The sequence below is a fragment of the Asterias amurensis genome, chromosome 17 (genome assembly GCF_032118995.1).
Source record: "Asterias amurensis chromosome 17, ASM3211899v1".
Classification (NCBI taxonomy): Eukaryota; Metazoa; Echinodermata; class Asteroidea; order Forcipulatida; family Asteriidae; genus Asterias; species Asterias amurensis.
In genome coordinates this window covers 6,966,626-7,084,130 of record NC_092664.1, presented here as the reverse complement: position 1 = coordinate 7,084,130, position 117,505 = coordinate 6,966,626, and the positions used below count along the sequence as shown (strand labels likewise).

The following is a 117,505-nucleotide window of genomic DNA, read 5'->3' as shown; positions in this document are numbered from 1 at the left end:
TGGTCGTATAAATTATATTGAATACATTTCTGCTTAATTATTTGGCAAAAGAACAAATTCGAAACTCGTGTCAAGTAGAAGATATAATTGTGTTGCAATAACCATTACAGTGAAAACTCCGTTAAAGCAAGTGGGCAGAGTAATACATCCTTTTCTTCTGACAACTCACACCTGTTATCTCCATGTAATTCCCTTTCCAAACAATGGACTTAATTGGATCATGCACAAATCAGTAGGGCTGCTGACCTGCCCCAGACAAACTAACTGCTCATCCATAAAGTTAATTGACCCAAGTGACTAAATGTTAACACATATTTTCACTCACTCGTTGAAAGGGATGTATACTTTTCCGAATGTTTGTGGTCAAGTTAAACAATTCTTTAATAGAGCTTCCCCGTAATTTGGTCCTTGACAATATTGGTAATGCCACTCTGCATAATAATAGTTCAAATGACATGAGGCAATGTTGATCATAAGAAAACCAGATAAAATATCTTGAGTTCCTCCAGTTTTAAGCATCCAAAACAAACGGCTCACTTAATCTGAAATATTTACATTTTCTAATAAAATTTACACTAACACTTAGGCTATAACTTATTTAACAGTTCATAAAATTAAACTTTTTTAATTTATATAAATTAAGTAACAAAAAGTTCAGCAAGGTGATAAAAAAGGGTACAAACAAAAGGGTGAAAACAAAAGAGAGAAACGAACTTTCTTTTGCATTTTCTTCAAATGGTTTTGTATTTTGAAAAGTGCCTGGTTTTCAAAAATCTTTGCCTTATAAATAAAATAAATACCTGCTTTTTAGTACAATATTTTTGAGACCATTCTAAAAGACTAAGTCATAGTGAAGTACTGTAGATTTTCGTTACTGATATTACAACTATTAAAGTACCTGTTTTTGGCCACAATTTGTATTATCTAAACAGTCATAACAATAACTAGTTATTTTTTTGTATACATTGCATGCATTTTAATGCAGATTTGCTAAGGTAATTTATGCACAGTTTACAATAGTCAGCTGTAGCAGTAAATCGTGTTCTTTTAATTTTTTTATTTGACTTATAGGAAACTTTTTAATTAAACATTTTAAATTTGTGTCTATTTACGAATACAATTGCGCACATTTTTAATTTTTTCTCGAGTCAGTTGTAGCAGAATATCTTGTCTCTCTTATTTATTTCATTTAACTTGTATGAAACTTTTTAATTAAAAACATTTTGTTCATATGTCTATTTATGAATACAATTGTGCACAATTTTATTTTTTTTCTTGAGAAAATTAGTAAATTATCTGTCAAATGTAATTATTCAGCATTTCCTCATTATTTGTTGCAACAAAAGGTGTCCCATGATGTGACCCATACAAAGTTTAAAGACGGAAGCGACCCTTGGTAAATGTACAAGCAACCAATAAAATGTATATCTTTACAGTCAATAATGCGTTTAACACATGTTCTTAACATTATGCGATAAAAAGGAATGTGTTGACCTAATTTTTATACTTGATGTCACCATACAATAAATATTGGTTGAGTCAGATGTGTCATGTGATGGTGTGCAGAGCACATTTGGGTAATGCGTGCAGTTTGAGGTACACCATATGTTTCAGGGAGATTTCACGAATGAACAAAAATCCTAAAACAAATGGTGTGCAAGTCTGGGTTCTAGACCCGTGCAAGTCTGGGTTCTAGACCCAGAACCTCTTGGGGGCCTTGTCACACGAGGCATTTTTTGCATGCAACTTGGAGGCAACCAACTACAGTGCATGCATGCTACAGGACCACTTTGGTAGCACACAGGTAATTTTTTTAACAATGTCTTACGATCCACAAGAAGGATATGTGAACATTCAAGAATGTGAATGCCCTTTCTTCTTGGAGATTTCCTGGAACTGCTTGCCTGTAAATTGCCTCATGTGACATGGCACTTATACAAATCAGGAGGTTTACAGACTCTCTGTTTATCACCAAAAATACCATCTACTAAAAAGGAAATATACAAAAATATCACAACATAAATACTATCCTTTCAATCTTGGTATGTTCGCTTTGTTCCACACTCGCAGCAATACTTAGCCTTGACTACCGGGTACTGTGTGCCGCATTCATGACAGAACTTGGAGGCTCGTCGACCGTTGATGTTCTCCAGGCTAGGCTTTCTGTTGAGGCTGCCTCCAGAGTGAGTGTTCCTCGATGGCGGCGTGGGTGTTCTTGAGTTTGGGGAACTGCAACAGAAAAAATGATGATTTGATCAAGTTAGTTTTGGAAGGTTTTTTAATAAGTCACGTTTGGTAAAGTACATTGGCATAGCAAGAACATTTTCAAAACATTCAAATTGAGGTAAATGTATGATGCTATGTAAAATGAGGTCTCATAATTCAAACGAAGTTCCACATACCTTGCAGGTAAATACTGTATGTTAAAGCGGCTTGAGCGTCACTGTGTGACGGATATGCGCGCTATATAAAAAGTCACCGTTATTAGGAACATGTTTTTGTACACATAGATTTTCTTAATTTTAAAGCAGGGAGGGGGGCAGGGTCCGCTCATGAATAGATTTTTGTGGATAGCAAACAAACCTCTGTTCCCTTGCTGCTCTTACTCGTTGATGGGGTAAAAAGTTGTTGGGGCCTGGTTTCCTCCTTCCATAACGATCAATCTCTGGGTCACCGTAGCCATCGTAATCATCCTCATCATCAGTGTATCTACTGAGTGGTTGATGGGTTAAGCGGAGTGGAGTCAGGGGCGGGGAGTGTGGAGTATGTGTGGATTCGATGTGGATTAATGCATGGATGGGGTGGACATTGTGGTTGATGGGTTTAAGTGGAGAAGAGTTATGGGCAGGGTAGGAAGTGTGTGGAGTATGTGTGGATGGGGTGGACATGGTGGTTGATGAGTTAAGCGGAGTGGAGTAATGGGTAGGAGTAAGGAGTGTGTGGAGTATGTGTGGATTAGGCGTGGATTAATGCATAGAGTGGATATGGATGTGGTCAATGAAGAGGAAGCATACATTGAACCATGTAGTTGACGGGATTAGGTGGGTGGTGGAGGGGTTAGAGGGACATAGAAGTGCATTAACAATGTGGGAAATTAAAGAGATTTGGTTGAAACAGAGATGAGAATAAGTGGATCATGAGTGGTGAAAAGAATGTAGAGAACAAAACAAAACATGGTATTACAGTGGAAGGAACATTAAATTATGAGTACATGTTAACAAACATACACAAAATATAATCGCAAGAAACAAGAAATGTAGAACGGAGAGTTGGGGGGAAAAACGGGTCAATATTAAAGTAATTGTCATGGAGCTTTCTAAGGGTATTCAACCTTGACGCAAGTTGTTGTGCCAACAAGTGCGCCAATATTTTCCCTGCTAGAATTCAGGTGATATGCACTTTGGTTTTGTGTGAACGAGTCCCATCAGATGACCGAAACTACAGGCCTGGGCAGAGTAAGCACTTCATATGCTATGCTTTTTCCACCCACACAACAGACAGTTTGTGGTGGGAAAAAAGGGTAATGTTCTGCCTTTGTACTTTTATTAAGAAGAGGATTATGTATATGTACATGTAGCATGGCTGATTTTTTGTTGCTTACAGTGCATTATATAGGTAATTTCTTGAAGGTGAAATTCATATCCTGGTGCTTCAACAAACAGAATCTTTGTTCTCTTGGCTTTGTTTCCAACAGTAGTATCAATATCAAAGTAGTGTTTCCAGCATTTCTGTTAAATAATCCCGTCAGGCTGGAAGGGAAAACGTTGTAGATCCCCTGCTATCGTTTCAAGGATTTTTTTAACAAAATTATGAGAACAGCAAATGTGGGAGAGTGGCTCAGGAGAAATCAGTCTAAAAAGAAATTGTTGAAATCTATCAAACTAACATACCTCTTGCCTCGAATACTATCACCACTTGCACTGCGGTAACTGTCAGTTTGTTTCCCATTGCGTCTCTCAAGGCTCGCACTCCTGGCTTTTTGTCCATTCTGTACTGGGCGCCCTCCTAGGCGTTATGGAAAACATTATTAAGTCTTGGTATACATAGCTTAAGTGTTGACATACAAAGATTTGATGAGAGAGTACCAACTTTATTTTGTTTTGTATTTCTATAAATTCTTGCTTGTTTAACGCCATGAGCGTCGTGCTTGATGGACCTGAGCGCTCTATAAGAGGCCACTATTTTCTTTTTTATGTACTCCATTTAAAGAAGTCAAACTTGGGGCTGGTTGTTTTCTGGCTCTAATAGTTCTGAGAAAAAACTTTCTCATGCCATTTTTTTTTTCAATGCTTTCAACAATTACCATTGCAGATTCTCAATGATTAAAACAGAAGACTTTGGCTACAGCTTCGGCTAGATCTCCCTCGTCTACATATTTTTTGACACTAAGAGACGCGCTGATCTAGCCATAGCTGTAGCCAAAATCGCCATTTCGGACATGGCCTGAGACTTTCTCCTACCTGTCCCTCTGCCTTGGCCAGCTTTCTCCTTAATGCTCATATTACTGTACTGGCTCTCCAGTTGTCCAGTAGATGACCCTGAACCTGCCCTCCCTGTTCTTAATGCTGGACCAGCCTTAGGAGGAGCTATTTGTCTTTTCTTAGCTCCTGGTAATGGCGGCTTGTACTGGATTAATATAAAAAGAGTCAAGTGAGTAAAATAAGTCAGTAAATTATAAATAACAATAGATAAGTAAAGACATCAATTAACCATAGCAGTGTCCCAGGCTGATTAAACTTGTTGGAGTGTACAATATTTGCAAGGTCAATTTAAACATCCTTATTTTAATGCAATAATGTGGCCCATTCTACTCTCAGTTCAGCTACTTCGCAAAATGCCAGCCTTATTTTCTGTCTTATACCCATCTTTTCATGCATGCCTGTCATTTTGTCCGTCCGTCCATAAGCAGGGTAACAAAAGGTGTTGCTTCACCTGAACGTAGATGTTGCCACTTGCTTAAAGTTAATTTTTGGACAAGTTTTATAAAATCTACAATCAATTTGACTACTGGTTATGTCAATGTGCATTTTTCACTTAACGACCTTTTGATCATTACAAATATGAAATTGCAGTTAAAGAGCTTAACGCACTAAGCCAATGAAATAGTTTATTACTTTCCTATTACCTGAGTTCTGACAGCTACTCTCTCCTTGGTAGAAGCATTCTTATTAACATTGATCCTTTTATTTTTTTCTTTACACCAAGGTATATGTCGCTCAGCTGCACCATCACTGAAGTTCCTTTGACAGGATGGACATTGCACATAATCTACAAGAAAACAATAGAAGCATGTCAATACTAGCAGAGGTCAATCACAGAAAGTTTGTACACAAATGTGCACACAAAATTCATACACAAATTTCTGAGTACATAAATTACTCCTAGCAGAATTTTTTTTTGTTTAATCGAATTTTGTTTTTATTTTGCTGGAAAGGAGACCAAGAGATCCTCAAAGATGAAAGGTACTCTACTAACCAAATAACCTGTACGCTGAGTACACAACAGCCATCGCCAAATTCATTCGCAACATGCTCAACCTTTGATACTTGTGATCAGCAGAGTGTGGAATTTGAGTCCCAGTCGTGACACTAGTGTCGTCAAGCGAGGCACTTAACCACTGTTGCTTAACCTTTCAGATGGGAAGTTAAGCTATTTGTCCAATGAGTTGTGTTATGTATGTAAAATCATTTGTAACAACTTCACAGTGGATGATGCGTCAGGCATGTATCTGCCGCCATTTATTTTTTGCTGGCCTACAGCTGGCGGCTTATTATGACTGGATCAACTTCATTGCCAAGACACCTTGAAACAGCTATTGTTTTTGCTCTATATAATCATTATATGAAATTAAGCACTTTGGTTTGGAGTTTCCAAATGTTTCCAGTAGCACCCACAGTACCTTTTTCGGAACACACTGACCTATTTTCTATTTTTAAAATATCACTGTCAAAATTATATGCCATCGATTTACAAATGATCAATTCCTAACAACAACAAAATTTCTTGAGAATGAGAATGAAACCGACCTGGGTTGACCTTAGTTTGGGATGGGGGCGGTGGCAGAGGTGCACCTGTTCTCATGGCCCTCGTAACACCCCTTGCAGCTTTTAATGTCGTTACTAAGTCCTCATGCTTGGAGCGCCAATTTGCAGTGGCTCTTTTCTACAGAAAATCAACAAAATTGAAGAAGCATATGAAAGAAAATCTCAAGTTGTGGCTATCAGGGGATTCCCAAAAGAAGAGTCTTGTTATAAACGGCATAGGCTACCTGCCCACAGTGGCTACAACACAGATTGCCACTAGGCATACATGTACTTTATACAACATGTACAATGTCATAAACAATGACAAGAGTTGTTGACTGGTCATAGGCGCCGTCCCCTATATGACTTGGCTGTGTTGAGAGTTTTTAATTTCAATTGTTAGATCATAAATATATTTTAAAAACTCCACCGTGTTGAAAGTTGTTCACACAACTGGCTCGAGGACGTCCTGGGGTCGATTTCACATAGAGTTAGGACTAGTCCTAGGAGATAAGACTAGTCCTACTAACTCGTCCTAACTCAAGATAGGACTAGTCATATTATCTCTTTGTGAACTCCACCCCTGGTCCTCTCCTTGTCCATGTATGCACTGGAAAACCTAAGGTCATCACAGCTGATAGACCAGCACTTCACACGGCAAGACTACACCACTTTGCGTGCATACACTGTATCAGACAAAAAAGTCCAGTGACCTCCTGTCTATGTAATGTGTTGTTACTGAATTTGTCTTCCTTACCGCTTTTTCAAGTTTCCTCGGGTCTGCTTTTGGTGCACCGCTTATATCTGTCCCCTCTGAACGTTGCTTGGCAGAGTTGAAAACCTTGCGTTTTTTAGCTGCATTCTTCTCACAAATCTTGATGTGTTTTGGCAGAACATAATCAGCGAAGTTACGGCCACAGATGTCACATGGCTCAAGCTGCAAGGGCTCTGGGGCTATAGGTAAATAGAATACAGTGTATCGGTTTATAATCTTTGCCACAGCACAGGTTTATAACAGCTCATAAGCCCAGTCACTCAATGTGCTGTGCTATTTAATTTTTAACAGTGTCAACAATATTCCTGTATTTCATCTTTCTCAGCTCCCTGGGGAGTATACAGCAAAACAACACAAAAAATACAATTCTGTTAACCCCCATGGCTATACAAAATTGCTGGAGCCAAAACTTGTTTTGCTGCCTCAGCATAAGGTTTATCGCGATTCAGAACCGCAATGCGTTGTGGGTAATAAGATGGGGCAGTTTGCGATGCAGTGTATGTTGTCATGCATGACTCGCGCACGCATCGCCAATACCTTTGTGTGGGTTCAACAGCGCCCTCTCTTGATATTTTGCTATTCGTGATAAACCTTATGCAGCTAACTGCTAACAATAACATTTAAATACAGTCAAACAGTTATTAATTGTTTGTATTGTAAATGTAATTTGTAGTAGTAAGGTTTAGTACGGGTAACGGTGTCGGTGATATCACATGATACAGTCACACGAACAAACATTAATGGCATTATAACGGTTGATTATCTTGCCAGTGGGAAGTAGAGCAGTGATTGTTGTAACACAGTATTTACTATTTACTATTGAGTCAGCGATCAAATAAAAAAAATACGAAATTTATCACTGGTCGTTTACAATACATCATTACAATCAATACATTAAATTAACAATCCTAACTAAATAAATAATGTCACTAGAAATTTAACGTCAACTTCAAAATCGGTGGATACTACATACTAAATTTCTACGAAATTATACTACCTTCCTCGGGTACACCGTCCATTGCTGAATAACGCAGACAGATTGTGCAGTTTTTGTGAACAATTGTTGAAACAACGTCAAGCAGTCTCAGTTGTTTTGACTGAAACCGAGCAACAACATAATCACCGCAGAAATGATAAGATTATAACAATCTTTCGCATTGACCAATAGAGGGCGCTGTTTGAGTTCTACCTAAATCTGGCTCCCAGTCCCTAATACTATCGTTTCATCAGTGTTATAATCACCGGCTGATTTGGGCTCAGTCTAATCAATTTAATAAAGAGAAAAAGAGGGAGTGAAACTCATTAAAAGTCGACTGCAATAAAAATTAAAATATTGATTTTTCATTCTGAAGTGAGGCCAGGACAAACCACCAAAGTGCAAGTGAAGGAAGACTCCTTATTTGAGGTAAGTATATATATCTTTTAAAACAAAACTGCTTGCAAAAACATCGGATAAACTATTTTTTTGTGTGAAAAAATGTAAGTTGAGTGAGTGATGTTTTGTTTGTTGTTTTGGTTGGTGCATATGGCATGGATCATGATCATGAGGTAGATGGATGAACGATGAAGCAAGAAGAAGAGTGAACATCAGTTTGATCCTCCATCCTTGGTCGTGTTTGTATAGGGAATTTCCATATTAATTATTAATTAAAAGTAGCATTGGACTTAAAATTGATACTTCATCTGGCCATCACATTTTTTTAATTAAAAAAAAAAAGTTAGGGCTATTTTTTAGTATTTTTGATGTTATTTGAATGAATGTTGGACTTAATTTATTATAAAATGATACATAAAATAATAATAAATTAGTTTATTTCCTTACAAAAAAAAAGGATATAACTTTATGTATGGCGCCACCACTTTTTCACTCATACAACTACAAGATAAAAGGGATATCTCATTGGGGTAAATTAGAAACTATTTATTTCATCGAATGAAAAAGTGGTGGCGCCATACGGAAACTTTCGAAATAGCAACATTTCTTCATCTGGCCACTACATTTAAAAACAAAATTAAGGTTAATTACATGATGTTTGAAGACTTGCTTTATTATATTTATTATAAAATAATAATAAATAAATAATAATAAATAAGTATATTTCCTTAAAAAAAAATAATCCCCTCCACTTCCTTGACACATGAGGAATTGGTACTCCTGGTGGTTGTATTCAAAAGTAAAAACTCAAGCCCATATTTCATCCTGTGGACGGAACTCTCAATCTAAGTTCACTCCTCATGGCGAGCAGCGATCATCATTAGCATAATGACCACCCATAGACCATAAAATGTTTGTTTTTTCTCTGCATGATTTTGTTCAATTTGCCTGTGCCTCTTTGTATTGTTCTTTCTGTCAATCCTTTTGGATAGGTAATATGTAATTTAAACTAGATTTAAAAGGGACATAAATTGGTGTCCGGATGTGGATTTTACTGTATTTGTAAAATAGTATTTGTTTGAATTGTTGTGCAAGACGCACACACAGTACTGTCAAACTTTACATGTACATATATAACTACCTAGTTGCGATTACGTAACCCTCCTCCCAAGCGACAGCAAAGCTGGTCGTCTTCGTGAGGAGGAGGGTTACGTTATCGCAACTAGAAGCTACCCCCTTCAGAGTAAATCATACAAATGTGTTAGTTTTTCAGATTTGGATTTCCACGTACCGTACACGTAGCCCCATTATGTTGTATCAGGCCAATCCACTGGACTCCTTACTTTGTGTAGAGTGGTTTCCCTTATGTACATCATGTAATGTCTTTTGTAAAGATTCAACACTTCACAAAGTTTTATGATCAAACTTTTAAAGTGTCCAGTTTTTAACATGGTTGTTTGAAAGTGGTACTTATATTTTGACATATTTACATGTGTTTGACATAGATGATTGAAACCAAACAATTACAAACACATGTAGGCCCTAACCCTAAATATGTCAAATTGAAAGTATCACTTTCCAAGATGCATGCATGTAACACTGGACATGTTTGAGTTGAATATTCATACAGAAATACTGCTGGAACTGGAACTGAGTTTTTCAAAAGACTGCAAAGTACTCTGCATTAGCTATTATTTAAGCCAATAATAATATCAACAGAGTTAATCTAATGTAATAGGGTTTACAATGTTTGTAAAAAGAACAATGGGAAATTGCACAAGGGAAAGAAGATTTTACACACACGCTGATAATTTTGTTGAGAGTTCAGGCCTATTTTTCATTTTGGATGCTGTAAAATATTTTATGTTTTTCAGGTCAAAATATAAAGTTCCTTTGTCTTTTTGATCATTCAGAAAGTTTTCATTAAAAAGTGAAACAGGATCTAGAGACAGTCACAGTCTTGAACTTCACTCTTGAGGGGTACAGCAATTTTCCTCTGCTAATTGGGGCACTCCAGGGGTCAAAATTAAGCGTATTTTTATGATAGTCAGCAGGGCTAGTAACCAATAAAACATTTTTAGTAGCCCTGATGGGTGATGAGATTTTGGTAGCCCGAAAACACATGTCCTGAGTCACGGTAAAACTTTACAATACACCATCAGCACTCGGCACTGTTTGTGATATTGACTTTGGCATTATTTTCCCACTTGCCCATTGGGCTATCAAACTGGGAAAATCAGTAGCCCGGCTGTAAATCTGGTAGTATCAGGCTAGCGGGCTAGTGGCAAATTCAACCCCTGCACTTCTATGGGGAAAATTTAAATTTGTAAGTGGAACATTGCTGATGAGGGTACCACAGAATAAAGCACAGCATGTATGTATACATGATGTGTACATTATTTAGATAAGGTTAAAAAGGTCTTGATGGATAAAGTGTTTGCTGCCCTCTTGTGACAGTACACTTCAATCTGTCATGGCTTCGATGAAGCAGGTTAAAAAGTCTGAGTTGTTGTATCCAGTGTTCTGTGTAGTGTATATTTTGTACAAATACATTTTATAAAACTTGAAGGGATTTGAAGGGCAAAATTATTCAATTTATGTATTATAGGCAGTGGACACTGTCAAACACCAGTCTTCTCACTTGGTGTATCTCAACATATGCATAAATTAACAAACCTGTGAAAATTTGAGCTCAATTGGTCGTCGAAGTTGCAAGATAATTAATAATGAAAGAAAAAACACCCTTGTCACACTAAGTTCTGTGCTTTCAGATGCTTGATTTCGAGACCTGGATTCAACTCAGATCATCAAATTTTATGATCAATCTTTGCTTTAATTGTGAAATAAAACCTGGGCTTTCGGTTTTCCCTCCGTATTTTGCTAAATTCTTTCAAATAGTCAATGATGTAAACATCTACAAATTGCCAACTCTTTATATAAAAAAACATGCATGTTTTTCCAACCTTTAAAATTAATTCCTTGTGCAAGATATTCAACTTTACACTGTCACATCAAGTAGGCCAGACCCTCAATTCTGGCAGATGATGACAAATTACAAAGTCAAATGAGGAAGGGGAGTGATGGGAGCCGGACAAAACCATTCATTTCAGAATCTTCATCTCGGCATCTGTCCCATACCTCTTTATCTACATGTATGAACGTGCCCAGCATACACCAACAACCCAAGGCTGTCTTTCACTCAGACTGTAAACTGCACGGACGTCTCTTCCATAAAAGAACCCCTCCATTGGAAAGCATAATCTAGTGTTGCCATGGGAACAGAATTGTTAAGGGACCTGATTAAAATGGCATAATTCAATAGGGTTTCTATTTCTGGTGTGTGGATTGCATTGGCAATTTGTTATTATGGATCCTCCTTGCAGTTTTTAGGTATTGGCCTGGACATTGATGGATTGTTACACAACAAAAGAAAAGAGTTGATGCTTTTTGTACATCTTGGATCATGTTCAAAGGCTCAGTATGTTATTCAGAGAGGAGTCTGTGTGTGTCTTTTGGACACCCTGTTTTTTATTTGTCATGGTACACATGTGTAGATGTTATTGCATAGTAAGTGAAGAATTTGTTTAGTGATACATAGCAATGATCATGGACACATCAATTGTACACAAAAATTTTGCAAATTGCGACCCCCCACAAAAAAAAAAACCTGGTCACAACTATGGCCCCCTCATTGAGTTCTTTCCAATTCTGAAATCTACATGTATGTGGCTGTGGGATCTTCGTTTGAATAACTGTTTTTCTGGAGGGATTTAAAACCGGTCATTGGTGACCGGTTGGCTTTGGTGACCGGTTGGCGCGAAATTGAGTTCACAGCCCAGGATGACCAGACTTAATAGTGAGAATCACTGGCACTTCCTTCTAACCTTAGGTTTACAATGACACTGTGAGAGGTCTACATCGTAAATGTACATGATGCATATTACATAACACCATTTGTCGGGATATCTTCTGGTAACACTATTTCCTGTTTTAATGTAATTCGCATTCCCACTTTTCGCCTACAACACTTTAAGTTTCAAATGTCTCTTAGTTTCAAAGTTTTTTTTTCACAAGCTCTATCGTACTGGCTATAAAATACGTGCGAATTGAGCCTATATGTAATTTTAAAAAAAACATCAAGATAAAATCACTTACAATGCTTCAGCACAGTGCACACAGGGCAGATCAAATCAGTAGAAAATATTCCGAAGACCTTGTTTCAATTCAGTGTCCTTCGTGGCCAAACTTCTAAAAAACAGTTTTGAAAAATCCTGTGGAGAACCCTGTTCATGTACAGTCGATACTGTACGAACACAGTCCCACTCCTAGTCCACATGGTATGCTGTACTTAGATCACGTCTTAAATTGGTTTAACAGTGGATCTTGGAAGGCCTTTATGAAGGGTATGACTGAACTTCCCAACAGGAAGAGCCAATGGTCAACCAAGGAAGTTGTTACTAATCACTCAGTCATTTTGTCATACATTGTACTACAAGTAGCTCAACGCACTGTACGATAGGTTTTTTGATAGTCACTTACTGTAACAATGGTTGCACCTGCCTGTAGTTAGAACAACATAAAAGTTATATTAAGAGTAAGCTACTTTACAAATCTTCAGTGAGCTGCATTTGTTTTGAGAACAAATTATGGAGAACGCAGGTAATGATTTTTTTCTTTGGACTACAGTACTGTCTCCCTGTGACTGTCTAGAAACCTCTTGCACTGACCTTAAACGTGGCCGAATGTTCTGTCTACTTATGGTCATAGTCAAGTTGCATGGAGAAATACTGTGCGCTTCCTAACGTGTCTAACCTCGTATGCAACCCTGTCTAGAAACCTCTTGCACTGACCTTAAACGTGGCCTAATGTTCTTTCTGCCCATGGTCATACATGTAGTCAACTTGCGTGTAAAAATACTGTGCGCTTCCTAACATGTCTAACCTCGTATGAATCACCTCAACCAGATTATTGAGATATTTTCAGATTCAATTTTTTAAGCATTTTTTTAAGATTGTGATATTTTCAGTAAATGGTCTGCAAATGTGAACATATTGCACTCTTTCTTTGTTCAGTTAAAAATTGAGGTAAAATATACTGTGATTTTCGGGGGATTTTTTAAACAAAAACTCTGCTTTTTTTGAAGAGCAAAACAATCAAAGGCAAAGTATACCTCTGGTCTTAGAAGTTTTGCTAATTAATACTTATTAATGTAGACAATATAATTAACAATTAACACAAAACAGTTAATTTTAAAAAGTGGTAGCGTTATTGAGATATCACAACAAAATCTGGAGCTAATATAGTGCAAGGTACATTCACCAAATTCAACGTATTCCTTTTTTTCTTCCAATTCTGCTGTAAAATGGAAATGGAAATCATAAAAGAATGGGAATAATTAGAGCATGAAATTGCCTGGCCTACATCTTCCATAGGCCTAGTTGTAGTACAATGCATACAATCTAAACCTCAGTGTTCCTTTGTGGTTCATTGTTTGACTGGCAATTTACAAACATCCAATATTAACACCAGTTCATAGATACCTCGGACAGTTTCACTATTCCTGTTGGTGGAGAGCGTGTCACGTGGGTGTGTATAAACCTTTGTTTATGACCGTTAAAAAGTGTTGAAACATGGGCGTGACACGCGAGCTTGCACCTGTTCTTATAAGACAGTTTCTTCATTATTCCTATTGGTTGAGAGCAACAGCCGGGACAGTTGTGCCACATTACGCGATACGCGCGGCGCGCACAGCATTCCCTTATAAGGAGTTGTTTATCCGAGGGTGGTGGAGGGCCTTACCATTTCATAGCTGGAGGGGTGTTGTGTTGAAAAAAAATCATTGAACAATTATAATTTTTGCGTTTATTTTACTTTTTGACCAAAAGTGTTGATGTATTTTGACCGAAAAGGTATTTATGAATGGGTATGTTGAATCGGTTTTCAACTAGTGGTTTAAACCCGCCCGGGCCTGGTTCTTGATAACTTACCTCGACTTCATCTCAATAAAATTATCAAGAACCAGGCCTCGTTGGGATTAAACCACTAGTTGTAAACCTCTTCACCACACATTGATTCTCTTAGTCAGATTTTTTGCCTGTCCTACACGTGGATAATCTTTTAAATGAATATTATAGGCCTAGGCCTATAAATAATAAAGTCTGAATTGAACATCTTGGATGCATTTACTAGAATGCACCATGGAGGTTCTTACTCAATGAATGCATTAACTCCAGCTACATTATTTATTTCCTTGGTGTCTATAAATGCAGCATCCACACTTCACACTGTCTGCACTTGAACCTCTTTTCTTTCATGCCTGCATTTTACTCAAGTCTCTGCCAGTGTCACTTACGAAACACTCCAATACGTGGACACGTACCCTGGACACAAATGTGCAGTTTACCTTTTGAAGAAACAAGTTTGAACAAATTATTTTGCTAAATGAAATGTGTACACTTTTAAGCATATGTTGAGCCTCCGACCTCTGCTCCCCAAAATGTCCCTTTGTTCCCTAGTGTAAGAAAGGGTAAAGTTCAAGCCTGGAATTTCATCTTTGAGAGAGCCAAAGCCATTTTCATTTTGCAGAGGGCACTTCCATTAGAAAATCTAAAAGTCTATGGGAAAATGTTAAATGGACACCAAGGCCAAGATTAGGGCCACAGAAGCAGTGGGCTCTGTGGCCTCCGCGAAATTCTCAGCCTGAGAATTGCAATGCCCTCATAAAACTTGTAGGCCTACACACTGTGTTTTTCACACAAAACTGGATGACCAGGTGAAAAAGCAAACCGGGCTATCGTTCTGCAAATTTACATTGTACAATAGGCTACATTGTATTTGCACACATTGTAATTGTGTACTGTCACTGGTGTTGGTAAATATTTTTAAACAGTGATAGTGTACATGTATCAAATTGCTTTTTAAAAAGAAATTAATTAAACAAAAATATGACCAATAAGCTTCCAATACATTTACAAAATAAACAAATTATCCTATACATGTAACAAATATTTTTTTAATGACATGCAAAACATGTGTTAATGATTAATTTACAACTCAATTTGAATCTATATTAATAAATCCACACACTTTCCATCCAAAATGCATACAGTACTGTGCATCCACTAGCAGTCAGTATACGTAATATTGATGTCACAGCTTACACACTGGTGTAACAGACATCACCGTTTGCTTACATTGTCGTGCAAGACCAATACCTGTGTCATCCACATCTCTCTCTGACTTCTCTCAAAATAAAAAAAAAAACCACATGGACTGTTCCAATAGCGCAGTGTATTCAGCGATGCCGTTCAATTATCGACTAGACAATCTCACGCACACAACAGTTGGTGTGCAGTGAGTTTAGAGTATTGAGAGAAGCGGAGACAGTAGTGTGACCATATGGTCGGAGCATTAACACCTAAAACACAGACGGAAAGTCTTTACCTGGCACTCTGGTGTGGAGATCAAATGAATGGAAAAGGTATTTGCTTTTTTTTATGTAATATCATTTTGGATCGCATTGATTTGGTTGAATTTTTTATTCCATAGTTGGTGAAATTAATATCCATTGTTCTGAATATTAATTGATAAGATTTTTGATGTGGTTGGACTGTTGCTGTCAGGTGGCACATTATTTGTGTAAATTTAAAGTGGTTTTGGTTATTCTCAAAGCTGCACACATCTTGTACAAATGTTAAATAAAGCGATTACAAGATGGTTTTAAAAATGGTTTTACATGTAGGTTAACATTTTTTTAGTTCTTACCATTTGTACTGTACATTACCGCTGCGTATAGCATGATTTAACAATAGATGATGCACACATTTTTCTGTCTTTTTACATGCAGTGTAGTTACATGCATTGATAAACTTATTATTTGTTCAATTGTGAAAACAAAATTGGATGAGTCTTTCACTATCTGTGTGTGAATTGTGCAAAATTTACCTTTAAATTGTTCCAATGCAATGCTTAGCGCTTGGGTTGTTTTCAGTTGAATTGTAATAAATTTTTGCTGTCAGGATATCATGCAACCATGATGCATACATGTATGTACCCTAGATGGAGCAGGCCAAACAAAATTCAAAATAATGTACTTTTACATTTTTAAAAATGTGCTTTATCGTAACGTGGAAAATTAAGTCGACATAGTACAAATTACAGCTTTGCACATTTTGTCTGCACGTTTGCATACACACGCTTAAATGGGAATGTATTTTTAGCACTTGTCTACTACAATAACCATTAGATGTTTGTGCAAAGACCTTTTCTTGTTATTTTTACAGTGTTTATGGATGGATACATTTAAAGGTACTGTAGACGTTTGGTAATTGTCAAAGACCAGCGTTCTCACTTGGTGTATCCCATCATAAGCATAAAATAACTAGCCTGTGAAAATTTGGGCTCAATCGGTCATCAAAGTTCCGAGAAAATCATGAAAGAAAAAACACCCTTGTTGGACGAATTTGTGTGCTTTCAGATAAGAATAAAAGACTTCTAGCTAGAAGTCTTTTATTATTTTAGTGAGAAATTACCCCTTTCTTAAAACTATGTTACTTCAGAGGGAGTCATTTCCCACAATGTTTTATACTATTGCAACAGCTCTTCAATGCTCGTTACCAAGTCAGTTTTAAAGTTAATATTTGTTTTGAGTAATTACCAAACATGTGCTTTCCCTTCAATGCAAAATGGTTTTGTGCCTGCAAGAAGGGCATAAGGCCCTATGTTTTTTATTAACAGAAGTAATTGAAGACCGTAAGCGGTTAAATGGCTCCTCTGTCCAATCAAATAAATATGGCATTTAAAATTTTACTTTTTTGTAGTTAAATTAACCCCCAAAGAAATGTTTATGAGTTTGTTCCCATGGAAAAGGATAAATATATAATTTAAAATACTAAATGTTTTATTTCAGGTCATAAAACTTTGTATTCCAATTATTTTCAATCACAACGGTCCATATTAAAAATGGGGTTGGGTGGGGGATGGGGTTGGGGTGAGGCACATACATCAACCAGGAGCATGTGCCACGCTGTAAAGTTAATATTTGTTCCAAACAAAAAAAAGTACCAAGGTATTATTAATAGTTAATTATTTTCCTTGAAGCGATTAAAATTACAGAATGTTTACCTTGGAAAAACAATTAGGCCTGTATTTTTATATATATGTATGTTGTACACACCACCAGTCGTCAACAGGTAATAAATTAAACCCATTGAAAAAAATCTATCCAAAATATCTCATTGTCAAACGTGACCACTTGTATTATGGGCAGATTGTGAATGGTAGATTCATTAGGCATGGCTGACTGATTCTTACTAGTGACCAGCAGACCTTCTGATCTAGAAACCTAATTCAATGTTATTTTGATTCACGACTCATGGTTGTATTCAAAGGGACATTGCATTATTGGGCCGTGTTTTTATTTTTTTATTTTGCCATCCTCAAGTGGAATAAAACAACCAACCTGTGGGAAGCTCATGAAATTTATTGCTCATAATTCTGTGAAAAAACCAAAAAGGTGTGTCATATTTTGTACTGCTTCATGCAATAATTTCAATACATGCTTGCAATGTTTTGTTGTATTTTTATTGCGGCAAAAGCAGAATAGTCAAGAGGATTGTTTTTAGATATGGCAATATATTTTTGGGGTTGAAATTAAACATTTGGCTTTTTTAATTTAAAATCTCTCAATTTTGCCATTAATGTTTTTTTACAATATTCACTGAATGCCGTTTTCCAACAGATAAAAGTTTAAACAGAATTTTTTTATACAGGGCAGAATGAAAGTTTACGAGCTTAGGAAATACAGATATATTGTTAATGACTAGCGTACAGTACATGAAGCTTTTTTCACTGAAATGGACACTTATTCGCCCATTAGTAAGGTTGCAACCCACATTGATCAGACTTTTTATTATCTCATTAAAGTTTAAAGTAATTGCCATTAATACAATGCGCTTGGACCAGCTGCTGTTTTTTTTACAGCTAGGGTGTCTGTCGTGTCTGTGGTACTGTCGTGTGTAAAACGAATGACAACACATTGTAGAATACTAATTGAGGAGATTGTAGGCCTTTGTGGCATAAACCAATAGAAACAAAAATAATTTAATAGATCATTTTTTGTGTTTTTATTTTATGTAAATTTATATAAAATGATAACAATCTTACATTAAGGGAATGAAAGATTGTCAAAATTTTAAACGTGCAGTAATTCTTTTATTTGAACATTGAACACACAAATAGGTTTAAAGGATTTGTGTACTTTTTCAAAGTGTCCATAGATTTACATTAAACTTACAGGGTTTGAAGATAATGATAGTGGAAAGCTTCCCTTCAAATATTACTGACTGATGTGCTGTAGTTTTTGAGAAATGAGTAAAATAATGTAATGAAAATACGTTTGTAAATGCTTAAAATAATTTTCATGACATTACTTTACTCATTACCCCAAAACTACAGCACCTCAGCACGTAACATTTTCAGGGAAGCTTTCCACTATCATTATCTTCAAACTGTGTAAGTTCAGTGTAAATCTGTGGACATTGTGTTTTTTGTCCTACAAAAAGTACAAACACCCTTTAAAATAGATAAATCGAATGTAAAAACCATTAAAACTACAGTGTACATGTACATGTACACTAGATCAACCAATGACCAATAAATTAACAATGACAACAGGAAATTATTTTTAGCTATTAGTTGACCGACACATATTCAATCTAACCTCAAAACCAAACATGTCAAACAATTGGGTGTATTTCCAAACACAATTTTAAAGATTTATTTAACCTTCGGTTTTTTCAAGTTCAAACCCTTCTCAAATATCCTTGAGAGATGAATACAAAGGGAAAGGAAAATGTACAAATGTTTTTAGTTCAGTGAAACTTTCTGAAATGTGAAACAGAAATTAGACATTGCTTGACATTTAACATTGAGCCCTCAGTGGATTTTTGAACTGTTTGTAATATTCTGAAAAATATATACAATACAAAATTGTTGATATTTCTGCATAGTTGTTGTGGGTGATGGTTACAATGTAGATAAACAAAAATACAAAATTTCACATCTGAGATCTAGTAGTATTAAATATATGTGAAGATCATATCAGTCACTGCTCTGAGAAAAAAAAATAATGTTTAAAATACACATGGTTTAGCCAGCAAACAAAGATTTAGTTTTAGAAACTATGAAATGATATATTTTATGAAGCACTCTGATATTTATTATAATGCTATCAGAGCTGTTTGCATTGAGAAGAAGGTATGATACTGTGTGGGTGGTTGTTTGTCTAAACTGCCAAGTGGTGAGATCTTCTTACCTGAAAACACTGTATTAAAGGGTTTCGGTATTTTTTTGTAGTACCGACACAAAACACAAACATTCACAGATTTACATTAAATTTACGTGGCTTGAAGATAATGATGGTAGAAAGCTTCCCTTAAAATATTATTTGCTGAGGTGTTGTACATGTTGTTTTAAAAAAAAATTAGCGTGTACAACAGATTTACAACTCTCCTGAACACATTTTCACTCTTTTCCTCAAAAATAGTTACAAGACATTCTGTTAGGCTGTTAGTGCTAATTGCATGTGTAGCATACATATCGCCCCCGTATATATTGCTAAATATTGATCATGACAAAAATACCGAAGTTAACATCAATGTCTTGCACTAAGACTATGACATCATTGCTTCTCAACACTATCTGTGGTCTCAATGACATGTTTCATGCTCCATTTTTACGGGAAAAAAACCACCATAATTTTGGGCCAAAAGAATACCCCCCTCCCTTTCAAGGAATTTTTGACTTTTTTATGTAGGCCCCCTATTAAACAATTATAAAGTATTCGTTTTTCATTTTAAAGTTGAGTTTGTGAGGCATGGAATTTGTAACAAAAGTACAAGAAAATATTTTTGTATTTTACAGAATGAAGAACCAATATGGACTCGCCCACACAGAGCAAAATTTACTTTTCAGGTATTACATGTTTAAAAATACTTACATGGAAGTGAACTGAAAGGAGACAATAAAAAACCTTTTTATTTGATTTTACTCTTAATATTACCAGACATTCACAGCAAATTGATCAGAAATTTATAATATACATTGTAGGCTACATGTACGTAATTATAAACTGTAGCCTAATATTATTACATGTATAAAATGACCACTTTTGCCCAAAAGGGCAAGGCCTATATACATACATAAGTAATTTCCTTCACATACATGTAGCGCCCTATCAAAAGATCAAAATCTCCGCAGGGGAAACTGCACCATATCTTAAAACATTTTAGCATGATCAGTTTTAATTCTTAAATCTCAGTCACAAAGATTTGGCTGCGGGACTATCAATGTCAACAGAGAGGGGATGATTAAATTTTGCACACAAAAGTGTTGCCATGGAAACGATAGCCGGAGGCATATCTGTCTGCCGTGTTATTTATTTTTATTCTTCGCACTCTCTCTCGTTCTTTGTGAAAATGTCAAGATCGGTTCTGGATCAACTTTCTTTACGTACTTGAGAAAATTTCAGCTACCTTTTTAAGCTCCAATACGTGATCTTGAATTGAAAAATATAAGAAATGTCACCACACGGAATTGGAATTGATTTGTACATTGGAGATGTAGTACTCCATTAGAAGGAGTCTTCATTGATTTCAAGTGAGGAACTTTTACACCCCCCCTCCCCTCGCCCCACTTCAAGGAGAAATTCAAAGTTAAATCAGAGATAAATGCTCTCTGGTCTTAAAAATATAATTAAAGGGAATGTACATATGGATGGGGAGATCGACAAATAAAATCGGAAAATCAAAAAATAAAATGGGCAAGTGTATACGATTTCACAAAAGCATGGTGATTTGTGTTGTGACCCTGTCCTCCACTTACACCCCCGTACATATCATTTGCGGCATTTTATACACTGATTTCTAGCGGGGATCTCGCTAGTGTGTTAGTATTGTACAAGATGTACATCATTAGGCTTCTACTTCTACTTGGATACTCAGAAGGGTCCTTAAAGCCATTATACACTTTCGGTAAACAGTGTTGTCCAAGGCCCACACTTCGTGTACCACAACTTATATATAAAATAACAAACCTGTGAAAATTTAGGCTCTTTGGTCATCTGAGTCGGGAGAAAATAGCGGAAAAACCCACTCTTGTTTCCGCACGTTTCACCATGTCATGACACGTGTTTTTATAAATCCGTAATTCTCGCTATCGAGAATTAATACTGTTTTAATGTTTCCTCAAAAAGTATAGCATTTCATGGAACAATATTTCAAGAGAAGTCTTTCACCATTACCTTCTGTAAACCCTGTAAATTATTCGTAGATCTGTGAATTTTTTATTTTTTTCTGTACCGAAAGTGTATAATGGCTTTAAGACAGGATGTAAAGCCGAGGCTGGCTGTTGTATTGCAGAGGGGTGGCTTCAATACAGGTAGCTGGCCATTTAGGTCTCATGTTTGGCAGATTCAAGAATTCACACATAAGATTTACAAACTAAAATAGTCCAAACCAAGTGTCAATTATGAGGCTGGATCTTTCTTTTAAAATATATTTTAGCCTGTGAGGAGAAAGAATAGTCTGAACATTGTATTAGTTTTGTAAAGGACACGATATTATTGTCACAAACTGTTTTGTTCTTTGTTCTTCTTTCCTTTTTTGAAATATAGTGTCTTCCAATCTGAGCTACATTGTACACATACTTGTAAATATTTAATTTGATTAATAGAGTGTGTTAAGGAGCAAATTCCCCAGCTTGATACCTTTTAAAACTAGAAATGACTGTTATTGTTTCAACTCCATAAATGGACACGCTCATTATAAAATAAAATGAGGATTATACACAAGGGCACTTAGCGGTGGAGTGTAAGGTGCTATTCACATGACAGCAATTTAACTGGGGTCCCTTGATTAAGTTTAGCATGGTTGTAAAACTTGGCAATTGTTTGACAATTGTACAAGAGACCCTGGACAGCACAACAATATTATTGTCCTTTCACACGAGGTACATTTTGTAAAATGTTTACAACCATGCTACAATTTAGCGATGGACCCTTGCTAAATTGCTCTCGTGTGAAAGGGGATTTAGTGTAAAAACAGGGATTATTCACTAGGGCATGAGGGGACAGAGTGTATCCTGTGCAGATTGTTTCCATTGGCTGCTCTCATTGGTCTAATTGAGGCTTGGCAATCCATTTAATGCACCTGCTCCATTAGACAATGGGCATGGAGATGAAGTTGAAGTAGGCGTTCTTTAAGTACAGTATGTACAGTTAATGTAGTAGGTAGGATTTGAAACTTTGCATGGTGTAAATAAGATATAGAAGAGTTTGCGGTAACACCATGTAATAACAATCTCTAAATGAGTTGGGGTGGTTCTGAATGTAGTAGGCTTTAAGAACGCCTACACCACGGTAGGACATTGTGAGCAAAGTCATCCAGACATGAAATTGAGTACACATTGTCTGGGTAATGTCCTTTTTTGTAGGACACTAAACACAATGTCCACAGATTTAAGCTTGGGCGATATCACGATATTATCGAATATCGCGATATTAATTTGGAAACGATTTCGATATCGGATCGATTTGGTTTTAATCGAAATATCGATATATCGCGATATATCGCGATATCGACTAAATATCGCAATATCACAATGTATTTCCTAGCTGAGACATCTTGCACCCCATAGGTTTGGAGTAAAACCAGAAGAATAGGTCATTAGAACACCTCTCTTATGCTATGACTGTCTCTTCTACAACTTTCACTTGGAGTTTGAAGACTGGTGATGTCAAATTTAATTAATCGCGATTATATCGAATATCGCGATATATTGTCGGCGATATATCGTGAATAAAATAAATCGATATTGCCCAAGTTTACACAGATTTACATTAAACTCACACAGTTTGAGATAATGATTGTAGAAAGCTTCCTTTAAAATATTACTTGCCGAGGTGCTTTAGTCTTTTTTTTTAAATGAGTAAAACAAGCGACACAAATAATTTTCGTCTCAGTGAATCGTAAATTATTTCAGCATGTAAAACATATTTTCAAAATCTAGATTAACATTTTTATGTATCACAAAAGGAATGGCCCTGGAATACAAAGTGTAAAAGCGGCCCCTGGACTGGATTTCACAAAGGTAGTCCTAACTTAGGACTAGTCCTAGGCAATGCTAAGAGATAGGGCTGGTCCTAAATTAGGATGAGTTACTGGTCCTAACTTAGAACCAGTCCTATCTTTTAGCATTGCCTAGGACTAGTCCTAAGTTAGGACTACCTTTGTGAAATCCACCCCTGGACACTTTATACTACACTTGAAATGTATGTAAAGTATACCTGTGTGCATACTTTAATCTTGACTCAATCTACAACAAAACGTGGTCAAAACACGAACCCTGCGCATTCAACACAACGTACATGTACATGTAGTCCTATTACCCCTGAATACCATTTGGCATTCTGAACTCGTACGAGGCTGTTACTTCCCCCAAATTATCTGCTCAAATTGGCCACGCACAAATGGCTAACTACCCCCCAGGTGCCTTCCTCTGGTGGCCTCGCTGCTGATCCAGGCATGTTCAGCTGAGGATGAACGCTATTTCACGCTTTTCTGAGTCCTTGCCGATCAGGGGAAAAACGCCTTAAATGAAAAATTCTGTCCACCTAACAGACTTGCACATCCCATGGGCGGATTTCTTCTCCAGTGGGAAGAGAAACCTGAGTTATTTGCCGATGCTGAAGTGAATTTAAAATGTAGGTTGTTGTACTTTGTAGAGATAATTGAGCTCTCTATGAGTATGACATTTACATGAAATATTATGTAAAAAAAAGGAGAATATTGTACCAATTTATAATAAGTACGCACTAAATTCAAGCTTGACCAAGCATTCTATTTGCTGCATCTCTGCAGAGACTTATTTTGTTCTCTCCTTAGTCCCTGTAGTTAAGAATCTCACAAAGACTTCATACACAAATTTTCTTTGTGACACCTCCTTATGAGTTATGGCTACCTTTTGTGTTCTCTGTACTGTGAACATTGTTTTATTCGCCCAGCAGACTGGACAACTTAAGGAAGGGTTTGACTCTCCTGCCACCGTTTGCACTCATGACTATTAATTTGAAGACCTAATATTCCGATTCTTAGACCTATGATTTTCGTTTGTTTCAGATACAAGAATTATTACAATTTCTGTAGCTGTTTTCCGTTTGTTTCAGGTACAAGAATTAATAAAATTTCTGTAGCGTGTGCGTTTCATGCAGGCAGGCATATCAGCGCTGAACTCTGCCATGTTGTCACGACAACCTTTCTTACAGACTTGCTTTACAGTGTGCTTCAGAGCACAGTTATGCAGCTCTCACACTGTGGCGAATATGAATATTTGAATTTGGGGGTGAATTCGCGCAAAAATTGTGATTTGATTGTGATATTCTCATCTCGATATCTCACCGCTCGATTTTCCTCGGTCAGCCCTCTCCTGGGATGACCAATATATTACGAATATATTACGAATGCTAATGGCTAACCAACACTTGCCACTGCTTGCCAATGCCTTTACGAACATTGCCAACGCTTACGCACGCTTTACCAACATTACCAAAGGCTCACCAATGCTTACGAAAATCGACGGTGAGCAACTTAAATTTTGAAAGCACTTCCTGAATTGACCGATCTTCCTAAGGAGCTGGAGAATGACATGTGAACATTCTGAATTTGTTACAAATGCTTACGAAGACAGGGCGAATGTTGCGAAGTTTGAGTGATTGTGAAATATTTCCATTCATAAGCACATTTGCTAGCATATTCGCCACAGTGTGAGAGCAGGTACTTTTTTTCCACAATTTCATGTTGTAATGCAACTTAGTTGTGTATGACATTGTATGTTTGAGGGGAGAATTTATTCAGGGAGGTTATAATGACTTTTAAAAAAGTGCTTTTAAGAAAGTTACCAGCAAGCATGGAAAAAAATGTACCTTGTTTACACTGCATTGTCTCATTTCTTCTAACAACTAGAACACAATTGCTACCCTGTACACATGTAGGCCTATGTCATGGATGACGTTATTAAAGCAATACCGGGGAAAATCATGATTTTTTTTAAAATGTAGGTTATAAATACACAAAAAATCAGAAAACGGACCGTTTTTTAATGTACACGACATGTTCTGTATCCATTGTCATGTGCGCGTGAAACACGGAAGTTGCAGTTACGCTTGACGTGGACACACAACCAATTGACGTATCCGTATTTGTTTAGCCGTGCAAACGTCTTTAATACCACCACCTCCCCAATTAAACAGGTTTCTGTCATCAAGGCATTTGGTTTTACATTACTGTGATTCAGTTACACTCCCTGTCTCTATGCATTATGCAAATCAACCTTCAAGTCCGAGGGTTGGATTTCACAAGGACATTTAGGATCAATATATTCCGCCTGCAGGCAAGAGGGTAGTCTTGAGATTTAAAAACATCACGTGTCATAGGCGCTCTAACTGGACTTTGGCTGTAAAATGTGTACAACATGCTTTGGTATTTGCCGTTTTTATTCATGTATTCAGTGGTTTGCTGTTGTTGCTGATTGCATAATTCACTGCAAGGCATGTATTTTTGTTTCTAGATTTACATATGAGTTGTGAGGCTTTACCCTGGTTTCATGATTTTTTCCTGCGAAGACCCCCCCCCCCCCTAAAAGATGTGAACAAGAAGTTAAGATGACCTTGTTAAGAATGCTGAGATAAAGCAATAGCCTCAGAATATAACCTTCAAGGTTCTACATTTTTGTATGTAGCACACTAGATCTATACTGCCAGACAATGGCAGAAACACTGGGGCAAAGTGTACATACATGTACTGTTTTTTTGCATTACACAACCATGACGACACAGAGGACCCTCACCTACTGCTTTAAATGTACAATCAGAAGGGGAAGCAATTTTGGTGAAGTGTCTTCCTCAAGGACACAAGTACTGTGACCAGGACCCCAACCCTAACAACACCCGACTTTAAGTTTACTAGCTTGTATCCATCCAGGCGAGCGTTTGACCGAGTGCTAACAGCACCCTATGAAAAGGTCATTCATGAGGTAACATCAGTTGTTGTCAATAAAGAAAGGAAAGTAATTTACCGTCTATGGTTGCACCTTTGAGCAGTCTTAGTCTATTGGATTTTCAAGAAACTTATCTTAATACAGGCGCACCATCTGCTTGTGGTATGTCAACATTCACCAAGCATTCACGGCTTTGTATGTTGGGTAAAATATTATTGATTACTAACGAAACGTACTGTTAAAATAAACCCATGCAAGTTGCACTTTTATTAAAAATTTGGATAGGCTGCTAGTGTGTTCAAATTGAAGTATTGCAACATTTAAAACACCCGTAAGAAATAGGCTTATTCAGCTCTGATCGTGCAGCAGAACCCTTAAGAATTCTTGTTTTTCTTATCACTGTACTGTGCACATAAAATTTGCACCTAGACAATCTTGCTTGGCTTTATAAATTACTCGGGCACATACATGTAGTAGAAACCAGGATTCTCAGATTTTGACTAAAGGGTAGACTTGTGGACAAGTTGTTAAATCGGCCCCACGCGCTGAGATAGTGGTCTCGCGAGATCACTGCTCTTGCAGGAACTGATGGCTCCCCGATTTCGACTCCTCATTAACGAGGAGGAGTCGATATCGGGGAGCCATCAGTTCGCGCAAGAGCAGTGATCTCGCGAGACCACTATCTCAGCGCGTGGGGCCGATTTAACGACTTGTCCACAAGTCTAACTAAAGGGGTAAATTTGTAAAAGTGCATGCGAATACCAAATTGTACATTCCATTTATACATTGTAGTGGTTAATTGTAGGTCTTATGTTGTTAAACTGTCTCAACTTCAAAGACTATTATTTACATGAGGGCCTTTAAAAGCAATCTGTTTGCAGGCCTGGAATTACACAAAGGCTAGAGGCAGTGTTGCCCCTACGTACAGGAGGTATTGGCCTTGGCGCCCCTTCAAAAGTTTCCTGTAGAGTGCCCTTTGGAAAATGCAAATACATGTAGCTTTGCCCTCTCAAAGATGAAATTCTAGGGTTTGTTTTTGTCACAGCCTGAATTACACGAAAGCTAGAGGCAGTGTTGCCCCTATGTAAATGTAGTCTAGGCCTTGGTGCCCCTTCAAAAGTTTCCTGTTGACTTTCCAATAAGAGTGCCCTTTGGAAAATGCAAATAGCTTTGCCCTCATCTCCAAAGATGAAATTCTAGGGTTTGTTTTTTGTCAAAGCCAGCCTTTGTTTATAACTTTCATTCTTTCTTGTTGTCTTTGTTTTTGTAGTTGTGAGAAGACCCGTTGAGTTTCATGCCATGGAGTTTGTTGAGTTTATCAAGACTCCCAAGGTAGACAGCGTGGTCCTCCATCGGCCGTTCTATCCCGCCATTGAAGGGACACTCTGCCTGACGGGACATCATCTTATTCTCTCCTCAAGGAAAACAAACACCGAGGAGCTATGGGTAGGTTTCACCAATCTAAAAAGAAAAAATCAAAAACTTCCTTGTGGAAGTGTCGAGGCCTCAAATTCAAACTCTGGTTTTTCTGTTCAGCAAAGTGTGGGTTTGATATTCATATTGAACCATCTTGTGTCCATTTTTCAATGCGTTTCTCCAAGTGCCAAGCCAAAAAAGAACCCAATTTGTATGCACATATTTTCCAGGTGCGTCCTCAAAAGTTGAAGCACACTATTTCATCTTGCTATTTTTCAAAAAGAATATTAGTACAGCAGTCATCCTTGAAAGAAAACATCGCGTCTCAGTGATTTATTTTGATTGAACCGTTGATGTGAATGCAAATGCACATGATTCATTTTGCAAGTTTTGAAGAAAAAATATCAATAAAACCCCACAGCCATCCTTCTCAAAAGGAAACAGCATGTGTCAGTGATTTATTTTGATAGAATTGTTGATGTGCAATGTGTAGCCATGCAGTGAAGGTAAGATTGGATTCATGCACAATTTTCTTGAAGGTGACGAGGGAGCGGGGGTGGGGGTTGGATGTTCTGCAAAGCTTTATAATATGAACAGATGAATAAATACATTGAACTCCATGTTCAATGGTCAGGTTGTGACACCTCTGAACTGAAAGCAGCAGCACTGGAAAGACCAAGCGTGGGAAAGATGGCTGTGATTGGAGCGGTACCAGTGATTCAAGCGGGGTACAATTTGAGGAAGAGGGAAAATGTCCATAGTGTTATTCACACTACACTACAGGGGTCTCTTACTTAAAGATACTGGACACTATTGGCAAATGTCTAAGACCAGTCTTCTCACTTGGTGTATCTCAACAAGTGCCTAAAATAACAAACCTGTGAAAATTTGAGCTCAATTGGTAGTCGGAGTTGCGAGATAACTATGAAAGAAAAAAACACCCTTGACATACGAAGTTGTGTGCTTTCAGATTCTTGATTTCGAGACCTCAAGTTTTAAACTTGAGGTCTCGAAATCAAATTCGTGGAAAATTACCTCTTTCTCGAAAACTATGTTACTTCAGAGGGAGCCGTTTCTCACAATGTTTTATACCACCAACCTCTCCCCATTACTCAATACCAAATGAGGTTTTATGCTAATAATTATTTTGAGTAATTACCAATAGTGTCCACTGCCTTTAATTTAAGCATGTTTGTAAAATGTAGCAATGTTTGACAAGATTTTGCCTGAAAACTTGGACGTAGAAAAAGTTTGAGGTAATAAAATGAAAGGATTCATTAGCAGTATCCTGTCCTGGCCTAATTATGCCCCCTAAGCAGTGTTAAGAAAAATAGATAAAGAAATGTAATGCTTAGGTGGTTTTTTTCCCACAGAACTCTGGAAAGTACTGAGTAGGCCCCTATATACATGTAATGCTTACTAACACACATCGGTGTGTAAGGGACCGAAAACCAAAAAGGCAAATAGGCCCTAGTCTTTTTCCCTGATGCAATTTTAACATCTAATGTTTATTTGAAAATTTTTAGACAGGCAGGAAGAAAACCCCAATGGGGAAAACCCTTGATCCAGTAAAAAGTTGGAACCCAATCCTCAATAGAAACTCCAGTCCGAAATACCTGATTTGAACTTGAGACCACAGACGTGACTGACTAGTGAAACAAGAAGCCACTAAGCCTACCTGGGGTGGATTTCACAAAGGTAGCCCTAACTTAGGACTAGTCCTAGGCAATGCTAAGAGATAGGACCAGTCCTAAGTTAGGACCAGTAACTCATCCTAACTTAGGACCAGTCCTATCTCTTAGCAATGCCTAGGACTAGTCCTAAGTTAGGACTACCTTTGTGAAATCCACCCCAGATCCCCAAAACGGACTACTTGGCACACCTGGCTTGCTAAGCTGTCTGACAAATAAAACAAACAAACATACAAACAAGCAGACAAAATTTACTTTGGTATTGAAATATTGCAGGATCATAGGATTTGCACTTCCTCAATCCCTGCCTGGGGACGTGTACACATCAAACCCTTGTCTGTTATTGTACATATTGTCGGTACATACATTTACCTGACATGTCTGATGGATACTTACTGGGCCCAATTTTGTGGCTCTGCTAATTAAATCGCCAAATTCTGCCCTTACTATCACCATTCTCCACTTGCATGGCAAGCTCCAAATTTCTGTACTACATGTAGCCTCGTTTACAAGCGTAGATTGCCAAGCAACATGGAGTACGCTCGTGCACAAGCCAAAATGCCTGGCCTGAAATACGCTTGCTGTATAAGCACAGATTTCCATGCTTATGATTCTTTGCTTATGGTAAGCAGAGCCATGAAATTTAGCCATGTGACATTTTACGCACGTACACTGTACATGTACATGGGCAGGTAGCCAATTCAAAGGTAACAGAGTGTTACTTTGGAACATGTCCTGAAGCAAGACATCTTTTAATCCAGTAGTGATCAGGCTGATTGGAAACACTGTACCAGTGAGGGTAGAGATTAATTGAATTGAGTTGAATTGAATAGTTTATATTCTGCCAAACAGACTGATTCCAAGCTTTATTACCCAGAGGGAGGAAGAACTACAATATAATGTGATTGAGTTTCTACAGACATGGTGTACAAGGGGTGATAGACCTTCTGGTTGCAACTTAAGGGCAATATAGTTTCTTGAGGTTGATGACCAGGGGTGCCAAAAGTATGTTTGTCATGTTTGTGTGTTGGCATTTCTGTGTAAATGTGCACATCAGGTCTTGAATAAGAAGAAGATCATGACATCTACAGTACACTTAAGGCCCGTCCCACTGCAGCGATAACGAGAACGATAATGATAACGACACAAAGATAACGCATTCCATTGGTTGAATGAGCATGTGCGTATTCTGCATGGAGCAATTGAACCAATAGAATGCGTTCTCTTTGCGTCGTGATCGTTATCGCTGCAGTGTGACTCGGCCTTAAGGCTATGGCCTCTTTTTCCCTCTGGACTGCCTTCCTTTTTCCCTGGGCTTTGCCTTGATGCCCCCATTCACAAAACTGTTAAGCACTCACCGTGATTCACAGAAACTCGGCCATGAGCCATGGCCCAAAAAACAGCTACTGTATGGTATGCCGGAATCTCTGAACGCAAATAACAAATGATAAACAATTGTCACAATTGTACAACAACAGCACAAACATGACAAAAGTCTGGAAACACTTGGAAAGAGGATTTTACATGTTACAAGGTACTTAAATGTTTTCAAGAACGTCCTGGTGTGACTCCTTGTATTGGCGAAACAAAGTGTATCACGATCTACGTGCCTGCCTCATAAATACACATTGGAATGTCAGGGTGGATAACAAATGTCAGCTCAGTGTCCGGCTGTCAGTAATTTTTTAATTTTTTATTTGAAGTGGTTTGAAGCTGTTCAGAGAGTTATAAAACATCGGCAGTACATGTACTTGTAGTTCTGTCCCTTGCGGATAAAGATGTCATCCGTAGTGAAGTGGTTAAAGGAACACGTTGCCTTGGATCGGACGAGTTGGTCTATAAAAAGCGTTTATAACCGTTTTTTTTATAAAATGCATATGGTTCGAAAGATGTTTTAAAAGTAGAATACAATGATCCACACAAATTTGCCTTGAAATTGCGTGGTTTTCCTTCTACTGTGTGAACTAACACGGTCGGCCATTTATGGGAGTCAAAAATCTGACTCCCAAAATGGCCGACCGTGTTAGTCGACAAAGTAAAAGGAAAACCGTGTAATTTCGAGGCATGTTTGTGTGGATCATTGTATTCTACTTTTACAACATCTTTCTACCCATATGCATTTTATTACAAACGCTTTTAAAAGACCAACTCGACCAATCCAAGGCAACGTGTTCCTTTAACAAAGTGTACAATGTAAGTCTCTGCTCTTTTATTGAGTGTTCTACATACTAGTAATGTACACTGTACTTTTGTCATTGCAGCTTCTTCACAGCAATATAGATGCCATTGAGAAGAAGTTTTCAGGATCCATGGGCCAGCTGACGATCAAGTGCAAGAACTTCATGATTATTCAGTTGGATATCAATGGCATGGAAGAATGCCTCAACATTGCCAGCTCTATTGAGATGCTGTCAAACTTAGGTGAGAAATAGAAAGGTCTTCACTCAGGAGAACATTCTGAGTGTAAAGTGGCCTGCAACAATCCATTATTTAACCTATTTGTTGTTTATTTTTTCATGAAACATCTTTAAAAAGGCCTGGAATTTCTTTTTTGAGAGCATGTCTTTTTTTTCACTCTGTAAAGGGCTTTTCAGATATAGGAAAATCTTAAAATGGTCTCTGGGATGCCCTTGGTTACGATAAAACGTTTTTTGAACTGTGCATTATACCCAGGACATTTTATCTATTTTGAATGGTCAAAAAGAGATCAAATGGCCACATTTAAACGTACGATATAAACATGCTGAGAGCGCGCAAGCTTACGCGAGGCACTTATGTAAATGTAATGTAGTCAATACATGTACTCAATGTAAAAAAAATTTCAGCGGATTTCAAACAATATATACAATGTACAAGCTGTTAAAATTTGATTGGTTGGCTATTAAAAGCTTTAGTATACTGTATACAGTATGTACGTATTGTGTATCTCTTTAGGATTAGGTTGGCTTAGTGATTTACTGCCTTTTACCTCTCTGTCATGTCTGGTGAATCTTGCCTCAGGTACCTCTGGCATGTTGATTGCCTTTTCAGTTCCTACCTGACTACGTAGGTTTTCCCCTATTTGTGGTTTTCCTCCCACGTCTTCAGTAATTCATCCTGTTATTGGCGCTTGCGCTAGGGTTGGAACAGGAGGAACAACAGCAACAAATATATTAAAGGGAAGGTACACGTTTGGTAATTACTCAAAACAAATATTAACTTCAAAACTGACTTGATAACGAGCATTGGAGAGAGTTGTTGATAGTATAAACCATTGTGGGAAACGACTCCCTCTAAAGTAATGTAGTTTTTGAGAAAGAGGTAATTTCTCACTACAGTATTAAAAGACTTCTAGCTAGAAGTCTTTTATTCCTATCTAAAAGCACACAAATTCATCCAACAAGGGTGTTTTTTCTTTCATCATTTTCTCGCAACTTCAATGATCAATTGAGCCCAAGTTATCACAGGCTTGTTATTTCATGGTTATGATGGGATACACCAAGTGAGAACACTGGTCTTTGACAATTACCAAACAAGTACCTTCCCTTTAAGTGTTGGCTTATGTTGAAATTGTAACAATCATTGTTACACCTGAACCATTACAACTTGCATCTTCAAAGATGTAGATTTTTTGTTTTTAATTGGATTCCATTTCCCCTAAATTTCTGTCTTGACATTTTCTAATTTTGTCCCCTAAAATAAAATGATAGTTTTGCTTCTCCTATCGGTGGCAAGCGTGCCATGTGGGGGTGTTTAAACGACCGATAGAGACATAGCTAGAGCTTTTAAAGGGAAACGTTGCCTTGGGTTCAGCGTGTTGGTCTATGAAAAGCGTTTGAAACAGTTTGTTATGAAATGCATAGAATAAAAGGAGTGGGGACTCGTTCTTAAATGTCAGTTTAAAACCTTGATGGGCCGTGGCCTGTGCGTGTCCATTACCCTGTCAGTTTTAAACTGCCGTTTAAGAAATTGTTGACACTCTGTTATTCCCTTTACAGTTTTATTTAATAATGGCCTGATATTTCATCCCTAGCGGAGTCATTCTCAAAGACTAAACGATTCGTACGGAAAGCCTTCAAGATGTTGAAAAGGCGGGAAGTGCAAAAGCAAGCAAGGAAGAGGGGCACAAAGGATGGCCAGTACAATGGTGATTTGTTTCCATTCCATGAAAGCTCCAGGTTAAATCTATTTATGAATATTGGATGCATGGATAACTAGAAATGTTGAATGATTGATCATAACTTCAATAACCTATCTTTCTGAAAAAAATGCCTTACTAAGCGCCTTGAGTACCTTGCTGGTACACATGAACATGTAGATACAGGCTCTTATGACTTCAGTACTATTCTTATTGATTATTGTGGCGCGTGTAAGACTCGTATGGTGTTCAGAGTTGTACATAATAGCGAGACCATTTTAAGTGGTGGGCTCTAAATCAAAATTGTTGTCGAAGTCCACATGAATGAATGAGTGGAGTGCAATGGTTCTTGGCTATGATTCAATGGCACCCACAATGGCCTCTAGAGGTCTCAGTCTTGGCCAAAATGCAAGGGCCACCCATTCACAACATGACAATTAGCATTCCCTGTCCTCTTCCCCTGTGACAACAAACATTCTCTCCTCGCCCTCCCCCCGGCCAATGTTAATGGGAGCGAAACTGCCCCAATGAGAGCCAACATTGAAAGGGAGCACAGGGGCTGTGGTGCATGGCCCAACGAGATATGGCCAAGATTGTAGGTGCAACAGAACTGTTTAATTTTAGGCTTTTTGTGGAGTATTTTGAGGCACTAATTAGGGTTGCTTGGGACAATTGTTCATATTGTGAAGCCATCTCATCGCTGATGAAGGAAGCTTCTGTCTCTAAACTGTTCAGGTTTTGGGGCCATGCAATAAGTGGAATGGCCTTTTGACTGTGTTCTTTCTCTGTGATATTTGAGACTTCTTATCGACAACTATGTCTTACATGTATGTATTGGACAATATTTGGATTAATTCTGGGAGAAGTCTGTGCTTGGCAAAATTTTGCTCAAAGTGCTTGGCAGAAATTCTGAGTTCTGGGCGGGCCCGCCCAGCGCCGCCCACCATGGCATCAATGCAGCTGGTGTTGCCATAATTTTGTGTGCAAATTACCCAAGTTTCACAAGTTCAGTGGATTTTCATGAGCTGATGCCCAGCTGCATGCCTAAGTTTCTTTCTCCTCAGGAGACACAATCTGTCCCCTCATAAGCCAAACTACTGTGCACTAGCTTCTTGTGATAGCATGGATAGTGTCCTCTTTTCAATCAACCTCCTCCGCAGCCAATGTAATTGTTCATGCCACATGTACATTGTACATGTATAGGACAGAATCCCCTGAGGCAGATTTCTAGCACATTGGCAGTATTCCGGAGCCAGCAGCAATTGTTAAAAAAAATTCTGATTTTCATTTTGTGAATAGCCAGCCAGTTACGTCTCTGCATTTATTTTTGTCCTGATGCACTTGACACAGATGGCACAACAGTGCATTGTCATCTACAGCTGTGTCGCCGTATTGCAGTCTGTAGAGGGTTGAGCCATATTGACTTTATCTCAACTAGACACGACATCTATCATTCCATGTGGATGGGAAGGTTTTAATCAAATCTACTGATTAATGGTGAAGTTTGCTGGCAGGTTATTTATTCAGCTTTGCTATTCACTGTATGCTTCATGACATGTCGAAAGTCCAAACGAGGCCATTACAAATCTCTAATCTAATTTGATTTTGTTTAATTGACGTGCGGTTTGTCCGTGACATACAGTTCATGTACACTCTGTGCAGAATGTTTGCAAACATTTAACATTATACCTAGACTGGCATCTGAGTCCCCTAAATCTTAACGAGAATTTAATAAGATATTAAGTTGAGGAAGGGCCAGATCTACAATGTACATATGGCCCAGTCTCATGGCTTTGGTTGCCATAAGCAACACATCCATGCTCATAGACATGATAGAAGCAGGAAATTCTGTACTTACGTCAAATATGTTTTAAAGGTTAGCAGGGAATTTACAAGGTGGTGTGGTGCAATTTGGAGCCAACCTTACCTGGGCACAATTTCATAGAAATAGCTGCTTGTTGTACTCTAAAATACCCTGAGGCATTATTTGCTTACAGGTACTAGTGCTGAAAGATGCCGTTTACACAGTAAGGGGAAAATGGTGATCGTAAGTGCAGATTTCCGCAGTAAGCGGATGAGCCATGGAACTAGGCCATGACTTTACTCTCCATGACGGGATATACATGTACACTGCATCAAGACCAGGTTCAAGTATTTTTAGCACATACTTTACATAGACTTTAATCCTACAACGGAACAAGTCCTATGGAACAAATATTTGTCTAGTATTATTCAACATTTTAAAAGATTTACAATGTAAGGCATTCGTTTCCAAACTCATCTCATTGCGTGTAGTAGCCGAGCGATCAAGGACACTGGACTCAATCTCTGGTGTTTCTGATCAGCAGAGTATGTCTTGCCACTTGTGTCCTTAAGCCGCAAGACACTTAACCATTATTGCTTGGTCCTTTGGATGGGCTGGATGAAAGCTGCAGTGCCCGTATGTTGTGTAATGCTTGCGTGTAAAAGAACCCAAAGGTACTTAATGTTAAGAAGGGAATTGCCCCTGCTGTGTTTATATGGTTGAATGGTTGGCTGGTTTACCGTCAAGCACCTTGTAAACCGTTACATGGTGCTACTGTCGGTAAATACATAAATCGGGTCTTATTATTTGAACATGATATGCCTTGAGAATCCTAAGGTGTTATAAAGTGCTATTATAAGAACTGTGTTTTACTGTTTTCATTTATGTTGTTTTAATCCTGCGTGAAATTGGACTCGTTTTGAGTCCAACATGCTTAATTCAAGCTGAAATGTTGTTAACTCGGGCTGAATAACATGTATGAAATAATATGCACTTGCCTCCATTTTAGTAAGCAACTCTTTTGATTCAACAATAGCTCAGTGCACACCATGATCATATCATAAATTTAATTCATAACAAAACAGTTAGTTGCTGAAACATGTGAAATGGCATCAATGCATATTTTATGCTCCAACAATACAATCTCTTGAGTTCCCAATCTTTCACCTTTTACCTTCAAAATCTTCAGTTGTGAGTCTTTCAAAATGAAAACCTTGATAACATGTAAAATAATCATAATAATTATTCTGTGATTTCATAGAGTCTGTGACTCTGACGTATCCCTTCTTCTACCGTCCGATGGCTGACGTCCTTGAGGATGGTTGGCAAGCATTCCTACCTGAGACAGAGTTTGCCAGAATGAACACAGACGACTGGAGACTCTCATTTGTTAACAAGAATTTCCAGGTGAGATTTTATCCAAGTCTCTAACCACACATTAAAATGGTCCATTGTATTCAATACCCTTCCACTACCCTACCAGTTTAGACTTTGTCAACATCCATGTCATTTTTGTGTAAGAATCAGCAACGGGGGTCGATCGAGCAGTGAACATTTAAAACTTTTCATCTGCTTGTTAAACCATGCCAAGTAATAGTGTTTGAAAATGACAACATAATGCCTTTACAGAACATGAATCTATGTAACCATGGTAAAACAAACATTTTATGGCACGCTGCGTTGGGGGTCCATGGGCTTTGTGCACCCTCTGGGGAAAATGGCCCCCTCTTGTTTCCTGCAGGTGCCATTTGCCCTCTCTGGTGAACAAAACACCATGGATTCCCGTCACAGCCTGCAACAATTGTATAATGTATTTCCGACATGAATGTTTTGTGTTTATGATGTCAGCCAATCATTGTCAGTTTTGTCTTTTTCTGAAAGGTGTGCCCTACTTACCCACAAGCAGTGGTAGTACCCAAAAACATAGATGATGACTGTATTATGCAGGCCGCTGCATTCCGCCAAGGGGGGAGGTTCCCGGTTCTCAGCTATTTACATGCAGCAAACGGGGTGAGTTTAATTTTAACTTGATAATGTCCTGGCGTTTCAACTTTAGCAGAGTCTTTCTTAAAGGCTGAATGACAAGGCAACACCCACATGCATGTACATTTACTTAAAGGATCTGTATATACGTTTATGTCTATAAAAAATTATAAGAAGTACAGCAGCTTTGCATAGTCTATGCATTTTTAGAAATATTTCACTTTGAAGGATCACTTTTTTATACCTAAAAACTTAAAAAATTATAAGAAGCATTATCTGCGGTAATGCTGCTAAGATTGTGTGTTCCTACATGTATTAGGAGTATTGTTCCTGCGTAGACATTATTCACTCCAGATTTTCTGTGACATCTCAAAAAACAGGACCACCTTTTTAAATGAAGTTTTCATGGGATAGTTTGATTGTAAACACACTACATGTACGTATCTATATTTAGGATTCGAATCAACAAGCTCGAAATTAACATGAAGGAGGTCGTTGGTTCGAATCCCACCATAGTCAATTCTTTGTTCAGGAGGTCGTTGGTTCGAATCCCACTCTAGTCAATTCTTTGTTCAACCCCAAAAATCATTTAAAAATTTACCCAGTCAGTTTCCCTTGTGGTTCACATTGATATCTATATTTAAATAGGATTGAAACATTCAAAGGGTTCCAAAAGCCAAAGGTATACAGACCCTTTAAAAGTGTAGTGTAGTGTCACAGAAGCAGTCGGGTGGAGAGGGGATGACGTGAGTGGTTCATTAACAATTGAGGTACTTGTTTCTTTCAGACTGTGATACTTCGGAGTGGACAGCCTCTACCAGGCCCGAATGGTAAGAGATGCAAGGAGGATGAGAGTCTGCTAAACTCAACGCTAGGTATCGGCAAGAGAGGTTACATCATTGATACAAGGTCATACAATTCAGCCGTCAACTCAAGATCAAAAGGTGAAAGGGCAGGGCCTAAGACTGACACAAAGTTATGTATGGACACTAGTAACAGGGATGTGTTGAAATGTAACCACACTGCTTAATTTTATGGATGGGTCCGTATGGAACAAGTAAAACCAGGTTAATGGATTATTGCAGTACCTGCTGCTAAAATTTAGGACTCCCTATAGCTACTGGGCAATCCTGTTGGTCTAGTTGGTATGACACTGCTCTAGAATTGTAAAGGTCGTGGGTTTGAATCCCAACCGAGTAATATGCCATCTTCAATACAAGGTCATACAATTCGGAGTTTAACTCCGGATCATAAGGAGAAAGGGCAGGGCCAATGGACAGATACTAAAGACTGACACAAAGTAATGTATGGACACAACTAACAGGGGTATATATATATATGTTTTCTTCAGGCAGGCATGATATTGTTCCTACTTAAGTCTGATTTCTAATTTTGTTTCGCTTTGAAAAATCTGAAAAATGGTGATTAAATAGTCTGGACAATATATTGAACCATACACCATATTACCATAATGAACAAGTACGTTGACCCTTGTGCTAAAAACACATTTTCCTACTTTTCGTAAGGACCACGTACCATGCCTGTTAATAATGTAAAACATAATCATTCTTAATATCATGGATGGGTTTGTATGGAGCGAGTAAATCCAGTTTATAAACGCTTAAACACAATTACACATATACCTTTCACCTGTAGTCATGCAATTTCTTTTATACATAAATTTTCTTATAAAAAGGCTTCCCTGGAGCCTCATTACAAAATACAGTGTAGTGCACTTCATTTTGTTGTAACATCCTGTCCTGCACTATTGATGTTGTATGCAAATATTTTACCCTGGCATAGTTGGGTTTGTGTGTACGTTGCGGATGGTTTAATTGAGACTCGATTTTAGTGCAGCTTCAAAGAAGGGTGCCATGTTTGTGTGATTTCTAACTTCGACCTGTGGTGAAGATTAAATTTTGAGAAGTAATTTTGCTTTCCACGTAGTAAACAGACAGCGGGAAAGTTTTTATCTGAACTAGGTTGTCCTACATTTACCCAACCTACTTCGCAGTAGTAGATAAATAGCAGGCTGAACAAGTTTGTATCTGCACTAGGTAAATGTAGTCTCTAACATGTCTAAAGTTTAACTACCCAATCTACATGTACACCGCAGTAGAAAAAAGAAAAACAGCAGGTCAAGTTCTTCATTTATAACAACATGAACAATTTGTTCTGCCTACATTGTAAGCCGCTCTATGAAGTTGGGCCGTGGTATAACCTAGCACATGTAGCATGATGGATTCATCACCATAAAGCAACACTGACCCTTCTTCGCTTTCGTCGAAGAAGCCTTAACATCAGAATAAATGGTGTTATAAAGGTAGAAGTACAGTAGGCTTCATCGCAAAATATCAAAGCTATGTGAAAAGAAAAGTGTTTATTTCTTTCTTAAGGAACTTGCAACTACATGCAAGTTATATCAGGTGTTTACCTTCAGAGATTCTTTCTTTTCTTTATTCCTTTAGACTAATAGGTGAGCAAACGTGATGTACAGGAAAAGGCAGAAGTCACTCGTCTAAAGGGCCAAGTTATGCACCATGGCATCATCATGTCCCCGTTCACAGACCGCTGGTTCTTTTGTTTGCGGTCAGCGATCAAGCGAATTCCCGCTGTGAATGTCATGTTGAAAGGATTATAAGCAGTCCAGAAATGCAGTTCTACAGTTCTAAGACGTCACAAAATGATGTTGTTTTTCATTTCCCCCTAAAAAGCATGCCTTTCACATCTCCTCAACATTTCGTTCTTTCTGAGTGTGTGCTCTTATAAACACAGTTTTTCATTTTCCGTTTTGATTTAATTTGCTGTACCGTGTTTCCCTCCCTCGTTTTTTGATTTTCGTTTAGATTTTTATTTGATTCTCTTCCCACCAGGTGGGGGCTTTGAGACCGAGGCCCACTACCCCCAATGGAGGAGGGTGCACAAACCTTTAGATAGATTCAGCAGCCTGCAGGAGAGCCTTACCAAATTAATGGAGGGTAGGTGCATACTAAGGCCCTGTAAGGCTGCTCTAGTCTCATACACAGTGTATGTTAAAGGGGTTGGGTACTTTTTGTACGACACAAACGTCCACAAACTACACGGTTTGAAGATTATGGTGGTAGAACTCATCCCTTAGAGTTAAAATTTTACTTGCTGAGGTGTACAAATGCATTTACCAGTACCGGTATTGCATTTGTAAATACCAACCAAAAAAGATGTGGAAACCCTTTTCCTAGAACACCAAACATTCTCTTTTTGTTGCCATATTCAAAACTTTTCTTAAATCCTTTTTTTCAAAGTCTTACTATACATCACTATGAGCAGCGACTATTGCATTTGTGCCTTGTTATGTCTGTATGAGTGCATGTTTTATCTGTCTTCAACTCTTGTGGAACATGTCACAAACATGTACAAAATCTGTAAGGTTGCATCTTGTACCAAGTTCTCAGTCTTACTATTGCCAAAATCTTGTCACATTTTGTATTTAATACGGTGATGACATTAATGCATGTACTGTATAGGGCCTGAGAATTCATGGTGGCAGCAGGCAGTTTCCTACATTTCATTGGTAATTGCCTTGGTGCCCCTATACATGTTCTACTCATAGGTGCCCCTTATCAATAAAAAAAAACTGCCTTGCCCCTACATGAACAGTCTCAGGTCTGTGGTATACTGTTCAAAAGAACAAAAAGGCTAAAAGAAGAGTTTAAAATAGAATGAGCTGATTGCAAACAACTACTGTACCAACCAAAAGCACCTATGGTGTAATTGCAAAAAACAGTGAATGGCCTGATGTTTTGACCCTAACAGAGTCTTTCTTAAAGGCTAAATGACAACACAACAAACTTATGAACAGGTATTTAAGTGAAACAAAAATACCTTTGACCTTCGAGAAAGACTCTTCTAGGGTTGAAACATCAAGCCATTAACTAATTTTTACACCTACATGTATATGTAGAAGCTGTTTACCTTTTACAGCTCTGTATTCTAGATTTGTGTATGATACTCTACCGGGTTTCATTTGCAGCATGTAACAAAAATACCAACTCAATGGACAAGTGGCTGGGGCACCTAGGTGCATCAAGCTGGCTCAGTAACGTCAAGGAAGTCCTGACGACAGCATGCCTTGTAGCTCAGTGTGTGGACAGGGAGAGTAAGTTAACATCTTCTGCATCAGTCTTGATACTAATAATAATCGGCTTTTATCGCTTAATATACACCTGAAGGGCGTCTCAAAGCACTTCCAACATTAAGTACACCTGGTCACTGGGCCATGATTAATTCCTTAAATCCTCTCAGCTCCCTTGGGAGTATACAGCCTGTGCTGCCGAATATGTAGCGCACTAGGCTAAATCAGTCACAAGAACCATCTCTGCCCTCACAGGATACCCATTTAACCTTGGGTGGAGAGAAGCAATTGTAGTTAAGTGTCTTTCTAAAGGACACAAGTGTCAGGACTGGGATTCGAACCCACACTCTGCTGAACAGAAACACCAGAGCTTGGTCATGACACTTGACATCATCACCAAGATTCAAGAATATTAGGGCCCACTTTCTTGGCCCTGCTTACTGCTATATTCTGCCCTTACGAACAACATTCTCCACTTACTCTCCAAGTGCGGAATATCTGCACTAGCTTTGTAACCAAAGCATGGCTTGTTAAGTGGAGAATGCTCGCGCACAAGCGTGACAAGTGAAATTCCCTGCTGCTATGAAATACGCTTTGATGTAAGCGCGGAATCCCATGCTTCCATAAGCCTCAATTCTTTGCTTATGGTTAGCAAAGCCATAGAATTGGGCCCAGTTCTATGTATACATTTTTGTTAAACATACAGATTGTTTGCTGAACAGAAAAAATCCTATAGTGCTACAGTTTATCTAAGTCCTGCATGGCAAAATCGTACCCACAAACTTTGAATGAGTATAAGACATATTTTAACTGTTTCAACCAAGCTTTCCCAGTGACAAGAGACCAAAGCACTGGATTTATTATTCAAATAATGAATGTTTATACGTGCATTGGTGAAATTGTTTTCATGAGGTAACCTTGAGACATGTTGGAAACTTTTTTTTTGACAGATTCGTCAGTGTTAGTGCATGGTTCAGAGGGACTAGATGCCACACTACAGATTACATCATTAGCACAGATTATACTTAATCCTGACTGTCGGACGGTTAGAGGGTAAGTCATACAAGTACAATCATGGTATTAATAATAATAACTAGTTCTTAAATAGTGCATTTACATATGTTAAACAATCAATACCATTTTTGCAGATGTTAGTTGTATTTTTGCCCTAGCAGAAAAATGTAGTGTGAATAGGGTCTCTATTGCGAAAAGGGTCTCTATTGTGACCTCGCTTGTTGGAAACTTTCTTTACACGTGTTTAATTTTAGGCCTATAATGCCCATGTGGGTCCAAAAGGAACAGTTAAACAAAAGTACTGTTCAGTCAAATTCACTTATGTAAGAAGAGCTTACATGAAACGTTTTGGGATTCATTTTGCCCACAAACACTATCCCAATATCTAGAATTTGACATTGACCTGATACATAACTCTATGATCACAAAACAAAATCTAACATGAAGGGAAACGGTTATTGTGTCTGGCACTTGAAAACCTCTCTATTACAAGGGGTAAGGTTAACCCTTTCTGTGATGGAAAGCTTGATTGTCTATTTTGTCCTGCTTTATAGGTTTGAGGCACTGGTTGAACGTGAGTGGGTTCAGTCCGGTCACCCATTCGCCAGTCGATGTGCAAAGTCTGCCTACGCTGGTAGCAAACACAAACACACTGGGCCTGTATTCCTTCTCTTCTTAGACTGTGTGGGACAGGTGAGTCTTTACAACCACAACCCTTCAAACTAAGTGATTCTATGAATAACTAGTTCTTACATGTATACAATGTAAACAATGTTTTACAATAACCAATGCGCTTTATAGTGGTGCCCTGGTCACTGATGGCCAATAACGTTTCTTTAATCTTTCTCAGCTCCCTGGGTAGTGTAATAATAATACACGGTTTTTATATAGCGCTTTTTCACGGGGTGTCTCAAAGCGCTTCCGACACTATTACCCCTGGTCACTGGGCCTTAAATCATTCCTTAAACCATCTCAGCTCCCTGGGGAGTATACAGCCTGTGCGACAATTATATGCGCTACATGGCTAAACCAATCACAAGAACCATCTCTGCCCTCACAGGTACCCATTTACCCCTGGGTGGAGAGAAGCAATTATAGTTAAGTGTACTGCTGCACAAGTGTCACGACCTGGATTTGAACCCACACTCTGTTGAACAGAAGCATCAGAGCTTGAGTTCGGTGCTCTTATCCACTCGGCCAAGACACCCCATATACAGCCCTGAGCTGCCAGGGCTGACAAAGTCTTTTTATACACAATAGCAATACCCTTTTCATGTACCCATTTATACCCTTATGCATATTCTACATTCAGGGCAGATAAAGAGAGATGGCTAAGGTGCAGCAGCTCACTCCTTCCTCCCTCACTTTTTTCAAACCACAATTTGAGGTATCGCCCAACTAAGCCGGATCAAAGTGAGGGCTACACTTACCTGATTTGAGCTGTTGACCCAGATCAAACTGCCACCAGGGGCATGTTGCCACCTACTCCTGGTGCTGTAACAGGTTAACCCCTTCAATGTTCATAAGGATGTAGGCATCGGTGTCATCTACAATGAGCCTGACTGAAAGCAGAATGCACTAGGAGAGGGCTACTGCCACCAAGGGCACGTTGTCACCTACTCCTGGGGCTGTAACAGGTTAACCCCTTCACAGTTCATAAGGATGTAGGCATGGGTGTCATCTACAATGAGCCTGACTGAAAGCAGAATGCACTAGGAGAGGGCTACTGCCACCAAGGGCACGTTGTCACCTACTCCTGGGGCTGTAACAGGTTAACCCCTTCACAGTTCATAAGGATGTAGGCATGGGTGTCATCTACAATGAGCCTGACTGAAAGCAGAATGCACTAGGAGAGGGCTACTGCCACCAAGGGCACGTTGTCACCTACTCCTGGGGCTGTAACAGGTTAACCCCTTCACAGTTCATAAGGATGTAGGCATCGGTGTCATCTACAATGAGCCTGACTGAAAGCAGAATGCACTAGGAGAGGGCTACTGCCACCAAGGGCACGTTGTCACCTACTCCTGGGGCTGTAACAGGTTAACCCCTTCACAGTTCATAAGGATGTAGGCATGGGTGTCATCTACAATGAGCCTGACTGAAAGCAGAATGCACTAGGAGAGGGCTGCTGCCACCAAGGGCACGTTGTCACCTACTCCTGGGGCTGTAACAGGTTAACCCCTTCACAGTTCATAAGGATGTAGGCATGGGTGTCATCCAGTAGGAGCCTGGCTGAAAGCAGAATGCACTACCTTGCCAATATCTTAACGTCATTTGCGTCTTAAATGAACATTTAAAATGTCTGTCTTTCCACAACCTTTTGTCATTAACTCATTTTGCACACGTCCATACTGTCTAGAGTTTTATTTTCAAATTTTTTCGTTTGTCAGATTCTGCAGCAGTACCAGTGCTCCTTTGAATTCAATGAGAAGTTTCTGATTCTACTCTTTGAGAATTCCTATGCGTCACAGTTTGGTAAGAGACTGTCCCCTTTCTATTGTTTAAAAGGAAATGTATTCCTTTGGTTTTTGGAGCCCTTTGACTGTTTTATTCCACTATAAATGTAGTATACAATAAAACAAACCCATGCAAGTTAAAAATGGTTCAAACGGTGGAAGCGCTTTTGAGATATTGTAGAAATTCTCAAGCGGTTTAGTCAACACGGGAAGAAAAATCCGTAGCTGGAATACACAATTTGAAAAACACTTCTGACAGCAACATTTCTCAAATTCAAGTGAAACGCTTCTAAATTTTCTCACTCAAACTGATACATGTACATGGATGGGGTGTCATGGCTGGGCTATGATATTATCAGGGTGCGAGTTTGGGTCATGGTCGTGATGCTTGTGTCCTTAAGAAGACACTTAACCATAATTGCTTTGTCCTTCAAATGGTATTAAAAGCCACAGGTTTTTTGTTTTTGTGTAATACACATTATACATGTATGTATACATTTATGCTTTATTGTGTTTTATCCCTCAAAATATATTTCTGTCAAACATGTGGACTATGGCCTATAACCCCTTGTTGTTTTTTTGTCATTTGTAGGAACATTCCTGTGCAATAATGAACATGATAGACAGGCTCTGAAACTTTCCACCAAGACACAATCCTTATGGTAAGTAAACATGTTTCTGCTGCATGATCCACAGTTTTATTTTTCAAATTGACTGGAGGATAAAAACAGGATGTTCACATCGCTGACATATGTACATGCATTAGGCTTTAATGACAGATAGATTGTGCAACTTTTTGACCAACACTGGCTTCATATTGTGCCACAGCACATGAGTATCTTGTAGACCATTTCATCATGCTATGTAAAGGAACAGGTCTCATACTTCAAAATCAAGACCTAGGTATTATTATTATCGTTAGTATTATTATTATCCCCAGCCGTGACACTTGTGTCCTTAAAGGAACACGTTGCCTTGGATCGGACGAGTTGGTCTATAAAAAAGCGTTTGTAAACGTTTGTTATAAAATGCATATGGTTGGAAAGATGTTTTAAAAGTAGAATACAATAATCCACACAAGTTTGCCTCAAAATTGCGCGGTTTACATTTTACTGTGCGAACTAACACGGTCGGCCATTTATGGGAGTCAAAAATTTGACTCCCATAAATGGCCGACTGAGTTAGTCGACGAGGCAAAAGGAAAACCGTGCAATTTCGAGGCATGTTTGTGTGGATCATTGTATTCTACTTTTACAGAATCTTGCCAACCATATGCATTTTATAACAAACGCTTTTCAAAGACCAACTCGACTGATCCAAGGCAACGTGTTCCTTTAAGCAAGACACTTCTCCATTGCTTCGTCCTTCGGATGGGACGTTAAGCCGTTGGTACCATGTGTTATGTAACGCATGTAAAAGAACCCAGTGCACTTATCGAAAAGAGAATGGGCAGCAAATTGCACCACAGCACCTTGTAAAAACATTACATGGTGCTATCATAATTAGGTCTCATAATTCAAACGTAGTCCCACAATCTGGCAGGAAATACTGTATGTTACAGCGCCAGGAGCATCACTGAACATGTGCGCTTTATAAGAAGCCACAATAACTATTATTTTATCATTATTTATTATTTAACTTTACCCTCTTGTTTGAATTTTTTTCCACAAGGACGTATGTCAACAGACCAAAGATACTAGAAACCTATATCAACCCTCTGTACCAGCCAAACTCCACAGTCATATGGCCTTCAGTAGCTCCCCAAAGCTTGGTAAGTCAGTCTCATGACATTTCTTTCACTATTCACTTGTATTTTTGATGACCAATTGAATTTAAATGTTCACAGATTTGTTGTTTTATGCATATGTTGGGATACACCAAGTGAGAATACTGGCAGTCTTTTACATTTACCAAAGGTGTCCAGCCGTCGATTTCACAAAGGGTTTAGGACTCGTCTTATCTCGAGTTAGGACGAGTAACTCGTCCTAACTTAAGATTAATCTTAAGGTCTGCATGCTACAGTGCAGGTTTGGGACTCGTCCTAAGTCCTAAGATTAGTCTTTAAGTTTGGAAGAGTTTTGTAAAATCGACGGCAGTGCCTCAAGAAACACTTTCGAACTATACAAAATGAAGTGTCTAAAAATTAATGTATGATGGTATGCTTATTATTGGCTAGATGCTTTGGTGTGGCTTGTATCTAAGATGGGACATGGATAAGACAGTCAATGACTCAACTGATGCAGAGATCCGTAAGATTCAACAGAATGACAAGCGCCTCAAGATAAAAGCCATGCAACTCAGAAAGTAAGTTTCGTTTACCTGTCTGTGATTTTTTCTATTCCAATGTGATGTTACTTTTATAACAACCCTTTGCCCCTTGTGAGTTACTGTTTACTCCCTGAGTTTATTTTGCCTTTGTGGGAATTGTTTGCTGTTTGTGTTTTGTTTGCCTCTAGTTATTGTCATTTGCCCCCTGTGAGTTCATTTTCCCTTATAAGTTTATCTTTGCCATAATGGGTTCTATTTATCTAAGTTGAGTTCCTTTAGCTTACTGTGAGTTTCTTTTGACTCTGAGTTTCTTTCTGTGAGTGCTCCTTAAGTCTTTGTGAGTTTTGTATGCATGCCCCTACCATGATCTAGATTGCCCGATACATGAAGCTAGAAGCAGTTCAAATCCTATATTGTAGTAGCAGGTACAGGTTCAAACTACCTGTAGCTACTTGGCAATCTTGGAGGTTTAGTTAGTAAGCAGCTGGGCCCAATTTCATAGAGCTGCTAAGCACAAACATTTGCTTAGCATGAAATGTCTTCCTTGATAAAAACAGGATTGCCAACCAAGTTTCCATTTGTTACATATTGATTGCTACTGGTATTCAGCTGTCGATTGCTTATCCTGAAAATTCACGTAGAAATTTGGTTGGTAACCCTGTTTTTATTTTGGAAGAAATGTCATGCTGAGCAAATTTTTGTGCTCAGCAGCTCTGTGAAATTGGGCCCTGCTCCAACTAAATAGTACCGTTAGATTACTTTACATTCGGATTATATTTAATGGGGTTTTTCAAATGTTCAACTGTATCTTGATTTGTCCATACAGGCAGCTTGCTGAGTTACAGAAGGAAGCTCTGGAGAAGGGCCTGATTGGTGAATAGCTTTTACATCAACCCTCTTCAACTCAATCATCAAATGACAGTATAATTACGCAAACAAAAAGCCAAGCAGATTGGATCTGTTCACCTGAAAATAATAGAGATGGCAGTGCAATTTAATTGTGTGTAAAGCATCTAATGAAACAAGAATTGTTCATACTAATGTATAACGTTCTTTGGAAGCCCTGTAAAGTCACAAAAAGTATATTGTGTTTAGTACTCTAAATCAGCTTGATCATCAAATAGAAGCATGGTACATCTGCCAGTTGTAAAACAGCTTGCTTTTATCACTGAAAGTGAATTTGCCCATCAAAAAGCAGTTGCTTCTACATACCACTGATAAACCTGGAGGTTTATTTTCGCAAAAACAGGAACAATGCCATGTTTTTTTGTACTTAACACAAACAAAGATTTATTTGATTCCACAAATAGGGAGACAAATATTATTAGCGCTAGATAGATCAGTTGGTAGAGCGCTGGCATGTTAATCTGGAGGTTCAAATCCTGCTCTAGTCAATATGTCTATGTTCAACACAAAATGAAAAACTATCATATGTGTTCAGAGAATCTGAACAATACTTTATGGTGGTGAAAGTAAAATTCCATAAAGATTTCTTTGAGTTTTTTTTTTTCAATGGAATTTGCTGTCCCTGTTATGAAGAGGGCAGCTTAAGTACGAGGTATTGTTTGGTCTAGCCGTTTTTACAATCATCCAAACTTCTGTCCAATCACTTTTTATGCATAGGACAGCTATAGTCATTGAGCTATAATTGAACTATATTTGAACCCTCTGTAGGAGTACTTCTAGGTCAATCTTGCTTTTTGCAGATTTGGGTTGATGTAAAGAATGAATAAGACTTCTGAGCTTCCTGAAGAAACTGCAGGGCATTTGTGTAGCCAGGCCAAGAAAATTTGCCATTTTTTGTTTGAGAATCAATTGGCAGTTTAATTTTTGAAGAAAGCAAATTGTGTATATGTATACAGTAAGATATTTATATATTTAGAAATATGAATATGTTTTATAAAAGTATCAGTTGTTTGTAAATACATCGAATTTGAGAAAGTGAAATGCCTATTTAAGGTTTCCATACAGTTTGGCTAAAATATATGTTGATTTTTGTTGGAAGAGTTAAGAATTGCTCCTTGGAGCCAGCAGACCTGATTCTTCTGGAGGCAACCAAAGCAATTGCCTCCATGCCCCCTGGTCATTGCCTTGGTGCCCCTGAAATGCTCCAGTAGAAATTTACAATTTTCTGATAGGGTGCCCTTTACCAATGAGAACATGCCTTGGTGCCCTTGCCCTTTCAAAAACGAAGTATACGGGCCTGAGCCAGGATGTAAGATTGCAAACAATGGGGACTGGTTCCTATAATAATGTTTGAGGGGCACATTGGAATAAAAAACTGCAGCAGGTTAATGACTCGCTGGAAATTTTAGTCAGGAAACCTCACAATTTCGACAGGCTCCCATGAATGGCTATTTCCAATGAGCAACCTCCTTTTTGACCTTTAAGTGAGGGCATCCCACTGCCGTGATGTCATGCGCTTAAAGGCAGTGGACATTATTGGTAATTGTCAAAGACTAGCCTTCACAGTTGGTTTATCTCAACATATGCATAAAATAACAAACCTGTGAAAATTTGAGCTCAATCGGTCATCGAAGTTGCGAGATAATAATGAAATAAAATAACCCTTGTCACACAAAGTTGTTTGCGTTTAGATGGTTGATTTCGAGACCTCAAGTTCTAAATCTGAGGTCTCGAAATCAAGTTCGAGGAAAATTACTTCTTTCTCAAAAACTATGGCACTTCAGAGGGAGCCGTTTCTCACAGTGTTTTATACCATCAACCTCTCCCCATTACTAGTCACCAAGAAAAGTTTTATGACAATAATTATTTTGAGTAATTACCAATAGTGTCCACTGTCTTTAAGGTCAATATACATGTAAATATCTTGATACAATTGACAGACGTTTTAGCCTTATGTGTGTGTTGACTTTAAATGTAACGATGATGCCTTTACCAATATGATCAATGATGGGATGTGAATTGGAGATGGGTTTGAATACCATTCCAATTATTGAGGGTTTGTGTGGTATTGATGTACAAATCTATAAATTAATTATGGATTGTTAAATAATAATAATAATAGTAACATCAAAGACTTGTAATGCGCTAACTGCTGGGTGTTCAAGGCCAAGTAAAACCAAACACAAACGAAAGTAAATAGACACAACTAAATTAGTCCTTGTAATTTTGTGACATAGGATAAGTTTTGAGAAGAAGTTTGAATTTTGTGGTGAAAGACGAAATGGTAAGCTCCAAATTTCTGGAAGCAACAATTCCTTGCAGACCTGTGTAATACACTTGTATGTAAAAGATGGATGCCAGGGTTGCATTGAGACACTGATAATTTCTTACAACTTGTTGTTGCTAAAACCAACTTAATTAGTAAGAACTAAGAAAGTACACGTGTTGAGCTGCTGTTTATACATACATTTTCTGTGTGACACTTTTGGCGTACAGTATAAGCAGACTAAGAAAATTGAAACCAGGGCCAGAGCTGTTCTGCTTAAAGCACAACAAGTACTTATAAGTATAAGCACAGATCTGTGACTGGTTTCCATCTCAATTTTGCCTTGCAGAAAAATTGTCAGGCAACGTTTGCAATAAAGCAGCTCCTCTGAAATTGGAACAAGGCTTTCTAGTAACAATGGCTGATTTTAGCACTTTTTTGAAGGTCTCTCTGTCTTCAAACAGACAGGCCCTTAAAATCAAAATTGATAGAAATACAGAAAAAGAGAATCAGAAAAAGAGAATCAAACCCATTTGTCAGAATTTCAATTTTTTTTTGCTGGATTCAAAATCCTTGATAAATCCTTATTGATTTGAATCACTACAGTTGCAAATGAACTTGTTCACAGATGGAGCTGTTACAATCAAAATCACGCCAACATGTTTAAAAGTGTTTACATTTTGAAAATTTGCATGAATACTATTTGTAAGTAAGCTAGTACATAACTGATGCTGTACTGTTGTAAATGCTAATGTCTAATAAATGAATCAAATTCAATTTTGTATTTAAGAACAATGTCTGTTTCGATAGATACTTTAAAAATGCTTCTTCGAGTATTCGAGAGTTCAATCAACAAAATCAATCCCTGACCTCCCTTTCTCTGCAGTCGTCCAGCAGTTCGTTGACTGGCCTGAAATGAGTCAGAAAAACTGGAACCAGTGTCTCTTCTTTGATTGGCGCAAAAAGTAGTAGACAAATCTTGTTCAGTGAGACATTTTGGCGGATTTGACCAGAAAGTTTTGATTTTGATTTTTAATCACAAAAGCAAGGTGAAAAAAGTTGTTGCAGTGATATCGGTTTCTCCCTCTAGAGAAGTCCAATTAACACAATTTCAACTGTTTCTTTAAATCGATTCCCAAGTACCATCAACACAATTGGAACTGTTCCTTTAAATTGATCCCAAGTCCCATCAACACAATTTCAACTGTTCCTTTAAATTGATCCCAAGTACCATCAACACAATTGGAACTGTTCCTTTTAATAAATTCCACGCTATATTTTTAGTAGTCCCAACAACACTATTGGGGAACCCATCCCTTCAATCTAATGTGTTAGCACTAAATAAACTTGTTAAAGATAATAGTGTCAAACTAATTTGTATGTCAACGTCCCCCCTCCCCCGCCCTCCTGAAAGGTGCTTTGTCACAATGTTTATTCGGGAAATATTCCTCCGCTCGCTAGATTTGACTGTTGAAATAATAAGTTTTTCGGCATTAAATATGGGAATCAGCCAATAATAGTTAAACTATTTGACAGAAATGTATTTTTTAAGGTGAAAATTTAGCTTTGAAAATACTTTAAAATCACAAAAATAGGAACTTGATGATCTCGGCGTAAGTGTTTTGAGGTGTTATGCGGTCGTTTCCAAAAGATGGCGCAGAATCTTTTACACACGTGTGGCTAATTGTAGAGCCCAGTCGACAAAAAAACATGCACAAATCACACTTTTTAATCCACATGGACAAGTCGGCACAAACTACAAGTATCGCAGAACATTATGGTATGTTGTCCTTTTATTTATTTTATCGTTGTTGTAAATTCTGTTCTTAAGCGTAGTTTTTCTTCCAAATTAAAAGACACATTTTTTCACCCACCCATTCGCATTGCATTCTGGGTTGATGGAGAGCGGTGGCCATTTGATTTTTTACGAGCTGTCAAAAAAATAACCAGCACGACAAGCGTTGTTTACGCACCACGAACACTTCCTTGTTTTGGTTGTTTCCACCGCTTATTGTTGAGTAAACGTAGGTGTTTAGTGTCTGTAAATTTTAGCTGAACCTTTCATGTGGTATGTTAAAGCCAAATATTCATGACAAAAACTAAAGCTTTGTTTCATTTTATTTTTATTCACTGATTTAATTACAAAAGTAAAACACATTTTTACTTTACTTATTTTTATTTATTTAGTATCATTTTTATTATTTTATTTTTTGGGGTGGGCTGGGGTTGATAGCCATGTAAAAATACTTGTTTAAATTTACCTAAGGCTTTTTAGCCTTGTCCTAGGCTCTTTACGCTAGTTGCGATAACGTAACCTTCCTCCCGACGGCTGCCCAGGCCGGAGGGTTACGAGTCTCTTTCGAGCGGAAACGGTTGATCTGGTCCAACACCGACAATTTTGACAGCTAGTCACCAGATTTGCCCCATTTTTACCACTTTCAAAAATCATGACACAAATTCTGAGGGTACAAACTTAATCCGCAATGTCTAATGCAGCCTGCCATAATACTCAAAACAAAACACCATTGAGGAAATATTTCGAAAAAAAATGGACAAAAACTTACCAGAACCGGAGCGAAATTCACAGGTTCAAATGTCGAACCTGCGTGGGGCGGAGCTTTGGCTCTACATATGTGACGTGTAGTTCGTGGCAATGTGTATGCGTATGCGTATGTTATCCTTTCGCTCCGGTTCTGGTAAGTTTTTGCCCATTTTTTTTCGAAATATTTCCTTAATGGTGTTTTGTTTTGAGTATTATGGCAGGCTGCATTAGACATTGCGGATTAAGTTCGTACCCTCAGAATTTGTGTCATGATTTTCGAAAGTGGTAAAAATGGGGCAAATCTGGTGACTAGCTGTCAAAATTGTACGTGTTGGACCGGATCAACCGTTTCCGCTCGAAAGAGACTCGTAACCTTCCGGCCTGGGCGGCCGTCGAAAGGAGGGTTACGTTATCGCAACTACTTTACGCAAGCACCGGCCCGCTCTGAATTCATGAACTGCGGATACATGTAGATAATTTGCTGCACTGCATGTATTTGATACCGTGGGGTGGAAGCTTCGCTTGCATGGTTTTTTGAGGTTTCAATCTTATGACGGCTTCGTTTGTAGAACGAAAAACCATGCTGCGACGGCCCAAATCAAATACTGTTATGAAGGGTGCAGTATAGTATCTATGCAGTTCATGAGTTTGGAACGTGCCGATTGTTGCGTAAATTTACCTTGTGCTAATTAGCCTTTGACTTAACATGAATGAAAATATGAATGGTTTTAAATAAAAATCAATGTTTTGTATTAAGCATAAATGTTGCAAAATGTGCATCGCAAATGGATCGCAAAATTTGCGATGCACCTTTTAAAATTGCATAGCAAATCATCCAAATTGCATCGCAAATTGCGATGCGATACAGGGGAAATCGTTCACTGGTTCTTAAAATAAAAAGTTGCATCCCCACTATGTGTTGGCCTACGGTGGTTGAGCGTGAACACCAGTTCAATGGCAATATCACTAATCAGTCAGGTTATAACATCTGATAACTAAAAAAAAATTATTTTTCATATTTTTTATGGAGAAAAGTTTTGTTAGGAAGTGTTGTAATAAAATAGCCAAATATTTTGTTATTGTTATTGTTATTGTCACCCTTGGTGATACTGAATTTCAGCCCCTCGTTACTCGAAAATGAAGTAACAATAAGACAGAAACGATAATATTTTGCTTGTAAAGCATTGTTTGCTTTTTTGGTTCCAATCTTAAATACAAGCACCACCAGCCATACGTAACATGTACACATATTTGTTTAGGTTACACTTAAATTTGTCTGTTTACTTAAAAGCACAATTGGCAGATATCACAAAACTCTTTTTTTGGGGGGGGGCTGGGAGGAGGGGCCCAGGAGCCGCTCAAGCTAAACACAGCGTTTTTGTCATAGGTGCTCACACATTACAATGTACAGGGCTGGTGATAACATGATTACCATCATTTTTACTTGGCAAGTTGACTTCCAAACCGTGAGGATGGCAGACAGTAGCTGTGTGCTGTGGTGCATTGCAAGGGGCCATTACAAGTAGCTGCTTATTTTACTCGCAAGACAGATCTGTGAAGTAGATTCTGGTAACTTGTATTTAATTTACAGTCTTTTTCTGCTCATTAGATAAATCCATCAGCAATGAAACAGAAACCCGAGCTGTTCCTTAGTGGCGACCCCTCTGTAATCATGGAGCTGTGTCACCCTCTGCAGAATATCTGAACTGACAAAGAGTCAACCAACCGACCCGCCATCCAAGCCCCAAGCATGAATGTTGGCATTCTCAAAGATTCAAAGGTATGATAACATTGTTGCCCCTTACCCATTCAAACATGAAGCATCCCATGTCGCTGTTGCAGGCGACACGCTCACTCATATTTTTGATGAAGCAATTACACTGTAGTATCTTGGTCAAGGACACAAGTGTACAGTCTGTCCACCTCTGCTACACCTGTAGGTCAGCATGAGCTGTTTTTAGGGGAACAAAAGGGTAACGACAAGTTCTTAAACGGCCATTTAAAACCGGCAAAGCTGTGCCTCGTGATAAAGGCCCGAGCCGAATCACACGGCATATAGGCCCTGCAAGGTTTTAAATGGCAGTTTATAAAAGAACGAATCACTACTCATTCATTCCTATTCATAAATGCCTTTTTGGTTAAAAGGTGTAATAAAGTAAGAAACTCTGTAAAACTTGTACGTTTTCGGACAAGCTTGAGCTCTGTACGTACGTGTGTTGCACTATTATGACTGAGATGACAGTTTTCGAATCCGTTCGTGCGTGTAGTCTTGGTGCAAGACGTTTCTCTTTTCTTTTTCTTTTTTTTCACACTAAGTGCTGCAAACTCATCGACAGCGCCCAAACGAGAAACGATTTGCATCAAAACTAGCGCATGCTGGTCATTATCAACCACGACTGCCCCACGTGCTCTCCACCAATAGGAGAAGCGAAACTATCTGAGTTGTTTATGAATGACTATAACCCTGCATACATTTTATTGTTCTTATTTCATTTCTGTTCAAACAGGGTCTGACAAAACAGAATCTTGAGATGATGCTAAGAGGCACCCTGATGAACTCAAACCACTGGGTCATCCTTTGCAGGTGAACCCCTTGGAGAGAAGCAAACCCTCAAGAGTCAACCAACCGTCTTGCTCAATCCTTCTCCAGAGACACCCCTATACCTCCTAAGGGTCAACTGATCCTCCGCCAAAGCCAAAAGCATGAACGTTGGCAATCTCAAAGATCTGAAGGTATGATAAACGTTGTTTCCCCCTTTCCATTCAAACATAGTCTACCGCTCTCCCACATTTTTACCAACCACCACCAAGCAATAAAAATTTGCCTGCGGGGTATATTTTGGCCAGCGACCCAGATCTGTTAGGGGAAACTGAGCATGTATCAATTTGGTTTGTATTGATGTAATTGAGCAATGCATACTTGTTTTTGCTGCAACTTATTATCAGTTTGAATGGTATACCTATTGCATTACAGCTAGGGAAAAAACTCACTGATGATCAAGTGCCACAGCTGGGACTCGAATTACCCACATTCTGATGATCAAAAACACCATAGCTAATAAGTCAAGTGTTGTCAACTGCTTGACCATGACATGCCACTTTTGATCACTGTCAATACAAACTGTGATCAAACCCTCCCCTCAAACTGAGATTGAGGGTGCTTACAAATGTATGAGGTGCATTTTCACGGACATAAAAAACTGTTTTGGTTGAACTTGTTTTTGGTTGATCACTGGCCAATAACCAAAACAGTAGTTATGACTGCCAAACGCAGTTATCGTGTGGCAAAGACTGTAACCCTGCATGTATTTTTTTTTTTTTCTTTGTCAAACAGGATCCATGTATGACAAAACAGAATCCTGAGATGATGCTGCGAGGCACCCTGTGATGAACTCAAACCACTGGGTCATCCTTTGCAGTTGAACCCCTTGGAGAAGCAAACCCTCAAGAGTCCACCAACCGTCTTGCTCAATCCTTCTCCAGAGACACCCCTACTCCGCCCAAGAGTCCACCAACCGTCTTCTTTAAGCCTTCTGGAGAGACATCCTCCTAGAAGACGGAGACCCAAACTACACCTGGAAGAGTAGACTACATGGATCTAATACAATCAAAGGTATGATGAACTGATGAATTAAAGACTGATGATATTTTACTGATGACAAGCTGTGATTCTCTTGGCTTTTCCTGATTTCAAGATCTTCTCAAAGCCACCTTGAGGCAAAATTTGTAAATAAAAGTTTACCGGTCATCAAAGGAAGAAAAACAAAATATTTAAGCATTACAACTCTTTTTCTTTTCTTTTATCCTCCAGAGATCAACTAATCCAGACAGAGAGTGTCGGATCTCCATTCAAGTTCCAGTCCATCACCAGTGGAGATGCAGTGTTGGTCAACAGTGTTTGTAGCTTTGAATTTATAACTACTTGTATCTGGGATGGATCTGAAGGTTAAATGTATTTTTAACAAGATAATGAAGGCTTTTCTTAAGGAGCGTCATTGTCTGCAAGATTGATATGTGCACATCCTGAGTGGCGTGAGTCATACACACTTTCCTTGTGTGGTGACCCACCTATATTTTCCTTGTATGGTGAATCATTCGTACTTTCCTTGTGTGGTGATCTACCTATATTTTCCCATGGTGAATCTTTCATACTTTCCTTGTGTGGTGGTCTACCTATATTTACCCATGGTGAACCGTTCATACTTTCCTTGTGTGGTGATCTACTTATACTTTCCTTGCATGGTGAATCATTCATACTTTCCTTGTGTGGTGATCTACCTATATTTCCCTTGTATGGTGAATCATTCATACTTTCCTTTTGTGATGATCTACCTATATTTACCCATGGTGAATCAATCATACTTTCCTTGTGTGGTGACCCACCTATATTTTCTTTGTATGGTGAATCATTCATACTTTCCTTGATTGGTGATCTACCTATATTTACCCATGGTGAATCACTCATACTGTTCTTGTGTGGTGAATCATCCAAATCAAAGTTCCAAGTTGAAATGTACTACCCTTAGCTTTATGTAGGAATGTTTTTTCTCACTATTCTAGCTCATTCATTTAGGCTATTCAATTTAGATGTGCTGATGTATGGAGTTGACAAACTTGGTTGCCATATAGTGGAGCCGGATGGGACTTTTTTCCCCAGAGGGTATTAGATAGGCGGGGTTTTCGCCCATCTCATACATCAGCAGTTAGCAGCCATGCAACTTTTCAGCCTATTAGCTGACTTTTTTTGGTTTTGGTTTTCTCAGCCATTGAAAATTAAAAAACGCAGTACAAAAACTTGCTGTGCCTGTTTCTGGAAATACAAATTTTGTTGTCAAAATACAGAGTTGCATGTGTGAAGTAGGTGACAGTGTCTAAATAGTTTCATTTTGTGTCAAAGAAGAACTAAAAACAGTACAAAATCTTGCTGTTTCTGGAAATACAATTTTTGTTTTTTGGCCAAAATACAAAGTACAGACTCCATGTCTGAAATAGGTGGCACTTTAGTGTCTTAATAGGTTTGCTAGGTGTCAAAGAAAATTTGACATTTCATCCTAGGGGTATTTAGTTAAAAATGTTGTCAATGATAATTCATTTCAGGTGTATTCCAATAAACTGGAGATTCACAATACTAAAATGATGAATCACCAATGCTTCCCCTTTGTCATGTTTGTGTGCGAAGTTATCAACACTTTCACATAATATGTAATGAATTATCAATGCTTTCCTTTTGTGATGAGTTATCAACACTTTCACATGTGTGATAAATTATCAATGCTTTCCTTTTGTGATGAGTTATCAACACTTTCACATGTGTGATAAATTATCAATGCTTTCCTTTTGTGATGAGTTATCAACACTTTCACTTGTGTGATAAATTATCAATGCTTTCCTTTCATAATGAGTTATCAACACTTTTACATGTGTGATAAATTATCAATGCTTCCCTTTTGTGATGAGTTATCAACACTTTCACTTGTGTGATAAATTATCAATGCTTTCCTTTTATGATGAGTTATCAACACTTTCACATGTGTGATAAATTATCAATGCTTCCCTTTTGTGATGAGTTATCAACACTTTCACATGTGTGATAAATTATCAATGCTTCCCTTTTGTGATGAGTGTTCAACACTTGTAAATGTGATAAATTATCAAAGCTTTCCTTTTATGATGAGTTATCAACACTTTTACATGTGTGATGAATTATCAATGAGTCCCTTCCGTGGTGAAATATCAACACTTGACTGTGTGGGTGAACTACCGATAGCTCCCTCACAGTAAGATACCAACACTTCCACTTGTGTTGTATATTATTGATACCCTTCTGAATGGGGATCTACCCATATATCCCTTGAGTATAATATAATGTTAACACTCAAACTTCACTTGAATCATACACACATTCCCTTGTGTGGAAAATCACTCATACCTCCTTTAGTGTGGTGATCGACCCATACTTCAAAGTGTTGCTGCGCTTTGAAATCTCCTCTTGTTGTCAAAGTAGTCAGTGTCAATTAAAGTATGTACAATCTTAGGAGTCAAAGTATAAAATTAGTCTAGTTAGTTATACATGTAGTTCATGTTTCAGGGTGTGCCAATAATCTTGTGTGGTTAACTACTCACACTTTCCTTTGTGTGGTGATTATCCTATTCGTTACACTGTGGTAAATGACACTTCCCCTTGTGTTGTGAGTTACATTTTATCTGTGTGGTGAACTATCCATACTACCCCTTGTATGGTGACAATAACCACTTGGACTTGTGTTTAGATTTACCCACACTTCTCCCTGTGTGGTGAATCACTAAAATATTCCCCTTGTGTCCCAAGATCCATCCCATTATCCGCACAAAGGTGTATGATTCCAATAAAGGCATGCATTCAAAGTTAATCAAAATTCTTAGAATATCAAAGAAAAATTTCCCCTTGCAGATAATCGGGGACTCTGATTGTCTTCTTGGGAAACAGTTTTACCAGTTGGAGAGCACTCTAAATGAAACTGTTGCGAGACAATTGAACATTTTTTTGCATAATTTTTGGATGATCATATAATTGATACCTACCCTTGCGGATAATCAGGGCACTCTGATTGTCTTCTTGGGAAACAGTTTTACCAGTTGGAGAGCACTCTGATTGAAACTGTTGCGAGACAATTGAACAATTTTTTGCATAATTTTTGGATGATCATATAATTGATACCTACCCTTGCGGATAATCAGGGCACTCTGATTGTCTACTAGGGAAACAGTTTTACCAGTCAGAGAGCACTCTGATTGAAACTGTTCAATTTTTTGCTGAAATTTAAGATGCTAAGAATCATATGTCTTTGTGTAATTAATTTAATGTAACTAGTTTTAATGTACGAGTTGCTCCTACCAAAGAATGAGACCATGAAAAATAGTGTTTTAATTAAAATAATGATTTTTCTCGCGAGCAAAGTCCTTATTTCAAACATAAAAACGCAATTAGTAAAATCTCAGTATCTTGCAATATGTCGACTCTTCTATCCAAAAAAAGGACTGATCAAACTTATTTTTTTGTGTTTTTTTTTTGTTAAATCTCAGTAAGTGTTTTCAAAAAGTGTGGATTTGATTTTTCTTATGAGATAAGTTATTAACGTTTGTCAGAAATTGAGCAAAATTATGGAAATCTCAGTATCTTGCAGAGATATAGAAATTTCTATCAAATCCAATGATAAAATTCCCTAACTTGTACTTTGTTTCATTTGGGTTTTAACTCTTAAAGATATTGAGAATATTTTTCAGAGTTCAAGGTAAAACCACAGAAATACCTATTTGACTCATTGTGTAGGAGCAGCTCATTCTGATTAGTTTTTCATGTATGTAATTAGGGCCTCATCCAAACCCTCTGAAAAACTCGCAGAGTTGTGCAAACACCTGTGCCTGTTGGTGGACCCCCTCGGCTGCCTGGAACAAGTGTTGGTCCTGCTGGCCTGGGTGCAATGGGAGGTATGTTCTCTGTTCACTGAAATTCAATTTGATGCACCACTAGTGTTTTGTTTCACTGGTGTAATACCTTACAAATTTGATGAGCTAGAGCGAAGCAGTTTTTGGATGCATACATACTAGCGCATTTCGAGCTGGAAAGTAGTGGTTGGTCCCTAAAATGTTTGGTTCGGTAAGATCTCTCAAGACGTCGGGATGAGGGCCCCTTATCATTTAGCCTTTTGTTGGTCACGTCACTCTTTTGTTCTCTAGTAAACAGGTTTGTGCTGGGGATCTTAATAGATCAACAAAGGTACCAAAAGATGTCTTCGCTTGAGCCAATGGAATCTGGACTTGGTGGATGGTGAGGACTTCTGATCAGTTGATGATATGATGGCTGGAGAAACGTGTTCTGCTTGGTCATGCCACTTCACAACAAAATATCTAGTAAGAACACCGTTTTTATTGCCTTTTGATACAAAAGATGACATTGGATTCCTATTATACAGATTGGTTGGTTTTTAGAAGAGGTCAAGGTTTGCATATTCTCTACACTTTCATTGTGTTTGGAATTACCCATACTTGCCCTGGTATTGCATATTCTCTTAACTTTCAAATAAATTTTGAATTACCCATACTTCCCCTGGTGTTGCGTATTTTCTACACTTTCACATGTGTTTTGAATTACCCATACTTCCCCTGCCTTTGCGTATTCTCTTCACTTTCGCTTGTGTTTTGAATTACCCATAATTCCCCTGCGGTTGCGTATTCTCTTCACTTTCGCTTGTGTTTTGAATTACCCATAATTCCCCTGCGGTTGCGCATTCTCTTCACTTTCACTTGTGTTTTGAATTACCCATGCTTCCCCCTGGTTATGCGTATTCACTACACTTTCACCTGTGTTTAGATTTACCCATAATTCCACCTGCTGTTGCGTATTTTCTACACTTTCACTCGTGTATTGAATTACCCATAATTCCCCCTGCTGTTGTGTATTCTCTACACTTTCACTTGTGTTTTGAATTACCCAAAGTTCCCCTGGTTATGGTATTCTCTTCAATTTCACATGTGTTTTGAATTACCCATAATTCCCCTGCCGTGGCATATTCTCTTCACTTTCACCTGTGTTTTGAATTAACCCATAATTCCCCCTGCTGCCCTGCTGTTGCGTATTCTCTACACTTTCACCTGTGTTTTGAATTACCCATAATTCCCCCTGCTGTTGCGTATTCTCTTCACTTTCACCTGTGTTTTGAATTACCCATAATTCCCCTTGCTGTTACATATATTCTCTACACTTTTACTTGTGTTTTGAATTACCCATAATTCCCCCCTGCTGTTGCGTATTCTCTTCAATTTCACATGTGTTTTGAATTACCAATACTTCCCGCTGGTTATGCGAATTCTGTTCACTTACACTTGTGTTTAGAATTACCCATAATTCCCTCTGCTGTTGCGTATTCTCTGCACTTTCACCTGTGTTTTGAATTATCAATAATTCCCCCTGCTGTTGCTTATATTCTCTACACTTTCACTTGTGTTTTGAATTACCCATAGTTCCCCCTGCTGTTGCGTATATTCTCTACACTTTCACTAGTGTTTTGAATTACCCATAATTCCCCCTGCTGTTGCGTATTCTCTACACTTTTACTTGTGTTTTAAATTACCCACAATTCCCCTGTTGTTGCATATATTCTCTACACTTTCACTTGTGTTTTGAATTACCCATAATTCCCCCTGCTGTTGCGTATTCTCTACACTTTCACTAGTGCTTTGAATTACCCATAATTCCCCTGCTGTGGCGTATTCTCTACACTTTCACTGTTGTACTTGTGTTTTGAATTACCCATACTTCCCCTGGTCATGCGTATTCTCTTCAATTTCACATGTGTTTTGAATTACCAATACTTCCCCCTGGTTATGCGAATTCTGTTCACTTACACTTGTGTTTAGAATTACCCATAATTCCCTCTGCTGTTGCGTATTCTCTACACTTTCACCTGTGTTTTGAATTACCCATAATTCCCCCTGCTGTTACATATATTCTCTACACTTTCACTTGTGTTTTGAATTACCCATAATTCCCCCTGCTGTTGCGTATTCTTTACAATTTCACTTGTGTTTTGAATTACCAATACTTCCCCCTGGTTATGCGAATTCTGTTCACTTTCACTTGTGTTTAGAATTACCCATAATTCCTACTGCTGTTGCATATTCTCTGCACTTTCACCTGTGTTTTGAATTATCAATAATTCCCCCTGCTGTTGCGTATTCTCTACACTTTCACTTTGTGTTTTGAATTACCAATACTTCCCCCTGGTTATGCGAATTCTGTTCACTTACACTTGTGTTTAGAATTACCCATAATTCCTACTGCTGTTGCATATTCTCTGCACTTTCACCTGTGTTTTGAATTATCAATAATTCCCCCTGCTGTTGCGTATTCTCTACACTTTCACTTGTGTTTTGAATTACCCATAGTTCCCCCTGCTGTTGCGTATTCTCTACACTTTCACTAGTGTTTTGAATTACCCATAATTCCCCCTGCTGTTGTGTATTTTCTACACTTTCACTTTTTTTTAAAATTACCCACAATGCCCCTGTTGTTGCATATTCTCTACACTTTCACTTGTGTTTTGAATTACCCATAATTCCCCTGCTGTTGCGTATTCTCTACACTTTCACTAGTGTTTTGAATTACCCATAATTCCCCTGCTGTTGCGTATTCTCTACACTTTCACTAGTGTTTTGAATTACCCATAATTCCCCTGCTGTTGCGTATATTCTTTACACTTTCACCTGTGTTTTGAATTATCCATAATTCCCCTGCTGTGGCGTATTCTCTACACTTTCACTGTTGTACTTGTGTTTTTAATTACCCATAATTCCCCCTGCTGTTGCGTAAATTCTCTACACTTTCATTTGTGTTTTGAATTACCCATAATTCCCCCTGCTGTTGCGTATTATCTACACTTTCACTAGTGTTTTGAATTACATATAACTCCCCCTGCTGTTGCGTATATTCTCTACACTTTCACTTGAGTTTTGAATTACCCATAATTCCCCCTGCTGTTGCGTATTCTCTACACTTTCACTAGTGTTTTGAATTACCCATAATTCCCCCTGCTGTTGCGTATCCTCTACACTTTCACTTGTGTTTTGAATTACCCATAATTCCCCCTGCTGTTGCGTAATCTCTACACTTTCACTTGTGTTTTGAGTTACCCATAATTCCCCCTGCTGTTGCGTATTCTCTACACTTTCACTTGTGTTTTGAATTACCTAAATCTTCCCCTGCTGTTGCGTATTCTCTACACTTTCACTTTGTGTTTTGAATTACCAATACTTCCCCCTGGTTATGCGAATTCTGTTCACTTTCACTTGTGTTTAGAATTACCCATAATTCCCCCTGCTGTTGCGTATTCTCTACACTTTCACTTGTGTTTTGAATTACCCATAATTCCCCCTGCTGTTACGTATATTCTCTACACTTTCACTTGTGTTTTGAATTACCCATAATTCCCCCTGCTGTTGCGTATTCTCTACACTTTCACTTGTGTTTTGAATTACCCATAACTCCCCCTGCTGTTGCGTATATTCTCTTCACTTTCACTTGTGTTTTGAATTACCCATAATTCCCCCTGCTGTTGCGTAATCTCTACACTTTCACTTTTGTTTTGAGTTACCCATAATTCCCCCTGCTGTTGCGTATTCTCTACACTTTAACTTGTGTTTTGAATTACCTAAATCTTCCCCTGCTGTTGCGTATTCTCTACACTTTCACTTTGTGTTTTGAATTACCAATACTTCCCGCTGGTTATGCGAATTCTGTTCACTTTCACTTGTGTTTAGAATTACCCATAATTCCCCCTGCTGTTGCGTATTCTCTACACTTTCACTGTTGTACTTGTGTTTTGAATTACCCATAACTTCCCCTGCTGTTGCGTATTCTCTACACTTTCACTTGTGTTTTGAATTACCCATAATTCCCCCTGCTGTTGCGTAATCTCTACACTTTCACTTGTGTTTTGAATTACCCATAACTTCCCCTGCTGTTGCGTATTCTCTACACTTTCACTTTGTGTTTTGAATTACCAATACTTCCCCCTGGTTATGCGAATTCTGTTCACTTTCACTTGTGTTTAGATTTACCCTTAATTCCCCCTGCTGTTGCGTATATTCTCTACACTTTCACTTGTGTTTTGAATAACCCATAATTCCCCCTGCTGTTGCGTATTCTCTACACTTTCACCGTTGTACTTGTGTTTTGAATTACCCATAATTCCCCCTGCTGTTGCGTATATTCTCTACACTTTCACTTGTGTTTTGAATTACCCATAATTCCCCCTGCTGTTGCGTATTCTCTACACTTTCACTTGTGTTTTGAATTACCCATAATTCCCCCTGCTGTTGCGTATATTCTCTACACTTTCACTTGTGTTTTGAATTACCCATAATTCCCCCTGCTGTTGCGTATTCTCTACACTTTCACTTGTGTTTTGAATTACCCATAATTCCCCCTGCTGTTGTGATATTCTCTACACTTTCACTTGTGTTTTGAATAACCCATAATTCCCCCTGCTGTTGCGTATTCTCTACACTTTCACCGTTGTACTTGTGTTTTGAATTACCCATAATTCCCCCTGCTGTTGCGTATATTCTCTACACTTTCACTTGTGTTTTGAATTACCCATAATTCCCCCTGCTGTTGCGTATTCTCTACACTTTCACTTGTGTTTTGAATTACCCATACTTCCCCTGGTGTTGCGTATTCTGTACACTTTCCCATGTGTTTTGAAATAACCATGCCCTGCGGTGTTGGTGTTTCCTATAACAAGACATGTTTTGTGGCGACCCATACCTTCTTCGAGTGGTCAATTTATCACGATTAATCTTAGCCCTGTTGAAGTATTTGGTCAATGTCTGTGTTCGTAGAGTATGGTAGACTTAATACTGATCCAATGTCATCTCCAGTATCATTTATTGGCAAACGTGCAGTGAGAAAACATCACTACTTATCATGCTCAAATTTGTGACGTTTGCGTTAATACGTCAGCCCTTTTTCAGAAGGCTTTCAGTTACTTGCTTCACACACAATTGGTAACAAAATGGCTGCCCATTACAGAACTTGTTTCTCCGACCAGCACATCATCATCTGGATAGAAGTTGTCATCATCTGCCGAGTTAGGATCCCATTGGAACAAGCTTTGACACCTCTTGGCACCACCAGTGCAGCTTGGTTGCGAAACCACAATCGGTGAAATCCTAAGCACTCTTGAGGGCACCATTTCATTTAAGCAAGCAACAACTACTTTCTGCTCAGCACTTCTGCGCCTAAAACAAAGCGACAAATTGCGTCTAGCTCGTTAGATTTGTAAGACAGTACACCATTGTTACAAACCACTAGTAGCGCATCTAATTGAACTTCACTGAACAGAGAACATATCCACCATTGCACTTTGGCCTTTGGATCATCACAAGTTCCAGGTGGCCGAGGGGGTCCACCGACAAGCACAGGTGTTTGCACGACTCTGCTTTTTTTTTGGCCAAAATTTTCAATAAAAAACTAAACAGAACTCTCCTTGTAACTTGTGTTTTATTTGCATCAACCCTCCCCCCCCCCCCAATTCAAATAAGCCCATCTTATCTCGATGGAACCCACCCCAACTATAAGGAGCAATGTTGGGCCCCCTACAGTGTGGGGGTGGGTTCCATCGGGTTAAGATGGACCCTCAGGCCACCATGTTTAACTACAATGCAATTGGGTATGTATTAAGTCGCTTTTAGCTAAGTATTTTTGCGCATATGAAATTAGCTGTTAAAATAACACACACCCATTGCTGCACTGTGTTCAAATATGGCAGCCAAGTAGACGACTCAAGTAATAAAGAGATATTAGTCTTCAACTTCAGGGCAACCAAAAAATAATTTGATTCACCCCTAAAAATAAGCCTTTATTTGCGTACACACAAAACCAAACTTGAAATGTTTAAATAACCTTTGTACACCTGTTCAGGCAAAAATTTATGAAGCCATAAGGCTATAGCCTTGCATTCATTTTAGGCAAAATTTGATAGAACTACCCATTGCACCTATTTTTAGGCAAAATTTGATAAAGCCACACTTTCAGACAAAATTTGATAAAACCACAAGGTCTTGCACTCATTTTTAGGCAAAATTTGATAAAACCATAAGGCTATAGCCTTGCACCCATTTTTAGACAAAATTTGATAAAACCATAAGGCTATATAGCCTTGCACCCATTTTTAGACAAAATTTGATAAAACCACACTTTCAGACAAAATTTGATAAAACCACAAGGCCTTGCACCCATTTTTAGGCAAAATTTGATAAAACCATAAGTCTACAGCCTTGCACCCATTTTTAGACAAAATTTGATAAAACCATAAGGCTATAGCCTTGCACCCATTTATAGGCAAAATTTGATAAAATCACCCATTTTAAGGCAAAATTTAATAAAACTATAAGGCTATAGCCTTGCACCCATTTTTAGGCAAAATTTGATAAAACCATAAGGCTATATTTAGCCTTACACACATTTTCAAGCAAACTTTGTTAAAGCCACATTTTAGGGCATAACTTGATAAAACTGCATTTTCAGGCAAAATATGATAAAGCCACATTTTCAGGCAAAATGTTAAAAAACCATAAGGTTATATATAACCTTGCACACATTTTCAGGCAAAATTTTGAAAGCCACATTTTCAGGCAAAATATGATAAAAGCCTTGTCCACATTTTCAGGCAAAATTTGATAAAACCATATGGCATAACGCAATCGTTTTAATTACAAAATATTTCAATCAACATTTCTACAAACATTACAGAGGCATTATCTACTTATAAATTCATATTTCCCTACTGTCAGGTACAAAAACACTTATCTACTGGCATGTCAAGCGAACACCCTCGGGGTGTTAACTCTGACACAATGAATACTAATGGGGTGGGAAAAGTCCAGATCGAGGTTATTGTATACACAACTGATAAAGTAAAACATAACAGTTATGCAAAACATAAACATGATTCATTACATTCCGAGGTGATCCATCAATAGTAATATCTAAACCGACCCATAATCTTGTAATTAAGTACACCATTGCAAGCAACATATTTTAGTCACAAATTTGGTCTATTCATCCTGGTTAGGTTTGTTCAATTAGCAGGGCTACCAACGTGCAGGTCCCAGGATACCGGCCCCACGCGCTTTTCGAGATCATCGGGGCCATTGCACCGCTCTCCCGAGCGGGTCCGGTCCGCCACCCCAGGGTTACCCAGGGCAGTCCCCTACCTTACTAAGGCGGTCCGCTAGCCGAAAAGACTAGGGACTACTTCCGTTGGTCAACCATTTGTGATAACATTGGCCCTCCTAAGGAAAGGAGCCCGAATGCACCTTTAAGATCAACCACCCAGCGGCCCGAGCCGGAAGTAGGACCCCACATGCCACGTGCATGTGTCCAGGTCCCTTTAATCTGTCGAGTTGACGCACCACTAAGTTAGCGCAAACAAACGCGAATGTGCTTGTTATTTGCAATGGTGCATGTAGTTACAAGATTTTAGGTCTATTTGGTTATTACTACTGATGAATCACCTGAGAATCAAATGAAAAATGTAATGTTTTTCATTACTGCAATACTTAACTTCATCGGTTGTATATAAATTAACCCCTAATCTAGTAATTTTGGTCCAAAATAAGTATACTTTGTGTCTATCTTAACAGCCCACTAGATACCAATTAGAAAAACACAACAAATAAAACTATCTACGTAAAGTCAGACAGAGAGTAACCATCTGTTTAGCTAAACAGAGTGTGTGCAATCTGACAAATGCAGACAGAGAGAGAGCCTAGTGCACAAAAATGGACAGAAAAGTGCCCTCTGACACAAATTTTGACAGAAAGTGTGCCCTCCACTCAAAGTCGATAAGAGTGCACGAAGTCAGAAAGAAAGTGTGCCCTCAGCACTAAGTCGACCAGAGAGTGTGGCCTTTGCACAAAGTTGGGCAGAGAATGTGCCTTTAGCACAAAGTCGGACAGAGAATGTGCCCGTTGCACAAAGTTGGGTAGAGTGTGCCCTGTGCACCAAGTTTGGCAGAGAATGTGCCAACTGCACAAAAGTGAGGCAGAGAGTTTGTCCGCTGCACAACATCGTTTAGAGAGTGTGCCCCTCTGCACAAATTTGGCAGAAAGTTTGCCCTCTTCACAAAGTAAAGGCAGAGACTTTCCCCTTTGCACAAAGGCAAGCAGAGAATTTGCCCCCTGCACAAAGTCTGGCAGAGAGTTTACCCTCTGCACAAAGCTTGACAGAGAGTGTGCAATCTGCACAATGTCTGGCAGAGTGTGCCAACTGCACAAAGGTCATGCAGAGAGTATGCCCTTTGCACAATGTTGGGCAGAGAGTTTGCCCTTTAAACAAAGTCGGCCTAGAGAGTGCCGATTGCAAAAAAGGGCGGCAGAAAGAGTCCATACAGCACAAATTCAGGCAGAGACTGTGCCCTTTGAACAAAGTTCGGCAGAGAGTTTGCCCCTTGCACAAAGTTGGGCAGAGAGTGTGCCCTCTGCACAAAAGTTGGCAAAGAGTGTGGCAACTGCACATTGTTGTGCAGAGAGTGTACCCTTTGCACAAAGTTGGGCAAAGAGTTTGCCCTTCGGACAAGGTCCGCCCAGCATGTGCCGACTGCAAAAAGTGTGGCAGAAAGAGTGCTTACAGCACAAAGTTGGGCAGAGAGTTTGCTTTCTGCACAAAGCTTGACAGAGAGTGTGCCCTCTGCACAAGTCGTGCAGAGAGTGTGCCAACCGCACATTGTCGGGCAGAGAGTGTGCCCTTTCCACAAAGTTGGGCACAGTGTTTGGCCTACAAAGCTCGACAGAGAGTTTGCTTCCTGCACAAAGTTGGGCAGTGAGTTTGCCCTCTGCACAAAGTTCGACAGAGAGTTTGCTTCCTGCACAAAGTTGGGCAGAGAGTTTGCCCTCTACACAAAGCTCAACTGAGGGTGTTCCCATCGCATAAAGTCGGAAAGATACCGTGACCCCTGTACAAAGTCGGGCAGACTGTGTGCCCTCTGCACAAAGTGGGGTGGAGAGTTTGCCCTTTCCAGAAAGTCGGCCAAAAGTGTGCGGCCTGCAAAGCGTGTAGCAGAATGAGTCCCTACAGCCGCAGTAAGGGGAGACTGTGCCCTTGTAGAGAGTTGGCCCCCTGAACAAAGTCAGGCAAAGACTGAACCCTCTGCACAAAACCTTGGCACAAAAGTCGAGCAGAGTGTGTGCTCTCTGCACAAAGTCTTGCAGAGAGTTTGCCAATTGCACAAAGTCAGGCAGAGTGTGCTCCCTCTGCACAAACGTCGTGCAGACAGTGTGCCAACTGCACAATGTCAGGCACAGAGTGTGCCCTTTGCACAGAGTCGGGCAGAGTGCCCCCTTTGCACAAAGTCGGACAGAGAGTTTTTCGTTTACACAAAATTGGGCAGAGACTGTGCCCTTTGCACAGAGTCGGACAGAGAGTGCCCCCTTTGCACAAAGTCGGGCAGAGAGTGTGCCATTTGCACAAAATTGGGCAGAGACTGTGCCCTTTGCACCAAGTTGGGCAGAGAGTTTGGCCTGAGCACAAAGTCGAGAAGAGAGTGTGCCCTTTGCACAAAGTAGGACAGAAAGAGTGCCCTCTGCACTAAGTCAGGCAGAGAGCACAATGTTGGGCAGAGAATGTTCCCTTTGCACAAAATTGGGCAGAGAGTGTTCCGTTTGCATAAAGTCAGGCAAAGAGTTTGCCCTTCGAACAAAGTCGGCCCAGCGTGTGCCGACTGCAAAAAGTGGGGCAGAAATAGACTTTGCCCTGAGCACAAAGTCGAGCGAGCAGAGAGTGTGCCCTTTGCACGAAGTAGGGCAGAAAGAGTGCCCCCTACACAAAGCTTGACACAGAGTGTGCCCTCTGCACAAAAGTCGTGTAGAGAGTGTGCCAACTGCACAATGTCGGGCAGAGAGTGTGCCCTTTGCACAATGTCGGACAGAGAGTGTGTCTCTACACAAAGCTCAACTGAGGGTGTTCCCATCGCATAAAGTCGGAAAGATACCGTGACCCCTGTACAAAGTCGGGCAGACTGTGTGCCCTCTGCACAAAGTGGGGTGGAGAGTTTGCCCTTTCCAGAAAGTCGGCCAAAAGTGTGCGGCCTGCAAAGCGTGTAGCAGAATGAGTCCCTACAGCCGCAGTAAGGGGAGACTGTGCCCTTGTAGAGAGTTGGCCCCCTGAACAAAGTCAGGCAAAGACTGAACCCTCTGCACAAAACCTTGGCACAAAAGTCGAGCAGAGTGTGTGCTCTCTGCACAAAGTCTTGCAGAGAGTTTGCCAATTGCACAAAGTCAGGCAGAGTGTGCTCCCTCTGCACAAACGTCGTGCAGACAGTGTGCCAACTGCACAATGTCAGGCACAGAGTGTGCCCTTTGCACAGAGTCGGGCAGAGTGCCCCCTTTGCACAAAGTCGGACAGAGAGTTTTTCGTTTACACAAAATTGGGCAGAGACTGTGCCCTTTGCACAGAGTCGGACAGAGAGTGCCCCCTTTGAACAAAGTCGGGCAGAGAGTGTGCCATTTGCACAAAATTGGGCAGAGACTGTGCCCTTTGCACCAAGTTGGGCAGAGAGTTTGGCCTGAGCACAAAGTCGAGAAGAGAGTGTGCCCTTTGCACAAAGTAGGACAGAAAGAGTGCCCTCTGCACTAAGTCAGGCAGAGAGCACAATGTTGGGCAGAGAAAGTTCCCTTTGCACAAAATTGGGCAGAGAGTGTTCCGTTTGCATAAAGTCAGGCAAAGAGTTTGCCCTTCGAACAAAGTCGGCCCAGCGTGTGCCGACTGCAAAAAGTGGGGCAGAAATAGACTTTGCCCTGAGCACAAAGTCGAGCGAGCAGAGAGTGTGCCCTTTGCACGAAGTAGGGCAGAAAGAGTGCCCCCTACACAAAGCTTGACACAGAGTGTGCCCTCTGCACAAAAGTCGTGTAGAGAGTGTGCCAACTGCACAATGTCGGGCAGAGAGTGTGCCCTTTGCACAATGTCGGACAGAGAGTGTGTCTTTGCACAAAGTTAGGCAGAGAGTGTGCTCTGCACAAAGTCTTGCAGAAAGTTTGCCAATTGCACAAACCCAGCCAGAAAGTGTGCCCTTTGCAAGGAGTCGGGCAGAGAGTGTGCCGTTTGCACAAAATTGGGCAGAGACTGTGCCCTTTGCACCAAGTCGAGCGAAGAGTTCACCTTTGCACAAAGTCTGGCAGAGACTTTGCCCTGAGCACAAAGTTGAGCAGAGAGTGGGGCAGAAAGAGTGCTTACAGAACACAGTTGGGCAGAGACTGTGCCCTTTGCACACACTGTGCCCTTTGCCCAGAGTCGAGCAGAGAGTGCCCCCTCTGCACTAAGTTGGGCAGAGAGTTTGCTTTCTGCACAAAGCTTGACAGAGAGTGTGCCCTCTGCACAAACGTTGTGAAGAGAGTGTGCCCTCTGCACAAAAGTCATCCAGAGAGTTTGCCGTTTGCACAAAGTCGGCACAGAGCGTGCCGACTGCAAAAAGTGGGGCAGACAGAGTGCTCCTGCACAAAGCTGGGCAGAGTTTGCCCTCTGCACAAAGCTTGACAGAGAGTGTGACCTCTGCACAAAATAGGGCAGAGACTGTGCCGTTTGCACAAACTCGGGCAGAGACTGTGCCCTGAGCACAAAGTCGAGAAGAGAGTGTGCCCTTTGCACAAAGTAGGACAGAAAGAGTGCCCGTGGAACTAAGTCAGGCAGAGAGCACAATGTTGGGCAGAGAATGTTCCCTTTGTACAAAACTGGGCAGAGAGTGTTTCGGACAAAGTCGGCCCAGCGTGTGCCGACTGCAAAAAGTGGGGCAGAAAGAGTGCTTACAACACAAAGTTGGGTAGAAACTGTGCCCTTTGCCCAGAGTCGGGCAGAGAGTGCCCCCTTTGCACAAAGTTTGGCAGAGAGTTTGCTTTCTGCACAAAGCTTGACGGAGAGTGTGCCCTCTGCACAAAAGTCATCCAGAGAGTGTGCCGTTTGAACAAAGTCGGCCCGGAGTGTGCCGACTGCAAAAAGTGGGGCAGACAGAGTGCTCCTGAACAAAGCTGGGCACAGTTTGCCCCCTGCACAAAGCTTGACAGAGAGTGTGCCCTCTGCACAAAAGTCATGCAGAGAGTGTGCCCTTTGCACAAAGTCGGGCAGTAAGTGTGCCCTTTGCACAAAGTTGGGCAGAGAGTTTCCCCCTGTACAAAGCTGGGCAGAGTTTTCCCCCTGCACAAAGCTCGACAGAGAGTCGCTCTCTGCACAAAAGTCGTGCAGAGTGTGCAAACTGCACAATGTCGGGCAGAGAGTGTGCCCTTTGCACAAAGTCGGGCAGTGAGTGTACCCTTTGCATAAAGTTGGGCAGAGAGTGTGCCCCCTGTACAAAGCTGGGCAGAGTTTGCCCCCTGCACAAAGCTCGACAGAGAGTGCGCCCTCTGCACAAAAGTCGTGCAGAGAGTGTGCCAACTGCAACAAGAGAGTGCACCGTTTGCACAAAAGTCGGTCAGTGAGTGCGCCCTTCGCACAAAGTCGGGCAGATACTGTGCCCCCTGTACAAAGTCGAGCAGAGCGATGCCCTATGCACAAAGTTGGGTAGAGAGTTTGCCCCTTGCGCAAAGCCGGCCTGGAGTGTACCGAATGCATAAAGTGTAGCAGAAAGAGTGCATACAGCACAAAGTAAGACAGAGACTGTGCCCTCTGCACAAAACCACTGCACAAAAGTCGTGCAGAGAGTGTGCCAACTGCACAATGTCGGGCAGAGACTGTGCCCTGTGCACAGAGTCTTGCAGAGTGTGTGCCAATAGCACGAAGGCAGGCAGAGAGTGTGCCCAATGCACAAAGTTGTAGATACTGTGCCCCCTGTACAAAGATGGGCAGACTGTGCTCCCTCTGCATAAAGTGGGATAAAGAGTTTGCCCTTTGCACAAAGTCGGCCTAGAGTGTGCCGCTTGCAAAACGTGTAGCAGAATTAGTCCCTACAGCCACAGTAAGGGGGAGACTGGCCCTTCGCAGAAAAGCGGAGCAGAGAGTTGGCCCCCTGCACTAAGTCCTGCAAAGACTGAGCCCTCTTCACAAAATGTTGGCACAAAAGAGTGTGCCAACTGCACAATGTCGGGCACAGACTGCCCTTTGCACAATGTCGGACACAGAGTTTGCTCCACAAAGTTGGGCAGAGAGTTTGCTTTGTGCACAAAGCTTCACAGAGAGTATTCCCTCTGCACCAAACGTTGTGAAGAGAGTGTGCCGACTGCACAAAGTCGGGCAGAGAGTTCACCCTCTGCACAAAGTCTGGCAGAGACTTTGCCCTGAGCACCAAGTTGGGCCGAGAGTGTGCCCTTTGCACAAAGTCGGGAAGAGAGTGTGCCGTTTGCACAAAGTCGGGCAGAGAGTTTGTCCTTTGCACAAAGTCGGCCCAGAGTGTGCCGACTGCAAAAAGTGGGGCATAAAGAGTGCTTACAACACAAAGTCGGGCAGAGATTTGTCCTTTGCACAAAGTCGGCCCAGAGTGTGCCGACTGCAAAAAGTGGGGCAGAAAGAGTGCTTACAACACAAAGTCGGGCAGAGATTTTGCCTTTACACAGAGTCGGGCAGAGAGTGTGCCCTTTGCACAAAGTTGGGCAGAGTTTACTTTCTGCAAAAAGCTTGACAGAAAGTGTGCCCTCTGCAAAAAAGTCGTGCAGAGAGTGTGCCCTTCACACAAAGTCGGGCAGATACTGTGCCCCCCTGTACAACGCCGGGCGTGCCCTTTGAACAAAGTGGGGTAGAGAGTTTGCCCCTGCACAAAGTCTGGCAATGACTGTGCCCTCTGCACAAAACCTCCGCACACAAGTCGTGCAAAGAGTGTGCCAACTGCTCAAAGAAAAACGGAAAGAGTGCTCTCTGCACAAAGTCGGGCAGAGAGTGTGCCCTTTGCAAAGAGTCAGGCCGAGAGTGTGCCCTCTGACAAAGTCAGGCAGAGTGTGCCCTTCGCACATAGTCGGGCAGATACTGTGCCCCCCTGTACAAAGTCGGGCAGAGAGTGTGCCCTCTGCACAAAGTGGGGTAGAGAGTTTGCCCCTGCACAAAGTCTGGCAAAGATTGTGCCCTCTGCACAAAGTCGTGCAGAGAGTGTGCCAACTGCTCAAAGAAAAACAGAAAGAATGCCCTCTACACAAAGTCGGGCAGAGTCTGCACAAAGTTTGCCAGAAAGTCTACCCTCTGAATAAAGTTTGGTAAAGAGTATGCCCTTTGCACAAAATTGGGCTTAGAATGGGCCCTTTGCACATAAATGGGCAGAGTGTGCCTTCTGAACAGAGTCGGCAAGAGCGTGAGCCATTTGTGCAGCTGGACAGAGAAAGTGCCCTATGAACAAAAAAGACAGACAGTGATGAGCCCTCTGTGCACTCGGATAGAGAGTGTGCCCTTTGTACACACAGCTGGACAGAAGGTTTGGCCTAAATTAAGTAAACATTGTGTCTAACATCTAAACTTTACAGTTTTCCTACAGCAGTCCACTACTGACCATTTAAGAAAAGCATGAAATATCAAACTAAGATAATATCTACAATAAACGTCTTACTAACAACAACTGAGTTGTTAATTCATGATCCATATGAACTGCTATGATGTGTTGACGATACGGATGTTTTCCTCTTTTTCCTTTAGATGCTGCAGCCTTCAAGATGTTAGTAGGGGCGACTCCCTCCTAACTTGGTTTCAGGAACTACTGGCAAGAAAAGAAAGAGTTAACACATAATTTATATGCAATTGCAAGCAAACAATTTTTCTTTTCAAAATTTATTATAGAGGTAATCAAAGGCAGTGGACACTATTGGTAATTACTCAAAATAACTATTAGCATAAAAACCTATCGGTTACGAGGAATGGGGAGCCGTTGTTAATATATAAACATTGTGAGTAATGGCTCCCTCTGAAAGAAGTAATTTTTCCTCGAATTTGATTTCGAGACCTCAGATTTTAGAATTTTGAGGTCTTGACATCAAGCATCTGAAAGCACACAACTTTGTGTGATGAGAGTGTTTTGTCTTTCATTATTATCTCGCAACTTTGATGGCCGATTGAGCTAAAATATTTCACAGGTTTGTTGTTATATACATATGTTGAGATACAGCAAGTGAGAAGACTGGTCTTTGACAATTACCAATAGTGTCCAATGTCTTTAAGACCTCCACCCCAGTAATATAAGGGTTATTTTCAGTGTGATAAGTGATGTTTTCCTGATTCAGTTTCCTATACTAGTCCACTGTTTATAGAAGTTCAACAAATACTTTGCTTTTCTCCTTTCTATTATGTTCATAGGGGAGGTTAATGGGGTCGTATGAATAAAAAGTAGTAATTGCTGACAAGTACTAACAAAAAGTAGAAGCATTCAGTAAACGCATCTTCTACATAAACTACCCCCCCCCCCAATTTATACTCTTTCTGCATTACATTTTTAAAAGGAGATTTACTCATTGTCAAAGTGAGTTGGGTAAAAGGCTGGAAAAGATGAGTGGGGAAGGATAGGCAAGGATGAGAAGGCAGAGGGGATATATAGTTACATTGATTGTTGCACCTTTTGAAAGCTAAATACACAAAGTGTGCTTTTAAGGAAATTACCTTTTACTGGAGAGTGAAGCTCCTGTATCAGAGGCTGGTCTTAGACGTCTACTTGTTGATGGGGTTGATGTCAATGAAGATCCCAAAGCCTGACTGCAACACAAACATTTTTCACAATTTGCATTATTTAGATTACAGTTAGATACACAAGGTTTTTTTTCTATAAATTTATTTTCTGTTTTTGTTATCCCAAATAGATGAAGACAAGTCGGTGAAAACAACAATGTTTGTCTGTCCTCATGCAGGTTAGCAATATACATTACTGGTTAAGCAAGCAACAGCAAATCAGGGGTATGCCAAATGCTTGGAACAGTTCTCTTGAGTTCTATTGATTAGTACTCAGATACTAACATTTATAGAACATGATATAACCATTGTATAAATTAACAAGACTAAAAATTTGTTGTGCTTAACAAAGAACAGCCTTAGAGACTTTCCCACAATCTTGAAACCCCTAAAAAATAGTAACACCTCAAGTCAGCTCTCCATTTAAAGAAAAACTTTGACAAGCCTTTATGAATTTTATGTCATATTTTCACTAGAAATTTAGCAGTTTCACACAAACATGTTTAGTTATTGTCATAAGCCGGCAGGTCTATCAAAGAAGCAAGTTTGCCTAGCTCTCAGCACTCTCAGTGTTTCTACAACACTTTATAGTGACTAAATTGAGCCCTATGAATGTGGTTCTCCAGTTTAATTGGTCATGTCACGTTGTCTATAGTTACTTCTCAAGAGCTGTGAGTATTGAAATTGAAATAAAAAGCTTAGCTTTTACCTCGCCATGATCATGACAAATTGCATCCTCTCCCCGTCTTGGACCCCCATCTTTACAAAGGCGGCACTCTCCTTTATACACTGCAGCCTTCAATATGTCAGCAGAGTTGACTCCTTCCACAGTTGATTTCCAGAACTGTTCCCGTCATGGCTCTGAAAGGTCAAGAAAATGGTATCCAAGCCATCAATTCCAATGTTGCAAAAACTCTTGCAGTGGTGATTTAAAACTGGAAAGGACCCCTCCAATTGATATCCCTTTAACGTTAAAGACACTGCAGCCTGATTTCACGAAACGCTATTAATTAATCCTATCTCGAGTTAGGACAAGTAACTCGTCCTAACTAAGGATTATTATTAAGGTCTGCATGCTACAGTGCAGGGTTGGGACTCATCCTAAGTCCTAAGATTAACCGTAAGTTAGAAATTGTTTGGCGAAATCGATGCCTGGACACTATTGGTAATTGTCCAAGACCAGTCTTCTCACGAGATGTATCTTTACATTACATAAACCAGTGAAAATTTGGGCTAAATCGGTCTTCGAAGTTGCGAGATAATATTGAAAGAAAAAAACACCCTTGTAACACAAAGTTGCGTGTTTTCAGATGCTTAATTTCGAGACCTTATGTCATAAATCTGAGGTCTCGAAATCAAATTGTTGAACCAGGTAAGGTTTTATGCTAATAATTATTTTGAGCAATTACCAAAAGTGTCCCCTGCCTTTAATACAGTGTGAAAAATCATCATTGTTTTTCTAATTGATTTTCAGACCATTGCTTTTCTTGTCCTTTAGTTTTGGTAAAGGTCAGAAGTAGCCCTCTGTGAGAAAGTTAAGCAAGTGATTTTTAAGCTACTAACTTCGTTCCGTTGAAGCATTTGGATCGAATATTTTTAGCTGACCAGTAAATTAGTGTGACAAAGACCATGCGGGCTAAACATAGTCAACAAAATAATGTTCTTGTTTTTTTTTTTATAATAAAAACCAATCCACTGAAAAATGATCGAATTGATTGATATTCCTTTTGAAAGTTTGAAAGGGCGTGGGCATTTGGTTGACAACGGGGGTTCAGTGACAATAAATGAATTTGGTTGTAATCTTACCATGGTTAACATACAAGTAAAGCTCCAACCTCCAATATCCAAGTCTGGAACTACTTGTTGATGGGTAGATCTCTCAGTGTTTAGCAGATTCAAGTCTCACTGCAAAACAAACTGGAAAATTTGCAACACTGAAACATTTTATATTTTTAATAGAATTTTGAAATAATTACCAGTAATTATCAAAGTAATTTTCTAATCTTTCAATAAAAAAAAATTCCCCAAATGGTATAGTTTGAGGAAATCATGCACAGCAGGAATATTTTTTATTGAGGGAATCAATGTGTGGTGAAGAGGTTTTCAACTAGTGGTTTAACCCAAACGATGCCTAGTACTTGATATTTTTACCTAGACGAAGTCGCGTGATGTGGCACAACTTTCCTGGCCGTTGCTCTCGACCAATAGGAATGAAGAAACTGTCTTATAATCAGAGGTGCAAGCTTGCGTGTCACGCCAATGTTTCAACACTTTTTACTGGTCATAAACAAAGCTTTATACACATCCACTTGACACGCTCTCCACCAATAGGAATAGCGAAACTGTCTGAGGTATTTATGAATGTTGATTAAAAAATCACTCTTTCAGGGTTTTTCAATTGCCTCAAACAGTTCTTTTGAGAATTGGTGCTGAAAACCACTTCATTTATAAGCAAACTCTCAGGTAGTAGCATGCACAATCTTAAGAGCAAAAGCCTGAGAATATTTCTGATATTTGTTTAACATGGAACAAAATCTTTTAAATCCTGCAGGAAAAATGCAACCCAGCCTGTCAAACTCTAACACGTTTGTCAAACATACAAGTTGTTTTTGGTTTTGGCAAATTAACAGGAAACTGCCAAAATAGGGCTGGATGATGGTAGAGCCCTAGCATGTTAATCTGGAGGTCATTGGTTCAATTCCCACGTTATACTAACTTGCATTTCTTTGTGTCTTTGTTCAACCTCAAAACAAATAAATGAAAACATAAACATTGAAAGCAGCAATATAATGCTTGGAGGAACTCAATCACACCCATATTATTGCAACTAGTTTTAACTCACTTTGATCATGTCTCATCACATCCTCTCCCTGTCTCAGACCTCATCAAGTTTCTGTATTCAATTAGTTAAGACATCTCGACTGCGAGGGCCGACTTCCAAGATCATCCTTATCAGCTGGAAGTGAAAGGGAAACAATAAGGCATCAATAAGGCAGCTTCCCTTGAGAAGAAACTAGGATAAATAAATAACACTTGTTGAATATCGATACTTACATGTAGAGAGTACAGATTAGCATCAACACTCCCCTTTATCACCCCCCCCCCCCCGCCCCCCCCCCCCCCCCCCCCTCCTCGAGGCAAATTTAACAACAACTATCGGTGCGGTACCTGCCGCTGAAATATAGGATTTGAACTGATTAAGACACTGTTCTAAAATTGCAAAGGTTATGGGTTCGGATCCCACACGAGTAAAACGTCTGTGATTTTTTTCACAGAACTAGGGAAAGTACTGAGTATACAGGGCTGACACACAAAGGTGTGAGGATAAAACCAAAGTTAATGTTCTTTATTGCAAATTTTTAAAACTATTAAACAATCCCCTTACTTTGCTCATTGACTTTAATTTAAAGACACTGGACACTATTGGTAATTGTCAAAGACCAGTCTTCTCACTTGGTGTATCTTGATTAACATATGTATAAAATAACAAACCTGAAAATTTGAGCTCAATTATCACACGATTGTGTGCGTTTAGATGGTTGATTTTGAGACGCCAAATTCTAACTCTAACATGTCGTTCTCTGAAACTATGTCACTTCATCAGAGGGAGCCATTTCTCACAATGTTTTACACCATCAACGTCTCCCCATTACTCTTCACCAAGTAAGTTTTATGCTAATAATTATTTTGAGTGATTACCAATAGTGTCTACTGCCTTTAAGAGATTGTCTTACCTGTATAGACCGTTTATCCAGATTATATCTCAGTCAAACAACAGATTCAAGAAGAAAAGCAGTCATCGTGAAAGTCTGGACTCCATGAAGAAGCCAAGATCCCTGCCTAAAGCCGCTGGTGCTCATTTCCTAGTAGGACATTTCAACTGTATTGATGGTTCGTCTACTTCACCTTGCCAAGACAAAGTCGTATTGGATATACTCAACAGCCATCTGAAAGATAAAAACTCCACCTTTTCAAACAGACATTAAATAATGCAAGAGTATGATAGTCTATATTTTCTCACAGTTGTTGTGTTTGAATACCTAAGTATAGTACTTTTTGAACTGCTTTGACTATATAAAATGAACAGCAATTTTTGAAGTCTTCTGATACTTCTTATCATAAATACATACAAACAAATTGCCAAATTATCATTAAATTTGTCAGTCAGAAAACAACTAGTGATAGTTTATATTTTCTCACAGATTTTTCTGAGACCCAAATTTTGAACTTGTCTACTGAAATGTTGCACCTTTTAGACTAGTACAACCAAAATGAACAGTACTTTTCGAAATCTTCACATGCTAACTTCTCAACTTTAAAGGCAGTGGACACTGGATTTAAGCATCTGAAAGCACTCAACATCATGTGACAAAGGTGTTTCTTCTTTCATTATAGTCTCGCAATTTCGACAACCAATTGAGCTAAAATTTTCACAGGTTTGTTATTTTATGTATATATTGAGATATACCAAGTGAGAAGACTGGTCTTTGACAATTACTAATAATATTGTCCAGTGTCTTTAATAGTGCGATGGCAAACAAAATAATCTCTGCAGGTTTAATCAGTGAGCTTCCAGAATGAAACTAAACAGGTTTGCTTCTTGATGATGAACAATGCTGTCATTGGAGGTATGGAATCTACCTTGGGATCAAACTCAGATTGGTAAGTTGGTATTCTCACAGCCATTTGATGGTGTCATCATCGAGGTCTACATGGCTTTGGTGTTGACAGGGAGAGCTGAATATAGGGCAGGAGTTGATTATGTGTTTACTGGGCACCACACTTGCATACTGTCCGAGGGCACCGAGCTTATCAAAACATTTTCTCCACCAGCTAGAACAAACCTGTGTTGTAATAACATGAAATGGATGGTAAATTGTCAGTTATTTAAAACGATATACACAAAATTAAACATGCACGTTTGACATTGAGTTTTGATAAGGGAATAAACGGGTAGCCTCGAGTTCTTAAACGGCCATTTAAAACCGGCAGGGTAGTTGCCGTGTGATAAAGGCATGAGTCAAAGGAAGCCAGCCGGTTATGAACAGCTCCAGCTGGTCCTTATCAACCATTTAAACACCCCCAACGTGACGTGCTCTCCACCAATAGGAGTAGAGAAACTGTCTGGGGTATTTATGAATGAGGGTTTATATCCAGTCCATCTACTTTTCTCACTGGTTTATCTGATTTAGAATCTTCTTTGCTATAATGATGGTTTTTAAGCCAACACATGATTATGTTTTGTCGGCAAGGTGATTACTGCACCAAAATCAGTTTTAGGGTATTGACAAAATAGGAAACTGCCAACATAGGGCTGGATGTTGGTAGAGCGCTGGCATGTTAATCTGGAGGTCATTGGTTTAATTGGCCACCTTATAGTAATTTGGTTTTCTTTGTTTCTTTGTTCAACCTCAATATTTCATTATCTCGCAACTTCGACGACCAATTGAGCTCAAGTTTTGCTATTTTATGCATATACAGTGTATGTTGAGATACACTAAGTGAGAAGACTGGTGTTTGACTAAATTACCAATAGTGTCCAGGGTCTTTAAGAGATTGTCTTACCTGTAAGGACTATTTATCCAAATTATATCTCAGTCAAACCAGAAGGCAGTCATCGTGAAAGTCTGGACTCCTTGAAGAAGCCAAGATCCCTGTCTAATGCTGCTGGTGGTCATTTCCTATCTAGTAGGACATTTCAACCGTATAGATGGTTCCTCTGCTTCACCTTGCCAAGACAAAGACATATTGGATATCCCGGGCAGCCATCTGAAAGATAAAAACTCTACCTTTTCAAACGGAAAGTAATTAATGACAGATGTACTCAATCTGATCTTAAACCTGGCAAATTATCATTAAATTGGTCAGTTAGACAAGAAGTATTGATAGTCTATATTTTCTCACAGTTTTTGTGTTTGAATTTCAAAATGTTGTTCTTTTTGAACTGCTTTGACCAAAATGAACAACAGCAATTTTTGCAGTCTTCTGATACTTCTTATTAAAAAATACATACAAACAAATTGCCAAATTATCATTGAATTTGTCAGTCAGAAAACAACTAGTGATAGTTTATATTTTCTCACAGATTTGTCAAAGACAAACATTTTGCATTTGTCTACTGAAATGTTACCTTTTGGACTACTTTGAACAAAACAGACAACAGTACTTTTTGAAATTGCCACATGCTAATTTCTCAACTTTGATAGCCTGATGGCAAAAAAAATAATCTCTGGAGGTTGGCATTGGTTGTATGGAAACAAAATGTACCTTATAGGATTTGAGGCATTGCATGGTGAGGTATCAATATATATTTGGTTTGTGGTAACACCATGTGTGTATCTACTTGCCAGGTAGAGTTTGTTCTTAGAGGACTGTCTTGCCTAACATGTACCTTGGGATCAAAGTCAGATTGGTAGGTTGGTATTCTCACAGCCATTTGATGGTGTCGTCATCAAGGACTATCCGGTGTTGTTGTGACAGGAAGAGCTGAATTTAGGGCAGGAGTTGATCAGATGTTAACTGGGCACCACACTCGAATACTGTCCGAGGGCTCCAAGCTTATCTTCTGCAGGGCGGAACGATTTCTCCACTAGCCAGAACAATCCTGTAATGTAACGTTAAATGGATAAGTATGCATAAATTTAAACATGCAAGTTTTACAGTGAGTTTTGATGAGGGTTTATATCCCGTCCTGCAACTGATCTCACTGGTTTGTCTGATTTAGAATCTTCTTGGCTATGAAATGATGTTTTTAGGCTCATATTGCACTAAAGTGGTTAGCCACCCCATGATTATACTTGGTCGACTTAAGTCACTACATTAGCCCCCTCCTAGGCCGATGATTGTTAATCAGAGGTCGATGATGAAAACAAAAGAATATAAGATGAAGTTCAGCCGAAATCTAAAAACTTGACGTAGCTTGACGGCCAGTGAAAAGGTCTCTTGGAGCGTTTTATGCCAGTCTTTCTATCCGGTGTTGGTTGCTGTAAGTTTGTGTGGTTGTGATGGCACAGGCAGTGGAGGAGGAGGAGGGGGGCGTCTTATGGAATGACAGTCAACGGTGCAACAAAAGCTCCTTTAAACGATCAATGCTGACACTGTCCTGTTCACCAATGATGGTTTTGAGGTGTCGGACTTAGGGGTGTCGGACATACAAAGAAAATGTACGTCCGACACTAGGATTTTGTACAAATATTAAGAAGATTTTTTCAAAGAAATAACTCCATTGAGATAGAGGTGCTTTGTAATTTTAATTTGAAAGATTTCTGCCCATGGTTGAAGAAATGAGGTAAAACAAATCACTATTTTAGTGTCGTAGGTACATTATTTTTGAGCAAATTTCAATTTTTTTCAAGAATTTTTTTTCAGTTGAAAATAACACTTCAGCTGCTGTATATTTTTAGTAACAAATTATATGATAATAAAATTCACACAACTAGCTACAAAATGATGTCTCATTTGTCACATTTGTGCCATTTTGAAATTTAGGTTTACATTTCAGCAAACAAATCTGCTGGGGTTTTTTTTGGGGGGGAGGATTTTTTTTTGGGGGGGGTTATAACTATTGAATAAAAACAAAAATGGAAAACAACAATTAAGGCGGAAAGTTTTTATTTAAACACGTAAGTTGTTCAAGTTTCTCACAGCTTTATCATCATTCCATCATATAAAAAAGGCCCTTGCAGCATGTTTAGCCAACCATGCTAAATACGAGGGTTACATAATTTGTTTTAGAAACTGTGTCCAGAAGATATAGGCACATGGCTTCTTTAGGCCTCTGTAATTTGTTTCCCAGAATGCTCAGCTGAAAGCTGAGTCACAATTGTATATTTGATCATTGTGTTCAAATTGTGTGTAGAAGAAATGTTTGTTAGAACTTTTGAAGCGCCCCAAAAAAATATTTATGGCCCTGACAGTAGGACTCATTTTTAAATGTATATTGGTGGAGTTGAAGGCAAGTTGATGGCACCAAACCAGTTGACGGCGATTTGACGGCAAGTAGTAGAACCCATCACTGGAAATGTGACAGCCCTTTTTCTAATTTGCGCAAGCTGCAATTTTTTATGGCGCAAACTTCGTTTACAATTTTTTGTGTCACGCAATTGACTTGCGCAAATTAAAAAAGGGTCATATTCAAAGATTGCACCCGACATAAGGCCAATTGCGGCACTATACTCAATGCCATGCGCAAATAAGCCCACACTATCAATTTGTACATGATGATCACATCGCCAGTGCAGAACTTTGACTTATTTTCAGAAATAATTTCTTCCATGGATATATTTGTTAGCTGTGTATTTGGTAGCTCATTGAAAGTGTAGTAAGGGACACACTTAAGAATAATATGAACAGGATTTCAGTTCAATTTTTGTTCCCAGTGTAAAGAAGCTTTATACCCAGGACATTCCCCAGTGCAGTTACAGTGGCACTGACTGACATCCTACATGTAGTTTATTAGTAACTAACCGGGCTAGTAAACCACATGTGCACAGAAACTACATAGAAAATCTGGCATTCAGAAAGGCCTTAAATTTAACTTGGAAGCCAAAAGATCATTTGTATCCTCCTCTTACCCGTTTGGGAAAAAAAAATAATGATGCCATTTCAACTGATGCCCTAATTACCTTCATTTGTTTATAAGAAGTATGCAAACATTGTATGTTAAAACTTGATGGACACTGAAATTTTCAACACACACACCGATCTTCCATGACTTCAACTGGTCCCATTTGTTTTGAGTTTTTCCTGTTTCCAAGGCAAACAAGAAAGTATGGTATTCCCGGTGAAGCCATACCTGGAAGAAACATCTGCAGTGACTACAGAAGTGTTCTGTGAGACTCTGTGTAGGACTTGATATTTTGTATAACATTTTAAAAATTTCCGTGGTAATTTGCAAAAATATTTAGCTCAAATAAAAAGTGTGAATAATTATTGGCTTTAAATCTGATTTTATATTGTTTTTTTTAAATATTTTTTTTATTATATATTTATAATAAAGCATATAAATAAACAGTGATAATTGAATCACCAAGCCGATGATTAAATTTTAATATTAATAATTGATATGAGGGTTAAAAAAACAAATCTCTTGAAAATTATATAACTTATAACTTAAGGCACATGGATTCTTTAAAGCATCTGGCAAGTAGATACACACATGGTGTTACCGCAAACCAAACATATATTCTTTAAAGCAATCGCACAACATCCGTAAACAGTATTGTCCAAAGGCCCATACTTCATGTATCACAACTTATAATATGAAATAACAAACCTGTGAAAATTTAGGCTCAATCGGTCATCGGAGTCGGGACAAAATAACGGGAAAATCCACCCTTGTTTCTGCGTGTTTTGCCGTGTCATGACATGTGTTTAAAATAAATCTGTTATTCTCGTTATCGAGAATTGATAATTGTTTTAATGTTTCTCAAAATGTAAAGCATGTCATTGAATAATATTTCAAGGGACGTCTTTCACCTTTTCATTCTGTAAACCCTGAAAGTCATTTGTAAATCTGTTCAGGAAGTGTCCAATGGCTCTAATTTAATAAGCTTCTATATTTTTTTTCCAGAATGCTCAGCAGAATGTCCAGTCACATGATTTGATCATCATGAATTAAGAATGAAATAGGGAAAAGTTTCCGTATGGCGCCACCACTTTTTCATTCGATATGATATAATATAGTATCTAATTTACCTCAATGAGATATCCCTTTTTGTAAAAATGAGTGAAAAAGTGGTGGCGCCATACGGAAAGTTACCCTGAAATAGAATAGTGTTTGATGACATTTTTTCGGTGGGCAATAATTTTTATATGGCCTCCAGCCATCAACACTTTAACATAATTTATTTTTGTACCCTTGTATTGTAGAAATGCCTAAAATACCAAACTTTTTGCATATACAAGTGGAACTAACCAGTGGAGCCTTAACGTGGACGCCTTGAAAACAGGACCTCCTACGATATAATATTTACAAATAATCGAATTTCACATTACCTCTCCACGGGTCTGACTTGAAAAGGACGCTCATTGAGTCATAGTCGGTAAATATAAAGAACTTCTGTGGTGTGGTAATGATGATTGCGCCCATGGAAGTTTACATGCCATTCCTACTCCTGCCGATAGGTGGCGCACTCATGAGACATTTCAGCTCAATATGTGTGCTTTCAAATTTTGCGCGGTCGTGAAAAACACAAACCACAACAAATTTCACAAACGCTCATTCTTAATCGTATTTAAAATGTCCACACAGATACTACTGACTCACCCTGGTAATTTTTGATGGTTCAAGTCATGAAGTCGTCCGTTAAAACTGGAAAACGGAAAAGAAATCGTCTCACAGGAAAAACGAGGTCTTCAAACGTGGTAAATTTTTTCTTGCAATATGGCGGCCAGCTGCTGGTGCCCGGCATATATAGGATTATCATGCGTTGTACACAGTTTGCACTGGTAGCCTGTTTCCCAGTTGCTGGTGCCCGGCGTATGAGATAAGCATGTGTTGTATGTACACAGTTTGCACTGGTAGCCTGTTTCACGTGACGGCAGTATTTTTTGCCGCGGATACAATTATATCAAATAAAACTAAAGAAATAAAATGAAAAAAAAAACACTGTACGATGCTTTTTAAAAATTTTGTATGACTGGGTTTTTTTAAAAACCCAGTCATTTTTTTAACCCAGTCATTTTTTTAAAACAACTTAAAAGTTGTTTTAAACAAAAAATATACGGAAGCTTATTGGAAATTTAGTGAGCGAGAGAAATAAATCACTGAATTGAGTTGGCCCTACATGTCATGAGAATTGACACGATTACAAGTCATAATAATTTATGACTTCTCATAAATAATAATTGCCACATGTCATTGTTGACCTATGCTAATTAATACTATTAGATGAAAAATATACATCATAGTTATTTAGCTTAGCCATGGTTCATGCTAAGTCGGTATTTTATGACATAGGCCCCTATCTCAAAATATCGACTTCGTAGAAAATAATAAAGCCTCAGGGGGAGGAGCAAATAGGGCCGAATAAAAAACTCTTAACAAAATGAATTTTTTACAAACGTCTTGCTGTCCATCAGTATATTAATTTAATTTTGAGACTTTACATTGCAAAGTCTATAAGGCCTAAGTTAAAAAAGTAAGTCCTAATTATGGATAAGAATACATTTTTGTGCAGTCAGCGGAATTGCTTGCATAAAATAATCATGCTACTCTTTGTACTAAATTATTTTCAGCCCTTGGTCCAAGTCCCTCAACAAATTTTCTGGCAAAACTGTTACTAACACACTCCAAAATTCCGAAAGAACTGAATAATAAAAAGCACATGGGGGATCTCTAATAATACAATCAAATATGTATACCATTGCAGTGAATTATGGTTAAGTTCTCGCACAGAATCCACAATGGAAGTTCCTCATGGATTCACAATTTATTTGAAGTTCCTTTTGGAATCCTCTTTTGAAGTTCATCATGGAAGTTCCTCGTAGAACCCCCACATGGTAATCCCCATCAGAAGCTCGATATCATGGGTTACCCATTAAAAAATTCTCATGAAATCCTCATTAGAAATCCCCCTTTAATCCCAAATCAAAATTCCTCATGGAATCCCAAATTGAAGTTCCAAATAGAATCCCAAATGGAAGTTCCAAATAGAATCCCAAATGGAAGTTGCTCATGGAATCCCCATTTTATATTCATCATGGAATCCCCATTTTTATTCACCATAGAATCCCCATGGAAGTTCATCATAGAATCCCAAATTGAAAGTCTTCATGGAATCCCTATGAATACTCTTTTAAAATTCTCACATGGAATCCCCACTGGAAGTTCCTAATGAACTCTACATTGAAGTTCATCATGGAAACCAAAATGGAGGTTACTCATGGGATCTTCATAATAAGTTCCTCATAAACTCCAATATGGAAGTTCCTCGTGAACTCCCATTCCCATGCAATGGAAGTTCTCTCATAGAATCCCCAATGGAAGTTCCTCATGGAATCCAAATTGGAAATTCTCTCATGAATTCCCATTGGAAGTTCTGATTGGAATAAGCATATCTCTGGAACGCCGTTATTAATTATCCCATTGTTTCACTACTGTAACGGTAAATCCATTGACTACTAAGAAATTTACACTATTGTTTAAGAATTTTCTTAAATATAGTTATCATGCATGCATTGGTTGCGGTTTTTGTTAAAGACACTGGACACTGTTGGTAGTTGTCAAAGGCTAGTCTTCACATTGTTGGTGTATCTCAACATTTGAGCTCATTTGAAAAATTTGAGCTCAATCGGTCGTCGAGGTTGCGAGATGTTAATGAAAGAAAAACACCCTTTTCGCACTATGGTCACACGAAGTTGTGCTTTCAGATGCTTGGTTTCGAGACCTCATATTCTCAATCTGGGGTTTCGAAATAAAATTCGTGGAAATTTTTTTCTTTCTCAAAAACTTCGTCACTTCAGAGGGAGTTGCTTCTCACAATGTTTTATACTACCAATCCCTCCCCATTCTCGTAATCATCAAATTAAGGTTTTATGGTAATAATTATTTTTGGTAATTACCAATAGTGTCCAATGCCTTGAACTCATCCGGTATAGTGTACCTTTATGCACGTTGTCTTCTTCTGTATTTAAAGCATAGTGCAATTTGGACCACTATCTAAATAATGGACTAAATGCATCACCATAATGTAAATTTCCAACCATCCATCCAATAGTTAACATTCACTTGGCACAAAAAGGGAAATAATGTATCCTTAGCTATTGGCTTTTACACAGGGAAAACTCTATTTGCAGATGTAATGAAAACAGTCAGTAACTATTGCAAGTACTTTAACCTATTATTACTTTATAATCATGCATGGCTCCACTGCCGGCATGAAAAAAATTGAACCTCTGTGTATTTTAGTGTTCAAATGCATTTTCGGTGACATAATCGGATAGTTCAGAGAAGGTAATATAAGTCTAAGAAACATTCTCACATACAGTCTTAAAATAAAAACTTGTTCAATGCATCTCCTATGAGCTTCTGTAATATGCTGGAGCCACCAAGAGCAAGTTCGAGTGCCCACATTTTAGTCGACTATTGACCAGCAGCTTGCAGTGATGCACTCACTCGAATAACTCGTTTGGAAGCCTAAGTCAACCATCGGTGTACTCAACTCTCCATTGCCTTCTGCCTTTTCGCTATAACTAAAGGCCCGGTCACACAGGCCCCGATAACGAGAACGAAAACGATAACGATAAAAATGCACGCCCTCGATTGGTTGAATGACGTGGGCGTTTTCTGCAAGGAGCCATTCAACCAATCGCGAGCGTGCATTTTTATCGTTATCGTTTTCGTTCTCGTTATCGGGGCCTGTGTGACCGGGCCTTAAGGTTGTGTTTGATTTAATTTCCCTGAGTCGACCCCAGTCTTCCCCGGAACATTCGAATAGCGTCGACGTCATTCCAGGGGCTCATCCGGGGCAGCCCCCTGTGGCGGGAAGTGGGTCACTTGGGGCTGGCCCTAGGTGCATGACGTCACCACGAGAGGATGAGTGATCGTTCGATTAGCTCATGTCAGGGAATCACCCGAGTGAGCACCACCGGGTCGACACGGGGAAGCTTTACGAACGTACCCATAGGTCACTCAGTTTCACCTCTGCCCTTTACACTTATTGGCATGGAACAGACTATTGGGACCACGGAAGAAACCATGGTCCCGATGCGGCTTCCAAATGGTCGTCCACAGTAGTCAACAAATGGTCGACCAGCCCGGGTTCGAGTCAGTTAATCCATGCTCGAACTTGCTCAAAGTTACAACCATGCTCGAACTTGCTAAAAGTTACAACGAACTAATCTCCTTACATGCACCATTCAAGCGCCTTATCTTACTGTACTTTTAAAGGTCGGTGTGATTTTTGAGTACTATATATATGAATGAAAGAAGATGCAAGAAACTATCGAGGTATTGTATATTTTATAATGCTGATAAATAATATTGCAAAATAACAACCGTTTTAAATAGGCTCGCCAGATGCGCCAACCTCCACCCGACTCAAGGCAAAAGCATTTGCAAAAAGTTTAGCTTTCGACTTCTATGGCGTCAAGTCTCCTTATACTGTTATAGACGTCGAGCTTTCCATTGCGCTTGGTTCAGAATTCGAGGAGCGCCTGTAACACAGTTAAACGAAACACAGAGCTGTTTTATTTGTTCATATATATTGCACTTGTGAGGGCGCACGTGGTTTCCTTCCTTCCAGGGCTGTCAAGAGATCCTTACGTAACAAATCCAGTTGTTCGGTCAAGTTTTCAACCTTGTTCTCAACACACGCAAGGTGGAAACTCATGGACTTTACAGCTGTTTCCTGTAGGTGGACATCTGAGAGGTTTGTCGTGGGTGGGGCCACAGCTGTGGGGGTTCGAGGCTCCTTGCGAAGTTGTTCCATCAGTTCAAATCTCAAGCTGGAAATATCATTCTTGATCTCGTCCAGTTCACCTGAAGGGTAAAAAGAAGTTTACATGAAATGTGAGAAACACTTCTAAAATTGGCACCTCAATTCAAGAACTTAAAGGAACACGTTGCATTGGATCGGTCGAGTTGGTCCTTGAAAAGCGTCCTGTAACAGTTTTGTTTTAACCGGTATGGTTAGAAAGATGTTGTAAAAGTAAAATACAATGATCTACACAAATATCCCTCAAAATTGCGTGGTTTTCTTTTTACCTCGTCCAGTAACACGGTCGGCCATTTATGGGAGTCAATTTTTTGACTCCCATAAATGGCCGACCGTGTTAGTTCGCGACGTATAATGAAAACCGTGCAATTTTGAGTGATACTTGTGTGGATAATTATATTCTACTTTGTAAACATCTTTCTAACCATATGCATTTCATAACAAACGGTTTCAAACGCTTTTTATAGACCAACTCGTCCGATCCAAGGCAACGTGTTCCTTTAACACTACACTTACACCCTTTTCCTTTAAACCACACGATGAAGAAGTTTAGGTAAATATTGAGTGAAACAATGCACAATACAGCATATCCAAATATTTCTGACTGTTGTTCCACTAAACAAGGGAAATGTCAGAATGTGAACGTGGAAATACCGACAAAAGGACGAGCTAATGAACAATTTTACGTTTGCTTAAAATTTTGAATTCTGGCTCTTCTATAAGCTTTAAATATCTACAAAAAATATTCCTGTCAGCCGAGATAAAGGGTTCTTTCAAAGTTGACATTTAAGTGTATGCTATTTGAATGGTGTTAAAAGTTTTTACCTTCATTGACTTCATCATTTTCTTTCTCCCGTTGCAACTTAAACAGGTACCTCTTGACCACGCCCTTCATGATGCTCTGGCAACAATTAAACAAGAAACGGAACGGTGAGCTAAAGGCAGTGGACACTATTGACAATTACTCAAAATAATTATTAGCATGAAACCTCACTTGGTAACGAGTAATGGGGAGAGGTTGCTATTATAAAACATTGTGAGAAACAGCTCCCTCTGAAGTGACGTCCTTTTCGAGAAAGAAGTAATTTTCTACGAATTTTATTTCGAGACCTCAGATTTAGAAATTAAGGTCTCGCATCTGAAAGCACACAACTTCGTATGGTAAGGTACTTTTTTCTTTCATTATTATCTCGCAACTTCGACGACCAATTGAGCTCAAATTTGTACAGGTTTGTTATTTTATGCATATGTTGAGATACACCAAGTGAAAATACTGGTCTTTGACAATTACCAATAGTTTCCAGGGTCTTTAAAGGGGGTGTAAACAATACATTTGGTAATCATTCTTAAATGAATGGCGATAACAACTTTTGCTTAGAAGCCTATATAGCTACAGCTTGATAGTATAAAGTATTTTGAGAAGCATTTCACAATGGGGTTACGTGAAAAGATATCAGTTGTTATGCCCACAAATCTTTATCTGAGAAGCGTTACTGTCACTAATGCTTCTCAGATTATGTATTGGTAGAGGGGGCATGATTTGATGTTTTATGATGCCTCTCATTATAACAGAATACGTTTTTTTGCTCAGGATGCGAAGGTTTTGTCGTCGGTTCTTTAGGCTTCAGGCGAAAATTACATTATATTCAAACATTTAAATTCCTACCTCGTGTATACTTTCATTTCGTCGCAACTCAGAGTGATTCATGATGTTAAAAACTCCATTTCTCTGAAACAAATAAAATGCGAGAACGTGTTAAAACACTATAACAGCGATGTTTGGAGGGTTATTAAACTCACAGCTGAAAGCTGGGAAGTTATAGAAAGATGGCGTTGATTTTTGTTTTAATACGAAATTGTAATATAGAAGTAAAACGAGATTCCTTGCCCCTAATATCCCCAAATAAATAAGTACATAAATAAGGAAACAACACCCCCCCCCCCCAAAAAAAAAAAGTAAAACCCAAAACAAACACAAACGAACAAACAAACAACAACCTAGAAACAAAGACCCCCCCCCCCCCCCATAAAGTAAAACAAAAAAGTAAATCAGCAAATAAATAAACGGCACGTTAATCCGGAGGTCGTTGGTTCGAATCCCACTCTAGTCAATTCTTTGTTCAACCCCAAAAATCATAAATAAATAAATAAACAAACAAAACAATACATTACAAAGTGTCATACAACAAAATTAGTGAATTCTGGAATCTCTGCTCTCAAAGGAAACTTGAATGTATATTATACAAATTATTTAAGTATTATCCTATACTCACTCTGTCGTTCATTGGCATTTGCGCTCTAGGAGTTCTTCCTGATTCTTTCCTCTTTTTGAATTCAGTGAACTGACGACGTAACCATTTGTAGACGTAAAAACAACTCTTTGGGCTGGGCACAAGATTGAAAGGGTTCGGTAAAGTGGCGCCTTTTTCGAAGTAGGAAAGCCAAAGCTGCGATCTTGCGAACTTCCACTCCACATCTTGGTCACTCTATAACAAAAATTTAAAATATTTAGGATATTTAAAGACATTGGACACTGGTAATTACTAAACAAATAATTGTTAGCATAAAAAGTTACTGATGTTCCGATTGTCTCTTTTAACAATCAGCATTCTATTTTATTTTATTTTTTCTTTGTGAGAAAACTTTTCCTTTCCCACTTTGGCACAGCTATTCATGGAGGTTACATCAACGTGAGTAGTCTTGGTGCAAGACGTTTCTCGTTTCCTTTCACGCACAGCGCGGCCAACTCACCAACATCGCCCGCATCAACCGCCCGTAATACACACAATGTTTTAAAAAGCCAGTGGACACTATTGGTATATGTCAATTCTCTTGGTGTATCTCAATATATGCATAAAATAACAAACCTGTTAAAATTTCAGCTCGATTGGTAGTCGGAGTTGCGAGATAACTATGAAAGAAAAAACACTCTTGTCACACGCAGTTGTGTGCTTTCAGATGCTTGATTTCGAGACCTCAAATTCTAAACTTGAGGTCTCGAAATCAAGTTCGTGGAAAATTACTTCTTTCTCGAAAACTACTTCACTTCAGAGGGAGCCGTTTCTCACAATGTTTTATACTATCAACCTCTCCCCATTACTTGTTACCAAGTGAGGTTTTATGCTAATAATTATTTTGAGTAATTACCAATAGTGTCCACTGCCTTTAAAACTCTAGTTTATATTTCAGACAGAAATATAAAATGAAACAAAGTATACATCAGATGAAATATCAACCAGTTAATAATATTTACCTTCTTACCTCTATTTCTTGAAATGAGTTGCTCATCATAGCAATCAGCATATTGAGCATGACTAATCCCATCACGACGAAATACACCATGAATAAGATATGACCGACAAATGACGTCAACTGATGACCACTCCCAGCCCCATATAGCTCACTGTTTGGGATAGTTGGATCGTCTGGTTGAGCCAGGCCGAATAGGGCCCAAAATAACGTCATGAAGGTGAAGCCAAATCTAGGGGAGTAAAATATACAGTAGTATTTCAATTCAATTCAATTCAAAATTAATATTCCCAGACTGTCAAAAACACATTATTACAAAATGCATGAAATAGGGAACCCCAGGGAGTAACAGTTACAGAAAATGAACAGTACATGTACATGTACATGGAGGCCGATTTGGTAATACGAGGCGTGTACTGTAATAATCAGCCTGTGGCCAGACATAGACAACATAAACGGACAAACAGAGGACGTACGAATAGGAACAAAACAACTTACAAACAACAAAAACGCTCATAACTAAAATGAAAATATGATGTAAATATGAACAGAACAAAATATGATGACAGAATTTAATACTTCAAGGTATGGATTACAAAATTTGTTGAGCTTGTGACTTTTCGTTAAGAATGTTGTTGCTTCTCTGCACCCAGGAGTGTGTTTTTAAAAAGGACAACAAAGACTGATTTGTTAGCTGTATGGGTGCTGATGGTGGTCGCCTGGGATGCATATTCAATGAGTTTGGATAGTGCCTAACAAACAGAATGTGTGAGGATTGGGGAACTCTGTCAGGCTTAATATTACCTAATTAATATTTACTTGCCAGGTACAGACTGAATAAGATTCAAGTCTCTTTGAGTGTCCACACAACATAAGTAAAATGAGATGCACCAGGGTGCTGACTTTCAAACCGATAAGGGATCGCTCGTTTCAGACAGGCGAGCCAGAGTCGTGCCGAAACACATATATAGCGACTCTTTGTCGACTCAAATACATTTTTGATTCAGACAGGCGAACTTAACATAACATTAAATTTGTTCGCCTCATGACAAGATCGACGTCTGAAACCAAAGCGCTACCGTTCTGAACGACTGCAACAGTCGATCTTTCGACTTCTAGTGAGTCCAGTTGCTCCCAACTGTTTCAGACTTTTCAGGTACTTAATACAGAATTTTGTTCGGAGCGAATCTGGAGCGACTGTCTGAAATGGATGTATGACTACGGGTGTTAGTGCATGGTTTATGATACATACGTGCCAAATCCGTAGCCAGCCTTTTGTGTCCCACAATCCGTTGTAGACTCTGGGTCATAAGACCAATACAAATTGTACAACGAGCAGAAGAATGCCAGAAACACCACGCAGAAGACTACACCAAACCGTACTATATCACCCAGCATCCGACCTAGAGAGATCTGCAGTGGTCCTAGAAACTCACTCACTGGCAGGACGTAAGACATACGACTGAAACTTAAGACATTTGCAACAGCAAATAGAGCCTCTGATAGTAAGATCGGGTCATCGTCCTTCCAAACATGGCGGTCTGCAGAAATAGCACAAACGTGTAAAGATTAATTGTGATATGAAGCTTCAGTGAACCAATTAATGGACAAACAAAAATAATGAAGTCTACTTTTATTACAGACAAGCTTGCCCGAAACTAGACTGGTCCTCTGTGTTTAGAAACCAGTGATTTCATTGGATAAACTGATTTCGTTGGACAAACGGCCAGTGACGTATATAAGCTTTCAAAATCTGTGTTTTGATTGGTTCAAAGTGATGTTTGGCAGCTGCCCTCTATGTGAAATGAATGTATAGGTGAAAGGCGATTACGGACAGCGATTGACGTAGGCGATTGACGTAGGCTAAAGGCAAATCTCTTGCGTAATTCACGATCCTCGAAGTGTGACATCAGATGTTCAGGTTAACCCGAAACACCATCCCTATAATGGGAGACTGTGGGGCACGCTAGGTGGCAGCAGACTTAAACAGTAAATCCCTTAGCCTTTGAAGAAATGAGCGCATGCCCATAAATTTAAATAAATTTAAACTAACGTGTGACATGTCGGCTGCTATGCAGCCTTACAAGTATTTCATTGTCGGCCATATTGGCAGTTATGGCTACGGCTTTGGTATGTATGTTTCAATGCAGACATGTGAAGATCAAGCCATAGTCAAAGCTGCAGCCGCAAACTCGGAGACATGGCCTAAAAAGAGGCTAACCCTATTAATCCCTTTATCGTTTTATGCTCCTTCCTCTTTTGGAACAAATAAACACTCAACGGATCACATCGGGAGACTGGTTGTGTCTAATATACTTTGTTGGTTAAGTTAACGTCTTACCTCCTTGTATAAAATAGAACATCTGCACAGCGAGTGAGTCGTTGGTAGTCACCAGACTACATGCACTTTTATTGCTGATGAAAAAGTTGATGGCGACACTGGTTGTGCTATAACTGCATATTTTTAGAGCAAATGACGACATGTAGAAGTTCAACATAGCAATGTCTAACCAGTTCCACACGGATGCTAAATATCGACGATGGCCCTCCTCCCATATTTGTTTAATCTCCGCCCAGAAAGTACCTGGGATTTGAATAATAAAAAAAAAAGGAAATCAATTTCAGATTGTCAGTATAGATGTATGTTGGCTATATACATGTACCGACTTCTTGCAAAAAGTCAAAGTCATTCTTTGGTTCTTGTTTTTCAGAGCATATTTGAAATTATTTTTAGGCTATGTATCTTTTAGTTTTCTTCTTTAGTTTCTATTGGGGGAGGGGGTAAAAGAGCACTGAAGAAATTATATTTGAAATTACTTTAGGTAGGTATCTGTTTTCTTCTTCTTAGTTTCTCTTGGGGTGGGTGGGGAGGTGGATAACTCCCAATTTGATACAAGGACTCTGCGTCAATCAAGGAAACAGAACAAATGCCTGCTTATGAAACGTGACCCCCGATCATCGGCATCCAAAAGCATACACCCCAACCGTGAAATTACTGAGATTGCTCCAACCAAATTCCATTACACAATTTACATAATTTAAATTTCTGTTCACTCCAAACTCTCCTTTTCTGGCTGATTGCGACTCGGCACAGTACGTGATGTGAGTGGAAAACCAGATCGGGATTTGCCCCCTCCCCCATTTGCCTCCCCCTCCCCATCTCGATCACTGAGAACAAACCACATCCCTAGACATACCCCCATACCGACCCCACCCAACCCAGGATAGTTGTTGATTCACCTCGTATATCGCCATGTATAGTTTATATTGGGGGTGGCGCGTATAAACTCCCAAATATTTTTCTACAAGTGACTCAACATCCGATCATTGATATTCTGACCGTGAATGTGCTGAGCCAAAATAAGCGAAGCACATATACCCTATGTAGTCCAAATCCACCATGTAGTCCAGGGTACGCTTCTGAATACGTTTAATCGCCTGTTATCCGTTGTAACACAGTATCTAGATACTGGATATTATGCGAAGACGATTCACAGATGCTAATTTATGTCCCAAGACTTCTTATTGGTGACCTTGGCATAAGAAGTATTCAATAAGTGGAAGTATAAACCAACAGTTGAGTTTGTAACCTAATAAATTAACTGTCTAGCTATCGTATTACAATACCCAAAGGTTGTAGAAATACGGGGATGTCTGCATTGTAGCGAAGAGCCAGGGGATAAAACCTTTTGCCAATTTGCTCCGCTGCTCAATAAATAAACTGCAATTCCCATAAGTACCTGATTAAGTGCACGGTTTTATGATAACAATAAACCGTTCAAACTGGAAAGACTTTCACGGTCTACTAAAAATGGTTCGTTTACTATTTATTGAATGGGGAAACTAATTTTAGTTGACTATACTGCAAGTATTTATAACTTGTCTTGACCCTAAGTCGAGTTGTCTGGCGGTTGAAAGAACAGTCCGTCGAGTTGTCCGAACGGTCGAGTTGCCTCAACCGTCGAGTTGTCCAAACGGTCGAGTTGTCCGACGGACGAGTTGTCTGAACACCCATTTGTTTACAACACGTATTTAAGGTAATATAAGGTAATATTGTGTCTGGGTATAATGAAAGATATTCTATAATTTTATGTAAATACTCACCTACTACAAACAAAATGATGAAAAACTCAAACACATTAAAAGATGAGGTTCGTAAGCTGAACAGATTATCGTTAATTTCCGAATAGTTGAATAAAGGAAAACACGTAGAGTTGTATCTTAATATGGCTTTACTGAAGTCCAGATAATCTGGACTCTGGTACGATTGCAGGTCGACTAAGGTAGATCCAAGAAAGATGAAGAGCAGAAAGACAATGTAGCTTGCTGTGTGTGTGATGAACTTCACCAGAGGGGTGCTGATAATGCGACTTAACTGTTCCAAAACAAATAAAAATAATAATAATATGTATTAATATAACACCTTTAAACAGTTGCTTGGGCGAACATTCACATTCGTGATTTTTGCTGAATTTGAAATGTTTTCAATCAATAAGGAAATCGAGTCATATGAGTATAAATAGATTGCAATTGTGTAGGGTGAAGCTAAATCAGAGACTCCGAATTGACTCATGTTTTGACCTCAGACTTTTTTTAAGAAGTGGGATTGCATAACATGTTCTTCCTTTCTAGTTTATCTTCAATCGCCTACCACGTACTTCTTGTTTTTAAGGTTCCTTTGAGGTTCCTGGGTTCACTAGTTTTGTGCAATATTCAAATAACTGTATTTTGATTGGCTTTGTAGGAAAAAAGTATTGGGGTTTAAGGAAGATTTGAAGGGATTTGCTTGGCTTCCTACCTTTTTTGTAAGAAGCGAGGATGCGTGATCTTCTGGTTGATCTTCGAAAATGTAATGTATTTTCTATAGTTTTTGTACATATTATTTACATTTGATGTCCTTTAATGTGCAATTTTTATGACGTTTTTGTCCTTGTGCCCTTTTGTGCCTTTGTTATTGTTATTGTCTGGATCGCCTTTAGATAGTGATTATTTTCGCTTTTTGGTTATCCGCAGGCTTGTTCTCTGTGTAGTCTTATTTGAATTGCCTATTATTTGTTTGTGCTGTTTGCCTGGATATAAATAAATGAATTAATAAATAAATAAACTTATGAATGAGTGTAGCTGCCCTTACCTTACAGTTAGGGGCTACCCAGTAGACAACAGCCAAGAATGGCAAACACAATGGAATGAGTAGAGTGAATAGAATCTTATACATGAATCCACTCTGCCTCCAGCCTGGGAAACCATCATACCACATCGTAGCGAGCTGATGCTGACAGTTGGGATGAGCAACAAACTGAAATCAAAAATACAAAGGTCACTTTGTTATAAATACAATGCCAAATTAATTAGGATACACTGTACACAATTGAATAATGTTGTCTAATGGGGACCAGAAGGAATCATTGATGATGAGCTTAAAGATGTCATGGAGGAGGCTAAGAAACTTAAGATCATCCTCAATCATGCCTCTCCAGAAGCTTGTATTATAGCGCAGCCATCTTGAGTTACCATGGCTATGTCATTGGGCAGTACAGGGCCCAATTTCATAGCGCTGCTAAGCACAAAAATTTGCTTAGCATGAAATTTTTGCCTTCATAAAAACAGGATTTCTAACCAAATTTTAGGATAAGCAAAAAACAGCTGAATACCAGTAACAGGCAATTTGTATCAAATGGAAGTTTCGTTGATAATCCTGTTTTTATCAAGGAAGAAATTTCATGCTAAGCAAATTTTAGTGCTTAGCAGCTCTATGAAATTGGGCCAGGTGTGCACTGGAGTACAACGGGCTCGATTGTGTAGTAAGGTGCAAGTCTAGACGTTGATAGAGAAGCTAAAATTGGGATGGTGAACAGTTGTCATGATCAACAGCACGATTTAAATTTAGTCATGTGGTGACAGCACGCTTCGTATGTATCAGACACAGAACAACTACACACGAACAAGAAAAGGGAAGCGAGCAACACATTCATATGCGCTTTGATGTGCTTTAATTCTATTTCATTAAGTGTAAGTAAAAGATATAATAACCAACTTAACAATGGTCGAAGTGTAGTCTTGAATGTCAATAAATAAAACAGGATGGCTGAATCGAATTAAATGAGAACAACGAAATGCGCGAAACGAAACTGAAGGCAATAACAGCTATGCAACAACAACAGAAATGCGTGCATTTGAATGCGTGTTAACGAAGGCGGAAGTTTTGATAAAAAAATTGGCCGGAAAGACCAAGCTAATTCTTAATAAATGCGGATTTCCTGTAGAAATAATTTCCCATTTGACTCTGTAATGTTTTATCGTATGTTTAATGATACATTTATTTACAGAAACCCCAAAATGCATCGGTCATAAACCAATCCTCCTATCTGTGACTTTGAAAACAAAATAATACATTTTATTACAATAACAACCAATGATAAGAATTTCAGTATACGTGATAAATTATATCTTAACGTAAGACAGGTAGATAGTGGTGTTGTTTTTTTCGGTCAATGTCGGCAAATTAGCAGCCAATTTAATTTTCAACAAATTTAAAGTGTTTGTTGGTTGCACAAATTCCAGAAATCACTGCACAAAAAGTGAATTTAATCGACTAAACACACGCCTAAAAAATCCCCTGCAAATCTGAATGCTGAATTGTTAAGTTGTTATTTTTGAATGATTATTTTGTTTAATAGAATGACGCAAAAGTACATTAAATTGACTAATCGTAAAACTAAAGCGAATATCCTTTTTCAGTAGCATTCGATTTCGCGCGAAATTGAGTGGTTAAATTGGCTGCTCATAATTGCCGAAATGGAAATAGAAAACCTATTACAATGGTGTAGAATTATACTATTTTAAGCAATTATACAATTTTAAGCAATTGACTAATAAGTGGTTAAAGGAACACGTTGCCTTGGATCGGATGAGTTGGTCTTTGAAAAGCGTTTGTAACCGTTTTTTTATAATATGCATATTGGTAGAAAGATGTTGTAAAAGTAGAATACAATGATCCACATACACATGCCTCGAAATTGCACGGTTTTCCTTTTACCTCGTCGACTAACACAGTCGGCCATTTATGGGAGTCAAATTTTTGACTCCCATAAATGGCCGACCGTGTTAGTTCGCACAGTAAAAGGAAAACCACGCAATTTCGAGGCAAACTTGTGTGGCTCATTGTATTCTACTTTTAAAACATCTTTCCAATCATATGCATTTTATAAAAAAAACGGTTACAAACGCTTTTTATAGACCAACTCGTCCGATCCAAGGCAACGTGTTCCTTTAAGTGGCCATTTCTAGAAGGTTAATCCGAATGAAGGCTGGTAAGTTTCCAGGAGGCCAGACATGTCATACCCCCCCCCCCCCTCCAATTTTATGTTATATATATAAGAAACGGCAAAGCTAACAGCCGTACAATAAATCAACGAGCTGATTTTGATTTTGTGTTTTAACTTTATAACCCATTTCTCATTTAATGACCCTAATTTTGATCATAACAATGAAATTACCATTAGCGACCTTATAGTCCTGAGTAGACAAAATGTTGTTATCAACGACTCACGCGACGAGGGTGAGGCATGGTTTGTATTAAAAAAGACATCATACCGGGGAATTCATTGTTTTATGACTTGATATTCTGACGTGGTCGCTCAGCAGAACTCCGTGTCAGTCTGGCCACTTCGTAGACTGGTCCCCTGTCTTTATCGAACCAGTGATTTCATTGAATGCAGTGATTTAAGCTTTACAAATCTGTGTTTTGATTGGTCTGATGTTACGTGGGTGCAGCTGACAAACATCACTTCGGACCAATTAAAACACGGGAAGCTTACTTTCGGTCGTCTACTGCATGCAGTGACGTGCATGTATAGTGTTGGTATTGAATTTGTCTGCCTATCACTATTTGAAATGAATGTAGGTGACAGGTGGGCGGGGGTTGACGTATGCTATAGAGGTGTGACGTCAGATGTTCAGGCTATAAACCACTTAGTAGTTGGTGTTGGTGCTAACCTCTGGCTGAGCGTAGTCATATGGGTTGTCAGCAGTAACTTCTACACCTGGTATGTAGTAGGTATGTTGAATGTCAGTTGTTTCTGAGCTTGGTGTTGGTTCAACGTGCATACTGACTTGGTGATTCATTCTTTGCTCCTTGAGACCATCTGGCCAAGCGTAGTCATAGTCTGGGCTGTCTGTCTCCACTTCAACTGGTTGGTAGTAGGCATCTTGTGTGTCATTTGTATCCATAGTTGGTTCCATATTGACTCTGTTTTTGTCCTCATTTGGTTGTAGCTCTATGGGGCACGCTTTGGCTACAATGGTTTCCTTCTCCTTGGTATTCTTAAGATGTCGATGTTTGGTGAGGAGGAAGATGTTGATGATGAGCGAGACAATGAAGAGGATGAGACTGGTGAGGAAGGCTACAAGCCAAGGTGTACCGACCACGTTAGTTGGTTGGAGTGACGGTTCACAGGTCATGTTGCGATGAGAGTCCATTGAAGTGGGTTCCTCTGATGGTATCAGTTCTTGTGGAGTTGTCATGGGAACGACGCTTATTGGTCCCATCTTACAGGACCTTTCCATTCCTGTGAATGGTGTTAAGTTTGAGTACGGGGCAATGTTACAGTTATAAGTACCACCATCCCTAGCTGCAGTAAAATTCACCTGTAATGAGCTCGTCTGTTCTTTACTGTCTCTACAGTAAGTCCATTCATAGTCGACACTACTCGTAAGAATCTGCACCTGTACTGGTGGATTTCCTACCTCAGTAGTGCATTTCACGGTAAATGCCGTTCCTTCTTGTACAGTGAAAGGACCATCAGGGTTGCATTTAGGGTACATGGCAGATGGGAAGTAAAGCACCGTAAAAGTGATCCCAGTGTGTGACTCATCCAATATAGTGCTAGTAAGGTAGTCCCTCAATCGGCAACCGTATGTCACTCCTGTGTCCTCTTTGGTAGCATTAAAAACAAGTGTTTCAAACTTATTTGAAGATCTTATTAGCGTGTATCTCGAATCCAAACTCATTCCATTCAATCAATCAATCAATCAAACGTAATTTGTATAGCGCCTAAATCAAAAGTTTGCTCAAAGGCGCTGAGGCACAGAAGAAATAACAAGTCATTGATGATAGGCCTCCTGAAACAAGTGGGCTTTCAGAAGTGCCTTGAATGTGTTGAGTGATGTTGTGTCCCTGATGTGATTGGGAAGTTTATTCCAGAGTTTGGGTCCATACACCGAGAAGGCTCTATCGGCAAAAGTGATGTGACTTGTTCTTGGAACTACAAAGTATGGTGAACAGGAGCTGTTTGACCGAAGGAGTCTCCGTTCAGCACCAACTTGCAGAATGTCTATGATGTAATGAGGGGCTTGTTGATGTAAGGCCTTGAACATGAGAACGATGACCTTGAAGTCGATCCTTTGTTGGATGGGGAGCCAGTGAAGTGTGATGAGTTCCGGGGTGATAGAGTCAAACTTGCGTTTCTTTGTGATGAGTCTGGCAGCTGTTCGTTGCACGTTATTTAGCCTTCTTTTGAGTTTTTGGGTGATTCCAATCAGAAGACTGTTGCAATAGTCGAGTCTTGAAGTGACCAAAGTGTGCACTGCAAGCTTGGTTGCGTCGACAGTCAGTAGTCTGCGGGCCCTGCCGATGTTAGTGAGGTAGAAGTTGGCAGTCTTGATGATGCTTGAAACTTGCCCGGACATAGTCATTGCAGGGTCAAACATGACTCCAAGATTTCTGACTGGCTTGGTTTCGACTAAGACATCAACTCCTGCAACTTTAACTGATTGAAGATGAAACTTGGCGAGTTGTGCTCTGAAACCAATCGCTATTACCTCGGTCTTGACAGCGTTGAGTTTGAGAAAATTAGTTGACATCCAGGCCTGTACCTCAGTTATGCAGTCTTCGACTTTTGATACATTTTGAAGGACTTCAGAAGACTTGACAGGGCAGATAGATGTGTAAATCTGAGTGTCGTCTGCGTACATGTGTAGTTCCAAGCCATGTTTACGAATGATCTGTCCGAGAGGAAGAGTATATATCAGAAACAGCAGGGGGCCAAGGACTGAACCTTGTGGAACACCAGACAGCAGCTCACGAGGTTGAGAGAAATGGTTGTTGATATGGAGACGTTGCGTTCGTCCAGACAGGTATGATGCGAACCACTTCAATGGAATATCCTGCACTCCCAGCAGTTCTTCCATCCGAGCTAGTAACACTTTGTGGTCGATCGTGTCAAAAGCGGCACTGAGGTCAAGCAGAACTAAAATGGTGATACCTTGCTTTTCCATGGTCCACATGATGTCGTTGTGAACCCGAAGGAGTGCTGTTTCGGTGCTGTGAAAGCGCTTGTATGCAGACTGCATGGGCTCATGAAGATGGTGATCACTCATGTAGTTGGTCAGCTGTCTAGCGACAACTCGTTCAAGTACTTTGGATATGAAGGTCAGGTTGCTGACAGGGCGGTAATTCTTTAGAGTATTGGCATCCAAACTTGGTTTCTTCAGCAACGGTGTGATAACTGCAGATTTAAGACAAGATGGAACTACACCTGATTTGAGGGATGCGTTCACAATACTACTGATGGTAGGTAGAAGAGTGACCAGAAACTGCTTAACCAGCCAAGACGGTATTGGGTCTAGGCTATTGATACCTCCTGACCCTCCATAATAACTAACCTCGTCCACTCAATATAAAAACTGTACCTCGAGCGGATAGCTAGACATCGTAACCTCACGACGTTACCCGCTAGTACCTGATCACCCTCTGCTGGTGTCACTCTACGGATTGTCACAAACTGTGCATTGAGTTTGGTATCCAGAGTACACATCAGCAACAGATGAACTAACCAATATCCTCGACCCATCATTGTTGAAGTACTCCTTGCAACAAAGTTAAAGACGAAGAGGAGCGTGTACAGCGATGAACAGCAAGTTGTAAAAACAAGTTGTAAAAATGAAGGTCTCTATACCAAACCTTGTTATTACAACACAGAACTTCCTCAAAATGATGGACCTATTGTTGCAAGACAATTCCGTTTAACGTATTGCAGCAATTGTGGTTATGTGTGGTTGAGTCAATAATAAGCTGATGAATTCAATAGCTCCATTGATAGTATGCAAATTTAATATATATGGCTATAAATACATTCGTAATACGCCTCTCTTAATATTTATGCATGACGTCATAATTCTTACCCAAAATGAGGCTATGGGCGCAAGTCCCCCATCACTTGCAGTGGCTGCGCCCATCGCCTCGTTTTGGGCTAGCATTGTGACGTACCTAATGCATAAATATTAAGAGAGGCGTATAGACTGGACCCTTCCCATGAAATATGCTAATTACATTTACGCATGCGTACAGGCCCTATTGGTTGGCAAACGCCATAGAGTTGTGCACTAAGCAGACGCGCAATCGCGTCTGCGTCACGCAGCCATTAGCCATAGACCTTTTCGCAAATGCTGGGGCGCGCGCGTAAAGCTTGGAATTAGATGCATTGTGGTCTAGCTGGTAGCAAAATTTGATTCATATCTATCCCACAATGCACCTCACTCAATAGTCTGCGCTTGCGCATTGGTATTTGCGATAAGATCTATGTACAAAACAGCGCGATTTTCCCTCATTTTGCCAACCAAAATGTTAGTGCGCACGCGCTGTGTGCAATTTACATATTTCATGGGAAGGGTCTATTACATTGAACTTCCTTGTATACTTTTAGCATGGATTGATGATAGTGACGCGACGTGGTTTCATAGGCTTTGTATAAGTATCAAGTGATTTGTAACTTCAGGGGACATTGTTATAAGTGGGTATTGACTGCCTTGGTACTTCAGCTATCGTTATACCGAGGCGTATGTACAATTATTTATTGGCGCTGACACAGTTTCATTATTTCAGGCCTAAAGTAAAGCTGAAGTACCTGTAGACCAATTTCATTTAGCAAAATTTTTTGGGAACGATAGATTTAGGCAGTATTTTCTTATTTAGTTTGTTACCTTATTTATTTAGTTTTTTACTTCAGCATGATTTCTTTTTATGGTAGATAAATAAGTGTACTTTTTCAACTTTAGGTCAGTTTCAGGAACGCTATAGGTGGAAGCAGACTAACCAGGGAAATCCAGAAATGTGCTCATGCTAATTACGGAAAACAATGGCCCTTTTCGAAACCACGGCTTCGGCTTAGGATCGGCCCAGGCTAACTTGGCCCCGCGGTTGTTTTGACAACTGCGTGTACATTTGCGTATCACTCAGGGCTCCAGACAAGAGGACGGAGCCTGAAGCCGAATCCATAGCCGAAGCCGTGGTTTTAAAAAGGGCCATACGAACTTTACCAATTGTCTGCTGCCACCTAGCGTTTCCAAGTCTCACGATGCCTTTTGATGTATACTTACTTGTTTCTGGTGATATCTAATAGCAATGCGTAGTCGAGCCATCTCGTTTGGGCTTTTATCTTCATTCTCCGTCTCTTCAAATTCTCCATATATCTGCTCTTCACTATCAGCTGCATGGAACCCTTCCATTGTATTCCCCCTCTGGCTGAGAATGGTACGGACCTCTTCTGAATTCTGACACATGTCCAGGAGATCCGAGGCGTACTTCTTGCACTGTTTGGCTAAGTCCCTATACTCGATCTACGGGGGGGGGGGAAACAATTAAAGCAAAATTAGGAGATATTAACCACTTTAAAGGGGCTGTCTGGTCGTGATCAAATCATGTATGTGGCTGTGCAATGAACTGTGGCTGTACGATGAACTCTCACCAACTGTGTAACTATTGGGTGAGAGTATCATAAATTCATGTACAGCCACATGTCTTGTTGTTCATGACGATACACAGCCCCTTTAACGGTAACATAATAAACCGTTAGGCTGAAACACTTCATTATCATAATGTGTATTTTCATGCAAACTTGAGTCAGTACCTTTTTGAGTACTTGACTCCCCATGCATGATGTGTGCATAATTGGTAGTGATCAATTTCAAAGCTCATTGTATTTAAAGATCGTACCTGTATAAGATCACGAGATATATTTCTGTCTGGAAAACAGTTGAATTGAGGAAACTATTTGAAGACTCTATGAATCACCTTCTTTATTTGATTGCCGTGATCGAAATAACAGACAAGACACTCCTGAGAATGACCAACAAACTAAACAAATCACTTCATAGGCGATAAAGCTTGTAGAGTTATTCCTTGTAAGACACAAAAAGTAGGAGTAACAGTCGCACTATTATCAACAGCTACTAACCTTGAGCGGAATGTTTTTAACGGAAATGCCATTTTAATTAGTGTTCCATATGTGCCACTCCTTTGAAAAAAAAAAAACAATTCCATCGCGTTTGAGAATTCCGTCGCGTCTGAGAATTTTCCGTCGCGTTTTAGAATTTTCCGTTGCGTTTGAGAATTTTCCGTTTCGTCAGAGAATTTTCCGTCGCGTCTGAGAATTTTCCGTCGCGTTTTAGAATTTGCCGTTGCGTTTGAGAATTTTCCAATGCGTCAGAGAATTTTCCGTTGCGTTTGAGAATTTTCCGTTTCGTCAGAGAATTTTCCTTTGCGTCAGAGAATTTTCCTTTGCGTCAGAAAATTTTCCGTCGCGTCAGAGAATTTTCCGTCGCGTCAGAGAATTTTCCGTCGCGTTAGAGAGTACTGACAGTTACCAAATGTATCCAATACCTCTAGCGATGCCAATGACATGATAGGGATTGTCACGTGATTCAATTTTCAGCAACCCAATCAAAGCAGTCTCCAATAACAGAATTACATATTTTTACAATTCAATTAAAAAGTAATTTCCTGTGTAGTGCGGTGCATTGGTAGAAATCATGTAATTTGTGCTATCGAGCTGTCCTTTTCATTCAAGTTTTCTACCTCGTTGGACAATTTTTAGGGCACACTTTGAATTTTAATATTACCTAGACGAGACCGCGGGCAGTTCGGGATCGAAATTCAGCCGTTTTAAATGTGTAGCTTCGTGGACGCAAGGTTTAAAATGTGTAGCTACGTGGACCTAATAACTTTGAAATGTTTAGCTTTTAAATGTGTAGCTCTGTGGACCCAAGTTTCAAATGTGTAGCTATGTGGACCTCTGTTTTAAATGTTTAGCTTTGTGTGGACCTTAATTTTAAATGTACTCCTCTGTGGACCTAGGTTTTAAAGGTGTAGCTCTGTGGACCCAATTTTTAAATGTGTAGGTCTGTGGACATATGTTTTAAATGTGTAACTGGGGGCAATGTTTAACATTATCTGACCACATACATTAATTCTTAAGTTTGGTGTATTTTGTCAAGTTGTCGCTATTTTCCCCAAGTTGGCGAATTTCTCACGATATAAGGAAAATGGAAATCGGTTTGTGTAAACAACTATCATAAATTGGTATTTTGTTAAAAGGTTTCCGGACCTTATTAATACATAGTTTTGTGATATAGTATGACCGGCGATTCACTAGATTAAAAATGCATTTTCTTGTATTTATCAGAGACGAGTCATTCGTTCGCCACTTATATATAACATACAGGCCAAGGGTCACTTTTGTGTTTGTTGTATTATACATACATGTTTTTGGATCATGGTTATGTCGACCAGGGACAGAATTCTTCAAATACGTTTCTTTGGGACTTAAACAACCCACCCCTTTTTCCAAACCGGTCAAGAAAAAACTCTGCATTTCAAATGAGAACATTTCATTATCACGAGCATGTTTTTTTTCAAATACAGGAGGGGAGTAGCACACACATCGATGAAGCAATTACAAACTTGACATCTAAAGAGATACAGCAACCTGAACAACTTCCCTGAGAGAAAGCTGAAGCAGTTTGTCTTTTGTATGGATTGCATACCAGTTAGTGGGGGGGGGGGGGGTCGTCAGTAGTTGAAACTTTTGATAAGTTCTTAAAATCCGTTTTTTAGTGTGGGTCAGTCTGAAAAACCAACAACTTTGGAGATCCTTGCTGCAATGAAATCCGGTTATCCAACTGATATCAAACATAATTCACAAATCTAATTTGAAGTGGCATTCCCTTGGATACAGCATACAGTTTTGCTTAAAATAAATAATTTGTAGGAGAAAGGTAGTGCATCAGTTAATTCAAAAGCATTTAACAAATTGTTTGTGGCAATATCTTTTTTTTTAAACAAGTTATTTGAAATAAAGCTAGTGTCGTAACTAGACTGTCCATCTAGGAAACAAACAAATTGTTTTGTTTCAAAATTAAATCTCTCAAATGTGCCTAGAGGCTGTAAACAACTGGTTAACAACCACTCGAATCTTCTTAGAATATTTGAATGAAATTGCAGATTTAACCCTTGAGTGATAAACATGTAGCTACAAAATAGAACTTTTCTATATGGACAACATAGGTCAAATGTATGTCGAGGTTTATTGTCGAAACTATGTGTATTATTTAAATTGTATATTTGAAAATAAAAATTTGAAGGCAAATATTTTAAAACTGTTGTTTTTACTTTGTTTTGTTTTTCCTGCTGGTTCAGAAATCGTGTTTAATGTTTTAATCCCAAGGTAAATTAGAAATGAATCCGAAAAGATTGCTAGCATCTAGGTTTAAATCATTCAACGGGTGAAGGTTAAATCTGTAAAGATTTGAAAAAATAAATCCACTGGTATTGATTAAATTAATCCTCCAAAGACTAATTGTTTTAATCTTTTGAAAGATTAATTTTAAATCCACGCTGATTGGTCCCTAACGACAATCCTTGAAAGATTTAAAATTTAATCCTGTGGATTTAAATTTAAATCCTTGTAATTTAGAGTGTAGCATTCATGTAAACAGCGCTGGACACGATGTCAAATACATGCGGGTATGACTTTTGCTTTTTCATGAAGAATATAACCTTGACCAAGGCTTTGGAGCTTTGTTTTCAATTATGTTTTATAACAAAAGATTCCCCTTTGCGCCGGCTAAACGCCCGAGCTATGCTAGTGCATGTCTAGTCTGTGTGCACATGCATGATAATGGCATTACCAGAAAAGTGGGGAACGCAGTAGAACAAAGGAACACAAAAGAGACAATGATGACCTCACATTGGAATCCTTTGTAGATTTGTGTCCTCACAATTTGTCGTGTTAAAGGAACACGTTGCCTTGGATCGGTCGAGTTGGTCTTTGAAAAGCGTTTGTAACCGTTGGTTATAAAATGCATGATGAGAAAATATTTTAAAAGTAGAATCCACACAAGTATCACTCGAAATTGCGTGGTTTTCCTTTTACCTCAACGACTAACACGGTTGGCCATTTATGAGAGTCAAATTTTTGACTCCCATAAATGGCCGACCGTGTTAGTACGCAAAGTAAAAGGAAAACTACGCAATTTCGAGGCAAATTTGTGTGGATCATTGTATTCTACTTTTAAATCATCTTTTTAACCATATGCATTTTATAGCAAACGGTTACAAACGCTTTTCAATGACCAACTCGACCGATCCAAGGCAACGTAGAGGGACAAAGGAAAGTCCACACATTGATAGCAAAACACCCAAAACAACTGATTTTGGCTACTGCTTATATTGTCACTTCGTATAAAACCTTTTTGGCTGGTAACCGTACACTGGTGAGCATTGTTAATTGTATTTATCTCTATGGGGAAGTCTGACGCTGGCTGTCTTGCAAGTTGTCCGTGGGTGCGTTCGATTAGCTTCCCTGGGTCGACTCCGGTCTGCCCCCGGTAAATTTGAATAGATTTGACGTCACAGGGGCTCACCCGGGTCAACCCCAAGTGCCCTGCGTGTGAAACAGGTCATTTGGGGCTGGCCAAGAGGTGCATGACGTCACCTCGAGAGGGTGAGTGATCGATTAGCTCTTGTCAGGGGCTCACCCGAGTTAGCACCGCAGGGTCGACCTATTGAACGCACCATGTTTAACTTTGGTCGTATGTACGCCTTTATACTATCGAATATTATACGAATCACATGTTACTGTAATAGGTTTGGGAAAACGTGGTTTGCCGATGTGAGCAAATGTTAAATAAACATGGTGTGATTTAATAGGCCTACTTATTACGGGCACTACGTCATTACCTTGAACTCTTTCTCGATTCTAGACAGCTGCATCAACTCCTGGCTGAGTAAGAACGCAGTTAGGATAGGGTCCTGGCTCGTCAGTGAGATGTAGGCCGGACTAGCTAAGGCACGGTAAGCATGAATACCAGCTAGGGAATGTTTGAGCGGGTCAAAGAGCCGTTTGTTATGGCATGATGTACACTCGCACAGACTATGGTGGGGTTTCTTCACACTGTCCCCTCGTCGCAGTAGTAATCGTATAATGTCAATCTCATTACAATGGGCAGCCAGCATGATAGGGCTGATATCCTGATCAAACTTAGAGTTACTCTTCGGCTGGAAGTAATTTGTCAAACTTCCAAGACGGAACTTATCTTTACTCTTCTGGAACATGGGATGAGTAAGGAGTGTCTGTGTGATTCGCAGGTACCCCTTACTAATGGCTAACATTAGAGACTCGTTGATGCTTTGTATTGGTAGCTGCCGCCCACCGACATGTATAAGATGCTCAACGATATCAAAGTGTTCACTGTCCGTGGCAATCTCCAGGCAGGTGCGGTCTTTGTAGTCCGTGCATTTGAGCAAACGGCCGGCGATGTCGGCCTGGTCGAGCATGGTTCGAGTGGTGGGCAGATCACCAAACTCCACGGCTTGAAGAAATCGCACCTCATCCTTTTCCAGTACGTCATGTTGGTTTGTGCCCAATGAGGCAAGCACTGAATCGTAAGCCCGTCGTCTCATTGTGTGGAGTCCTTGTGGTGCACGGTTAGTACCGTTACGGTTGTCTTTGCCCTGTCGCTTGGCCCTAGAGTAAAAACAGAAGAAGAAACCGAACATGAATGAATAACCAAACTATCACAATAATCAATGATGGGTAAATACAGACATAACCCATTTTGAGGATAGTTGTCACACCCCTGCTGCACTAGTCCGTTTGGGTAATTGCCATATACCGATTCCAAACAGTGCACTCTTATAGTGGGTGCTTTCGTTTAGCTTCCCTGGGTCTCCCCCGCGGTGCTCACTCGGGTAAGCCCCGGACAAGAGCTAAACGAACGACCACTCACCGCTCTCGTAGTGACGTCATGCACCTGGGGCCAGCCCAAAGTGACCCACTCCACAAGCAGGGCACCTGCGGCTGACCCGGGTGAGCCCATTGAATGACGTCAAAGCTATTCGAACGGACCAGGGGAAGACCGGGATCGACCCAGGGAAGGTAAACGAACGCACCCATGGTGTCAACCATACTTCAAAAATGCCGAGTGTCCGATTTTTTTTTTGTCTCCTGACCATGACTAATAGAGCAAGCTAGTCGAAACGTTGAGACCAGTTAAGAACTCACTCCGCGGTAGTGAAGTTAATAACGATCTAAGTGACTAAGCTAAAGTAGTAGTCCCGGCCGGTTGTTTACCTTCCACCCAGGCCCCTGGTAGGAGTTTAACAGCGGGACAGTTCTTTTCAGAACTGAGAAGTCTCCCGAAAATGTACTCCGAGGTAGTAAAATATATAGCAGGACAGTTTTCTAATGAACAACATTTACCTGGCAAGTCGACACACACATGGTGTTACCGCAAACCAAATAATGTTGATACCTCACCATGCAAAGCCTCAAAACCATTGATTTTTGTGAACACATATCATTACAAAGACAAAGTTGATTGATTAATATTACCCAAAGGGTCCTGGGATAGGATATATTCCTATCATACGCAAGATTGAAGCGTGTAAACGAGATGGCATTATTCAGTCATGCTTGCTGCACTTCCACGACGAAGAACCGTTCAATCTCAAACAAAAATTTGCTGAATATCCAACACCATAATGGCTGGGGCATGTCGGGCACGTTGAAAGGCCAAAGTACTTTCAAACACTTGTAACTAGAGTATAGCCAAATTCAATTCTGATCAACAGTTAATGAGGTGCTAGGCTTGGTGAAGTACACCATAGAATGAACACACCATGTCAACCAAAGGCGATATTTTCACCCATAATTATTGAGCTGAGATGATGCAGCTTTTACAGGCAGAACAGCTTTTGGTTTGGTGGGACCTAGGTCCTAGCACAATCCGGTTGATTTTACGACGTATGCGTTTTCACATACCAAATAACTCATTCAAATGCAGAGTGGATAACTACCAGCAGAATAAACGTGACAAAGCCCTGAGCCCAAATTTCACAGAGCTGCTAAGCACAACAATTTGCTAAGCATGAAATGTCTTTCTTGATAAAAACATGATTAACAGCCAAGTTTCACGTGATTTTCAGATAAGCAAACAACAGCTGAATACCAACAAGCAGTATGCAACAAACTGAAATTTTGTTGGCAATCCAGTTTTTATCAGGGAAGAAATTTCATGCTAAGCAAATGTTTGTGCTTAGCAGCTCGATGAAGTTGGGTCCTGATGGTAGCATTTTGTTGGTTACTTCGTCACAGTATAGGACCAATTTAGAGTGCTAACTAAATAAGGTATTTAGAGGCGCTGGACACCTTTGGTATTTGTTTAAAGGAACACGTTGCCTTGGATCGGACGAGTTGGTCAAAACAAAAGCGTTTGTAACCGTTTTTTATAAAATGCATATGGTTGGAAAGATGTTTTAAAAGTAGAATACAATGATCCACACAAGTTTGCCTCGAAATTGCGTGGTTTTCCTTCTACTGTGCGAACTAACATGGTCGGCCATTTATGGGAGTCAAAATTTTGACCCCCATAAATGACCGACGTGTTAGTCGACGAGGTAAAAGGAAAACTACGCAATTTCGAGGCATGTTTGTGTGGATCATTGTATTCTACTTTTACAACATCTTTCTACCCATATGCATTTTATAAAAAACGGTTACAAACGCTTTTCAAAAACCAACTCGAACGATACAAGGCAACGTGTTCCTTTAAGACCAGGAGACTTGTATCCCAACATAAATATGCATTATAAACGGCTTCACCTGAAGTATTTTGATTATTTCAGTGAGACAGTTCCTCTTTCCCTCAAACTACGTTACCTCACAGGGATCCATTTATCACAATGTTTTATACTTTTATCAACAACTCTCCGTTGCTCGAATTTTTTTGAGTAATCAACTATAGTGTCCAGTGCCTTTAATAAAGGGTTTGGATACCGTGTATATGTCAAGTTTTTGGACATGACATGCATCCCCACTCTTCGTAATTGAAGATGTGTAATTATAATCTACGTGTAAAAGTTTTAGCTTCATTAGTCATGAAGTTTTTCAAGAGAAAAAAAGTGAAAATCACAGAGACTTTTCAGGAAAGTCGCGTGTACGTTGTTCATGCCAAAATAGTGTTCGTCTCCTGAATCAAAAAATATTTTCGTGAAATTGTTTTACTGATTTCTCAAAAACTTCAGCACCTAAATACGTACTATTTTCGGGGAAGCTTTCTACCATCACTACTTTAAAATCGTTTAAGTTTAATGTAAATCTGGTGACACGGTGTCTTGTGTCATACAAGAAGTACACAACCCCTTTATAAGTGCTGCTATGCCTTCCTTATGTTTTGGGTGATGGAGAGGCAATTCATTATACGAAGATTTGTGATATAAGGATGCAGGAAAGAAGAAACGTGACAGGTGCTATGTTAGCCTCGTAAGAACAATGAGTTTTTCATCATTAACCTATAACCTTAAAGGCAGTGGACACTATTGGTAATTACTCAAAATAATATCATCACAAAACCTTTCTTGATTACAAGTAATGGGGAGAGGTTGATAGTATAAAACATTTTGACAAACAGCTCCCTCTGAAGTGACGTAGTTTTCGAGAAAGAAGTAATTTTCCACGAATTTGATTTCGAGACCTCAAGTTAAGAACTTGAGGTCTCCAAATCAAGCATCAGAAAGCACACAACTTCGCGTGACAAAGATGTTTTTTCTTTCATTATTATCTCGCAACCTCGGCGACAGATTGAGCTCAAATTTTCACATGTTTGTTATTTTATGCATATGTTGAGATACACCAACTGTGAAGACTAGTCTTTGACAATTACCAATAGTGCCCACTGCCTTTAAAAGGTCTGTTTACGTTTGTCTCTTGGAACCCTCCGAATGTTTCAATCCTAATGTGGATACAATCAATTTAAACATGAATAATGGTCAGGTCGCGTTTTTGAGATATCGCAAAAAACCGTAGTGAATAAGACTACGCCGGAAGAAGAACCCCCAACAAAATACACATAATCTGAGAAGCGTTACCCGTAACGATATGTATACTTAAAGGCAGTGGACACTATTGGTAATTACTCAAAATAGTTATTGTCATTAAACGTCACTTGGTAACGAGTAATGGGGAGAGGCTGATAATATATAAAACATTGTGAGAAATGGCTCCCTCTGAAGTGACGTAGTTTTCGAGAAGAAAGTAATTTTCTACAAATTTGATTTCGAGACCTTAAATTTAGAATTTGAGGTCTCGAAATGAAAGCACACAACTTCGTGTAACCATGGTGCAACAAGGGTGATTTTTCTTTCATTAATATCTTGCAACTCCGACGACCGATTGAGCTCACATTTTCACAGGTTTGTTATTTTATGCATATGTTGCGATACGCCAACTGTGAAGACTAGTCTTTGACAATTAGCAATAGTGTCCAGTGTCTTTAATTTCTTTGGGGGGAGGTGATATTTGTATATTTCCTGGAAGTGGTGACTGTTGAGCTATGAGTCGTGAAAAAAATAAAAGGAAACTAATTAGTTTGTTTTCAAAATATGGTATTAAAGACTCATTCATTCATTCATTCATCAAAGATGAATGTCCACGGAGGTTTTCTAACAATATTGACTTGACTTATACTTCTGAATACATTGCATTGTATTACTTGAAAAGCCCGCTTTTACTGTATAAATTCAGTGTAATGGATGTAATGCAATGCAATTTTATTAAACTTTATTCAATTCAATGCAACTCTATTTCATTCAATTCCATTCTCGTTCTAATGCAATGAATAATGTTAATACACATCAAGTAGTCGTTGAACTTTAACTAACCTTCTCTGGACAGGTGATTTCAAAGTAAACACAATACTTCATGGATTTATTGTAAAGCCTGAATGTCATGACTTCTCTAAAGTCTCCGTTTACGATCATCGCTGTCACTATTTTGATGAGATCGTAAACCGCAAATCCATCGCGATCGCGACGTCGTTACTTTTGCGATTTACTCAAGTCACCACAGTTGCGATGATATGAAAAATACGTTTTGTTCCAGGCTAACCCGCCAGCGAAATTTCTAATCATTGCATGGGAAATATTTGTTGCTGCAGTTCGATTAAAAAACCGTTGCAGTTTAGGTCAGTCAGGTTCATGCTGGTGCATCAAAAAGTATTATCAGGATGACCGTATTCATGTTCAATATCTAGGCCGTTCACATGAAATCAAGTTCAACTTGTAACGTTGAGTAACGTTGATATTGATGAAAATCTTACGTAAAATCGTACGGTATGAGAACGAGAGTTTTTCATTCTGACAATGTAAATATCTGGCACTAACGACGAACCGTTTGGCATAGTCCTAATGAATTGTCATCATTACAATTATCATAACATTATTCTCTTTAATTTAGTAAGCTAACCAGCACACACTAAAAACGTCATTAATGTCAGTCTTTTAAAATTGTCTCTTTGGAGTCTCTATGGTTCTGAAAAGAACGGGTGGTTCCCAACTCAACGATTCGATCAGTATAGGCTATGTTCTGATCGTCTGCAGGAAGAAAGTTAAGTGGACATCTCTACATGGTCTCTAAATCTTCAGCTCAATTGATTGCCAATTTAGCATGACGCAATAGAACTCCTAATAAGTTTACATGATTGTAGTGCTGTAACAATTCGCATGCCTCCAAGTGGAACTAATTTACGCTTTTATATGAAGAAGTAAACCACGATTAACACAAATGCACGAAAGTGAAATGAGCTGCCTTTCGCTAAAATGAAAAGAGAAACATATTATTAAAATTTCTTGACACCCAAGAGAGTTTAAACAAAAGCTCTCTTCCCACAACACTACAATTAACCTGTGTACACCAACTTACCTTCATTTTATCAATCAGATATAGCCTTTTCTCCAGAAGACGATCAGAGCATACTGATCGAAACGTCGAGTTGAAACCAATGGTTCTTTCCACAACGGAACTCATTTAATAGAGATACCATAACATGGTGTTACCGCAGACCTTACTATATCGTATTTCCGAAGTTGCAAATCCTACCAACCATTATTATAAGTCAATGGTTATTAGTAACACAACTACCTTAGAAATAGACTCGATCATTTACACAATAATTTTCATACCAGCACCAGACCAGTTTAAAAATCCCATGATGATTGCTATTATATTAAATGCAACGTGACTGTTGATCAGCCACAACCTTTGAAAATATTTTTTACGGGTCGCTGGAATTAAGAACACGTCAGAATCGTACGGCTGTGAATGCCAGAACCATCGGGTGCGGGTGGTAAAGCTAACGTGGGTCTTGCAGAAGATAACAATAACAGATTATACAATAGAAATTATTTCTTAACACACTGAATTACTCGTTTTGTTATTTTTACTATTTTCATTTACGTTACGCTGCAACTCTTAACTGACTTCTGGATATTTCTTGACGAATGCTTAAATATTTTATCCATCTTAATTGATACCCTGTGTTTAATAATAAATTGAAAAAAAAATAAACAAACAGGTTTTTTATAATGAATCCAATTTATTTGATTCAGACTCTGCCCCTTTTGTCACAGAGTGCACACCGTGGTTAACACATCAACCACTCATAACGGCATAATGATACTGGGTCAAACCACATTCGCATCGGTTAAAATGTTCTCAACCAATGTTAAACATTCACAGCGAAAACAGGGCT

The 117,505-nt window shown here is 39.2% G+C and overlaps 3 protein-coding genes, 1 long non-coding RNA gene and 1 pseudogene across 8 annotated transcripts; 2 read left to right on the top strand and 3 right to left on the bottom strand.

The window, feature by feature from the left end:
- Positions 1-1,074: 1,074 nt before the first annotated feature.
- LOC139949931 (uncharacterized) lies at positions 1,075-7,918 on the bottom strand. Of its 2 annotated transcripts, none has more exons than XM_071948514.1 (8): positions 7,796-7,918; positions 6,781-6,977; positions 6,027-6,162; positions 5,126-5,268; positions 4,461-4,626; positions 3,891-4,005; positions 2,584-2,712; positions 1,075-2,229 (listed from the first exon to the last, which is right to left on the bottom strand). In XM_071948514.1, the coding sequence occupies exons 1-8, from the start codon at positions 7,815-7,817 to the stop codon at positions 2,034-2,036; spliced, it is 1,104 nt and encodes a 367-aa protein (XP_071804615.1). In that variant the 5' UTR covers positions 7,818-7,918; the 3' UTR covers positions 1,075-2,033. The 2 variants fall into 2 exon arrangements, with proteins under 2 accessions (XP_071804615.1, XP_071804616.1); XM_071948515.1 differs by having other exon boundaries at positions 2,584-2,709.
- Positions 7,919-8,080: 162 nt separating this feature from the next.
- Positions 8,081-51,012, top strand: LOC139949841 (myotubularin-related protein 9-like). Of its 3 annotated transcripts, none has more exons than XM_071948386.1 (15): positions 8,081-8,203; positions 27,495-27,670; positions 31,593-31,752; positions 36,514-36,659; positions 37,134-37,262; positions 38,023-38,179; positions 40,082-40,213; positions 41,245-41,370; positions 42,297-42,399; positions 42,915-43,053; positions 44,751-44,835; positions 45,409-45,478; positions 46,488-46,587; positions 46,993-47,120; positions 47,911-51,012. In XM_071948386.1, exons 2-15 carry the CDS (start codon positions 27,524-27,526, stop codon positions 47,963-47,965), a joined length of 1,677 nt encoding a protein of 558 aa, XP_071804487.1. In that variant the 5' UTR covers positions 8,081-8,203; positions 27,495-27,523; the 3' UTR covers positions 47,966-51,012. The 3 variants fall into 3 exon arrangements, with proteins under 3 accessions (XP_071804487.1, XP_071804486.1, XP_071804485.1); XM_071948385.1 differs by lacking the exon at positions 8,081-8,203 and adding an exon at positions 15,514-15,653 and having other exon boundaries at positions 40,109-40,213; XM_071948384.1 differs by lacking the exon at positions 8,081-8,203 and adding an exon at positions 15,514-15,653.
- Positions 51,013-54,483: 3,471 nt separating this feature from the next.
- On the top strand, positions 54,484-56,242 carry LOC139949573 (uncharacterized). Its single transcript, XR_011787557.1, has 3 exons — positions 54,484-54,578; positions 55,306-55,531; positions 56,133-56,242. It is a non-coding gene; the product is annotated as an uncharacterized lncRNA (long non-coding RNA).
- A 33,085-nt stretch (positions 56,243-89,327) lies between these two features.
- LOC139950127 (short transient receptor potential channel 7-like) lies at positions 89,328-116,812 on the bottom strand. 2 transcript variants are annotated; one of them, XM_071948754.1, is made up of 12 exons: positions 116,677-116,812; positions 110,658-111,444; positions 106,019-106,258; positions 98,775-98,939; positions 97,748-98,018; positions 95,985-96,227; positions 94,896-95,184; positions 93,656-93,875; positions 92,668-92,880; positions 92,061-92,123; positions 91,220-91,295; positions 89,328-90,438 (listed from the first exon to the last, which is right to left on the bottom strand). In XM_071948754.1, the coding sequence occupies exons 2-12, from the start codon at positions 111,378-111,380 to the stop codon at positions 90,155-90,157; spliced, it is 2,787 nt and encodes a 928-aa protein (XP_071804855.1). In that variant the 5' UTR covers positions 111,381-111,444; positions 116,677-116,812; the 3' UTR covers positions 89,328-90,154. The 2 variants fall into 2 exon arrangements, with proteins under 2 accessions (XP_071804855.1, XP_071804854.1); XM_071948753.1 differs by lacking the exon at positions 116,677-116,812 and adding an exon at positions 112,312-112,366.
- LOC139950037 (uncharacterized) lies at positions 101,615-104,493 on the bottom strand (annotated as a pseudogene).
- Positions 116,813-117,505: the final 693 nt, after the last annotated feature.

Coding starts and splice junctions, on each gene's coding strand:
- LOC139950127 (XM_071948753.1), bottom strand. CDS start 112,346: ATGATAGGAATATATCCTATCCCAGGACCCTTTGG. Junction 93,876..94,895: donor GCTGGCTACGGATTTGGCAC/GTATGTATCATA, acceptor TTACTCCCCTAG/ATTTGGCTTCACCTTCATGA. Junction 92,124..92,667: donor AAATGCCAATGAACGACAGA/GTGAGTATAGGA, acceptor TATTTGTTTCAG/AGAAATGGAGTTTTTAACAT.
- LOC139949841 (XM_071948384.1), top strand. CDS start 15,572: ATGGTCGGAGCATTAACACCTAAAACACAGACGGAAAGTCTTTACCTG. Junction 36,660..37,133: donor TTGTTAACAAGAATTTCCAG/GTGAGATTTTAT, acceptor TTTTTCTGAAAG/GTGTGCCCTACTTACCCACA. Junction 41,371..42,296: donor TCAGTGTGTGGACAGGGAGA/GTAAGTTAACAT, acceptor TTTTTTTGACAG/ATTCGTCAGTGTTAGTGCAT.
- LOC139949931 (XM_071948514.1), bottom strand. CDS start 7,817: ATGGACGGTGTACCCGAGGAAG. Junction 5,269..6,026: donor CCAAACTAAGGTCAACCCAG/GTCGGTTTCATT, acceptor GTTTTCTTGTAG/ATTATGTGCAATGTCCATCC. Junction 4,006..4,460: donor TGGCCAAGGCAGAGGGACAG/GTAGGAGAAAGT, acceptor CATAACGCCTAG/GAGGGCGCCCAGTACAGAAT.